Source organism: Hylaeus volcanicus, chromosome 5, assembly GCF_026283585.1.
Source record: "Hylaeus volcanicus isolate JK05 chromosome 5, UHH_iyHylVolc1.0_haploid, whole genome shotgun sequence".
NCBI lineage: Eukaryota > Metazoa > Arthropoda > Insecta > Hymenoptera > Colletidae > Hylaeus > Hylaeus volcanicus.
Window position 1 is genome coordinate 26,319,076 of NC_071980.1, and position 140,732 is coordinate 26,459,807.

At 41.9% G+C, this 140,732-nt stretch overlaps 14 protein-coding genes and 2 long non-coding RNA genes across 22 annotated transcripts in view; 9 read left to right on the plus strand and 7 right to left on the minus strand.

Annotated features, from left to right (window-relative positions):
- LOC128877238 (GPI mannosyltransferase 3) overlaps positions 1–1,548 on the minus strand; it is a 1,894-nt gene extending 346 nt beyond the window's left edge. Inside the window, exon 1 of the mRNA XM_054124381.1 lies at positions 1–1,548. This exon is cut by the window's left edge and continues 346 nt beyond it. Within this exon, the coding sequence (XP_053980356.1) occupies positions 1–1,151 (1,151 nt within the window). The 5' untranslated portion in view covers positions 1,152–1,548.
- A 151-nt stretch (positions 1,549–1,699) lies between these two features.
- On the plus strand, positions 1,700–6,300 carry LOC128877235 (E3 SUMO-protein ligase ZBED1-like). The gene is made up of 4 exons (XM_054124378.1): positions 1,700–3,319; positions 3,400–3,815; positions 3,911–4,065; positions 4,139–6,300. The coding sequence occupies exons 1-4, from the start codon at positions 2,039–2,041 to the stop codon at positions 4,459–4,461; spliced, it is 2,175 nt and encodes a 724-aa protein (XP_053980353.1). The 5' UTR covers positions 1,700–2,038; the 3' UTR covers positions 4,462–6,300.
- Positions 5,915–6,907, minus strand: LOC128877239 (transmembrane protein 138). Its single transcript, XM_054124382.1, has 4 exons — positions 6,557–6,907; positions 6,408–6,480; positions 6,123–6,297; positions 5,915–6,053 (listed from the first exon to the last, which is right to left on the minus strand). The coding sequence occupies exons 1-4, from the start codon at positions 6,688–6,690 to the stop codon at positions 5,947–5,949; spliced, it is 489 nt and encodes a 162-aa protein (XP_053980357.1). The 5' UTR covers positions 6,691–6,907; the 3' UTR covers positions 5,915–5,946.
- Positions 6,908–7,090: 183 nt separating this feature from the next.
- On the plus strand, positions 7,091–9,704 carry LOC128877237 (RNA polymerase II-associated factor 1 homolog). Its single transcript, XM_054124380.1, has 6 exons — positions 7,091–7,299; positions 7,376–7,468; positions 7,545–7,869; positions 7,951–8,094; positions 8,178–8,281; positions 8,358–9,704. Exons 1-6 carry the CDS (start codon positions 7,226–7,228, stop codon positions 9,232–9,234), a joined length of 1,617 nt encoding a protein of 538 aa, XP_053980355.1. The 5' UTR covers positions 7,091–7,225; the 3' UTR covers positions 9,235–9,704.
- LOC128877236 (solute carrier family 46 member 3) lies at positions 9,558–18,375 on the minus strand. The gene is made up of 6 exons (XM_054124379.1): positions 16,861–18,375; positions 12,842–12,943; positions 11,889–12,026; positions 11,729–11,812; positions 10,979–11,135; positions 9,558–10,740 (listed from the first exon to the last, which is right to left on the minus strand). The coding sequence occupies exons 1-6, from the start codon at positions 17,849–17,851 to the stop codon at positions 10,551–10,553; spliced, it is 1,662 nt and encodes a 553-aa protein (XP_053980354.1). The 5' UTR covers positions 17,852–18,375; the 3' UTR covers positions 9,558–10,550.
- A 1,830-nt stretch (positions 18,376–20,205) lies between these two features.
- LOC128877257 (uncharacterized) lies at positions 20,206–22,285 on the minus strand. The gene is made up of 4 exons (XM_054124411.1): positions 22,139–22,285; positions 21,602–21,801; positions 20,859–21,002; positions 20,206–20,358 (listed from the first exon to the last, which is right to left on the minus strand). The coding sequence occupies exons 1-4, from the start codon at positions 22,143–22,145 to the stop codon at positions 20,272–20,274; spliced, it is 438 nt and encodes a 145-aa protein (XP_053980386.1). The 5' UTR covers positions 22,146–22,285; the 3' UTR covers positions 20,206–20,271.
- A 124-nt stretch (positions 22,286–22,409) lies between these two features.
- On the minus strand, positions 22,410–29,947 carry LOC128877241 (E3 ubiquitin-protein ligase listerin-like). 2 transcript variants are annotated; one of them, XM_054124385.1, is made up of 23 exons: positions 29,826–29,947; positions 29,483–29,535; positions 28,985–29,194; positions 28,660–28,926; positions 28,455–28,570; positions 28,024–28,378; positions 27,764–27,951; positions 27,534–27,669; positions 26,778–27,464; positions 26,499–26,709; positions 26,069–26,414; positions 25,501–26,002; positions 25,322–25,437; positions 25,087–25,240; positions 24,829–25,010; positions 24,559–24,742; positions 24,290–24,464; positions 23,843–24,203; positions 23,631–23,777; positions 23,423–23,553; positions 22,950–23,353; positions 22,713–22,880; positions 22,410–22,639 (listed from the first exon to the last, which is right to left on the minus strand). In XM_054124385.1, the coding sequence occupies exons 2-23, from the start codon at positions 29,525–29,527 to the stop codon at positions 22,580–22,582; spliced, it is 5,145 nt and encodes a 1,714-aa protein (XP_053980360.1). In that variant the 5' UTR covers positions 29,528–29,535; positions 29,826–29,947; the 3' UTR covers positions 22,410–22,579. The 2 variants fall into 2 exon arrangements, with proteins under 2 accessions (XP_053980360.1, XP_053980359.1); XM_054124384.1 differs by lacking the exon at positions 29,826–29,947 and having other exon boundaries at positions 29,483–29,625.
- LOC128877253 (phosphatidylinositol-glycan biosynthesis class F protein) lies at positions 29,495–30,905 on the plus strand. Of its 3 annotated transcripts, none has more exons than XM_054124405.1 (3): positions 29,495–29,619; positions 29,750–29,905; positions 29,984–30,903. In XM_054124405.1, exon 3 carries the CDS (start codon positions 29,996–29,998, stop codon positions 30,701–30,703), a length of 708 nt encoding a protein of 235 aa, XP_053980380.1. In that variant the 5' UTR covers positions 29,495–29,619; positions 29,750–29,905; positions 29,984–29,995; the 3' UTR covers positions 30,704–30,903. The 3 variants fall into 3 exon arrangements, with proteins under 3 accessions (XP_053980380.1, XP_053980381.1, XP_053980377.1); XM_054124406.1 differs by having other exon boundaries at positions 29,585–29,664; XM_054124402.1 differs by lacking the exon at positions 29,495–29,619 and having other exon boundaries at positions 29,626–29,905; positions 29,972–30,905.
- A 1,045-nt stretch (positions 30,906–31,950) lies between these two features.
- On the plus strand, positions 31,951–54,475 carry LOC128877249 (uncharacterized). Of its 2 annotated transcripts, XM_054124395.1 has the most exons (8): positions 31,957–32,155; positions 32,375–33,618; positions 35,361–35,504; positions 40,588–40,765; positions 50,431–50,642; positions 52,520–52,611; positions 53,304–53,496; positions 54,126–54,475. In XM_054124395.1, the coding sequence occupies exons 2-8, from the start codon at positions 32,712–32,714 to the stop codon at positions 54,404–54,406; spliced, it is 2,007 nt and encodes a 668-aa protein (XP_053980370.1). In that variant the 5' UTR covers positions 31,957–32,155; positions 32,375–32,711; the 3' UTR covers positions 54,407–54,475. The 2 variants fall into 2 exon arrangements, with proteins under 2 accessions (XP_053980371.1, XP_053980370.1); XM_054124396.1 differs by lacking the exon at positions 53,304–53,496 and having other exon boundaries at positions 31,951–32,155; positions 54,126–54,367.
- LOC128877260 (uncharacterized) lies at positions 43,904–45,905 on the minus strand. Its single transcript, XR_008457222.1, has 2 exons — positions 45,463–45,905; positions 43,904–44,811 (listed from the first exon to the last, which is right to left on the minus strand). It is a non-coding gene; the product is annotated as an uncharacterized LOC128877260 (long non-coding RNA).
- Positions 54,476–58,023: 3,548 nt separating the features above from the next.
- LOC128877256 (uncharacterized) lies at positions 58,024–59,836 on the plus strand. Of its 2 annotated transcripts, XM_054124409.1 has the most exons (6): positions 58,024–58,235; positions 58,340–58,389; positions 58,479–58,538; positions 58,635–58,867; positions 59,333–59,408; positions 59,675–59,836. In XM_054124409.1, exons 1-5 carry the CDS (start codon positions 58,170–58,172, stop codon positions 59,368–59,370), a joined length of 447 nt encoding a protein of 148 aa, XP_053980384.1. In that variant the 5' UTR covers positions 58,024–58,169; the 3' UTR covers positions 59,371–59,408; positions 59,675–59,836. The 2 variants fall into 2 exon arrangements, with proteins under 2 accessions (XP_053980384.1, XP_053980385.1); XM_054124410.1 differs by lacking the exon at positions 59,333–59,408.
- Positions 59,837–60,461: 625 nt separating this feature from the next.
- Positions 60,462–69,683, plus strand: LOC128877250 (long-chain fatty acid transport protein 4). Of its 2 annotated transcripts, XM_054124398.1 has the most exons (14): positions 60,462–60,763; positions 66,223–66,373; positions 66,454–66,691; positions 66,779–67,007; positions 67,209–67,410; positions 67,492–67,684; positions 67,762–67,905; positions 68,107–68,244; positions 68,335–68,401; positions 68,479–68,569; positions 68,722–68,875; positions 68,945–69,000; positions 69,078–69,224; positions 69,331–69,683. In XM_054124398.1, the coding sequence occupies exons 1-13, from the start codon at positions 60,645–60,647 to the stop codon at positions 69,174–69,176; spliced, it is 1,881 nt and encodes a 626-aa protein (XP_053980373.1). In that variant the 5' UTR covers positions 60,462–60,644; the 3' UTR covers positions 69,177–69,224; positions 69,331–69,683. The 2 variants fall into 2 exon arrangements, with proteins under 2 accessions (XP_053980373.1, XP_053980372.1); XM_054124397.1 differs by having other exon boundaries at positions 69,078–69,683.
- Positions 69,684–69,767: 84 nt separating this feature from the next.
- LOC128877244 (5-oxoprolinase) lies at positions 69,768–78,682 on the plus strand. Its single transcript, XM_054124388.1, has 21 exons — positions 69,768–69,878; positions 69,954–70,859; positions 70,922–71,107; positions 71,169–71,407; positions 71,488–71,650; positions 71,732–71,817; positions 72,027–72,228; positions 72,365–72,625; positions 72,705–72,830; positions 72,912–73,113; positions 73,182–73,534; positions 73,641–73,918; positions 73,998–74,258; positions 76,278–76,383; positions 76,461–76,628; positions 76,708–76,952; positions 77,032–77,143; positions 77,225–77,449; positions 77,541–77,722; positions 78,115–78,274; positions 78,440–78,682. Exons 2-21 carry the CDS (start codon positions 70,695–70,697, stop codon positions 78,578–78,580), a joined length of 3,861 nt encoding a protein of 1,286 aa, XP_053980363.1. The 5' UTR covers positions 69,768–69,878; positions 69,954–70,694; the 3' UTR covers positions 78,581–78,682.
- A 2,719-nt stretch (positions 78,683–81,401) lies between these two features.
- LOC128877254 (uncharacterized) lies at positions 81,402–82,483 on the plus strand. Its single transcript, XM_054124407.1, has 2 exons — positions 81,402–81,861; positions 81,928–82,483. The coding sequence occupies exons 1-2, from the start codon at positions 81,514–81,516 to the stop codon at positions 82,210–82,212; spliced, it is 633 nt and encodes a 210-aa protein (XP_053980382.1). The 5' UTR covers positions 81,402–81,513; the 3' UTR covers positions 82,213–82,483.
- Positions 82,484–120,997: 38,514 nt separating this feature from the next.
- Positions 120,998–140,732, minus strand: part of LOC128877245 (uncharacterized) — a 77,443-nt gene continuing 57,708 nt past the window's right edge. The window contains exons 4-9 of the mRNA XM_054124389.1: positions 136,782–137,042; positions 134,703–134,860; positions 134,068–134,317; positions 131,831–131,946; positions 125,328–125,465; positions 120,998–123,779 (exon numbers count right to left, since the gene is read on the minus strand). Coding sequence (XP_053980364.1) covers positions 122,763–123,779; positions 125,328–125,465; positions 131,831–131,946; positions 134,068–134,317; positions 134,703–134,860; positions 136,782–137,042 — 1,940 coding nt within the window. The 3' untranslated portion in view covers positions 120,998–122,762. The remainder of the gene's footprint in view (positions 123,780–125,327; positions 125,466–131,830; positions 131,947–134,067; positions 134,318–134,702; positions 134,861–136,781; positions 137,043–140,732) is intronic.
- The window catches only part of LOC128877261 (uncharacterized), an 85,581-nt gene continuing 83,639 nt past the window's right edge, over positions 138,791–140,732 (plus strand). Inside the window, exon 1 of the long non-coding RNA XR_008457223.1 lies at positions 138,791–138,848. This is a non-coding gene — a long non-coding RNA (uncharacterized LOC128877261). The remainder of the gene's footprint in view (positions 138,849–140,732) is intronic.

Here is a 140,732-nt window from a genome sequence, read left to right on the forward strand (position 1 = left end):
GTTAGGAATAATATGTTAGTTGTATTGTCAGCATTAACAGCTTCCTTATGAAGGACCTTCATTACATCTAAAGATCCACGCTGATGTACCATACAAAAGTAGAAACCAGGAATAATATTACTAACTATTAATAATAGTATAAAAATTTGTCTTGCCTCTTTTACAAATTTTACATGTAAACTGAATGTACAGGATGTACATATATATATTAACATTGGTAATAGAGGCAATAAAAATCTAAACTCTTTATGAGATAATAAAGAGTAAATGCAAAGTGTCCATCCAATGACAATTAACATAATTGCTTGACGATGAAAACAAACAGGGTGTTTGATTATTTGCCAAATACATAATAAAAAGACAATGTAATATAACCCCAAAAGTACTGGTAATCCACAAAAAATATACCACAATAAATGGTGTGTTCCATATGTATCTCCAATTTTGTTAAGTACATTAACACGGAAAAACTCCCAAGGTGAAATAACTAATGTTCCATAACAGTAAGTATCTAATAATATTGAACTTAAACAACAAACTATGCATATGATACTATACCGGCATATTAAAGTTAACTTATCTTGCAAACTTGTGCATAAATGATAAATACATAATGGCAACCATATAATAGCAGCAGTAGGCCTTATCATACATAGAAACCCTACAATCCATAGGAAGTTTATACTTTTAATATTACTGTCACGCCATGGAAATATTGATAAAGCTATCATAGTACAGGCAGTTTCTACAGTATTTACTAATGTACGTGTGGCACAATAATACCAGTACCAATTCAAGCATAAACTGTACAATGTCCATTTGTTTTTTGTCCACTCGTAAAATTTGTACTCTCCATAAGCACTGATAATAGCTTGAAGCATCCGTGGTAATACTGTTAAAATCAGTACGTTATCCAAAGATATCAATGCCAATATCTGATAGATGATAGATATCAAGAATGGATAGATGTAATTGCGAATTTTTGCGATCCATTCCCACGTGAGATATCCATATCCAAATGCTAATCGATGAGCCACTTCTAAAGATTGCCAATACTCATCCGGTACATGGGCAGTTTGTACAAAAAACACAGAAACTAATCTCCATACTATTAAGATTGATAACACTTTACTGCTCTTAGACAAATGCATTTCTTTTATCTAGTAATACGATAAAGTAACACACTAAATACTAGTGCACTCTTAAAAAATGACAGAAACGCATTCGTTATCAAAGAATTCGACAAAATAATCGCAATACATAACAAAAATTTCAGGCCTGATAACCTTTCGATAATAACTTTTCATTTCACTAGAAATTACTACTTTATATTCATTTGTTACTTCATAAGAATTCAATTGATTCTTATTAGCAGTTTACGAAAAACCACTGTCGATTACACGTAGCAATGTACGCAGACAATTTGAAAATATTTAGAAACGAACCTAACCTAATTGACAATACTGTAATAGTTTCAAATAGATAATTTCATATTTAAATAATGTTGTAAAGTCGTTTCTAACTTTTATAGGATCGTTTTATGTGTTATTTTTGGTTATATTCAAAGAATAAGAATAACATATAGAATAGTTTCGAGTAATCGATACAGATGGAGCTCTGGTCGTTTCGTGGGATCGATTAGTTGAGAACTCTACGTAGCGATATTTCTTTGAACAAGAGACTAAAGTCGATAGCATCGTTACGAGTAGTGGTCGATAACCGATTGTGCATCGTTCTTTTCGAAACGAGAAATTGAAGTTCGATATCTGTAAAATAATTCGTCAAACGCTGCTTTGAGATATCGGATTCACCGCGGCAAATTTGTTATTCCTTCGTAACCGCGATCCGTATACGAATTCGTTAAAAGCAGTATGCATCGTTTTAAACAGTTGCATTTTAAATTATGCAACAAAAATCCTCCATTTTGATGAGAAACAAACGCTATGAGATAGTAGAAATACGAAAAATACTGTATATGCGCGTTTTAGTACTTAGAAAATAAGACGTGCCGGCACTCGACGAATTTTGATTTACAATTATGGAAAGTAAATCGATAACATTGCCTAACAACGGAAAGTCTGCTGGAGCAGATGACTCCAAAAGCGAGATGCAAATGGTACTTGCTAAAATGATGGAAGAAAAACATACTTATACCTACAAGAAGTTAGTGGTACCCATGTCGATGAGAAGTATTTATTGGAAATTTTTTGGATTTCCAGCCACAGACGACGGAGATATTCTCACTAAAGTAAAGATCGTTTGCATCTTATGCAAAACTCAAATTGCATACAATCGTAACACTAGTAATTTACGTATGCACTTGCAAAATAAACATGCTCAAGAACTTTTAGAACTGGAAGCTACCAATCCCCCACGTAGACAGGTTCTTTCTCAGGAAACAAAAGAGAGGAGAGCACAAAAGAGATTATTAAAAGCAGGTTTAACCTCTGCGCAACATATTTATACTACCAATGCTGACGGTACTGTACAAATAGATGGGGACATTCAGTTTGTGACTGACCCGAATATAAATTTATCCAACATTGAGGATGATATTACGCTTGGTCAACCATTAAGAGTTATGATCAAAAGTAGTTCTAATGGAAGCAATAGTCAAAATGTGGCCTTTCTTATGCCAGAAGATAATTCTATTAATCAATCTAGTATCGATGGAAAAACCGTATCAGATGCTATAGCTGAATTTATTATAATGGACCTACAGCTACCAGAAGTAGTAGAAGGCCGGGGCTTTCAAAGGCTAGTTGCAACTTTGCGCTCACCTTGCGAAATTCCTAGTAAAAATAAATTAGAAGAAGAGATAATACCAAAGATTTATGAAACCTTTCGCGAATCTGTAGCAACAAATTTGTCTTGTATTACCAGTGAAGTAGGTTTAACTGTCGAAGAGTGGAGATCAAATTCTGATGAACGTTTTGTTACTATCTCTGTGTACTATCAAAATTCTGGTGAACCAGTTTTAGAATGTAAAGTATTAAGTACAATTCATGCACCTTTGGATTGGGAGGAATCTCAGTGGGGCAATACGATAGATTCTTTATTAGTCGATTGGGACTTGAAAATGGAAAGGATAACTGCAGTAGTGGTAGCTACATCTAGGACAGAATTACTGGCTGCTTTGACAAATCGAGGATTAACGTTAGTTCCTTGCCTACTTTATACATTGCAAGTGTGTGCTCAAGCATGTTTTGAGAATCCAGAAGTTAGTACTATATTATCTAAATGTAGAGCAGCTATTGGAGCTATTATAAGCCATCCAGCTGCATCTGCAGCTTTAGCTATGCAAGAACAATTATTAGAGGTAAAACTAAAACTTTTCACTGTTAATTAAATGATATTCATTTCCTGTATCGTTTTTAAATGTATTTGCTATTATCACAGCTAGATGAGAACACTATGCTGATAGATTATCCTCCTGTATGGACATCAACGTACAACATGCTTGAACAAATGGTTCTACGTCGTAATATCGTAACATCGATCTTAGAAAGCATGGAAGGCGTCGATCAAGAAGTAGTTGATCTAACAAATGATCAATGGAAGATTGTAGAGGATCTTGTAAATGTTCTTGAACCATTTAAAGTTACAATTATGACGCTTAGCGAAGAGAAAATGCCTCTAATATCCTTGTTGAAACCATTACTTTGGCAACTGGTTTCTTCTCATCTTAAAATAAAAGAAGCTGATAGTGATACTGCAAGGTCTTTTAAAGAATCTTTATCTGATATGCTTTGTGATAGATATGCAGATTATAATGTTACTCTTTTACTTCAAATTGCAACTACTTTAGATCCAAGGTAATTATAAATTACAACATGTTCATTTGGAATAATTTGTATCATAAATTGGCTTATGAATGTACATGTAACAAAAACACTATGTTTTGCATTAGATTTAAGCAGCTACCATATGCTACAGAAGAAGATAAAAACATAGTTGCAACCCCTATAAAAGAAATGTTGACAAAACTAATACAGGAGGAATCTGGAGATAGTATAAATATTAAAGTTGAAGAAGATCCTCCAAATAAAAAAAGTCGATTGTCAGGTGTGTATAAATATTACTATAAATATCAGAGCAGACATATTATATTACTTATGTCCAATAATTATATGTACAGGGATGGAACTTTTACTTGGAGGTTTATGTTCAACAAAAAGTAGAATGCCTGCAGAAGAGAAAGCTGATCTAGAACTTGTACAATATCATTCAGAATCCACTGCGCCACTTGATTACTGTCCTCTTCAATGGTGGGCTAAAATTTCTGCAAAGTGTCCAAATCTAGGGAAACTAGCTTGCAGATATAATTGCGTACCTGCGTGTTGTGCACCACCTGCTAGAATCCCAGCAGAAGTACAAGTTTTATACGATACAAGGCGTGCTGCCTTACCTCCTCATTTAATAGATAAATTACTCTTTCTTCATGGGAATCATACTGTTTGAGAAGAAAATTAAATTCTGCTGAAGTTATTTGAAGGTACTACTTTTTACTACACGAAACAATCTTAAAAATGTCGATAGTTTTTAAATGATTTACATTATACGACACATTTTTCATAAGAATAATCTAATAATGGAACTTCAAAAAAGCATAAATTGCACTTTTTAAATGTTTTGAGAAAAAGTCTATCTACAAGAATTTTACGAGAACGTAGATATCGCAAAAATGCGTTTGCTTTCAACAAAATATTAACATAAATTTTATATTTCAAAAATATAAGAAAAGAGTATTTAAAGTTCTAAGAGTATCCGAAGAGCTGTGCAATATTATAAAATTCGTACTATTTCTCTATTTAATTAAGTCTGCAGTAATATAACATCATTAGTCTTAAAAAAATCTTTGATATCAAAGTTGTACAGATATTTAAAAGGAAAGCAGAAGGTATAGTAATATTTGGGAAAATAAAAGGATGCTCTTTATAGAAAGTAATAAAAGAAATAGTTTTCCATTTTCAACATATATAGGATATACAAACACATAAGAACATTTAAAACCTCAATTTTTTCATTTGATCTTTGCATTATTTGCAAATAAATCTTGTTAATCATAACTTGGTTAAATTTCAAATATAATTCGACACATAATTTACAATAGATTGTTTGACATAATGAACTATTAACCTGCCTGTATACTTAAAAGAGAAAAAAGTTAAGTTACCGACACTTCGAATATCATATTTGTTTATGATAAATTTGTTTAACAATTGTTCCCAAATAAGTGATAATCACAAGAATAAGTGTGGTTAAGAAATTAAACTATAAAATTAATAGATTATTTCCAATTTCTATTTTTGCATTAATGCACTTTAAAGCGTGTATTCTTGTGATACTAACTTACATTTTAAAATACTAAGTAGTACAAACCTAGCATTTTATATCATGAATGGTAGAGATTATATCATAAATAATGGCTGTTTTCCAATAGGTATATTTTTCCTATTTATTTGTCTCATGATTTATAATTTAATGCTTGAATGTAATGTAATGTAAATAATGAGTTACGTATATGTTTCATATTAATTTAAATATGACACCCATGTTTATAAAAATTGTACAAAGTTTTACACTTTATTTTTGTAAGATATCAACACAGTTGTAAAAAATAATTTAAAATAATAATTTTTATACTGTACATAAACATGAATTATTCTCAAAACATATTCAGACATTTAATGTTATTGTATATTACAAACTGTATTTATTTGAACATAATTGTTTAAAAAAAAAAATTAGATTGCAATACTTATTTTGTTAACATCTAATTATAGGTATTAATTTTCCTTAAATTTTCTACATTGAATGTAGTTATATAATTGTCACAAAGTAAAAAACGTTATAAAAAGTTTCATTATCTTATATTTCTATCACTTGTACTTTAATTTATTATTCTTACATTGCTATGAATATTACATTAATTATAAAAGTCAATCATGTAAGACTGAACTGATTCTGCATCCATGTAGAACTTTCATAGAATCTTGGATCTGCGATTCTAAGAGATGCTCTCTTATAGAAATAGTAATACAAAACTGCAACTTTAACATAATTGAATATGAGAAAAGCTTAATGATGTGATATACATATCATTTCTATACCTCTATTACCTCCTCTGTGCAACGAGTAAAGCATATGAAAATCTTTAGTCCAATAATATTTGAATGATGATGACCAATTCATTTTAATATGCCATGTGTGAAGACTAATGCTTAATATCATATATATAATACACAAAATTAATGTGATACGAAATTTTGTGTATAATAATTGTATTAGTCCAACCTGCATAGGAAATGTATACAATTGGCATATGATGTTAGATAAATAATTATGTTTCGCAATGATGTGAAAATTAAATATCAGATTGGTATTGCTACTGTTTAAACAATTACCTGAAAAATGTACGTGGAAAAAAAATTCACTAGGAGAACTGTGAGGGTCATAACAAGACATAGGTCTTGAATCCTTAAAAATAGCAATTAAAATGACATTGAAATATAAACAGAGTTTAACAAATACAGATGAAAAGAACATTACGTACACATAAAGGATCAATAAATTAGTCGGATTCTGTCGAGAAAAACCAGCAAACGAATTAACGAAAACGTCAAAAAGTAATATTAAATACTGCACGATTACAGTAATTAAATATTTCTTTGTATTTAATGTATTCATTTATCACAAGAAGAAAAATCTAACTAATAGATTCACAATTTCGTAGTTTTATTACTGTATTGTATCCCAAATAGTAACGCCAAATATATTGTAAACAATTATAATTCAAAAATGGCGACTAGTGGCGCGTCATTATGCCTGAAATGTTTATAGTGGTGTTCACAGGCATATATGTACAGTATTACATACATGTTCACAGATGCGTTCTAATTTGCATTCAACCATAAACCATATAATTTGGAATAGAGCGACAGCTCGTCGACAGGCACGAGCCCATTGTCACAAATTCCCTGCTGTATAATTTTTTTTACGTTTCTCCTCTCATCTCGAGACCAGTGTCCACCACTGTGGATATTAGTATTTTAACTATATAGATGGCGTTACTCAATTACTCAAATACTAATTACTCAAATACATTTACCAGCGTATACTGGCATATACAGATTGTGGTTTACATTTTGAGCTTATGAAGTTATTTACAGTGTTAAACATTGTGATATGAACAATATTATTAGATTTTATTCATTGACGTGATATGGCTCCTACAATTCAGACAAATGGCAGTACAGCTGATAGAGATAAACGTACAGTTAGACCAGCAGAAAAAAGGTAAACAATTATTTTAGGTTATACTCTAATGTACATGTAACAATATTGTAATTCCTTATAATCATTTCTATTTTAGATCCGAGTTAATATGTAGAGTTAAATATTGTAACACATTGCCAGATATTCCATTTGATCCTAAGTTTATAACATATCCCTTTGAGTCTACTCGGTAAGTACATGTATTAAAATTTGATTAATTTTTTGAACAGTTTTCTGAATAATATATGACCAAATGGTATTCTCAGGTTTATTCAATATAATCCAACCTCATTGGAACGTAACTATAAATATGAAGTATTGACAGAACACGATTTAGGTGTAGAGATTGATCTTATAAACAAAGATACGTATGCTGGGGATGTTAATGCTCAGCTAGATACTGCTGATGAAAAACTCCTTGAGGAAGATGTTCTTACACCACAGGATTCTAAAAGATCAAGACATCATGCCAGAAGTGTATCTTGGCTTAGGCGTACAGAATATATATCCACAGAACAAACTAGATTTCAACCACAAACTGTGGATAAAGTTGAAGCTAAAGTTGGTTATAGCATTAAGAAAAACTTCAAAGTGAGTTTAAACTTTCATTGTTTTAAGTATATTAGTATGTTTATCATAAACAACATTAAATTTGTGTATTTATATTTTTAGGAAGAAACATTATATATGGATCGTGAAAGTCAAATAAAAGCTATTGAAAAAACATTTGAAGATAACAAGATACCAATTGAAAGACATTACAGTAAACCAAATGTGGTGCCAGTAGAAATTTCTCCAGTATTTCCAGATTTCAAGGTACTTTAATGCCATTTTACACCAGCTTTATACATATAACAAATACTTCAATCTTTTGTAACATTGTTTTATTTTAATTTTAGTTATGGAAATATCCGTGCGCGCAAGTCATATTTGATTCAGATCCGGCTCCAACGGGACGTTCCGTGCCAGCTCAAATTGAAGAAATGTCCCAAGCCATGATCAGGTAAGACAATGTTTTGTATGTTTCGCTGTTTTTTTGTTGGAAACATGTAGATACTGTAACAAAATTATTATTTTAGAGGTGTAATGGATGAAAGTGGTGAACAATTCGTCGCGTACTTCTTACCTTTGGAGGAAACATTAGACAAACGCAGGAGAGATTTTAGCGCTGATATTGATTACGCGGATGATGAAGAATATGAATATAAAATGGCTAGAGAATATAATTGGAACGTTAAAAGCAAAGCTTCAAAAGGATACGAAGAAAATTACTTCCTTGTTATGAGACAAGATGGGGTATATTACAACGAACTAGAAACGCGTGTACGCCTTAGTAAACGTCGTCAAAAAGTTGGACAGCAACCAAACAACACAAGATTGATTGTAAGACATCGGCCACTTAATGCTACTGAATTTAAAATGCAAAGATATAGGGAAAAGCAACTGGAACCACCTGGAGAAGAAGATGAAGAAGAAGAGGAGGAGGAGGAGGAAGAAGGAGAGCCTCAGCCAGAAGCTGAGAAAACTGATGAAAGAGAAAGATCTGAAAATGAAGCCGAATCCAAAGCATCGTCTAGGGCATCTTCTCGAGCATCCAGCAGGAAATCCAGGTCTCGTTCGAAATCTGGTTCGAGATCTAAATCCCGATCTCCATCGCCGACGAAATCTAAATCTGGTTCTCATTCGCGATCCGAATCACGATCCCCTTCTAGATCGCACAGCAAATCTAGATCAAGATCCGGTACTCCACAGTCGCGAAACTCTTCTAAATCAAGGTCTCGGTCAAAGTCCGCTTCAAGATCTCGTTCTGGGTCTCCAACCAAATCGCAATCTGGATCTCCATCGAGTTCAAAATCTAGATCAAAGTCGAGATCCCGATCAAGATCGAGATCAGCCAGTGGTAGCGGTAGTGGTTCTGGTAGTGGCAGTGGCGAGAGTGGCTCCGAAAGTGAATAAATAATGAAAAACTTTCCGTTAAAAAGCAATTAATGCTACCGGAAACAGGTATGTTTTTTTTTAAAGCTACTAATGAACTGTTCATTTAAAAATTGTTGCATCATTATATGTATATAATGGTTGTCACATGTATATGACATATTACGATGTAATTTAAGAATTGACATTAGTAATAAGGAAAGTAACGATTTATACGCATTGTTACGAATTACTATCATATACGGCTTTAACGAAAACGTAGAGTATCTTCAAGGTCAATTCTACACACTTGTACTCGCGACACACTGGTCCTATCATCGGTAAGAGAACAATAACGGTAAAGGTCAATGAAAACTTTTTATTTCCGTAACTCTATTTATCTCCTAAATATAAAACTATTGTACTATATCACAATAAGCTATAATACACTTACGGAAATGATGCAGGTTCTTAATATAAATACTATTTAATAAAAATGTACAACAGATCGATCTCGTTCGCATACGAAACATTTTCATTAAATGCACGTCCCTCGAAGGTGTAAAATTTGTGTCTTCGGTTATTTATGAAATTAAACGTTACGTACCATGATGTGTCTCGTTTGTTCGTTCGTGAGTTCATTCTTCTCGAATAACAGTAGTCGGGGAGATGTATGCATTTGTAATACTGGTTTACGCGAACAGGTTATACGCCTGTTCCATTTTATCTATTGTAACAATTCATTTATTTAAGTACCAGAGACTGCTTGTACTAGAACTTGAAATAAAGGATAGCTCCATGCACCGAACTCGATTTTGTTTTTGCTAATCGCGAATCGACAAATTCGAAAATAGTATTTGGAATATTTTCATTTACTCGGTCGCCGTGATTTGAAATGTAGTTATCCTTTATTTGTGTCGTTTGAGTAAGCGCGCAACTTTATGCATTGTTAAGTTCTGAATTTGGCACATTTTTCTTATCTTTCTTTCGGTAACACCAATTTTTCTGAATAAAAAGAAAATCTCTAATTACTTTCATCTATAACGAAGCATGACAATCACGCCGCAATGTCGTCGCTAATGATGCTCTATTTACTAGAAAAAGGAATGTTTAATCTATCGCTGTTCCGTTTACGCGTCACGTCTCGAAACGGGAAAAATTGTACGTTAAATTATTTTTTTTTTTCTTTTACAAAAATTTACGAGCAGTTGTGATGCTGTTGTTCGTATTTATAAGTTATTTCAACGCGATCCTCTTGTCGTCTCATTGACCTCTTGCATATTCTTCATCCTTGAGCTCTTCGCGACATACCGATCGGATCGTTTACGCGCGTTACGTATACCGATTTAAGTTTTTGTTTATGAACGATCGGATTCGAAAGCCGCGTTGGTGATGCCATTCATCGCAGGTACTTCCGACTTTTTCTCGACAGTGATTTGCCATTTCGCTGTCTTCGAGTCGCTTTCTTCTTGACCTTCGACCATGTTCTTCGCTTTCTTCTCTTGCTCCAAGAGTTGACGATCTCTTCGGTGTTCGGTGTACAGCCAGCTGTTTGTAATCAAACGTTTATAAATACCAGTTTGTCGGATAGTTTTCTTAATTGGTAAAAAAAAAACTATTAAATCGGTCAAAAATTCCATGATGTGTGTAATTCACTTTGCTCATAGCATATGTATGAGAATAGTGCCGATCTAGGTGGTCGAAGCAACGACGTTGAGAGGCCTATGAACCATTTCGTACCTATACTTCCAACACCAAGGCGACTTTCAAGAAAGGAAGGACTTACAAGAAGGCGAAGATGGCTGGCATGGTCATACAGGCACCGACGATGAAGAACGTCCCCGGAAACGTTTTCATGGTCGCAGCGTAAATGGAACTGTACATTGGCCCGTAAACGAGCGGCATCAGTGATTCGCAGACTCCAAAGAGAGAGTTCACTTTGCCTGTAAAACAGTGGAGAATTATTATCATAGGATTCTTTGCGATTGAAGAATTTCTTTGGCCTCGATGTCTGTTCCGCGTCAACTAATTACACTTCGCGTCTCCTTATGTAAGATCAAACAACGGATCTGCGAGGCTGACGCGATCACTCGAAGGTGAAAGAAGGTGGAACGAAAGAAGTACATGAAAAACTATGGTCAGAAGGCTCTTGGATCATTAAATGGACAGGAAAACCTAGTTAATCTTCGTTTAGAGCAAGAGAAAACTGTATGGAAAATTGGAAACGGTGCCGACTCGTTGGAAGATGCAATCAAACGAAATTATTCTATTTATACACATCTCTGAGAAAATGAGCCAAGACGAAGATAATTCCATTGAAAAGTACCCTGATTAGGTTGAAGGTTACACTCCATGCTGAACAACGTTGTTTAAATATGTTCTATCAAATCATATTCAGATATTCCATTAATCATATCAAACGAATGTCCTTGCATAATCAGCAACTATGTCCATGTAACGGAAGCCGTTAGATGCTAAGTAATGACCTTTTTAATGCGTTGTTGCGGTGATAAATAACGTGTTTACATTCACTTACCGAGCTCATCTGTCGAGACGAGTTTAGATACTATCGAGCGCATCGCTATAAAGGATGTCCCATTCACGATTTCAACGATTGCCGCTGAAATCAGTGAAAATGTCGTTAATAAACGCTGTTCTAATCTATGCGTATATTCGTCGGATTCGCGTCGATTTACCTAAATAGATCATCCAGTCGGTGGTCGCGAACGCGTAGACGAATCCAGCCAAAATTTTGCTCATAGAACTCATGATACCCACGATCGCATCATCGATCTTCAAAATGTGACTGAACACGCCTACGGATATCGCGGTACCTGTACAAGGAGAAAACAGATTGTTCACATTTTCAATATTATTCGATTGTCAGACATTTTCCGTTTCGTAACAAATTTTTTCACCTAATGGTCGTCTTCTAGGATACGTGAGCGCACGGTTTCATTTATCGTAAGTTCTATTAGCGAATCAACGACTCTGTCCATTGATACGGTTCTGTAATTTGCAGGTGCTTTGGTTTCAATGAAAACGGTGGTCAATTCCGGTTGGCAACAATACTGTTCATTGCATAACCAATTCCCATTGCTTTTATAGTTCGATAGGCAAAAAGGCAATCATTGGACAACGAATCGTGGAAATTTTATGTCTCCCTTGAACTCGTTTAAAAGATTTCAGCAAAAAAATAGGGGACAAACGATTGAAATCGAAACACGCAAACAGTTCCTTAAAACGTTTAGCTAAAGAAGTAAAAGAAAAAGAACACGTTTGAAGGAATCCATGAAAATGCATTTTGATGCACCGCGATAGATAAACATCGAATGCAATCTTACGTGTGCAAAATGGTATTCGCGCTGTAATCAGTTTCGAGTTTCATTCTCTCACGTATTTTCCATAATGCTACATAATAATTTCGTTTCTGTATAAAAAGAAGACGAGTAATTCTGGCGTTGATGGAAAATTAAATGTCATCGCGGAAATTGGTCGTGGGAATGATGATATTTAATGACATCTTTGGCTTCGCGTTTTTTCTTAACGTAATTACTGCGATTCCATTACTCGCGAGACACAAATTGTCGACTAATCTCTTTTTATTATTGAAAGATACTTACATTATCAGAGATAAATTGTAGCTTACCGATTAAATTCGTGACCATGGCGAAAGTGGTGAACATGCTGAACATTACTTCATTCCAATGGTATCTGTACCTCATGTAAAGGTACATCACTGCCATTTCACCTGAAATTTGAATAACCTGCGTTAATGCTTTTGAATGGATTGGTCCATTTCGAATCGCTGAAACCTCGAGATGAGATCACTTCACCATTTTACGCCGTTGTATGTACTTCATCACTTTGCAGTCGAGCAAAAGCTGAAAATTGGAACCGAACTCTCGCGTCACGGTTTTGAAATCGCAGATTCAAGTGCCATGTGGGTGGAACGGTTCCATTTGCACAGCGTGAAAGATCATGGTCAAAACGTTTTTCAGAATTGCTGTTCGCGTCCAGCGTCTGCAATGTTGCATCGCCGTTAGCGACGCGGTCCGTAATTGCTTCAAAAATTAAGTTGAAAATGACACGCGGAAGACCACCGTTAACCGTGAGGAAGAATGAAGTTCTAACATCGAGGTTTAGCTCGAATAAATTACTGAAACGACGATAAAGTACCCCAGAAATGTCTCGACGTCGGTTAGTGACATCCTTCCAGTTCCTCCGACAAAATTACAACGCTGTAACCTTAGCAGCACATTCTGCTTTTGAGCAAGAAACATAATCCTCGTCTGTTATTTATGATTAACACGAATAAGACATTGATCCGAGCCATTAGAAGTCATCTTCCATTCAAGGTCTTGGGCAGACCTTCGTTTTGCTTATACAATAATGTACCATTCTTTTCGCGACCAATTTGACGCAAACGAAAGTCTCATCGAATCACGTTGGTTATGGTATATTACATATAATTATAATCTCGAGGACAATGGACGATAATTGCAGGTGTCTCGTCTTGATATTCAGAAAACTACTAGTCAGTCTTTTAAATCGAACGTTCAAAAAAGATGATTTCAATTTTTTTGAGCGTTATTTAAGACTATCGTGAAAAACAACTGGGATTCCCGTTTTGCATGGAAACAAGCGATTCCGTTGGGATCATAAGGGTTCCGTTGTTCTTTGAGAATATTTTTATTACCATGAGATTTTCACAGATAGCGAGAATCCGCGATACGAACTTATCCCGAGTAAATTCGACGCGTTATTACCTGACATTACATAAGAATGCACACAGCGTTATACAACAAGTTCGTTCATCAGGCCCTCCATTTAATCGTTTCCGTCGAGTTTGGGTCATTATCACATCATTGTCTTGTTTTCTTTATGACTATTCTAAGAAGAATTCGATATCTTCGTACGTTACTCGAAATTCGAAGTATACGTAAAATAAATGTCTCTCGTATGGAATACTATTTAAATAGTTGGAAATACTACGTAACGTAATTCCATCGTCGCATCGATTGATGGACGATTTCTTCATATATAACATTGTATACTAATCATTTGGATTCGTTACGCCAATCAGAAGGTCCTTCGAGTGTGTTAGCTAACACTTACTCCCGATGGTAATTAAGTAAATCTCGAAGAATAATGTATCGCAATCTTGCATTCAATCGTTAGAATTAGAGAAAAATTATCGTCGAGATAACTACCGATCATCGTTGAAGTACGATTGATTTAATTTTCACCTTGAATCGTGTAAAAAATTGTGTAGATTTTTCGAGAAACGATTCAGTCTGCATCTACGATATAGATCTACGCTTGTCTGTACGTAAAAGTAACGGCCCCGATGTGCCACGGCACGAACCCTTCGAACCACCAAGACTAGACTTATTTCCGACGGTCAAAGATCTGAAATTACATCAGAGTACTTAAGTAATCAGACGGTATTAGCATACGTACGCACAGAATGTAGTTCTAATAGGTATGTTGACTTCGCACATACACTACCGGTCATAAGTTTGAAGCCATCAGCTTCATTGTCACTGTTTCGAATGCATCTGCCGGTTGCTACCGTAACGAGTACATTTCGTTCACTTGGAATAATATCTAAACTTCTTCCAGTAAATCGAATATGATGTAATACTAGCAGGGATTTGTTTAGTAGGGCAGGGATTCGTGTTACAACGGCAATCATATTTCCACGTGTATCGATTGTCGCTCAAGTTTTTCAACTAATCGTCCTTGTCGTAATGGTAATTAATACCGAGGTCCAGCAACTTTCGCCGATTAATAACATTACCACGCGACACGGTAGACAATGCGAGAACAAATGTCGAAAGAGAGTCCTTAACTTGATCGAATTAACGGCGACGCTTGATTTAATTAGCGTACGCCAATTGCATGGTCCAATTACACAATGTTTCAGACGATTGGTATTAACATCCTTCGGTCACGTACTGACCGTATTGATAGATTAACTAGCTTGCCGTGTTCGAACACCGTTGCTTTATCGAATCAACGATGAAACTTCGTTAATCGTACTGTTCTGCATGTCGTAACAAATTCAAACGTTTAAAAGATACCGTATCCGAAGACTTTAGAGCTGTAGGGAGAATTGCAGGCGCGGCCCAGAACCTTATTTTAGCAGAAGTTTTCCATTCGATATCGCGGAGCGTAGAGATGTGTTAAGAAACAGAAATCTTACGAATATGCACGGATATCTAATTGTTGAGCATTGAAAATCAGGAAGAAGTCCATTATACGAAATTATTACAAGCAGGATGATTACTCATGCCGTTTTGCAGCTCGGATGAGACGACCAAAGACGTAACAAAACATAATAATGTCGAACACATTAGCAACCTAATTAAATTATGACGAGACCGGTCGCCTTGAATTCTCTGTTGCAATACGAATTCGTGATGTACCATTAATCCGTAATTGACGATGCAAAGAAGCACCGTATTGTCATTCAAGACTAGCAACCCGGTGTTTTGAGAGAATGAGGACACTAAAAGTTCTAGCTCGGTCACTATTTGCATCTATAAAAAACGAAACACTTGAGAGGAAGTTAGCGTTGAAATGTTACAATGCTTTCTTTGTCGCTTTCGAAGACGGAATCATTGATCTCACTTTCACTAAGTCTCTCTTTAGCGTTGCAACTTTGATTACGTACACCTCTATGAATCGGATAAACCAGTTCCTAGGAACACGATATCGTCTCGCTACATTCATAGAGTTTCGTTTTCCAAATTCTCGATCGAAAATCACAGCTCGTGATAGTACGTTCAGTTGTTTGTAGCCATGGTTTCACAACTAATTATAAACCATTTCCATATGCACTGTACCAGTTTTCCCACTTTCCCTCGATTCGCTTGCTGCGACCAAATTATTGCAATTACCTATGGAAACGTGCACGGCTATTGCGATAGAAGCAGGCAAGATTAATGATAGTTACGTGAAACTCTTTCCACTTTCATTCGATCGTTCAGCGCATACAGGGTAAAGCATGCAATTGGTAGCGCTTCGATAGCTTCGGAAATAACAACATCGGTAAAACATCCGAACATCAGTTGGTCCGGATGAAGAGGCTGCATGTAAAATGAAGATAAGAGTTCTAATTACAACATAGTAAAACACCCCTCGTTTCGAATCAGAGTTTATTCGAGTTGCTGCAGGACAGATGGGAAAGAGATAGATCGTTTTAACAAGTTTCTCCTGTTTAGACGTCGACTCGATAATCATGAAAGTTGACAAAAGCAAGAGCAGTCCGTAGATTGCAGAAAAAGCAGCATTCGAAGACGAATGAAAGACCGAGTTATCGTTTGACCGCGTTTAGGCGATCCATTACAACGTAGAGCAAAGAAATTACACCCGATGAGCACGGTCATTGAAAACGATTCGCACGCGTGCTCAATCCAGGCAAAGTGTAAACATAGAGAAGTACGCGTGCGACTTGCAACGAAAGAGAAATCGAACGGTACAGGTTGGCGGGAAAAATCCGCGACAAGTTAAACGTGTTTACGTTTCGTTACTTTAATCAATGGGGCACTAGGCCACGTTATACGAATTCAATTCGTTTGACAATGAAGTTCTTACAAGGATGAGTAACGGCGAAGCCTCGTGTACTGGTAACTCAAAAAATAAAACAACGATGCAACTCACCGTAAAGAGGGCCGATTACAACCATCACGACGACCATGAGGACCACGACCCTCTTCTGCCTATTGTTCGTACCCTGTTTGAAAGCCACGCGGAAGGTCTCCTCGATATGCTTGAACGCGAAGAAGTCCAAGATAGAGTCGCAAACCGACATTTTCTTCTCGTCGGCCTTCTTCGCTTGTTTGAGATGCGACCTGGGTGGTTCCTTGATCACGACCAGCCCGTAAATAAAGCTCAGCACGTAACACACGGTCGATATGCCGAAAACACCATAGAAGCCCAGCTTCAAGTACAATATCCCGGACAACGCCATTCCGATTGGCACACCGAGGGACAGGAAAACGTTGGCGGCACCGATTCGAAGTGTCCTCGACTCTACGGATGTGATATCGGCGATATAACTGAAAACACCCATGAACATGGTGAACCAGCCGCCAGCTAACGACGGCCATAGAGCCTCGAACACCCCGGTAACTTCCATGGGCACCTCGTAGAAGAAATAAGTGCAGAGTAGCATGCTGACACTGCTGAGGAACTCGCCAACGATCGGCAGAAGCATGCAGGGCTTCCTCAAGCCTGTGCGGTCGCTCCAAGCTCCCATAAACAGGATCAGCATCGTTGGCAGACAGCTGGTCAAGGCGGTCTTCCACGTTTGCATGCCGGCGACCAGTTGCTGAACAGCCGTCTCCTCCGCCTCGAAGCCCGTGGTGTTCCTGTTCGCTAACGCTGTGCACACCTCGTCGGAGTAAGCTAGATTCACCCTACAGGCCTTCTCGAGGCTAAGATTCTGCGTGGCCAGGGAAGCCAGCATGCACGGTATCACGTAACAAGCGATCATAGGCTCGACGGTGATGTTGCTGGTGAAGAAGGACCATTTCTGACGCATCGTCATGGACTTCCAGGCGACGGTTTGGCCGGACGTTGCGACAGAGTCCCCTCGTTTCTTCTCTATGGTGGTTCCAGCCACCGGATTATTGGGGGTAGGGTCCGTCATCTCTTTCGATAGAAAAAGACTAACTATTGAATTTAAGTATTTACGAGAATCTACACCACGTCGGCGTCTGGTTGCTTTCGGTCGTCTTTCAGTAGGAGCAACGTCGGCTGGCGTTTCCAAGCGTGTCCGCAGTTCAGAGTCATGCGAGCTGGTTTCAAGAGGGTTTTCGAAGTCTGGAGACAGTCGTAGTTGATGGTCGTTGATGAAATGTTGATTTTTGAAGCGTTCTCCAAAGATTCAATGTTCGGACAGCACTTCTCGATCGGTCCTCGATGCTCGAATCATGAGAGCTGTTGGAAATCTTGCTTCTTCCCTATCTGGATCCTCCCTCTGGAACAGCTTCAGGTGTTAGATTGTTTGAGGTTGTTCCTTTTCCACGGTATACACCGCTTCGTTAGATTTCACAGCCGGTCCGCGGGAGAGACCGTCTGGCCGTCTACTCCTGGCTAATGCACCATTGTACATTGCGATACGCGTGTCACCTCCTTCCCTTCTTCTTCCTCTCGACCACCTCCTGCACTGGCTCTTCCTCCACTACCTCCTGTTCTCTTCTTCCATCCCCTCTAATCTCTTGGCCCTCTCCACGTGTGATGAGGTACCCTCGGGTACGTCCACCTAGTCCTCTAAATACGCGTTGCTCGTCGAAACGTCGACGGTACAAATTATTTCTGCGACGATGTCCAACCACGCGTTGTCAGCTCCGCGACGCTTCCGATTCCGCTCTCGGGGGCTTTTCGGGTCAAGGTTAAGCCTTCGCACCTCCGAAGCTTAGCAAAGATACGTCGGCCTCTGACTCGATCCTCCTTGATCTTCTTTTCAGAGACCATTTGAAAGATCCCTCGGTTCTACGTACTAACGTAGGTTCGTACTCTTGGATGGTTCATTACGCTACAAAATTACAGACTTCCCTTATTTTATTTGCATCTCATAAACATGCTTATACTTTCGCAACGTACGTTGTACATTTTTCACCTGTGTAAATACCCCTGCTTCAACAGTACGCGCTATCATTTTACTTGTACGTAATACATTGTTTGTTTATTTGCTTTTAAAGAAAAACTACGTAACCGAATCATACATCCAACGTTTTATTTCAATCGAAGAAATATGGGTTAAGATTAAAACTATCCATTATTCTTTCTTTTTTCTTATCTTCTTATTTCGATACGTCGTTACCTTGAAAGTGGCAGGTAAACGTTTATCTGAAGTAATTTCCATACCACTTTGAATTTTCGAACGTGTTAATTTCTTCGACACGGTGTGCTGAGAAAATGTCTCGCAAACTTGTGATTCCACTTTATTCGTATGATTGATGCGCAAACTATGGAAGAACAAGAACTTCTGCATTCTTCTCGATATCAAGGAAGACATGTAAATAGAGAACACCGTTGAAATCGTCATCTCTGGTAGGCCATAGTCGAGGTGCCGTTAAATGTGGCAATTTGTTGATAAAATAATCACAACGGCTGTCTTATCTTCTCCGGCTGGAGCCTATTTCAAGCAGGGCCGTCTCCCTCCGAGCACCACCACCTAGAACGATAAATCAAAGATTATATTAAGTATACCAACGACAACGATTTGCTCACCGGACCTTTCTGGCCCCGTAATGACGTTAGCTGGGCGGCCAATTGTGACGAATTGGCAATTACGTTACTTCGTTCGTACGTGCTTCGTGGGCTCAAGATTTTTCTAGACCTTCGAGCGGCCCGGTTACGTAGAAATTCGGTCAACGGTCTTGACTGTCGAGTTTATCGTTGAACGTTCATGAATTTGCACTGTCATCGAAGGAGAAAACTCGACGTGATCGAAACATCGAACCGGGAGTAAACAGATAAACTCGACGCTTTTGGAAGAAATTGCTGAAATCCTAGAACAAGTAACTGGATTCGATGTTCGAGATACGGCCCTGGCACTTAAGTTGACCGTATGACGTCTTCAAGTGAGTAATGCTCGCAATTCGAGTGATACTATAAAAGTATTCGATCCAGAGCCATGATAGACCCGTTGTTTTGATGTTTCACCGACATATCCGCTGTCAACGCCTGCTCCAACTCGGAACAAGCCGTTTCAAGGGTCGTACGCAACGATATGTTCAAACGCTCGCTACAGCCGCATGTTTCTTCTTTTTTATACAAAATTTATGAACAAAATAAGATTTCACTGAGTAATGTTCCCGATAACCTTCGCGTTACACGCGTCAGTGATATTTAGTTTTTGTCTGTTTTTGTGCGAGATACAGGAAGTAATACATTTTGCGATAAGTCGGAAGGATCACATTGATATCGATGTTCCTCAGGACGAAATACAAGGGACAACAAATTAATTATTTTAGGTAGTCATCAAAGGTTTAAACGTAATAAAAAACATCAATCATGTATTGCACGTACATTACAACGATCGTAAGCATAGTTTTATAGTAGTTAATTAAGTACGAGGACTTCGTAGTCTTTGAAGGACAATTCCTCTCCATCAAAGGGAATGTAGAGACAGCCGTGGCTTTGTTGGACCTGTAAAAGATAATATTTTGATCAAATGGAGGTCTTGGAAAATACCACCTCTATTTAAAACATTTGAATTAGTCTCATGAAATAGTTTAAACTATATACGCCTAGTACGTTCAAAACACACATGAAGCAATTAAAAAGAGTTACTTCTCAAAGACATCCGAACCAAAACGAGATCTTAAACGGAATGATAGGGATAGTCCTCGTAGACGAACTTGAGTGATCAATTACTTTTGTCCCGACTATAATATTCGCAGTAATAACAGCGACCTTTTCTTTGGTGATTATGATCAATATAAATCTAAGTATTAACTATCTCCAACACAACGTCCTAAGGACTATCTTATATACCCTAATTGCTTCTTTCATGAATAATCGTTGCTTCCCGAGATTCTCGTATGTTCTACGACTCGTTTCACGTGTTAATTATAATTTCAATCCACATGGTTACGAGAAATACAAATAAATATCTTCGCGCGGAATAAAGATAAGCGAATTCCGACCTTGCCAATTGTTTGGGATCCATTATGGAGAACACGGCCGACATACAGAGGCTCTCCATCGGTAGTTTGACCTGCGACTACCGCATTACTTGGAACGCTGCCGTTGCTGCAGAACTCCCATTCAAATTCGCCCAGGCACAGAATCTAATAAAATGTAATCCATTAAAGTTACGTTCGGTTGCACACTTGTATCATAGGCGTTGTCTTTTATAAGAGAGATACATTTTCGTTTGTTTGCAGTTAGTCTTTTTATATGCATATATCACTCAAGTCTTTTTACTTTTACTGTATTTATTTCTTCCTTTTTTATCAAGTGCTGCAAAAACCAAACTTTGATGCAAATCATACGAAGTGTCCCTATTTCGCGAGGCAAAACGACTTTGCCTTGACACGAAATCTCAATTCCGTGTTTGCGTGCGTCGATAGGCTACTTCGTTCCATCAGGAGATTAAGTTCATTATAGAAAACATTTATTATTTGTTAAAATCATCGAACCGTCCAGCTTGTTCATTATTTCGCCTTGAGTTTAATCGGTTTCCCTGGTATCACTCCGAACGAGAGATACAAGATAGCATCGATATCTGAGTGAAGGATACTAATCTGAGATCGTGTAACCGTGTAACGGGATTCATGCACGTTACACTAAATTCATTATCGTTCATTACGCTTGCATTACGTTCACATTATTCTTTAATGAATGGCTCCTTTCAACGAAACGCGTAAGTTTAAGGCAAGGCACTCACGTCGAATTCATGTTTAGAGTGTTCCTCTCCGTTGTGGCATATGTAGGCAACACGTTTACTGGGAATCACTTTCGCCGGAAGCATATCGCCTTCGTGAAACGCTCTGCCGACGTATATGGTGTCTCCGTCAATGTCTCGTCCTCCAACAACTGCATTTTCAGGCAAACTCCTCTCCGCGGTTCGGTGGACCCATTTGTAACCTTTGGTACAAAAAAATCAACTTTTACAAACAATAGAAAAACTCTATTAAGAAGAAAAATTCTATTTATTTCTACATTTAATAAATAATTATTACATATCATCGATACAATTATCATCATCGTATGGATTATCCGATAAAAGATAGCTAGAAAACTCACATTTAGCTCTAACGACATACTTTTGTCGCTCATACGTCAACAACTATTGAATATTAATATTAATGTAACTATTAATACTGCAGTAAATATTTAATGATGCCATTGAACGTTTCAAAAGTTTTCGAACATTAAATACTCCCGATTGATACGAATGGTGATACATATTTTTAACGCTTACCTGGCATCTTGCAACTCGTTTTATCCTATGTTTCACAAAGAATGACGCTTATCTTGTCCCAACATCCAATTATAAGCTGTCCTAATCTTATCGTATGTTTTATCTAATATTTGTGTTCTCTTTAAACTATATGACAGGGTACAGCTTTCCGGAAAGTTGGATAAATTGATTAATGATATCATATTTGAAAGTATTTATTTTTATTCAACAAGAGAATGCCCGACTCAAAGAACTTTTTACACGTGGAAGGTTAACAAAATATTTTCATATGTAATTGTACATTCAAATTTATTACTCATCTACGTAATTTACATTGAATATACAGAATTTATATGACGCAAAACTTATCGATAATATATCTCATTTACTAACTTCTTTATGTACAGATATTACTTTATTTAAATAGTAGTAAAAATTTGGTTCATAAATAATACAGAAAAATTAAAATACGTTCCTGCATATCGGGCACGTGGATTTCTGGCTTGTACTAAACCATTTGTACTAAAAGGAAAATGTAACTTTCAGAAAGAGTTTTGATAAAAATTGTAATCGTGAATAGCGCAAACTGACGTACCAGACAGGCTGTGTGAAACTTCTTGCGACACGTATGACATGACAATTTCGGTATTTGATATGTACTTAAATGGAAAATACTGAAACATATATAACACTCTTCGACGCCAGCGAATTTCTTATCTAAATTTCTTTTCCACAACGCAAGGCCATCCCACACAGATCCGTTCTATAGAGTAGAAAGTAGTAATTAAACAGTTTTTTTTTAAAAACAATATTTAGTATAATTAACCTCTACCTGATGTGTAAGAAATATGGACAACTGCATGTGACAGTTTCGCCAATTTGCAGTTCCACCCGCGTGTTGACCAGGTTCGACTGTTACTGGTCCCAAAGGATGATTAGGTGGTAAAGTGATGTTAAGTTCCAATTTTGTGTCATCCATTTGATACAAGGCTACAACTTCACGGAACGTTGGATGAACCTTCACTTGCATGTTTTCGATAGTATGTAGCTTGGTATTCAGAAGCTCTTCCTGGCAAAGCATGGGGCTAACATAATGCGTCGTGATCTTATCTACTGCAGCACTGACTCTACTGTCAGCAGTGCTCCACCACTGTCGTACCAATACTGGTAAATGTCTTAAACTATTTGTGTATAACCAACAAACTATATGATCTAATCTCCATTCCGTCCAGCTTTCTATAAAACATTGAGAATAAATGATTTTTGTAAAGAAGTTTTATTTGCAAGAAAAGTAAGCATGAATACCTCCAAAGTCAAGGGATGGTTCGGTAGAAAATAGCTCCATTAATTTTGCACCTTTATTTTTATAATCTTGGAGCACCTCCACCGGCATTAGACGGAATATGTTATTTAACAAACTTGGAAAGAAATTATCTCTGGAACAGTAAACCATTATCAAAAAAGATTGCTTAAAATATCAGGAAAATTAAAAAAATATTACAAAAATGTTTACTTAAGAATTTCGGCATACTGATACAACAGATCTCCATGAGCATTCGCGCACATGTCTAGTATGATAGCCCATGATAGTAAGTATCCCACAGTGTATGTGTAGGAATCTGTATATGGTTGAATGGTACAACTAACTGTATCGCATAATCTATAAAAATAGTATGATAATTAATAATATATGTACTTGCCATTATATGCTATATGAATATTTACTTGAAATCCATTAAAGTAGTGTTCACGATGTTCTGAGAATTTTCTAATACGTCTTCTATTTTTTTAATGTTCAAAGTATTTGCATCAAAGTTTTCTAACTCCACGGTTGCTTTGTCTTGTTCTACGAGAACTGGTACTGCCTGTTTTAATACATGATATGCACCCAGCTGTATACTGGCTACAGGAGATTGAAATAATTTTAGCGACAATTTTACAGTGTCGTTCAGATCAACGGGTATTGAAGGTGCTATCTTCGATTGAGTTTCGAACAGTATATTTCCGTTTAACATTTTCACTGCTTTTCCTAGATAATCTAACACTATGATAGGTTTCAAAACTGCTGTCTTTTTATCGTACGAATCTGTAAAAAATAGTTTATAATAAATTATAAAATCAAAATTAATAATTATACATTGGTTTGACGTCTTATTTTTTTAGGATTAATACCTGCATAAACCATCCAGGATTTAATAATTCCATATTGTATATCACTGGCAAAAACATTTTTCCATTCGTCTAACAATGTTCGAGGTAAGTCCGTTATTTCTTCCTGTTCGTGTCGGTTCATTAAATTCTGAAGTGCGAAATAAAGTTGACAAACGGCTACTGTCAGTGTAGATACCTATGATAATAAAAAAAGTGCACTATGTAAATTGAAACTAATAATTCAGTTTACATAATGGGCTAGTATGGATTATAGGTTATATTATACAAACTTTAAAGTCATTAGCATTTTGTTTTGATTTAGTAAGAGAAAATTGCCAAAGAACCAAAGATATTAGGATAAAATTCCACTGATCAAACGTTAATTTAGTGGGAACTTTCGTTACAAATTCTGTCAGTAATCTTATAACTTCCAGAGGTAAAGTTAATCTTTCCCAGGAAGTCTGAGAGACATCGCTATCAAAAAAGAAATAAAAATGTTTAGTTTACAATTGGTCTCATAAATTATATATAACTCTATAAAGTAAAATTATGTTACATACCAATCGAAAAGTAATAGCATATGGTTTTCCTTCTTGTAGGATATTAGTTTTTCTAAAATGCTGGAGTAGTTTAAATTGTGTTCTTGGTTTATAAGCGTACTCCTTGCAACGATTAACATGTGAATATTAATGTCATTTATTGTTACCGAAGTATTTTCCGAACTTTGAAGTTTTGATAAAATCTAAACCAAATTATTTTATTATTATATAAACCATTGCAAAATAATGCAATAATATATAACATTAATATTGTATTACCTGTTGCCCTTGAAGGTTCATTTCATTATCTGTGATAGGTATGTTACTATTGTTGTAAATTTTAAACAGTTCTTCTGGTTTTTGGCCAGTACATAATTCAGTGCAACAAAAGAGTATTATGTACGATAACATACTACCATATTTTGAATAATTTCTGAAAAATATTTTCAAAATAAATAATACACGATTAAAGAATGCAAATGAATCATTATTAATGATAAGAAGAAATACTTACATTTTAATATGATTAACAATTTGATTGTATGTATCTTCGTTAATGTGCATTTGTATTTGTTTAAAACTATTTTCAACAGTTATTAAAATTTTGCTAACGTTGCTATAATATTTTGTCTAAAAAGAATTGATCAATAAGTCCTTCATGGAAACTAAATTAATGCTATAAATAATACTTACGGATTTGTAATGATTTGTGTAAATTCTTCCCAAAATAATTGAGTATATAATATTTATTAAAAGATTCGTACTTCCTGGTAAATTCAAATTGTGTATCATCAATTTTTCACTATTAGATTCTTTGTCTTCGTCTTCCTCTTCATCTCTGCTAGTTGATCTTAAGCATAGGTTATTCAGCACATTTATATTAAATAATGCCCATTTTAAACAATTCTCAGTATTATCCATTACCGCGGTACTAGTTAAATCAATGGACATGGAATTTTGATAAATTTGTATCCTCTGATCAAGAGTGGATACATATAGTTTACCACATATTACTTCACCATACAGAATTATTCCAGTTACTTCAGCCATCCATGTAGTTATATTAGAATCTGTTAGGAATGTTAAAATAATTTCTTGTGCATAATCATTATCCATGTGAACTTGGTTATCTATTATAACTTCGAGAAAATCAGCCGCCATGTCCACCAATATATCTTTGGGGCGCTCGTCGTTCCTATAAAATATTACCTGTGTTATCAAGCAGAACATAAAAATATTTCGTACATAAAAATTATCTTACGAGTTATATATTTTTTTCCACATAGTAGTTGCAAACTTATTAGTCAACTCAATCAATGCTGGTTGAGATAATTTTTTAATAGCTTCCAGAAGTCCTTTTTTCCATACAACCCGCATTGTTTCAATAAAAGCGAAATCGTTACTAAAGTAATCTCGAGAACACAGTTCAAAAAGTGTTTCTAATACTTGTACAGCTCCCAATATCGATTGTTTATGAGTCCATGTTAATGGAACAATACAAGAAATTAATTTTGCAAAATGTAATAAATACGTTTTATCCACTTCATGAATTGAATTACAAAGTATAGATACAATTTCATTGACGCCATCTTCTGTTATCGACAAATCTAAAAATAATAATACAGCATGATATAGGTGTTATTTTTCGTTGTATTAATAAGCTGTATTGATGTTAAACGTTGAAAACTTACTGCCATCATCAGAAGGTTCAAAGGCTAACAAAATAAGATTCTGGTTTTTCTCTAAATCAGAATAATTTCCTGAAGCAATTACCTTTGCTACATCTACTAATAAACTAGTTATTCTAGATTGTGAACACCATTTCTTTACTATTGGATCATTTCTATGTTTTTTTGATAGAGCACATTGTATAACACTTCGTGTTGTAACAATGTCTTGAAACTGAAAATACATCCATAAATATATGTATACAATTTTATAAATTTGTGTAAAAATGTTATATTTCTTACCTGTGTTAGTGACTCTAAAATATTATTTTTCTCATCATCATTCATATGCTTCATGAAATTGAATATTAATTCTACTATATATTCAGTGTCTGGTGAATGATCCAGTAACCAGTTTCGTAAAACATTATTATAGACATTGAAGAAGTTTACTTCTACTTTGAAAGAGTTTGATGGGTTTATAAAAAGTTCTTCGTTTGCAAAGCAAGTTATAAGCTTATTTAAATATGTTATATACGTTTTTATGCGCTGTTCAGTGATTTTATTGAAATATTTTATGCAAAGTGAATAGACAAAATTATTAAGTTCAGAAAGAAATACAGTATCGGTATCAGTGTTTGTATCCTGCGGTTGACGATCAACATTGATATCGTCTTCTGGATTTGAAAATGTTACTTTTAAATTTTTACGGCCGTGTACGGGAGCTGTTTTCAATGTAATTAAGAATTTGATTTGAGAATTGCTTGTATATGGAACATTGAATGTTTCCAAATTTTGGGATGTGTCTATAATCGAATCAAACAATAATTTGAGTTCGCGCCAAAATTCTTGTATCAAATAAGAATATGATTTATATTCTTCATTATATCGATTTTTACTCCAATACCGCACCAAGTGGGTAATTTCACAAAAAAGAATTTGTTTCATAGGAGTATCTTCTTTTAAACACATTTCTAGACTTGGCATGAGCTGAAATAATTGATCATTAATTCTAAATATTCTTTCCATGGAGAATGAATATGATATAAAATAAAATACCTGTTCTTTGAGGAGTGTAATGCATAAATCGTGATTATCAACATTTAGAAGAATAGAATAACGTAAACATTCAATAAATGACGTTGTTACCGCAAACATTTCTGAGCGGCTCATTTGAACGCTTTTTACCGAAAATCTAATGAAATATGAAAATAATATGAAAATTATTATACATTACATATATAAACTATATATAAATTAGTCATACATTACGCTATTTAAATACACACCCTTGTCGCATATTATTAAAAAAGTTCATGTACAAGTTGTAAACATCAACATTTAGTTTTGGAAACTGACTGATAAATGGTAACAAGTTCGGGTAAACAATAGTAGCGCAACACTGTCCTCCACTTCGTAAAACACGCCACAGTTTTGGTAATACTAATTTCTCAATACTTACTACACAATACCAATCCTAAAACAATGATTTTATGTATGACAGTATTAGACTTACCATACTAAACATTCTGCAAGTAATTATTAATACCTGTATTTTATTTATAGTTACAAGCACAGATTCCCATACAGCAGATAAGAGTGCTGGTTCTGTTTCATCAAGACTATTCATAATAGTTGTTACAGTTCTCTTTTTTTCCTCTTGCAACAGTATAACAGTATTCTCATTCATTGATGTTAACACATTAAAAAATGCTGTTTTAACTGGTAGAGCATCATACTTTACTAACTTCCAAAACTTGCTATTACTTATAATCTTACGGTGGATATCAATCATTTTTTCAATCTCCTGAACAGGAACCTTCTTTAAATAAAAACTATAACCTTGTAAACTTGTTATCAAAACTCTTTGATACTTTGCTTCCATTTCTTCTGCAGTAAGATTCCTAATAATATACATACATCAATATAATACAGTTCCTACAGCAGATGCCTTTTATATCTTTTAAATGAAAAACATACTTTTGCAAAGACAAAGACTGTGCTGTATGAATAGTAATGTTATCACAGATATATGTTAAAATTTCCTGTTGACAATGCACAATGGCATCAATCATTTTCCTTGGTGGAAATGTGTCCTATATGCATACAAAAGATATTCCATTAAACAATTACAAATCAACTTGATTATTTTCATGAGTTTTATGATTAGCATTTTATAATTTACATTGAACGAATTGATAGCAGCTGATGCAGCAGGGGGGTATGTATCATGTTGTGAAGTAAACCAGGCTCCTGCTAATTGTTTTAAATACACTGCTATGCCCTTCCCTACCCGTTTGACAAGAGCTGCATGTGCCAATTGTGCAGCTTCTCTCACTCTATGTTCTACATCTATAGCTAAGGCACAATATTTCCGTGGCCAGAATGGCAACATTCCCTCAACTGCTGATAATTCTGAGTCTCTACACATGACAGCAAATTCTTGTAAGGCCTGAAAGAGCAACATTTGAGTTTTCCTATTGCTTACACATTTGATACTTATATATTACCTTGTACTTTGTTGTTGCATCTTTTTTATTCATTTTCTTTAACACTATTTGAAAATTATTATCAATGTTACTCATTTCTATCTCATTTATGCTACAAAGTGATAAACCTGGTAATACAGGTACATATCCACCATCTTTCACTGCTGCGAAACCAACAAAATTTGGCATTGCAGAACCTAATAGTTCAGCACTTCGACTGCTACTTGATGGCTAGAATTTAAAAGAAATTCACTAATATTAAAGTTACGTTTACTTTATTAATTATTATAGAAAGATAATGGAAAAAATATATGTATGCAGTACATGTTAAACATAATAAAAATGTTGTAATGTTTTTAAACAATATTTCATTATTTCATTAAGCAGTCAAAGAAGCCAAATTACTACTACTACATTTATCGTTAAAAAGGAAAAGTAAATATAATGTCAGAATACGAAGTTTTCATAACAACAAAATTTAACCTATGATTTCTTTATTATTGATAGACTTTCGCTTACCCTTGCATTATTTTTTGTTCGTTGGGCTTGTTTCTTCTTCCCCATGATAATTACTGCAAAAACAACAGGAAATAGATCTTGTAATTGTACATTAATTTTATTAGTTCAATCTTATGCCAGGAATACGTTTGTAACAGGTAACAGCTGATTTCTCAATGTTTTCGTGTAATATGTACGCCAATGTACGCTATCTAATCGTGATATATTTTTTGAAATTTAATGAAAAATTGAAATAAACTACTATTTAATTTGATAATTTTTATGCAGTTCGGCATTAATACTTTGTTGAAAAATAAAATGTACGAATGTATTATTAATCATTGCAACGAAAAATGGTACATACAATGAAACACGATGATAATCGTGTAAATATGATAACATAACAAATACTGTATTGAGAAGAACCGTTTTATTTTACACCAAGTAAGAAACTACTAAATTTATGCAAACTTTTGTTTTTGTTATTTTCTTATTATGCACACGTGTTAGTTTTGATTACAGGTTAAGGAAGCTATGACAAACATGACAGTTGGAAACAAATTGGGTCAAAGATTGTTATTATCCTATTGTTCTTTCACTTGCATTTACTTTCCTGGTATTCTGATATTACTCAAGTTAAATGACAACTTGTACAATGTGGGAAAGTACAAATTTATCCCAGTATTATTAATTCTGCTTTTTGCAGAAGTGATAAAGTTACTGTTTCCTATGTTTCAATCTGATTCAATAATTATAGGGAAGACTGAATTAAGAACATCCTCAAAAGCTAGAAAGTCTTGGTCAAAATATTTGAAAGAAATTTTTAAATTTTTATTGGCTGCTTTTCTTTTGTCTGTTATATATTATATTATAATTGTACTATTCGGTGCACCTGTATTTATGCATCACGAAGAAACTACCATGCTGACTCTCACATTAACTACTCTTACATTTGTTCCTGCCAGTTTGCACTTAGGAGTGGATGGTGTATTAGAAATCATGACAGGAACACAATCTCAAAAAGGAAATGTCTTAGTGGATGCTGTAAAGACTAATATTCAAGCTACACTTCTAGGTACATGGTTAGGAGCTATTGTAATTCCATTAGATTGGGATCGACCATGGCAAGCTTGGCCAATACCATGTGTAATAGGTGCTCTTCTTGGCTATATGATTGCACACTTTATTACTCTTGCAAAAACCCTACCTATGTTAAAATTAGCCAAAAAAGTTCATAGATAAATAATAATATTTACACAGACAGTCATATAATAATTTATTTACAAATTATGACATTTTAGAATAAGATTTTACAATGCTTAATCATGTCATGAGTTGAACAATGTGAATAAAGTAATTTAAGTGTAATATCCTTTAAATATTTGTGTATCAACACGTGTACGTATTATTTTAGACTAATTTGTTATATAATATAAATTAAACAAAAAAGAATTCAAATATTGTTTATTCGATTTAATCGCCATCTGGTGGTCACTATCCCGAACTAATTTTTCCAAGTTTGGTCAGCGCCTCTATCGAGAAAACGCTCAAGTTTGTCCTCGATTAGTTCCTATTTTCAATGTTAGATGGCGCCATTTATACTGTTTTTTTTAACCGACATGATGGTAATGCACCGACTATGTCGGTAAAAACAGTGCAAATTGCGCCATCTAGCAGTAGAAAAAGGAACTATCGAGGGCAAACTTGAGCGTTTTCCCGATAGAGGCGCTGACCAAACTCCGAAAAATAGTTCGGCCTATCTACTACTAGGTGGCTTCGCTCATGAGTTAAAATACCCGCGAAAAAGGCCGTAATTTGAATATCTTCTGACACGTTTTTTAGTATATCCTTTGATATCTTTTCTTTAAAAACGAATCTACAAATACTGAACCGAAGTACGAATTTATTTCACCCTGCAATTATTATAATATGAATGTTACTGTCAGTATTTCACTCAGTTTTTACAGGAAAAGTATAAGTTTGAATCTTAGAATTGCTGAATTCATCTCGCAATGTTTCAACAATTATACTTATGAGCAAATCCGAATGGTTTCTTTAACTTTTGTAGGAACTATGTATGTTTCAGCAACCGATTACAGATAGTTTGTTACATTATCCTACTTCGGAATACTGATAACACAACATGAGCACATTCAAGTCCCAAAATTGTCAAGCCTAAATGTTCTCGCTATATATATTCCGTAATTCGGGTTTTTTTTTTCTCGAGGGTGAGAAAGGTCCAGCCACAGGTAGAAGCCCTCGAGGCTCAGCGTCAGAAGTTTTTGTGGAAGCGTAATGGATCGAAATGATAAAGAGACACGTGCTGAGAGAAAGAAAGCCCCGGGGCCGGTGGTGAGGTGGGAGGTTGAGCAGGGTGAACATCGAGGCGGGGGTGAATCGACGGTGGCCTGTAGGCTCCAACCCCTCAGTAACGCGCCAGCCTCTGTCGAGGAGGCACCTACGGTTTCTGTGCTATGTTCACGATGTAAATACCCCCGCTGCGTCACTGAATTTCCATCGATGCTCCTTTTATCGTGTTATCAGACTAAATGCGAGCCAACAGCTTCCGACGAGATTATCCTTCTCAAGGAGGAAACACTCGTAACTGCTGACGAAGACGAAACAATGCGATGGTGATTTTCGCACGGTCGCGATCAACAGGTTAATTCTTCGCCAGCAAAATCGAGGCGTTTGGTGAGTTGACAATAGTTTACGGTTTTCATGGACAATGATTTCGTTTCGACAGGTAATTTTAAATATTTATCGAATACCTGTTGCGATTTAGAGTACTGTAAGGAGCTACGTAGCGTGATTTTGAGTGGTGTTCGCGGTGTAAGGGAAATAGTGGTGCTATTAAACACTAGTTTACGTGATTTTACGTGTAATTTATAAAATAATAATAATAATTTTCAGCTTTAAAGAAGATCTCTTTCAAAGAAGATCAACGAACCCCTTGCACGGCTACGAGGCAATCATCACCGAAAAGCGTCGACGCTGAACACGCGAGAGAGGCAAAGAAACCAAGCTGAGATGAGAATCCAATCTGCAGCGAAAGGTTCACCCGTGTCTCAGAGAGAACCGAAGGTGATCGAGAAGAACGAAAAATCCTACGTTTCATCGTCGCTGCGGGAGTACAATGAACCGAGGAGAAGTTGGTCCCTTCCCTCGGTAGATTGAAATAGGGACGATCTAGGACACGATCAAAAGAAGAGGAAACGGTCAAGTCAGCGAGGGAAGTTACGTTTACGAGATGGCGACGAGTAGTCCCGGACAATCGATACATCTAAAATCTCCGCGTAGTCCCCGTCAGTTGCCGCAATTGCCAACGATTCCAATCGGTGGTCAGAGAAGCCCCACGCAGCTCTCTGTGACCAAATCGCCTTGTACGCCGCTGGTCTTTGAGTTTCCGCCAGAGTGCTATCCAGAGACGCCCAACGCGAACTTTGACTTCGAGAAGTTTGCCTGTGGCAATCAGCCCGAATGCCCGCTCAGAAGCCCGAGCCACTATGTCCGTCAAGGATGCAGAAGTCCCAAGAGCCCGAATCGGGACCTGTTGCACTCTCCAGGCAGAAAATCCCCGATATTTCAATTCTGCGAGGCAAGGAAGAGCCTGGGGAAGACTATGAGCTATCCACCGAAGAGTCCAATCTCCGGGCCACCTATGCCACCGAAGAGGTCACCCAGTTCGTCGAGCTTTGGATCCAAGAGTCCAAAGCCTTTTGATCATCGAAGGAATTCCTGCTTCGGGTTGAGCGGATCGAAGAGCCCCGTGTCTCCGACGATCGTCACTCCGTTGTCTCACGGGGTGTCTACCCCGAAGCACTCCGAGGTGAGCCTCGACCACCAGTCGCAGAACAATGTTAGTTACAAGAACTGTGGATCGATGGGCTCATCGGCGGAAGGGTTGCTCAAGGAGAAGAGCGACAGTCCGAGCGATAAGAAGAATTCCAAGAGGACCAGCCACTTTAATCGAAGCCAGGGCTGCCTGGACGAGGTTGAGAAGAATCAGAGGAAAGACGACGATCTCGGTTACGGGAGAAACGAGAGGAATATCGCGAGGAGATCAACCAGCGATCTAACGGAGATCGAGGATGCGGATACGGAAGTGACTCTGCTGTCCAGTCCTAGGAGAAGAGGCTCGATGAAGGGCGGTCTTGGTGAGCGTTCTTTTAGATTACAGTTTACTCGTATTTTTGTTGGTGGACATCGCCGTGTGTCGTCCTCGTTAGATGACCATTGTGGGAACATTTTGTCGCGACCCATCTGACGTGGGCTGAGTAGGTCACCGTGTAGAGGGATCAGTTTAGAGATAGACTTTGTTAAAAAGTTTAGACGCGTGTTCTCTTTGACCTTATTTCTGAGTTACAGAAATTTTCATACGACGGTAATTGTTCCATTGAAGTGGAGTAACACGTGCCGACGAGTAAACAAGTGTTGTTAAAATATTACTTCCCATTGCCACGTATTATCGAATTCACCGTATCGAGAATATTTTTTATTGATCTCTGTTGGCCTCGTGACCGGTGAAATCGTGAATTATGTACATACACATTACGTAACACGTTTAATTACTGGAACATTAAATCGTACACGAGACAATGCTCTCACGTGGCGATTAACAAGCACGGATAGATCGGCTTAAATTCCAGTATGACGTTACGTGACTAATGAGATTTTCGAATCGATTATGATAAACATAACACTTGTCTGAGAAGGAAAGCTTCGCATAAAATCGGCAGGATGCTGTTGCGTCAGGTGGAAGTAATTCTGGTTGAAAAATCTCTTTTGCATCCGCAAAATGCGATAACGAGACGTGTTTTTAGAGCGCGAGAGCCGTCGTCACGTTTCACTGTTGAGCATCGAGTCTCGCAATCAGCGGGAATTGTCGAACGAAACCGCGGAATACGAATAAGGACACGTACATGGCTCAAATAATCGTTTCATCGGTTACGGTTTCACGGCTACAGGAATTTTGATCTTTTATATGCTTCGCTCGAACCAAAATTTTTACTTTTCAATTTAAGAACTTTTTTTTTTTTTTTTTTTAAATAATTTAAACTCGTTAGTTGCAAATAAAATATTTTTCACAAATGAATCGATACAACAGAATTCGAGGTTCCGTCTACGAGATCGGTAACGCGTAGACAAAGAAAGGATCGCAAAATCGAATCGCTCGGGTGTAATCATTTTTCCCAGGTTGCTCCTAAGCTCCGGCCTGATGGGATTCTCATTTAAAGGTCGGAGAATAAAACGGAACCAGTCCCATCTCTGCTCCTTTTCTACCCCCTTGAGTCGCGTTTCATTCGATTCTTTTCATTCCTCACAGCGTCCTTCTCCCTCCATCCTGGAGGACTGAAAGCCATAGGCTGTATTTCGAGAACATAATCCCGTAATCCTCTTCGATCTTTAATCCGTTCGCGAGTTCCAGCCGCGTTTAGTTAGCTCAGCGTTTCTCAAATTAGAGTCCGCTCGCAGATGATGAAAGCATCTCATATAAAAATGGCTAACACGTAAATACAGTTATAAAAAAAAGCAGTTTCGATTCATGAGTTAAATTCTACGCTAGGAGATCCGCTAAAAGTTGCGCTTTATCGAATGGAACATGTGTTTAGGCACAGATCGAGAAATACTGAGATAGCCGGTACAGGTTCCTCGTGTGCGCGAATGCGATCAAGCGCGAGAAAATTGGTCTCAATGATCGTTTCTAGTAGGAATTGTCGTTTGACGTGTTTCACAGGCATTTACCAGCGACGCTCAGCTAGAAATTATTGGCTTTTACCACATTGTGTCACGGCGGTTTATCTGCGGCGATCCCTTTGAACTGGTTCGCATTATGAATTCCCATCTCGTGTTTGATGAAATATCCTCACACGTGTTCACGTTTCTGTGTACGTTGCAGCCTACCTGGCGTCCAGACGTGGCTCCCGTGACAGTCAATGCTCCAATTTGTCGAACGTCAGCAACGAGGACGTGGGTCCGTTGAATTTCAGCGCGCATCCCCGCGGCAGACAGCGGAGAACATCAAACTTCCTTGAGCTACCAGGTAAGGACATTTTTCTCTCGTTAGTCATCCCTGGAGGGTTATTTTTCTTCGGTTTGGACGGTCGTTGAACGTAACACGATTTGGGCAGAATGACGTGAACATCTATGAAACGCGCTGTTACTGTTTTATTAGTACGGGGATGGCACCATTTGCCCGTAATGCTTCTCGACAATTTGTCCAATTTCGTTTGGCAGAACGAGCAATTCCTTAACTGTAGCTTACAGCGATGATCGAAGCAGGGAGAAAGACTTGATACTTGCTGTTCCTTCTTGTTTATCGAACATTAAGAATATTGGAATCTCGAAAACAATTACTCCGCGGAACTACGATTAACTAGAGTGCGGGTCTTTATGCAAAATAAAATCTTCGCGAACGTGCCTACAAAAATTTATTCTATAATTAATTTTATTCTGTAAATATTATAACGTGAACTTTACTTTCAATTTTGTTTATATTCTTGCATACTTTTTGTATTCTGTAGGGTCTTGCACATTCAAATTTCCTATAAATGCATAAAGATTCGCAGTCCAGTGATTACTAAGACTCGACTGCGAAAATCTCTCGCACAGTGTTACAAAGGTGCAACGGCGGTTTGACTTCCCATTGGACGATGACTTCAACGCATCGGTGGTAGCGCGCACGAGATTTTTTAACGCCGCGGTATACGTAACGCGGCAATCTTTTGGCCGCAACGCGTTTTCATGATCCTTTTCCAAGCCACCCCCGCGGCAATTTTTACAACACCGTCGCGTCGTGACAATCGAACGACAGTTTTGCAGTAACTGCGCTGCTATTTGTATCGAATGGAATCGGAAACGGTGGTGGCGCGGTGCGGCTTGGCCTGGTTTAAACTTCGAATGCACAATTCGAATGCGGAGCGAGGTCTTCGCTAACGAAATGAATGTGTACACGTATTCGATATAATTCGTTGTTTTCAGTGGTTGTGTCGCGGAAATTGGGAATCGCGTGAATTGTTTCTTAAGTAATTATCTCTAGGTAGCCGTGTAGATTTTCCTGGGCGGTCGATCGATTATGGAGTAGCGCCGGTGGCGCGCGAACTGCGTCAATATTTGACTTTGCCACTGTAATTATAGTGTCGCGGTTCAGCGGAGGACAAAGCCGCAAAGAAACAGAATGAAGGGAATTTAGCGAGGTTTTATATGACCATAATTGTAGAAAGCAACGATTGTCAATGTATGCTGTAGCTACGTTTGGCCACTTTTGCGAGGAAGAACGAGATACAACGGAAATGTAGAATGACTTTTTTGCGAGTGCGTTGTTCGTTGCGACAAAAATCTGTGCAATGAATAATCGTATGATACACGTGCGGTATTGTACCCACGCGTTCTATTTTCACCGTTTCTATTATTCTAAAGTTCAAGACAAAATACGTTCGCTCGGGAAGACCAGCAGACATGTTCAAACGAGAAATCGGGTCACGAGAAGTTTCGTGTCAACGAAACCGAATAATTCCGACGCTTTACTGTTACGGAAACAGACGAAACGTCCATTTACTAAATCGTAAATACCATATATACGCGTGTTAACATCTCCAGAAATGATTGATGTCTCCAAACTTTCTCTACGGTGTCACACTAGCAGGAGTATCCATGAAAAATTGAGAATATTCTCAAGTACGGTCTCACTCACCTCCACGAATTGTATGCGATAGAATAACATCCATTTCTATGGCGGTCGTTTCAACAAAAATCAATACAGCTCGGTTTACGATGGAATCGATACAAATCAGCAAACTCTAATTACGGTAATCGCGAGAAATATTACGGATATTTAGAACGTTATCGATTTTTATATTTTCGTCCAGAGAGTTAACGGGACGTCGCGAGACCAGATAACCCACCGTTTCCCAGATCCAATAGGACACGATTTTCCATCGGTACTTCAGATCTTCAAACGCTCGTCAAAGACGAACCCCTCGTTCGTCTCCTCCTCCTGTTCGAGTTAGCGGAGGGAGCAATATCACGCACGAAATTGTGAGGATAATTTCCAGGAGGTTTCCAGGCAGCTCAAGAGTACCTAATCGAGTGTATTACGTTGACGGATTACCCTTCGAGTATCCTAGGCGGTCGTATCTACACACCGGAAATTAATTACGCGGGCTACGTCCGTTGGGTAAATACTTTTCGTAAACAGAGGCCTTGCTGGGCCTTCTAGAACCACGGAAACGATCGACGGAGCGAAGGGATGGGAATCCTAACTCAGGATTTACCCGTTCTTCTTCTCTCTATTCCATTAATTAAAAATGTTATACGCGACTCATTTTGCCCAGAGTAAATAAATTCTCTCTCTGATAATGATTACTTCCCTCTTTTACAGATGAGAAATTCTGACTAATAATCGCGACTGTTGGCTAAAAATAGAAAATCAATAAGTACACAACGAAAATTATCGCGACCGCGAACCGTGACGCTACCGTAAGTATTGGAATTTTGATAACGCGAGTGAAAAAGCTTGGAAAAGTAAAAAATAAACGAATAAAAGATTGATACATGTTTGTCTGGTAGATATAAGATTTATTCGAATCGTTATTTTTGTAAGTGAATGCAGAGACGTGTACTGTCTCGAATTCGAAAGGGGAAGACGGACGAATCGATTTTGGCACCTTCAACGAGAAAAATGGTCAATCGGATTTCTGGGTCAATGTCGAAATTCTGATACATTTTCTCGTCCAATCTTGGGCGAATCGAGTTACCCGTGCCACGCGAACCGCCTCAAGCTCTGATCCCAGCATCGCATCGACATGCACGATCGAAATTAATTGCTGGTTAATTAATTGAAACGCGAGTCGCTTACTTAGACCAACATTCGTGGCATTGAAATTTCCCGCGTAACCGACGAAAACTAATCGGTAACTTGGACGGAGTGAAGTTCCAGCCAATGTCGTTGCTGCAATTAAATAGCTTGGGCGGGCGACGAACTTCTTGAGTGCCTCGTCGGTTGTAATTGCATTAAATGTCGAACCGTGGTACAATTTTCATCGAGAACTTTGCTCTCGCATGGGTCATTCCACGCGGAATCGATCATACGTAGCGGACGATGTCAGGGGTTTTGTTGAAATTGAATACGTGGTGCAGCTCGCGTAAAACAAGAGGAGGTTTGTTATTATATTGCTGAGAAAAACAAGGCGTTGAATTGTGCGTCCTTACCGATATAATTACGAACATTTTCATCTTCTAAACTACCAACGAATTGATAATAATCAATTTGGTGGCGCGTGGATGGCTATTACGAACGTCATCTCGTTGCCCTTCCGGCGTTAGTTTACCTTATAATAGAACAATCGATTTAAATCCGGTGCATTGCTCGTTGAAATTAATTAAAAGATGAATTATTGCGCACAAGGAGATATAATGTCCACGGGGGAAGAAAAGTATTCCGTTTAAGTAAAAATCGGTAACGATATCTCGGTGGCTTGTGCAATTATTAAATAGCGGTAAATTCAGCTTTGAGCCTCACTTCCATCGATTGATTCTTCTGTAATCTATAATTAGACCGAACGCGATAAGGAAATAGTTGTACCAAGGATAAGTACTTACGTTTACTTTGTAATTATCTACTTTCCGAGAACGATGGACATTCCGAATTATAAGAATACGAATACTTGGCCCACCTTTGACTGATCTGTAAACGCTGTAAAGAGCCCTATTTGACTTAAACTACGTCACAGAGGCTGCCCTTTGAATATTACGCGACGTGCAGGCTAAACGTCAGGTCTGATCTGGTCTTATTTGCACATTTCGGTTGAATAGTGAACGTATTCGCAATACTGTCAATTCCATTCGTAAATAGATATATCCTGGGAAGTACACATGTTCAGGGCACAAGTACCGTACAAAAATATCGTTTCATCGATAAAATTGGGAGTAAACTTTAATGGAAGTTGAAAGTGGTCCCGAAATAAACGTAAACATTACTCGCGTCCGATTCCTGCGCGATACCGATATGTTCCATCGAACAAAATTCTACGGGAATTTTCCAGAGAGGAATCAATTAAATTTCCTGCCTTTGACTCGAGAGCTTCGTCAACGAAATTTTCGTTATTTCGACGGTCGCGCGTCTAATGGTACATGCACTGCATCGTATGGTATGTTGTTTTAACACTCGAGATTTACTAAATTAATAACATTACGAATTATAAAGAATTAAGTTCATTGTAAAGGCTGACTGTTGTTTATGGTTTAATGACATAACTAACTGCTAATTGTTTTTATTTAAATTAATTTGATACTACATGGTTACTAAGTCGTTTACAATACGTACAGTAACATTCGATTTTCGATAAAATGATATAATAAATTTGTGATGACAAAGTTCGGCATCGTCTGCCAAATATCTGGGAAGAATTAATAAGATTCCGGCATTCCACGCAGCTACTTTTTAGAAATAACAATCTTTACGAGTACCATATAAAAACTAAACACTATAAAAGCAAGTGAATGGAAGGCCAGCGATTGATTTTTCCTTGCTTTTCACATCCCGAAAGAAACGCGGATGAAAATTGGCCATCGACACGCGACAAAATATGACTTTTCGAAAAGTCGGGCGAATTTTCCAGCGGGAAATTGCGAAGTGCTCGAAGCCAAAGCTTTGCCATCGCTCTCTACGACCGTCTGATCGCGGAAATCATTTCACGATTGGGGTCTTGAAAAAGTTTAAGCGAAAAATAATCGCGAGCCGTTTAAGCGAAAATTGAAGACTTTTTTTTTCGCGATTGGAGAACGGTCTGTCGAAAGAAAGTTGACGGAACATTTAATGAGAAGTTTAACATGCAAACTCGAGGTCTTTGGATCGGCGAGTTCTCGATTTAACGGTGAATTCGAGTTGTTCAACTTAATTCTAAAGTTTTAAAGTGCTGCGTTATGATCCTGCGAAATAGGACCTATTTTAACGTGCAATAGAGTTTCACAGGTGTCGGAAACGAACGACAGTATCGATTCCGTTATCGGTTAACGAAGAGCAATATCTGATTAGCAAAACGTCCAGCCAATATCTATTGTGTCCGTTGCCTCGTTCGAGGTAATAACATAGCTTTAATTAACTGTCCATCGTTGATACGTTGCAGTGCCAGATCACATCAGACCACGCGTACACAGTTTACCAGAAAAAGCATACAACCCGAGAGCCGGTGACGATCTCTATCGACTTCGGGCGTTCAGCATCACCCATAAAGGCGTCGTTAATCGGGGCGATTCGATTATTTCGAGACACAGCAGGAGCAACACTTCCGTCAACAGTAGCAGGTAATCAATCACGAATAAAATAGACGCCTCGTTCCTTCGATTACGTTGCGTATCATTCTCACGGGATAATTCGTTCTTCTAAAGCGAGTATCGGTTGCTAACTACTGTTCGCTTCTCACTTCGTTAAACGTCTCTACTCCGTAAAACTTTCATTCTTATTTTATATTTCGACTTACATAAGTAAAAAATCGTTTCGTTCGGCAGTTTTACAGCGATCTTTCGCGGAGGATCCGTTACATTTTCCCTATAAAATTTACGTATAAACACTACCATGGGCCACGATTTGGAAACATCGAAGCCGATAATGGAGCGCGTTCTTCGTACACACTGGCCTGATTATGCTCTCCTACTTTCAGCATTCCGGCTTCTTTTCGTTTCCATTGAATCGCGTCGAATCCGACCTAGAACGGGAACAATGACAAGCAAAATGGGCGACATGTCGTTCATCGATCACGTCACGTTCTCTCTGACTTATCGCAGCCGGCATTTAAGTCCAATTTCCGTGTCACGAGGTTACTACGCCGTAATTAATTAGTTTTCGACATGTTACATTCGGTTTTCGTGTCGAGCGTCATTCAGCCGGTTAAAGACCGCTTTATTTGCCTTATTTCACTATCTACAGTCCGAGATAGACAAATCGTTCGTATTGTACTCGTTCTCCAAATATTCAGAAAAGTCTTTCCAATACAATTCGTTCGATCGATTTTCCGTGAATCGTGACATCGATATCTTTCTTCGTGACCGATGAAATGTCGAATACAATGTATGTTAAACGGAAGTATGTCACCAAAAATTTGACCAGTGCAATTTCAATTACGCAGCGACGCGGTAACCTAATCACGCTTGAAGCCTCGCTCTACTTCAGCGTCACTCCTCTCGCCCTTTGTACCGTCGTGGCATTAGGGGATCTAGTCGGAATAGAATTAATGGAGCGCGCTCATCGAACACTCGACTACAGTGAAAATGAATTTGGTTGGTCATTCAAAGCCACTATCCTCACCAGAAACTGTATAAATTCGCATAATCGAAATGGTATCGTCCAGCTGTTGCTAAACATCAAATATAAATGTATATCAAATTAAAGGACCATCAACTACACGATTATACGTTGCACAGAATTTTAATTGGCTATCAATTCCTTCAACAAATTTCTGCCTATTTCTGCCTATTTCTGTACAAGGGTGCGTGATGTTTCCAATGGAGTTGCTCGAATCGTGATACCTCGTAGGATCGCTCCGTTCGGATCCCTCTACCTTTCGCTCGCGATAGCCCATAAGTCTTCCCTTCCGTGACAAAGAAAAATCGTTTCTACCCATAGGAACGATGTTTGTACCCAACCCACCGTGAAATAATTCTCGCGATAGAGGTTTATGAGAATCGGGCCTCCCCTCCCCAAAAATTTAATCCGCTCGCGATACTCTGACAAAGGGGGTGAAATCGACGATCGCGAGCGGTTGTTTATATCGAAATTGCGTTTCGATGGAACGATAGAGGATCGAGTTTGTTGCGGTGAAAGGTCGATAATTCGATCGTGTTGAGAAGCGGAACAGTGAATCGTGCAAATTTCCTCGTGTTTTGCGTAATTAATGAAATTATACAAGCTTCGTTTGCGAAGCAGTGAAAAATTCATGGGAAAAACGAAGTACGTTTTAAAATTGAATCCCTTGCGCCCCGAGAACTCCTTCTGCTGTTACGTTTTTGAAATCTCATAAGACGGAACGGTGGCTCGACGCAGTCGACAAACCACCCTATTATGGATGAACGTTATGCTTAGGGAAAATATTCGTTGTACGGTGTTAGGTGCTGGTTTATAACTTGGCTCGCCTAGAATATCTCGGTTATTCTAAACAGTATGAAAAAAAGCGGCTCAGGTGGAAGATTGTTTGATTTTTTTTTACGACGCATCGTACACCACAATTATGTAGAAAGATGAAAAACGGGAATTTGTGATTCTTTTGCTGCAAAATGTGTATCTTGAATCCCTAAATACTTTGGGAATATATTCTCGAAACCTGAAGGTGTAAGATGTAAGAAGAAATCGATATTTTTAAGGTTCTGGACTAGAAGAACCCCTTAAATTATGTACATTTTTCTGTCCCAAAGATTTTCTTTCGTCCGCTACTTTGGAAAGCACCGATCCAGAGTCTCACCCTCGGCGGTATGTTCAGCATTTATCTTGACGAATCCCTTTTCTTTCCGGTACTCGTCTTTCAGCTCGACGTACGTTCGTTTCCCTGGAAAGTTTTCGGTGCTCTTTGCATATTTACCCTGTTTACCAAAGGTATTGAAATTCCCCTGCGGCCTTGGGGGTCTGGCTTTCGCGAAGCCGGAGGTCGTAAACGAGAACCCTCGTCGCAGCATGGGTGGCCTGTAAAATTTTCAACATCTTCCGCGTGTCCCACGAGTCCGCGGGCCCCGCTTAATTTTGGGGTGGAGACACAGCGAATTTTCTCATACCTTAACCCTGTCGCTTTCCCTTTTATATCTCTCACCGCGTATCATCTTACCCTCGGGCACCTTCCCTTAGTCACGAGAATGGATCGACGACAACTTTAGCGAAAAGATCGTCAACTCGTCGTTCGTGGCAATGAATTTAGTCACTCGCGGTAATGAATTTACTCTCTCGTGGTAACTTTGAGTGGCAGGAGGAATTGAGTTTATCGTCCAATTTATTTCATCCTACCGACCAGAAGTATGATTTTTTTTTTTTACCTAAAACTTTGTAGATATTTATACTTATACTTTATTTACGGGCAATCTGCCCTTGATATCAAGTACAATTTAATAACAATGACAACAAGAAAAACAAAACGAAAATGGAGACAGTTACGGTATCTTATAACGTAACGTGTTCAAACTTGATTGGGCATCTGCAAAACTGCAACGACTGACCATTTAAATGCTAAAGGTGAGTGATGAAAAAGATCAACAGATATATGAAGGCATATTCTTCGATAGACCCTAGAATTTATCGATATTCTGTTCGTTATCCTGTCTACGATTCTGACACGTGCCTCGTTGAAATTCGATGAGCTCCATTATTCGAAAGTGCACCATCTACCGTATCCGCGCTTATATATTCCGCAACCGAGGAAGCAGGGACGAAGGCTGGCATGGGAACGAATAAAAGCGCTAAAGTATCTTAGAAACTTTATTATACAAAGATTATCGAATACTCGCAACGAAGTCTGGGATCGAATACGTGACAGTGATGTAGAGGTTTACGCGTTCAAAGGAGGATCGAAGAGTCGATTGAGGTGTGAATCCTAGGAAGAGAAGGTAATTGGCGGTGAACCACGCCGATTGGAGGAGAGCCAGCTCGTGGCCGAAGGCTTCCAAAACGTTCCCTCGTTTTCTTCTTCTTCTTTTTTTCATTGTCACGCAGCACAGAATGCCGCTGGTTATTTCTGTATCGCACCCCGATTACTGGACGCCTTGACCCGTCGATCGGTCGTTCGACTCGACTCTGCGTACGTCTTCGATCCATGAGTCTTTTCAAAAATTTTATCTGGTCGGGGCTGTGGAGAGGTAAAACCGAGGGAGTCTGGTATATACATCGTCCTATGGTAAACGTTGCCTCGCGTTCGTTCTTCCCGGCTCCCTTCGAACGAAAACGCTGAATGCGAACAAAGGATCCGTGGTTCGACGTATCTGGAATCAGAGGTTGAACAACCTTCCAAACTGTTGCAGCCGTTCCTCTCGAAGCCCGCATGTTCGAACGGAGCGCGTAAAGTAAACGGTGGCGGTGGATCGTCCGTTGCTGGAGTCGAGTGAGAAATACCGCGTTCTAGCCTCCCCTGCGTGGCACGGCGTCGAGAAAGGGTTTCTGTTGTTGCTTCTCTTCTAGTCGCTGTACTCGATCGTCTCCTCGAACTCCATCGACTGCTGGGACTTGGTCGACGACGAGCTCACGGATTTTATCGACGAGGACGACTCGATCACCGACTTGGACTGGACACTTTGCACGGACTTCATCGTCGAAACGGACGTTGACTCCGACGAGACGTTCAACGACTGTGCGACCAGACTGTCGGCGGATTCGTTTACTAGAGCACAAACAACGCACGAGCTATCAGTAATTCGACCAGCCTATACCAGCGCATGGAACGCGTTTGTCAGTTGGGATCGATACATTTTCTCGGTTGGTTATAATTAAATTTGGCATTTTTAAATTACTGGTACAATTGCTTTCGTTCGTGGCGCGATTCGATTTGACAGAAGGTCGTTCTTTTTTGAAATGCATCGAAATTGTAGAATGAAATTTTCCAACGCGGGCTTTCATTTTTCAGATAATCGAGTTGGAACGCCGCGATGGGTTGCGCGCGAGCACTATTAAAATTCGAATCAAACAATTTCGTTTTGTATTTCTACCGTGCCAGAGCAACGTTCAGATACGGTAATACTATTCCCTGGATAAAATATTCCTCCTTTGAATCCAGAGAAGGCAGATAAATTGAAAACTATGTTTACTTCTACTTTCTATCCGAAACGAACTGCCTCCAACTCGAGAACTGATTGAAAAGGTAGTCGCTCAGTCAAGCTGACAGATTTCCACGAGCCTTTTTCGAAAACTGTGATTATCGCGGAAATTGAAACAAAATTTCGCGTCTGCCGATCTGTTACACCTGGCTCGGCAAAGTTCGGAGGTAGAAGATGAAGGATTTGATCGCGGGTCGGATTGAATTTGTCACACGCACCTTTGGCGACTTCCATCGTGGAAGAAATGTTCCGCGTCGGTTTTCCGGTGCTCGGTGGTGTTTCCAAGGGATGAGGAATCGAGCGCGAACAACTCGGGATCGAACTTGCGAATGGGACGAACGTCGGAGCTTCGGGTTATTCTAAACCGGTATCCAGACGTGGGAGAGGGAAAGTTCGCGGTCACGTGACAGACGGTTTCCTGGCCAGGGGATCAAGGGGAGAGAAAAGTTCGACGTGTTTAGCGGCTTTTACGACGCGAAGAGGAGTATTCGTGGAATTTCGAATGGCTCGCGACGTATGCATCTCGACGGCTGAGTCAATGTTCTTCCGACAGGGATGCATCGCGAGATCTCCACAATCGATGATTCTTTCGTCTCCGCGAATCGTCAACGACTATGAGTAATCGTATAGTGGAAGTACGAGTGGCAGAGTGCCAACATTTGAGGGTAATGTATCAGCAGTTATCCCTCGTGATAAAAAATCTTGTCTATATTGTTTTTTAAACATCAATATCAATTGTGCTCTCGAGCTTTTGAACTCGTATAATATACGTTACGGACGTGGATTTTCGTTATTTTTCGTCCGAAATTCATCCCAGTAGTCATTCGCATAAAACACTCCGCGTAATCACTCGCTCAAACTGCCAAACGTATTTGACGTTGAAGAGCGATCGCGTGATCGGACACAACAGAAACATTTGCCTGGTCTGGTTACCCATCGAGCACCATACAGATGAAGCTGTCCTTTCGGATAATGATAATGATCACCAACGAACATCGTTATTCGAGTTTCGTAGGTTTCACAATTACGGGACGCGGTATACTTTTACTACGAAAATAGCGATCCGTAATGCGTTTACAGGTATGTTATTTTTCTCTGAGATGTACCGAGGGCTCTTGGCGTCGCGGTGTAGAACGAGAGGATGATCTACAGCCGGGGCAAGTAACCCGAGTTCAATGAGAGGAAGTCTCGAGAGGGTAACTCGAGAGAAAGAACTCATCTTCCAAGGAATTAGGATCGACGTTTGTTAGGTTCGATTAAATGAACCGAGAAAGGCGAGCCACCGTGCTGCGTTGATCAAGCGAACTCTATTCTATTCGTTTCCCTGGCGATATAACTTTAACGAGACTTTCGATTGCAGATTTTTATTTCGCGTTGCTTGCACCGATATGCTGAAAAAGTGCGGTACCTTGGAACTTCCTGAAACAGCATCTCGCGGACGATTTTACGAGCTTTGACGAGATTCGCGTGATAAAAAATGCACGACTACGTACTTCCCGAGCATTGTCGTAAAACTTTACTCGTTCGAGAAATACGCGAGATGCGGGAACGCTGAGTTTAATTATCGAGGACGTTGTGGAAGAGCTCGACTCGAGTTTCGTACGAATTAAAGCGGTCCAGACAGTCTGTGGACTCGGTTTCCGTAATTGTTCGCTCGGAAACTGGTGTTTGGTTGTCTCGAGGTGATTCGTAATCGGATAGGATGCTGTCCAGCCGTAACATAGAAACCGTTTTCACGAGATTTCCGTTTCTCGGTGTTACACGACGTGAAAAATAACTGTAGGAATTACGAGTAGTTCGCGTTCACCTTCGTTCGCAAATTATTCTCGATCGTCGAGCGAAGGATTTACGCTCTGGCATTATTCCGCGCTATGGCACACGAGCCCTGTTTACAGCGGAAAAGCTCGTTGAATTTTGGCCAGCTTCGCGAATTTCCTTTACACGTTTTCTTACGATCGGTTCGACGTGATTCATTTCAGTAAAGGAGACGTGCCAAAGTGAAACGACTCAAGATATTTCATCCGATGGTTTTTTTTTTCTAGTTCGTACTAATTTGCACGCGAGTTAACATTTGGAAGCGTGATTCGATCTTCGAGACGTTAAGCCAAGAAGAAAATAAATCGTCGTTCGAAAGGAAGGTTTCGTTCGGGTACGATTTATTTATGTCTCTTCTACTTGAAGTCACGATTTCCTGGGCCTGGAACATGAGTCACGAGTGATTGTAACAGACTTTTCCTAGTCTGTGACTAACACATAATCGCTGAATCACGAATCAGTTAGACCGTGGAATCGAATTTTCGTGGGCATCGTCCAAAGTTCCGTCGCGTTCGGGGCGATAAATAAACCTATTTGAGGTAATTGTCAGCCAATATCGAATCTGACCCAATTAATTCTACGGATATTTTGACGGGAATCTTAATTATTGCTCCATCGTGACGTTGGCGCGGTAAGAGCATTGCCAGACAGATCCGTCGTCGCGAGAATAGAACTCTTTATTTATATGTATTTGTTGTAACAAAATGATGACTAAGGCTGCGCTATTTTTACACACCGTAACAGGCTGGCCCAAGGTGATTTTCACTGTACAAATTTAAGTGCAAAATTGAATTTACCGAACATCCACGACTGAAATTCTATTCGGGCGTGAAACGATTCGAGGGTGTTCCGAGGTCCGAAGCTTTTCCTTTTATTCGGAACCGGAATAAATTTGCGAAGCATTGAAACTTGTTAACACTCGGACGTACCAGTTCTCGCATGTACGTTTCTATATTTTTTTAACATTCTTGCAATGTTATCCGAGCAAAAATTATACAAGCAAACCTCGACATGAATATTTCTTAATTATTCTCTTTTATTATCTAATTCTTAGGATTCACTTCTATTAAGTAGATTTACCAGCAATAATTTCGTCGACGTCCTGTCATCGTCAACGTGAACGTCGTGGTTTCGACGACACGTTTTCAACATATTTTTTCCCCGTCGTCTTCGCGTGCTGTGGTTCTCTCCAAGTTCTATAATATTAGACAGTTCCCGAAAATAGTCACAGCATCTTTGTGGTCCGCGTTAGTTAGGCCTACGAGAGGGATCCCGCAGGGAACGCGTTCAGGAGAATAAGTTTCACGCAGGGTGGCCGGTTTCCAGGGTCTCGTGAAAGGTTTTCGTCGTCTCTGCTCTCCTTCTTCGGCAACCTTTTACGTAGAAATGACTATAAATTTACGTTCTCCTGGACGACGGAGTGCTCGGTGAGGGTTAATGAGATTCTTTGGAAAGAAGTTTCGACTATTAAACAATTCGGGAGAATAATTGAACTGTAGGAGATAACTGGATTGAAAACTGTTTCTACTGTCTGTTAAGATTGGTCGTTTAGAGATGCTGGCTGTTGCGCCAGGTTTATACACCGATGAAAACATATTAAACTTTAATATTTGCCAACGATTATGGTAAATATTTCGAGCGAAAAGGAAATCCACTGTACAAGAACTATTATTATTGTACATGGTGCAGCCTTTGCAATGAGTCACAGAAGCATTCGTAATTTCTCGTCAGCTGGCGTCAGACTATTGGAATTTAGAATACATGTCACTTCTTCGCAACATAAGTATATAAATAAAGAAGATACATGCAGAAGATAGTTGTTCTGTTAAAAGAAATCGGGTTGTTACGGGAATTATTGCTCTGCTCGATGGGTTGGGTCCTATCTTGAAATAGACGATGTAAATATTTGCACCGTTTTTTCGTTTTCTTACCGGGATCCTCCGTTTATATATAACTCCACATCTTCAGCGCCATCTTCGTGGTTGGTTTACACACGTGCCAAGCCTGAGGAATGCACGGGCATTGTTCTTGGCCGGGAAGCAACAAGCTGTCCTAACGCAACGCGACGATAAACGCGAGAAGATGATCGTAACTGACGACAATCGATCATTCATCTCAAAATGGTATCGTTTGCGTTTACCATTTGCTGACGTATTTGAATATATTTACCGGCCACGTGTTGCATGTAGGAGTCGCGCGATTGCCGTCCAGTCATTAGCATCTCAAATATTGCTCGAACATGGAACCGAGGAGTAACAAGCGACTCTCTTTCGTTTTCGAGAAATAAATTTGTAAAAATATCCAACTTTCGATTGACCAGTGGCACAGTCGGTGGAGTGTCAGGTTGCAAAATGAATCTTTGCTCCGGACTTGGTTCGATTTCGGTAGGAGTTTGTTTTTATCATACTTTATTATGAAAACTACGTTTTTATATATTAAGATTACTTTCGTAAGGATTATTTTGTAATCCACATTGTTTGATGTTACAGTTACAATCAATGTTGCGTTTTGCGCGAATTGGAACTTGGAATTTCTCGGCACAAGTCGAGCTTACGCACGCCAGACGTCGTAAAGCGCCTTCGTCGAAGCAGAAGGGTGGAAAAAGGCTTTCCCGTTTCATGCTCAGCGTCGCGTTTGATCGCGCAGAACCACCCACTGGCTTTGCGTTGATTTTCCACCCGATCCCAGGCTAATCCCGCGTCTCCCGCCTCCTTTCCACGTGTTCGCTTTGTATCCGACATCGTGCACGTAAATTCGTTTAGTCCGTCGATCGATAAGGCTTGCGGCCGTTTGCGGCTCCTGTTGATCGGGGTCGAAGACGCGTTCTCGAATCGGAAATTGTTGGTAATGACCAAACACACCCGTATTGCATCTGGTTTTACGGTAATCGCGACGTCGGGAACTTTCCTTTCGGAAAGTTTGTCGTGTTTACGCAACGTTTCGCGTAGTCTCCCACCGATTCGAGAGATTCAATCGTCAGAGAAATTGATTTCACGGACACTACAGATGGTGACTCCCACGCGGAGGCACGATCTTTCGAGAGATTCGATTCAAACGTTCTCGGCTCATTAGCTTACACCCTCTTAGCTTTCACCTGCTCGAACGCCATGGAACGGGTATAATCGGTTCGCGTCTTATTGTTAGAAACTTTGTAGTGGCTCGGAAAGGGGGTTGCGATTTCGCAGCCTGTATTTCACTCGACGTCGACGGTGATGATTTTTCCTGTTCACGATGCAGGACGAGAGCAACGTTGATACGTATTTATCGAGGTCGACGTGACATCGTTTTTACACACTTTCTCAAAAATTATTTCTTGAAAACGTGCACTATATTAATCAAAGTGTTACCCCCTTTGTCCTCTTTGTTTGCAGAAACAGCAATGTGTCGGGGGAAAGATCGCCGTTCGAGGGTTCGTGTTGCAGCGGACAAGGGGTTGCCGCGGACAGCACAGAAAGCGACGAGATCGAGGAAGAGATCCCAAAGTATCGAGTTGTTTTGCTCGGTGATTCCGGTGTCGGGAAAACCGCGCTGGTCTCGCAGTTCATGACCAGCGAGTACATGAACACGTACGACGCCAGTTTGGGTATGTTTCAATCGTTAACGTCTTTCTATTACCTGCATTCATTTGATACGATCTGTATCCCTCGCTGACATCTTTTATTTATCCAGTAATCAGTACAATGTTTCAGTGTCCCTTGCAGGCTCTATTTAATACCGCGGTAAGTCTTTTCAAAACGTTAGCGTGCAGAAATATCCATCGTTTACATAACGACTGAATATTCGCTCTCTTTTCACCCATGCACCCTTTCATCGTATCTTTCTTTTGTTTCGATCCTATGAGTCGCATTACGGTTCTGGAATTATCGAAACTCGAATACTTAAATTATACGCGCCAAACATTTTCGTCGGATTTCAAGGTTTGTTTGGAGTCGAGCCAACTACTTGCTCTAGCTGCATCGTTATCCACCTTTCTCGATGCAGTCTGCTTCGAATCACGTTTTCCACGTGTAATCGGTAGGGACTTTGTCGAAGAAATTGGATCTTTAACTAAATTCCATTATCGAAGCGAAAAGGGTTGTTTCGCTGAGTTTCGTCCGAGTCGTGCTGTTCGTTGCTCGCGTGGAAATTCTTTTCCTTGGTCGCAGCACTGGAAGGCTAATTTTTCAGCAAGAGTTGAAAAGAAGATCATCGGCGAACGGAGAATAAGTTCTTGATGAAACGTATCGTGGCTCCGAAATGGTAGCAACCGTAATACCGTAGCATTGTTCGCTAACTTCAATTTTACCGGATTCTATCGATCTCTTTGCTGTCGGTTCTCGGAGACCCAGGTTAGCTTTAATGAAACTCTTTGACAAGGTTAGCCGTCTAGGGTTAAATCTCCCCAGTGACAAATAGATTTTTCACATCTGGCACCGTGGTGGACAAACTCATGAAAGAAAAGAAAAAAAAAAAGGTTGAAAAGGAAAACATTATTACTTCCAGCGGAAACTGAAATTATTTCCTCGCGTTTCCAACGGCCGCTTCAAGTTTCGCTTCCACTTTGAAACCGCGAAGTGATCCTGGCGGACTTCTCACCGACGCGCTTCGGCTGGAAGGAATTCCGTGGTTACGCGAGCAATATTAATTATAAATGCATGCACGAGATCACTGCAAAGGCTCTGATTTAATGAGTGTTTCCATTACTTGGCCACCTTTCAGCGCTATCTGTAACGGTCAGGCTACCTTTAATTAATTTCTTTCGTTCTCCGGTTCTAACCATCGGGCTCTTATAACATCCCGTTCCGATTCACCTTCTGTTACCATAGAATTTGAATTCCGCCATTAAATCGAGTGTCTTTATTGCTTCGATCTGCTCCCAAGATATTGTCGGAGTTGTTTCAAATGATTCTCTGTCATCGACGTAATTATTTCAGAACAGAATAGGTTAAAGAGATTCAGTGTAAGGCGACGTAAAGGCATTGGTCTGTCGAGGAAGGCCGCGTTTATAATTTTCCCAGCAGACCACCCTCGGTTGTTGTTGAAATAAACGCGATCAGCTGGCTGAGCAGTAATGGGAATTTCGTGTAGCTCTGTCAATGCGGATCGTTAACGAGACTCCCAGCTGCAGGTGTATCCGCTGGTCCGCACAGACGCGCTTATTACAGGACAATTATTATACATTCTGTGCCGCGCTGAAGCGATTACGCTCGGGTTTATCCCCTCGCCATTCATCGGGACCGTTTGTGTTTTGAGGAGACGTCTCTTTAATGCCGTTATTGCTTCAAGCTTTTACAAAGATATTACTTGCTCGAGGGTGTGGGCTATCGTGACATATGTTAGCTTTACAATACGCGCGCTTTATTCAGATTTAATCTTCTCACGTAGTATAGTTCTTACGTTAAACATTCTCGAAGCGTGGCTTGTTTTTTTAAAGGTCAGGGTGGTCGCAACCCTTAACGATGGACCACGTTATTGTTACAGACGACGAGTTTGGAGAGAAGACAGTGTCGATTCTACTTGACGGAGAGGAGTCGGAAATGGTGTTCATCGACCATCCTCACGTGGAGATGAGCGTAAGTGGCGTTATCGTTTCCAATTCGGGGTGCTCACCTACGCACCCGCGTCGCGGGACAATGCGCGTCCACCTGAAATTGTGCGAACGCGTTCTCCCTCGCAATTAAACGTTCTCGTGGGTTGAATTGCTCCAATGGAAAGGCAAGAGGTCACGAAATAAATGGAAACATAAATGTTAACGATAAATTTCGTGCGGCAAGCGTTCTTCGATGTATTTAGTATACTGAAGTATCAGTCGTTAAGAGGAACGAGTATTACGCTAGCACAGTGCAAGTTCGACGTTTAACTTCTCGTTTGATATTTGTAATTGTTCTCCGTGCAATTATCGTCGGTTGGAAAGGGGGTAAACTAGAGTTGCTGTTCCAAGCTATTAGATGCAAAGCTCCTTAGTTTTCATTCCCGGCGATACTGTTCAGCGACGCGGTAATTGCTTCGCGAAAGACAGCTCGAATTCGTTGAAGTTGGCCGAAAGGTTTTACTCGAGCAACGTCAACAAAATTAAATTGGAAATTTTTCTTAGAGAAATCGCAACGATTCGAGAAGTCTGTATTAAGATAAGAATCGTTTCCATTTGTTTCCATTTTGTTTGGGATTATCAACGTAATATAAGACGGTTCAACGTTACAGTGGAAAATGTATGAAGGTATTCGATACGAGAAAGTATGTAAGTAGCTTTATCAATGTCGCGCAGGTGGAGAACTCTTTGTCGACGTACGAGCCCCACGCCTGCATCGTCGTCTACTCTATCGTGTCCCCGACGAGCTTCGAGGTAGCCGGGGAGATATTGCATTACTTGTGGAGGGAGCACTACACCCAAGAACGAACCGTTATCGTCGTTGGCAATAAGTCCGACCTCGCGAGAAGTCGCACAATCTCGTCCAACAGTAAGATTCTTGAGGCAGTCCGTAATTACGCAAGGTGGACCAATAACGGTTAGCATCTTCAACGTTGCGATGGGAGAACAAATCTTCAAAGTTTCAAAGTACACAGAAGCTCGGCCTTATCTCTTGGAACATTACGCTATCCGAATATCTAAGATATCAGAATTACTAATCGTAGGCTTCGAACCAGTTCAGGTCCATATGCCTGTTACTAATTGTTATTGGTCGACCGTATACGCAAGGTGGTTTGATAAATATTCGTTCAGCAGGATCGAGGAGAATGTATTCGTCGATAGGTCGAACGCAGAAATAAATAATCAGCTGAAGGATTTCCAAATAGTTTTTCATCTGCGACTCGAAATACTGGGTCTCGAGTGCGAATGCTAAGCTACCGATTCGATCGATTCGTCTCTCTCTACGAATAAAAATTCTCCACACGTTATGGACGCCAAGGTTTTAATAAGCTCGATGTTTGCCGAGCTACGCAAAAATTCACGAATATCAAAGCCGAAGGTTGAAAGACAGACGCGATATTGCGAGCGTATCGATGCCGAACGAAATGGCTGGAATTTCGATGAGAAGTTCCGGGCCCAGTTGCGAATTCCGTGATCGAATTCCGTGTTCTTTCGCAGAGGGAAAGCTGCTGGCGACGTCGAGGGAATGCAAGTTCATCGAAACGTCCAGCGGTATGCAGCACAACGTGGACGAACTTCTGGTGGGTGTCCTGAAGCAGATTCGGCTTCGCGAGATGCGCGACAAGAAGCTGAAACGTCAGGGCAGCAAGGGAAAGATTCTATCGAAACTTCATGGCAGCAAGACAGCTGTCAGTTTGAACCTTGCCAGGGAAATACTGAACAAGATTTGTATGAACGACAGCAAGAGCAAGAGCTGCGAGAATCTGCATGTGCTCTAAGGACATCGTGCAGCGGTGATGATCGATTTCCTCTGAGTCGAATAAATCTCGAATCGTTGTAGATGTTTATTATTCACAAAGATCGCACGATTTTTGTCTGCTGAGTATCGGTGCTTAATGGGTGTATCGATAGTCCGAGATTTCTTAACGAGATCTTCCACCTCTGATCTTGTCAAAACACTGTTCGGTGTGTGGGTGAAATGGTCCTCGAATTCTGGATCGTGACGTCTAATTCTAATCTTTTACCTTGTAACGAATTCAGGCCTAACACTGTCCCGGAAACTCGATGGACGCGCAAACAAGGAAACTTTCGCCCTTCCAATCATGCTCCGTCCCTCGAATATTTGCTTTATCTTCCGCTTGCCCGTCAGTGGTAAGTAAACATCGTTCACAATCGTAGAAAACAGGTGGAAATGCGATTGCGAGCGAGGGACCACCTCGAACACGTGTGTGCTACCAAATTCGAAGCAAGGAGCATCCCTTCGTAATTTTACTTTACTTTTACAAACGACTATCGAAAAGGCAACTTTCGTATACTGACTCGTACCTTCGGAGTTCATATATAAAATAAGTTAAATATAATTATTATCGAAAAAATGGAACATATCTGATAGATTAAAAAAAAAAAAAAGATGTCGATAATTTACTTTACACGCGACGCGCCAATATTCGTGTCACATCGTTGCATTCCTACATATACGATTTCCGTATAAACGAATAAAACATGAAGTAAAGAGCTGGGCTCATACGTGTGACATATTGTTCGGAATATTCAGTTGTCTCGTTTAATACATTTTATTCGTAGGATACAAATATCACGTTCGATGGAAACGTGGGTTACATCAAACAGGATTAATATCGACAAATGTAGCGCGATAAAGGTCTTCGTGCCAAATTGACTGCTTCGCATAAGGGAATGCTCCATCGAAGTATCGATGTCCTTTTGCGCTCCAAATATTGTTTCGGAGGAGTGCACAAGGGTTAAACGCGTTTCCGACGAATTCCAAATTCGCTCGCAGAGTTTCGTGGTTGATGAGTGTTTCGATTGGTCGAGATCCCTCTTTTCCACGGACAATTTTTCACGGCCACGGTTGTCGGCCGGAAATAAAAGCGTAATTCCACCTAGGAATTGATTGCGGACCAATATGCGCCGCAGCAATTTCGACGTGCGTCAGCCATCGAAATTAGAATCGAAGACAAATGGTCGAAGGATCCGTCGAGCGACAACGTTGGTAAATTTTGGCGACTCGTTCCTACCCTATTCGATTATTTATTAGGATCTAATGGGTAACACGTGCTCCTCGTCTCTCTCGTTGCGACGCGCGCGCACGTCGTCGCGTGTATCTCTCTTCCTCGAATTATTTAAACGAAAAACCATGGGCAAAAGGTACTTCGAGGTATTTTAAGGTACTTTCCTCGAGCCTATTCTTCTACGACCTTTCGTTTTAAAAATCGTGCAGCTGATGCAACGTCACTCTTTCGTTTACAATTAATTGGACGCTGGTTACGTCCAAATACGACGCTGGACGTCCCATTCGCTTCGCGCGACGCGAAACGACACGATGTTATGTATAAATACAGCGTACTTTAGCGGTTAAATGAGTGTGCCATGCCACAGTTTGAAGAGCATCGCTCCAGACTGTGCCGCGAGTTTATCAAGTCTAAGAATCGCTTGTCCAGTGGAAGAATCGTTTGGTCGTTTTCCACGAGCACTAAATCACTGAGGAAACAGCATTCAATCGAGTAGGGACGGCCTAAAAACGTATAAGACGGGAGGAACGTCTCTCCCTGTCGGTATATGTGTGCGTGTGTGTGTATAGACCTATTGTACCATTTTAATATGCTATGTAGTATATGCAAACGAAACGTTTTCGACCCCTATGGTTTGGCCCTCTTTATATATTTGATTGAAATTTTCAACAATCTTTCGAGACGGAACCTAATCAAAAATATTACCATTAAACTAAATATCAGAATACACTGCGTGTAAAAACAGTCACTAGAATTCAGCTACGTTTCATTTGGCCAGATGCCAAAGAGCCGTGTAATGATATAAAACAATGTTGCTTTTATATAAAAAAAATAACAATGTTTTTGATTAGAATAAATGCAGTATCTTTTCTTTGAAAAAATTAATCGCCATCATCGGGTTGTGTACGAACAATTTACGGTTCTTATACGGCAACAAGTAAGTAGAAGCAATATAAATTGAAGCTACTCGAGGTTCTGCATATATTTTTTAAAATAATATAGGCTAAATGGCTGTAGAGAATAAAAAAGTGAAACGCTGAGAAAGTTTGAGAATTGCTTTGGAATATTCTTGGAAGATGATTCGTCGTTCCATAAAATATTGGAATTTTTTGTCGTTGTTCGCGATCCCCGATGAACCTCGATATTAACGCAACAGGCCCTCTCGCTCCTCTTCGACCCCTTATGCATTGTCAATCGTTCCATCGTAATCGCGAAGATGCATACTTCAGAACCACCACGAAACCCCGAAAGGTTGGTCTATTTTTATATGCGCAAGCTCGTCTGGCACTTTTCATTGCAATCCGTCATCCGCATGATCAACGTTTTCCGACTTTATAAAAACCGACACCTGGAGCGCGAGGAACTCGGCCAAAGAATAATTTCCTTTTTTTCTCTCGACCTTTGGGCCATTGAAAAATCCTAAGTTTAATATTGGTTTTGAACAGAGTACCTGTACGTTCACACGACAATCAATTTATTTTGCTAACTATCGTATTTTACTGGATATCTGTAGTAGAACTTAGATTTTGCGTGTTTACGTCGAAATAAAAGCAATATGCGCGACAAGTGTTTCTCTACTCTACTCTGTTTACCTAAAATTCATTCTTTATCAATATCGCAGTACATGGAAGTAATTTAAATTTAATCGCGTTATCGATCTAAGAAGAAAACTGCTATAAAAAGGACGCAACGCCATCTGTCACAGGATCGCTCAAGTTTGTCGAGAAGTAGTTTGAGATATCCGCTGGTATATGTCGCGACTAGTACAAAACAAATCTTATTGAAAAAAAGTACATCAGAAAGCGTTTCTCAAGGTGTAGTTTAGTATTAAAACGATTGTAATATAATTACAAGTTCGTTATTAGACGTAGTTTAATAGATTATGCGAATATTATAAATATATCGTAAATGTCGGTAAAGCAGTACTTGGTGGCGGCATCTAGCGACGACAAATGGGAACTATTTCTCGACAAACTTGAGCGTTTTGCCACCGATGGCGCCACATTTCATCTTTTTATACATATAGATATACAGTATTATAGCCGCGAGAAATAAAAGTATTTCACAATTCTTGTTATCATTGCTTGCGAAATACATGGAGGTCCTGTATTCAACGTCTAATATTTACTTGCTAGTTTTAACATTAATATTACTCCTATTGCGAGTCATTATTCCCCTCGTAGAGTTCAAATTGATTAAAATCCATCACAGTCTAAGAAAACTGGGTTTAATCTAAAATTTCTGTACCCTTGGCAGTGACTTTAGGCTTTCGTTAATTTAAATTAACCAAAGCGCTGCGCGCTAATTTGAATAACGCCATCTAGAGCTTTGAAAAGAAGAAGGGGAATTTATTAAAGGATCGCCGTACATCCACGCACATAACGATAAAATGGCTACGTCTTGATTGTAGTATCCGGGTGCTAGAAGCGGTGACCGTGAGATCTGTCCGTTTCGCGGCGGAATTAATCACTCGTTTTACGCAGCACAGGTGACAGGATACCTAAGTGGGAAAATGTCGGCTGCTAGCAAATGGAATTTGTCCAGGGAGGACATACAAACCGCTGCGAAGGACGAAAAAGTGAGTGTTCGTTGCTTGCGTTTACGTTCGCCATGACATCGATGCGCGCTGCGTCGAGATCTCGCTGCGTGGCGGGAATTTTGAATCGATTCGCATTGCTTTAGGAGTTGCTGCTGGAGCACGATAGCGATCCTGATGAAAACATGCTGTTCAAGTGAGTTAACTTACGCGAGCGTTACAAATACAGATTCAATATAAATCTATTACTATACGTATTAATATTTCTTCTTTTTCTTTTTTCAGTCAACCTAGTACATCCACGACGGAGACGAACACGTCCAAAACGGATGGAAAAATGGACAGGTAACTGTGACTTCCGTTTCTCTGTTTTACACCCGACGTTAGAAATATATAGGATTATGATTCCTGGTCGTAAATATGTACGTTTATCGATTCAAGCGTCCGATTGCAAATCCACGAGGTAACGGAAGTGATGCGCGATAACGTTCAGAAGGTGATGGAGCGGGGCGAGAGGCTGGAGGATCTTCAGGAAGCCAGTGATCGCTTGTCCATGGTCGGGGGTGAGTTCAGGGCGGCTGCGAAGAGGGCCCAGCAACGAGCGTGGCTTCAGAACTTCAAGACGAGAATCATTCTCGTCGCCATCACGGTGACGGTCGTCGTCTGCATCATCGGTACATAAGTAAACTCGAGCGTCAGCTTGAGCATGCATGAGTGTATGCGTATTGTTAACAGAATTCCTCTTATCGCACTTCTGCTTTGGAGCAGGAATGCCCGATACGGCAAATATTATTCCTCGGTAAAAGATAAGTTCTAACGCGAAATGAGTCAGCTAAATTGAGCTTTACAATTACAGAGGCTATAATTTACACAAAGGAGTAGTCAAGAAACTTTGTTGCATTTGTAATCGGTTCAACATTTGACAATAGTAGGATTTTTATATCAATTAAAAATCGAGCATTTCCGGTTCAAAGCACTCGGTTGACGTCCGTGCTCACCACACGCCGTTCTTTTGTTTCCCTCTAAACTTTCTCTTTTATTCTCTGGACAATTCTGTTTTTCGTTGCAAATCATTTGTCGTCATTTGAAGATCGTTTTAACGCAGCACACGTAGTCAGATCGACGCGTATCGTTTTCAGTTCTGGACATCATGGTGCTTTACCTGGTACTCAGATAGCGAACACGGTGTAGCGAGCTTCGATCGTTCGATATCAGGTATTCACTAGTTCTCCACTAATATAATTTACTCCGTTTCATTAGCTTTTTTCTTCATCTGAAATTATCACCCAGGCGACGAAGTCAACCAAGTCGACGCGAAATTTCTTTCATCGTACGAGGATTTTATTGAAACGCGCATCTCCTTTCATTCTCTATCGCTTTTCATGCTCCCTCGACGTGCCCAGTCTCGCTTCCATTCTTTTTTTCCCCAATCAACGGACACGTAAACTACGTATACGTATCACTGGCGTTTTATTTTTCAGTATCCATCGTCGTGAAATATTCGTGACCGAGAGCTCCTTCCAGACTGAAATCCAATTCTTTACGAACCAACGTTGTATATTTGTACCTGTCTTTCATGGAGTATATACGTGTATTATAATCGTACGTTTATATAAATACATATCTTATTATTTTTAATCGCACCGCGGTCTCTGCGTCACCTTCCTCCACCTGACTCTAACGATCGACGATATCGTCACGATTGTTCGTCTATATTCCTTCTTTAACCAATTTATTAATATACGACATATTCCAATTATTTACAATCACCTCGACTGTTCGCGATCTTATCTACATTCCTCGTATCCGTGTTAGTTAATTCTCCGTTGTGCTGTAAATTTGTACGAACATCGCGTCGATCGAAAAGCCACGACTGCGCGAGATCTAATCAGCTTTATCAGTAAAAGTCAGTGGATATTGTAGGCCAAAGAACGCGTGCGTGTAAGTTCTTGCCAAAAGCAAAATTGCGCCGCGCTTGATAGCGGTTAAATGCGCAAAGTTCGCGCTCCATAAAAATATCGATAAGAGTTTATGTTAATAACCTATGCTCGCGAGCAGCGCCGTCGATCGATTTAGCGAACCTTTGAAGCTCGTTTAATTCTTAATGTGATACTAAATAAAATTCAAATTTCCAACTATCCTCTCCAAGAAATCTCCGCGGGCTACGCCAATGGATATCAATGACGATCACTTGTACGTTCCACGACACGAGTACGCTTGTACTTACACACGTACACGCGAGCCAAAGGATAACCGTGCGGATGCACGCGTTCGTTCAGTCGTCGTACGGTTGTGGCTCGGTGTGCTCGAACTTTCAGCGCACGGCGAACGAATTCGATCTTATCGTCGGTGGGGTTTCTCTTCGTCGAGCAACGATCTTCTGCGTCGCCGTGTAAACGATCGATCGCGCGCCGATAGATTGATCAGTGCGCGTACGCCTCTCGCGGAGCCATGGGAGCGCACGAAGTGGTGATCGCGGCTTTGACCGTATTTATCGGTGCCTATTTGCTCACCGGAAACCGCCGACGCGTCATTTGCGCTCTCTACAAGACCTTACCTAGAGATGTGCTGTGAGTATCTCGAAACGAACCTTTGTGGAATCTTCCTTCGAACCAGTAATCGATGGTACTTTCCATTCGTACCGATCGTTCCGCTGCGGCGCGCTCCAATTTAGAATCGTGCAGCTTTTGCATAAAATGTTTCTTTAATGCGCACGTTGGGAGTTAATCGAGATGCACGAGTTGCGTGGACCCACAGACACACTACTACCTATTATAAAAATTAGTTTTCTGTTTGTGTGATAGGCTATTATCCAGACCGAATAAAATAAAATCACGACTGTATGGAAATCGCTACCGATATTCGAATACGGTTGCTAACAAGAGACCTACTCTTACAACAGTTTAGTAAAACAGCGAATGTATCGCAGTAAATGAATTTAGTGGTCGTACTTATACTTCTCTTAACTGCGAAAGGGTTAAGTCTCACCGAGTGGTGGCTATCAGAAATTATATACGCCAGCCGATAGCAATCTTGGGAGATAATTTTGTTTTGTCAGTGAAACGATAGGATCGACGTTCGTAAATAAAACGAGAAAGAGTAAAAATCAACTTTCAGAAATGAGAAAAACATGTTCCTTAACGCCATTGATAATCTTTTCCAAGAACACTGGTTGAAGAAATGAATATTTTTATCAAAGGTTTGGTTTTGATCAAATTACGCACAACATCCAGGCCGATAGAGAAACAGGTGTATACGTAAATTTTCTGACAACGAGATCTGGGTTATTACGTGTAACGCTAATGCGCGGAGAACCACGTGTTTACACGAGTTTAAGATAGCGAACGTCCAAAGAAGCGGCATAAATGAAACATTGAATAAAAATTGACGAGAGAACGAGCATTTTTTGTCTCTCGCGATGCATGACACGCGTTTACAGGCATGCTTATAGAAATTTAAACAGATTCTCGTGACCTCCTTTTTCTGTTCAGTCTTACATGAAATGATTTTTATTTACTTCAAGTTCCACTTTCAATGTACGGACTTCTGTATTCCAGAAGCTATACATGAAGTGTTTAGTTTGTATACGACATGATCTTTACCTTATTCGATCAGCTGCCTCTCCTTCCACCTATTTTGAGCGGTTCGGAACAATATGAAATATCGAATCTTCTAAAAATCAAAGTGAAAGAACCAACAAAGGAATCATTGTTTGTTGTAAATGAATCATTATTAGGTAAAATTATTTCAATAGCAAAAATATCCATGTACATTGTTTGATCATAGATAATTCTTTTCATGATATATAGCTACCTACAATAAACGTGGTCACTTAATCGTGTGTTTACTTTTAAGAGTGTACAATGGTCAAAACGTTAAAAATGCGTGAAACGACTTTGCTTTAGGCAGAAAAATATTCAAAGACGTCTGTCTTAAAGGCCATTTAAAATTCCTTTCCCAGAAATTATTTCTTGGCGATATCATTTTAAAAATCATCTCCTTCTTCTGAAATCCGCGTTTTACTCGACTTTGCACAGCGAATCGGAATCGAGAGTCCATCGTCCAAGACGATGCGTGATCAGGTCCACCCCTCATCGATCAATAGCCGTTTAGACGAACGTCTCGATCGATTGAAATAAATATGTAGATGGTTGAGTCACATCGACGCGGATATCGGTTCGGTTTAGTCGACGCCAATCATATGCGCACGGTTCGAAGGAAATCGAACGCGTCTCCTGCGAGACGTAGGTAACTAATTGTTGGTAAACGTTACATAATTCACAGAAGTAGCCAGATGTTTGACATTGATTTTACGAACATGATTTCTTATGAAACGTAAGTTCTATAAATCAATCTCTGTCGATCAAATGCAAATACTACGCTATTACTCCTGTTTTACAATGTTTTCTTTGCTGTAAAATACTTGGTAATATACGTTGTACGTACCAGTTTTATGGGTAGTAAAAATAATTATTTTCGAGGTATAAATAACCAGTTCTGCTGCTTCGTAGAACATAAAAATGTCCACATTAAATCTGTAACATGTTTTATTATGTCGTTACTGGAAGAGTAATTACTGTTGATCTATGACTGTAAACATTAGAATTTTAGTTTTACGTTCGAACTTTAGACACGAGTAAATTAGTAAAAATGTCCTTAGTCAAGACAAAATAAAGTACATCCAAAGTCCGCGTAAATAGTACACAACGGTGTCGAAAATCTTTGGAATGGACCGCTACGCGAGACGGTGACGGACAGCGCGATAAAAATATCGATCAACGTTCAATGAAATATCCAAATTAAATTTTGTCCATCTTCCCTTAAGGACACCCCGGAGAAAATTTCGTCTTCCCTGGCATCTCGGGTATCAATAGCCTTAATTGATACACCGTGCCAGTATACATCGTCCGCGTGTATTTGTTCGGCTATCAGCCTGCACACATTCGTCGGCGGATGCATCTCGTGCATTGTGCAGCTGCGACACGACCATTGTACAGCCAATATGAAGTGCATGGAATTTAAACAGTTTCTTCAATGATATTGATGTTGATCCCGCAATTATACTCAAGAACCAGAGTTGGGCAGAATTTTATGGGAACAACGGATGCCGAACGAGAACACTGAACGGATTGAAAGAATTTCTTTTCCTATCGTTTAGGTTTTATTCAAAGTAAAGAAAGAGTATATGCGAAACACGAGTATGTATCTATATGCTGTCACTAACCTCGAAAACAATGGAATCGATACGAAACGAATTGGATCAATAAAAGCAGAGTAAGAAGACAGACTTTGGAGCAATGAACCGACGTACTTCACGTGTCTCCACTCAACGACGATGTTTCAGAAACATTCCTGCGCGGATAATTAAATCGTTCGGACATTTGTCACGGCATGCTAGTTGAAATGACGGAATGCTCCGATATCGATTGCCATACGTTGCTTGTTTCTTTTGGTTCGACAATTGAGCTTCGTCGGGAAGGAAGATTTATTGCTGGTCGTCAGAGGGGAATTTAATCAATGCCGTTTATATGAAAATGCTCCGTTTCCTTGTTCCACGACTGAGGCTCGTCAGGAATCAATTACAGGACGGCTGCTTCACGAAACGAATGTTATCGCAACATTGAACGAATCAGTGTTAAAAATGACGATTAATGAAAAATCAGTAATTATGTTCAATGAATAATAAATCACTTATTTATGATTACAGTGGTGTATCATTCTTAAGTATTTTTGGTAATGCGTCATCATCGTTCTCATTTTTTCTCTGTAGAAAAAGAGTCTCGTCCCCCCATAGTCGAAGTATATGGAGTTCAATGAGAGCACGAACCGTAGGGTATGGGACTGGTCGTGTAGGTAACGCGGTCGACTGTGGATCCGAGGATCGTGGGTTCGAATCCTCGGCGCCTCACCTTTCTCGTTTTAGGACTCCCACAAGAAGTAATCGCGAACTAATAATAATCACTGTCCGCGTTGCAAGCAAAACTCGTAACGTGCGTGATCGTTATTTGCAAAATTCTCTCTCTCGATGCGAAGAATAAACACTTGAACGTGCGTCCTTGTTCGTGAACGAGTGATGGATACCAACGTTTACATTCCATTAAGCGTTGGTCTATCGCGACTCGAAGAGTAAACGTCTCATTTGCCCTGCGCCGTATTTACTGTATACAGTGCAGTTTCCTACAAGACCACATTTTTTTTTGTCTTGAGAATTTTTCCCTCATTACGGGGGCTTAATGCGAATTAAACAAAGTATAAACTCCACGATTGACAACGATTTAAGCCAAATATCTAATCGGCGTTCAAATATTACTTTTAAGAAAATTGTTAACGATATCGGGTTCTTTTTGTACAGGCAACAAAGAGACATGTTATTTATGTTACGTTACGTACAATTAATTGTCGTATACATGTAACGTCTGGCTTGAACACATAAAACCAAGGAAACGGAATATTGCGATAGTGTCTTAGGAAATGATTTATCGTGGAAAAGGCAATTACACTGTTCGAGATAATTAAACATGCAGCTGCTCAAACCACTTATCGTTCAGTGACACGATTCGTAGCGTGCTTCCAAGTCTCAGACATGCTGTCGATACGGTAGGCGCTTAGTAGAAGTATTCTTATTGCACGGTATTTCTTTCATTTTTGTTATTCGAACCGTGATCCCGGTAATTGCTTTCAGCATAGAGGCCGCGTGGCATTTAAATATAGCTAGATGAGTAATTTTTTTATTTTTAGAAATAGGAAAGTTTTTTCAGGCAGAACTTGTTTCGAGGAATGGTTGTATGATGTATACAGATGCATCGAGAATTTCGCGAGCACTAACGAGTACCAGTTCCCGATTTACACAGGTGTTAACGAACCAACGCCTCGGGGGTTAACGTATCGCAACGAAACCGCGAGCGACGAACCACAGCTGCAGGTTATCCTCGTGTCTCCTGGCACGCAGCGTGCTTCATTATTTTATTTGATTTCATTTAATCACCGTGGAAGCACTGCTAGGGTCCGACCACTGGTGTCGTATGTTCACCGCGATACGAGAGCTTTGACAAAGGCGTAATCGTCCGAGACGGCAACATTTACTTCCTCCGTGATTCATAGGGCGAAGGTGAAGAGAAACGTAATCTTTCAGAAGACGGTACGCGAGAGGGGAGAAGTTCGAATTAAGAGTAACTGGGCAGATTTCTATCGTTTCTTTGTCCTTTCAACAAAACCACTCGTCTCATTCGATGAACGATATACGAGCCCTTCATCGATATTCCTGACAATTTGTTCACCATTCAAGTTGAAGAAGTTCGAATTAAGAGTAACTGGGCAGATTTCTATCGTTTCTTTGTCCTTTCAACAAAACCACTCGTCTCATTCGATGAATGATATACGAGCCCTTCATCGATATTCCTGACAATTTGTTCACCATTCAAGTTGGAGCTTACACGCAGGCTTACCACGAACCGTAGCGAGTATTCGCAATTCTGAAACGTCTGTTTGCGGTTGACGAAAATTTTCAAACGTCTTCGGCTGATAGTGCCGCAATCAGACAAGTGTCAAAGGAGCAATGACGGAAAGGTTGCGCTCGTGTGATACATGTCACGCGCGTGTCGGGCCGCGATATTAACCAATTGATTCCGAAAGGAAACGATGTGACATTAGGGGAGTGTGGCAAGGAGAAGGGAGGAGTTACTATCGACTCAGGCAACATGCTCGAGGTTTTCATCGGTCGTACCTCTATTCGCTTCCCAACTAATCGTTTCATTCAATCCTTTTCCGACTGACCCCTTTCCCATAAACGTGCCGCGCGGAATACATCGAATCAAACCTATTCGAATCGATGTTAATTCTCCTCGACGAATTACCCGATAAGCGCGATCGTTAACCAACCCTCGGACAGTGGAGGGTTTGACGTAGGTTGAAACGCGGAGTCGCGTCATGCTTCGTTGTAATTGCTAAATAGTTACCGAGAAATATATATATATATATGTAAAACAACGATGGGAGAAAAGGGTTGAATAGACGTTTTCTGTCGTAACAGGGGTGTCTACAGATTCATTCGAGTGAATATGGTGTTATGGTGGTGGGAATCGCGAGGGTGGACGGTGTCGAAGGTGTTCACCAATATCGCCACATCTCACCCCAACAAGATTGCTTTCATATTTGAGGACAAGGAATGGACCTTCCGGGATGTAAGTCGTTAACATCCTCGATTCTGACACCCTCGAAGCAGGTACTACATACTGTGTTTCGGTTCTCGAATCCAACACAGGTGGAGGAATACAGCAATCGCGTGGGACGTTACTTCCGCACAAAATCCTTGTCTCGCGGGGACAGTGTCGCATTGATAATGGACAGTTGTCCCGAGTACGTAGGGATATGGCTGGGTCTTAGCAAGGTTGGCTTCGTGGGTGCGCTCATCAACACGAATCTGCGCCAGGATGTTCTGGTGCACAGCTTGAAGGCGGCTAATTGCAAGGCCGTAATATTTGGGTCGGAATACAAAAATGGTAACGTTCAATTCTATTTTCTTGGCGTTTTGTGCTACCTGGAGAGCGCGAAATAAGCTCCGAGGCGTATAATGTCTTTTTCTTCAGTGATTAGTGATATAAGGGAGAAAATCTCGGACTTGCCTCTGTATCAGTGGTTGGACTTGTCGGAGACGCAGCGTTTGGAGAGAGCGACCGATCTGAATACGGAAATCCGCAGCATCGATCCGGCACCTCTCGTCGACGACCTTGCTCTTGGTCCACGTGACAAATTGATTTACATCTACACGTCGGGCACCACTGGGGTGCCGAAGGCGGCCGTTATCACCAACCTGAGGTGGGGAACTTCAAAACATGCATTTCCAATTTTTATCGAATACTTTTATATCTTCTCTTAAATTTTGTAACAGAGATCACAAGTTCACGTATCGTTTTACACTTTACGACTCGTGATTGTGTCCGCGTAAAAAAATCTAAATTATATTTGGAGACATTCTCTACAGTAGAAACATCGATGATTAATGGATTGCGTTTTCAGATTTATGCTGATGTCTTGCGGCGTTTACTCGATGTTAAACGTGCGACCTACGGATCGCATTTACGATTCGCTGCCGCTTTATCACACGGCGGGAGGAGTGCTCGGAGTAGGCCAGGCTTTGTTGAATGGTGTCACTGTCGTACTACGTAAACGTTTCAGCGCTTCCAAATTTTGGCCGGACTGTGTCCATTACGAATGCACGGTAAGTTATCCGAATGCGTTGCCGATCGCACTTGAACGACGCACAACGCCTGAGCAAGATTTTCGAAATTTTCAATTGTAGATCGCTCAATATATCGGCGAACTCTGTCGATATCTGTTGGCCGTTCCGCCAGGGCCTTGCGATACCAAGCACAAAGTCCGACTGATGTACGGAAACGGTCTAAGGCCGAACATCTGGAAAAAATTCGTGGACAGATTCGGCGTGCCGCAAATTGGCGAATTTTACGGCGCCACTGAAGGGAACTCGAACCTTGGTAACTCGACAGAATTCGCTTACATGCCTCGATCGTGAATTCGAAGGAGTCAATTATATCTTTTCGTTTCATTTCAGTCAACATCGACAACACAATTGGCGCCGTGGGGTTCGTGCCGTTGTACGCAGGTTCTTTTTATCCTGTAGGTCTATTGAAGGTTGACGAGGAGACCGGGGAACCGGTGAGAGGACCGGATGGTTTATGTGTACGGTGTAAACCTGGTAAGTTTACCGAGAGTGTGCGACAAGTTACGCTGGACGATGTTATCGAGGTTGGGTAATGTTTGAATAGTTCGTCTCGTTGATTCTGGAGACTTCCTGTCGCGTTACGAGTGAGAGAACGTATTGTGTCTCTCGGCGAATATAGGCGTTTCGTCCAGGACGGTATTCGCTATTATTACCATACGTTCTCTTTTTTTTTAGGTGAACCGGGAGTTTTCGTGGGGAAGATAAACTCGAAGAAGGTAGTGAACGATTTCATCGGGTACGTGGACAGCAAAGCGTCCGAGCAGAAGATCCTCCGCAACGTGTTCAAGAAGGGCGACCGCGTCTTCAATTCTGGTCGGTGATTCGTTAAAACAAAAACGGTCTATTTGTACGACAACCGCGAGAAAACATCCGCGCCATGATTAAAACGCGTTTTTCGAACAGGTGATATTTTGGTTATGGATGAGCTCGGCTACTTCTACTTCAGGGACAGGACCGGTGACACCTTCAGGCAAGTCTTTCGGTCTTTTTGATACCTCGATATTCCTTTCGTCAACGATCATTTAATTTTTATAATTACCGTCGTAGGTGGCGCGGCGAGAACGTTGCCACTTGCGAAGTGGAGGCCGTCATCAGCAATGCGATCGGTTTGAAAGATGCAGCCGTTTACGGTGTCGAGGTAATTGATAGTTAGAGACGAACGATATTTTGTAAGAGACGAAAATATTTCGGACGAGTGCCGATTTTAAATATCGTCCTGATGTTATGATATAAAAAATAGTTAATTCTATAGCGAACAAATTATTCCTGTACACTCTGTGACGTCGATAGATACCCAAAGTCGAAGGCAAAGCCGGAATGGTTGCTATTTACGATCCAAATAATACCCTCAACATCGATGAAATGGCGGAAGCTGTGAAGAAGTTGCTACCATCGTACGCTAGGCCTCTTTTCGTCCGAGTTGTATCAGAGCTGCCGATAACTGGCAAGTTTTTCAATCATCTATGTTTCGAATATGTCTAGATCCGGTAAACGAGGATGTTTGTTACCCTAGGTACGTTTAAGCTGAAGAAGAGGAATCTCCAGCAAGAAGGCTATAATATTAAAACGGTAACGCGTTATTTTGCTTACATTTCTTTCGATTCGCGCGTATTTTAAAGCGAATAAATTAACAATTCTGATTGCAGATCACGGACCCAGTTTATTTCCTCGAAAAGTCGGGTGTCTACGTCAGACTGACGGAGCAGTTGTACAACGACATCATCGAGGGAAAGGTTCGAGTATAAAATCGATGTGCCGAACTTTTTGTAGGAAATGTTTTAAACAGAAATAGGGTAATTCATGTTTTGTACAATTTCTATTTATTTATGGAGCGGACTGAGAAATTCTACCAAAACGGAAAACGTTCAATTGATCTTTCGTTTTTACGAATATTTACAGGATTCTACGATATCCCACTTTTTGTTTAGGATTAATCCGTAGACCATTTATATCTATATATTTACGTTATACATCTTTTTTTTTTCTACGAATTTTGTACTTGGCGCTCAGCGATTCCAAGTACCGGGATAAACTATGGAGTATAGGTTTAAGGAACGCACATTGATAAAATTACCGAAGAAAATTCCTTAGATGCGGGTGTAGATATACCGTGGAAGACAGATTCCTAGAGAATAAGACTTCAAAATATTTTGTAAGCAGAAGTGATATGCACCAACTACTGTAAAGTAACGCTGTAAAATGAAAGTTCTCGTTATAGTTTAATAAATTGTTCTCTGTTAAGAAAAAACCAATTCAAGCCAGGCTATCCTTTCGGAGAACCTTACATTTCGGTCACCCAGTATCGACTACGATGAAACAAAAACACAGTTTGTGCGCAGTCTCCGGCGTCCAGTGACCCCGTTCGTTATAGCGGTATTAACGACGTCCACTATCCAATCTAAACGTTTCGTGGAAGCTGTATTCGATGATCGAAGTCACGATTCGATGTAAGAAATATTTTATAGCTACTGTACAATTTTTGGTAATATACGACAATAAAATCAGATCTCGTTCGTGCCCAGTATGCCGAGTCTAGTGATCATCGTCGTTACCAGACCGACACAAGGACGATAAAACTATCGGTTCGATACAGAAAATATTCTTTATCAAATGCCGCAACGGTTCCGATGGATAACAAACCGTTCGAATTCTTTGTGAACGCTTGACGAAATTATAGTCCGACAGCTCTATTGAATCGCGATTTGCTGTAAAACCGGTTTCCAAAAATATAAACGTAAACAATCCCTCAGGGGCTTGTTACGCCACAATGGGTCGTTCCACGTTGATTAGATAGCACTTGTTGTCGCGACATGGAAATGGAAAAACACTCGCTACAGTGCTGCTACCGAGTGCGTGACGTTGCCGAACGGCAAACGAAATCTTTGTTTCTCAAAATAAACACGATGTGTCATCCACGATGGGAACGCGCGGATATAATTGATACAAACTACTCGAATTGACCGCGCGAGCACGGTTCGTTTCGATTGTAATCGATTGGATCTCGTTAAATTAACTCTCAACGACAGAAGAAGCACCGATCTATCGATCGAACATCGTGCAGTGTACACCGATCACTCTGTTTGCTCTCGCGTTGTTATATTTACACTCTTCAAATCCTTTGGGCTTGAAATCTTATCGAACGTGTTATCGTGCACCGAATTCAACCGATCTGGAAAATTTTCGTCTCTCCCGTGAAACAGTTGCACGCGCGTGAGTTCCGTAGCTCTTTAGGCACTCGATCGTCTACCAAGTAGCGTGGAAAAATGACCGACGGGAAGTTCGAGTTTGCTATAGATCGCGGTGGCACGTTTACTGACGTGTACGCCAGATGTCCAGGCGGCAAAGTTCGAGTGATGAAATTGCTGTCGGTGGATCCCGCCAACTACGACGATGCTCCGCGCGAAGGGATTCGTAGAATTCTCGAGCAGGTATTTTTATCTAACCATTTGTGTTTGTTTATGTTTATTCGTTTGTTTCTGTTTAATTTCAGGAAACAGGACGAAATATCGATGGACAGATAGACGCTTCGACGATCTCATGGATTCGAATGGGAACGACGGTTGCCACGAACGCGCTCCTGGAGAGAAAAGGCGCGAAAATGGCTCTGCTTATAAACGAAGGCTTCAGGGATCTTCTTTTCATAGGCAATCAAGCTCGGCCAAATATATTCGACTTGGTCGGTATTTAAACCAAGCAATGAAAACAGCCGCTTTATGAAGCAACGTTTCTTTTTTCAGCAAGTAGTCACGCCAGAGGTCTTGTACAAGAAAGTGGTGGAAGTCAGGTGCAGAGCGATACCTGCTTCGCCCGATAAGTGTCACTTGGACACCAAACAGTGGCGAAAGGTAAAGGGTTCCACGGGCGAGGATTTGTTCGTCACGCAGGAACTCGACGAGGAAAGATTGAAGAAGGACCTGGAGGAGCTAAGGCAATGCGGAATAGAGAGTTTGTCGGTGGTTCTAGCCCACAGTTACATGTCAGTCATCGTGGAAATCGATTCCCAAATTTTCCAAAATGTGCCAACGCTATTGCTTACTCCATTTTCGTTAAATTTAGGTTCGCTGAACAGGAAATCAGAGTCGGCGAATTGGCAAGGCTAGCCGGGTTTGCGCAGGTGTCCCTTTCTCACGAAGTCATGCCCATGACGAGAATCGTCCCTAGAGGCTTCACTGCGTGCGCTGACGCGTACCTGACGCCCCACATCAAACAGTACCTACAGGTATATACCATTTAGACAATAATTCGGTCGTGTCCGTAGAATAATGCGCCGCTGTGTTTCGAATCGGTAACTGTGTTTCAGGGCTTTTCCTCAGGATTCAAAGACGAATTGAAAAACGTGAACGTACTATTCATGCAAAGCGACGGTGGATTAACTCCAATGAATTCGTGAGTGCAAACTGAATAGAACAGCAACGACAATGGCACGCATTGAAATCGCTGAGAATCACTAGTATTTCACGTTGCCCGTTCACCAACGTATACAGTCATCGACGTGTACCTCGTCATCGATAACCACCGGTGAAATGGCGGCAATAGAGACACTGTGATTTCAATGGAATCGAAGAACAATCAGTTCAATGCGTCTTTTCGTATAGGTTTAACGGATCACGAGCTATCCTCTCCGGTCCAGCCGGCGGTGTTGTTGGTTACGCGATGACCACTTATGGCAAGGAAACCAATCTACCCGTGATTGGATTCGACATGGGTGGAACCTCGACCGACGTCAGCCGCTATGGGGGCGGCTACGAGCACGTGTACGAAAGCACTACAGCAGGCGTCACGATTCAAGCTGCGCAGGTACTCCAACTCTTCGACAAATAATTTCATAGAAAATTCAATCAGAAAGATCTCCCGTCGACCAAATAAATTCAGTGTTGATCAAAACGGGGGCCGATGGTTCGATGTTCTCAAACGTAACGAAACTGGGTTGAAGTTGGACGTGAACACAGTTGCGGCAGGAGGTGGATCCATGCTTTTCTTCAGGTCGGGTCTCTTCGAGGTAGGACCTGAGAGCGCAGGAGCCCATCCGGGACCCGCATGCTACAAGAAAAACGGTCCTCTAGCAGTCACCGATGCGAACCTTGCTCTGGGAAGGCTGCTGCCTGAATACTTTCCAAAAATTTTTGGCCCCAATGAAAATGAGCCCTTGGACAAATCGCGTACGATGGAGTCATTCCAGAAGCTTACAGATCAAGTATGTACACGGCGATCGATTGTCTTTTAATTAAGCTATTGGAAGCGAGTCTTAATGTTATCGAAACTCTGGTTTATAGATAAACGAATTTCTAGCGAATGAGGAGCACAAGTCGAAAGGCAAGATGACGATCGAGGAAGTGGCGATGGGATTCGTCAGAGTTGCCAACGAAACAATGTGTCGACCGATACGTGCTTTGACGCAGGTATCATTTCTACTTAATTTCTGCGTGTTCTCGTATAAAATTAGTTCTCTGAAATAATACTCTGTCATTGTATCGCAACAGGCAAAAGGCTACGACACGTCTCGCCACGTGTTGGCGTGTTTTGGAGGTGCGGGAGGGCAACACGCGTGTGCTATTGCACGCTCGCTGGGCATGGGAACTGTTTTCGTTCACAAATACGCGGGAATCTTGTCGGCCTATGGAATGGCGTTGGCAGACGTCGTAGAAGAAGCTCAGGAACCCAGTGCGGAAGTGTACGAGAAAGGTACGTTTCCTCGAAGAGATCAAAAAAGACACTAATCTCGAATATTTTAAAACGATCGAACTGTCTAGAATCATTCACACGCTTGGATGAACGTCTGAACATCCTCGAGAAGAAGGTCCGAGGAAAGCTATCCGCGCAAGGATTCACGGACGCTCGCATAATCACGGAACCATTTTTACATCTACGTTATCAAGGGACAGACTGTGCCCTGATGTGCACTCCGAGCCAAAGGAGCGCCGATGGCACGCGACACGGCGACTTTCTTACTCCGTTCCTGGAAAGGTATCAGATGGAATTCGGTTTCACTATGCCGAATCGAAAGATTCTGGTGAACGACTTGAGGGTGCGAGGAGTGGGCAAGACCGACGTGGAGGAAGACTCGGTTCTATCGTCGTCTAACGAGCCTCCGAAGATGGAGAAGGCAAGCGAACAGGAAAAAATTATTACCAATGATGAACTTTTTCCTATTTTTTGAAGCTTGAAAAAGGCTGCAAATATTTATTCCCCGTCATCTTGATTCATTTCAGACCACTATGGTGTACTTCGAAAATGGTTATTTAGAAACCAAAGTGTACAAATTGGAACGTCTGTCGGCTGGACACGCGATACACGGACCAGCTATTATAATGGACAGCCTGAGCACCCTCCTGATTGAGCCCGACTGCACAGCATCGATCACTTCTCGCGGCGACGTGAAAATTACGATCGGTCAAGGTCTGAAGACAGAGGTTACGACCGAGTTGGACGCCATTCAACTCAGCATTTTCTCCCATCGTTTCATGAGTATCGCCGAACAAATGGGCAGGTAGATTAGCGATAAGATGCATTTAAGAGAACCTTGCGAATCAGAGAGTATCATAAATTGGGAACCCTCCTTATCGAAGGATCCTTCAGAGAACCTCCATCTCCACGAACATAAAGGAACGTTTGGACTTCTCCTGCGCGGTCTTCGGTCCTGACGGAGGGCTGGTCTCCAACGCGCCCCATATACCCGTACATCTGGGTGCTATGCAGGAGACCGTGCAATATCAAATGAAAGTCTTCAAGGGTGAATTCACGCGGGGCGACGTGATCCTCGCGAATCATCCTTCGGCTGGCGGCTCGCATCTTCCGGATCTCACTGTCATAACTCCTGTGTTCTACAAGTACTTATTTCTCCTTCTTTAATAACTGATAGTAAATTTCGTTAAGAGTAAAAGTAAGGGTAACAGAGATTTACTAACGATTACGGTAAAAAAATCTTATAATTAAATCTTTTAAGCTTTCATTTATTTCGGCAGGATGAAGAGTTATGACATTTCGACGTACACGAAGTGCCATTCCTCTTGCATTTACACTTCAGACCCTCGCATTTCAAAGTGCACGAACACTTAAAAAGAGAGCGAGCAGGCGCAACTGTTCTTGTACCAACAGTCTTGTCTAAGGGTTGTTTTAATCTACAGAACCTGTCTTGTACTTCTACAACCGTGTCCAAGACGGACTGGGCACCACCACTTCCAGGATCGTTTTCAGGGATTCTGTCTGTTCTTTCGGTTTGAATGAAAAAAGAATCGAACGGTTCTTCTTTTATCGATTCGAGTTCTTTCATCGACACATCCGAATCGGTTGTCATCGAGTCTTCCTGATACGAACCGATACGAGTACTCGGAACTGTTGCACTTTGAAGATAGTCATCGTTTTCGAACGCGTGAATATCTTCTGTCGTATTTTCTAGATCTTCCTCGGACTTTATAAGCTGCAAGGTTTTATGTGGGACGTTAGAACGAGGTAGCTCTTGGTTAGGTAAGCGTCCAAACATAGCTTCGTAAGGAGTCCGCTTGATATCAACGTGGAACGAACTATTCTTCATCATCTGAACGAACTTTAAACCTTGACTCCAGTTGGGCGTATTATTTGCCTGCATCCAAGTAACGAGCATGTTTTCTACGTCCTGAATCTCTCCTTCTCTCTCTTTATCGTGGATTATTTTCAAGTTGGGCCAGAAGTTTTTCAAACTATCCATAATTTTGTCGACGTACTCTTTACCGGTGTCGGATTGCAAAACAGACGGTGGGCCAAAAAGTGCGAAGATCTCGATGATATTTTCGCATACCTCGTCTGCTGTTTCCGATTCGAGCGGTTTAAGTATAACGAATTTCGTCGACCAGTCTTGATAATGTAGTATAAATTTGTAGTCACCGTCTGGATGCGACCGAAAGTCGATTAAGTCTACTTGACATCTAGAATTGAATTCCTCTAACGACATCGGTTTGACAAACGCATTCTTATGTTTACATTTTTGCTTCTGCTGGCACGGCTCGCAAAGATTGAGGAAGGTTTGAACGTCCCTGTAAGTTACATTCTGGTATCTACTTCTCAGTTGCTTCATCATTCGGTCTCTCCCGCCATGACCAGTTGTAGTATGGGCATCGTTTAGAACGTCGAAGAGCTCCTCGTCGTACACGAAATATTTGATAGTACCGGGTTCTTTGATAGGCGATATTAACCTGTCGATTCCATTCACTTCCAGCACATCGTAGCGTTTCAAAAACTTGTACTCGTTACCTTCTTTTCTACTCTTTCCTTTCACGCTTTTCACTTTATTAATTAACCGCAGGTATTTGCCTTTGTCCATGGACACAGCATTGAATCGAGAGTGCTCGCGATCCTTCCTGAGTTTGTCGTAAAATAGATTAAACTGACGCATTTTTCGAATGAATCGTCAAAACAGTCCTTTGAAAAATCTTTAATAATACACCGCAATTGTTACTTTAACTGTAACGGATAAACCGCGGCTGCGCGTCGGTGTTCATATTCTAGAACGTTCGCTAACGATGAGAAGCGGAGGTACCGTTTCACCAGTGAATGTGAGCAGATAATACCGTGTAATGCACATACACTGATTACTTTAGTGGAGGTGTACATTCACTAGGAAAGGTTTCCGTTCACTGACCACCCGCTTCCATTCTAGCATGTTCAGGGTGGGGAAATTAAATGGGAACACCTGAATATCTCTGTTACCTATGGCCGCATGAAAGCACTACTTAGGCTAAAATCTCACTGTAAGCAATATGCGGAAGACGAGTTTTCTGAAAATAATTTTTTATATAATAATAATTCAGCTCGCTGTTTCTTTTTCGGTTAAAATTATTATGCATACAAATTTTAAATACACATTTTTGCAGAGACGTGGAGAAACCAGTTTTTTTCGTGGCCAGCAGAGGCCATCATGCGGACATAGGAGGCATAACACCTGGTTCTATGCCACCACATTCAACAATGTTGCTTCAGGTGAGGCAACATTGAACGTGTCCTCGACTTCATAAAATTTAGACCAGTCTTCATAAACGGATCATACTTTCTTACAGGAAGGAGCGACTTTCAAGAGTTTTCTATTGGTACACAAGGGCGTATTACGCGAAAAAGAACTGACGGAAGAACTAATGGCTCCAGGATTGATTCCGGGAAGCTCCGGGACCAGGAATTTGTCTGACAATCTCAGCGATTTGAAAGCTCAGATTGCAGCTAATCACAAAGTAATTATACGGTACCAACGTCCTCTCTTAACAGCAACGAATTTTCGTTTTCCTACAAATTTTTCAATTCTTTATACAGGGTTCGCTGTTGGTGAACGAATTGATCGATATATACAGTCTCGAAGTCGTCCAAGCGTACATGGGTCACATTCAACGCAATGCAGAAGTCGCGGTGAGGGACATGCTGAAATCAGTCGGGAGGAAGCTTCTTGCAGAAACCGGAAGTACCAGAGCAACCGCAGTGGACTATCTGGATGATGGAAGCCCGATTAAATTTGCTTTAAGCATCGACATCGAGAAAGGCGAGGCACTCTGTGACTTCACGTAAGAAATCCTTTAATTGTTTCGCGCAGATAATTAGCTAGAAAAAGACTGCAATTTTAACGAAGTATTGATACCGAAGTGGTACCGGATACGAAGTGTGGGGCAACTGTAACGCACCTCGCGCCATCACTCTTTCAGCGTTGATTTACTGTCTGAGGTCAATCGTTGGCCGAGACGTTCCTCTGAACCAGGTAGATCAGAAATTTTCTAGAAAATCCAGGTTCGTGTACGACTGTTGTTTAACTTTCTGCGTAATATTTGCCTACCGTTAGGGTTGTTTGGAGCCCGTCGAGATAGTTATACCCAAGGGATCTCTCCTGGATCCGTCGGAAGACGCAGCGGTGGTCGGTGGCAACGTCCTCACTTCTCAACGTGTCGTTGATGTTGTTTTGCAAGCTTTCGGAGCCTGTGCTGCGTCCCAGGGTTGCATGAACAACGTGACACTGGGCACCGAAGAATGGGGATACTACGAAACTGTCGCTGGCGGCAGTGGAGCTGTGAGATGTCTCCTTGATATGCGCTAATTTTGTTTTCTGTATCCAATTTCATAATCGTACTAAGAAAATTGTTGCCCACGGAATTAAAAAGGGTCCAACGTGGGACGGCAGAGGAGGAGTACATACGCACATGACCAACACGAGGATCACCGATCCAGAGATACTGGAACTTCGATATCCGGTTATTCTCGATAGATTTTCCCTTCGTCCAGGAAGTGGTGGGGCTGGTGCTCACCGTGGTGGCGAGGGTGTCATCCGTGAAACAACTTTCAGGTAATTAAACGACTATTATGAAACTGCGTAGAACGACTCGTAATTGCACATCGATACTATTAGACGAAGAGCTGGCTACGAAAACCCAGGAATGATAAGGTGGAGCGAAAATTTGTATCTAAAAACACTCCTTACTAGATAACAAAGAGCATAGCGTTTCAGTCCGAAGGCGAACCTAGACTTCAATAGCTTTACGCGATTTCTACAGTTAAAAACTATAACTACGCAAAATTTCAGGGTTGCACTCAAAGATTTTATTTTGATTAAAAATTAACATGTTTGACCGCCCGCCCACGCTTCCAGCTCCGGGAGCGCCTTCCGGCTGCAGCGCTATGGTCTTTGTTATCTAGTAAAGAGTGTTTTTACTATAAGACTATATGTCTTCATTGTAGGGCTCCCATGACGCTGTCTGTGTTAACGGAAAGAAGGGTGCACAGTCCACCAGGTTTAGCGGGAGGATCGGCTGGACAATGTGGACGAAACACTTTGAGAAGAGCTGACGGTCGGAAAATCAATTTGGGTCCGAAAACTGCTGTACCAGTGTATCCAGGGGTAAGGACCACGCCAGGATAACTTCGTCCTTTCACCGTTTTGCTGGAAATGCCAGGCCAAACGGCAACTGACCGATAGTCGATAATTTCAAATTATTTAAAGGAAAGAGCTAAGGGTGAACAAGTCCGCTTACAAATTTAACAAATTATATCTGTCTGTCCATAGGATACATTTATCCTAGAGACTCCTGGCGGTGGTGGCTACGGTCCGCCAGGTGTAAAGGTTCCGTTAGCGCAAAGAAATCCCCAAGGATTCATCGAACGTGGAAGCGTCTTTGAATACCGAAAAGCGCAAGAGTCTGTCTAATTGTCGACAACCACTCAACGACGCTACTTACCAAGAAGAGGATAAAGCACAATGTTTCTATAGTTTTGTTGAACAAGAATAATAAATGTCTCTTTTAACTCTACGAAAGGTTCTTCCCATTCCCTTCCTTTCAAAATTCTTCTCAGAATAACCAAATAACTTAAACGTAATATCAAACGAGAATATCAAACGGTTTCAATTGGTCTTCCATTTAATTTGAAATGTCTTGATGAATAGGAAGCGACGGGTGAATCGAATTTACCGAAACTAACATCGATTTGCCAGCACGCTTCATTGGGCACACGATGGCTCCTGTCCCATTTCCGGTCGCTGTAATTGCTGGCCGAAATATCGCGACGCTGTGAACACATACAGCTTGAAACTTCCGATTACATTTCCATTTGCCCAGCGGCACGAAACGCTTCTCTTAGATGCTTTTATTGTTCGCGAAATGCAGGTGCTTTCACATAAACCAGGGGCGGGATGGTTCGCTTCCTAAATTCCTCGCAAGTGCAATTAGTGTACAGAGAGTAGCAAAAACATTCGAATCTCCTCAAATACTGAATTCAGACCGCTGATATTTTCGCAAGACAAATAGAATCCTTGTTGGTGAAAACGTACATTCGTGGAACATCGATATAAAAACAAATGTCAGGTAAACAAATAGAGAGGTTCGAAAAAGCACAAAATGAGATTTATGAAACATTTTATGAAATTTGAATCGGTAAGCCGGTTTGTATATTCAAATAGAAATTTAATATATACCGTTTGCTGATGTTTAATTTATAAACGGTAAAGATACATAATTAATAACGGGAACGTGACGGCGCGATTTCTGGTATAAACCGTATTTGATACGCGAGATTTATAGAAAATTATTCGATACCCTTTCTTCGTAACCATTAAATGCAAATGCTAGGGGAATTGTTATCGATGGGAGCCGACGCAATATTGCGCGAAAAAACGAACGAGTCGAGCTCCCATTCTTGTGGATTTCCGCACAAGCAGAGGACTCCTTTGTGCTCCGCTCTTTTCACGACGGAAGACGCCCAGGGTAAAGGAACTCCAGCCGGCGGGGCATGAAAATGCAACACGGCACGCGACGTGTTACGGTTCGTTCACAATTAGCTTGTCTGAATGAACGACTGATCCTGGCGGTTGTACGTGATGGCCAGCAAAGGACCAGGGGCCCCGCTAGTAACGCTGCTTTCGCCGAGGACGAGCGCAAGCTTCCCTTGCCTTCGTAAAAAAGTGTCAATTACGACCCACAAGGGGCTCTGATTGAAAAGATCGGAAGAGACTGACGCGAGGCGGAGGTATCTGTTTTCACGGTTATGATCGGACAAAATTCTCATTTAGATAAGACTTTCGAAATACGAACGAAAGATAGATTCGGTTGATTTTCACCGCAAAAAAGTTCGATTATTTCAAAGTTACTCGAACTCTTACAGGTGTACGTCACCGTGATTTAAAAATTATAAGAATCACTGCGCTCAGCGTGTTTCAAACTGCAGCCGTTTCAGTTCATCGCGGGAAGGCCCAAGGATCGAGGACACGTACGTCGCGTTATGATCGGGAAACGATAAAGTTTCGGCGAAAATTTTACGAATGCCCCGGCTCCCGCGAAAGAGGTAGCAGAAAAGTTGCGTGAAAAACGACGATAGTTCGTGGAAGTTTCGCCTTCGTTCCTGCAAACTTATATCCTTCCAGTCGATACGGACGCGTGCCTCGCTCGACAGTAAAACCGATGCTCGTTTTTCCAGAAATCCTGCTGTCGTTGTAAGAAAATTTCGTACGGAACGACGAGAAAATATTTTCAAACTAGCGAATTCTAGCATCAACTGCTGAGAGTTCTGAACGGTGGCGGGGCTCGAGGCTGGATAGAACGTCAGAGTTGAATCGTTTCGAACATGATTCGATGAGTCTCGATCGGATGTGAAATTCTAATAGGCATTTCCTCTCGAAGCGTCCTCGAGATGTCACGTAATTTAACGGACAGGACCACCTGTGTTTAACTAGTCCGTCGACGATTGTCGATTCCCTAAAATTCCATGTATCCATCAACTTCCTCAAACGATCTCGTACGCGTTCTGTGATCGTGATCAGGACGCTGCCAGACTGTGCAAACACCAATTAGCCGACGATCGTGCCGCAGGTAGTAGCTAATTACAACTTTCAACGATATTTTATCGTTGAAACGATAAATCTTCTCGAACACATGTCACGGGGTGTGGCTATATAACAACGATTTCGTACATCGGTTCATTCGATTCGTATCGATCGAGAGTACCAATCTAAGATCAACATGGAGTTCGCGATATCCCGAGTGCTTCTTCTAGTTACGTGTTATTCCATCTGCACGTTCCCAACGATCTACTGCGACGAACAGACGTTCCTTGATGGCGCCAACGGAAATTCCTTGGACTTGGAATCGAGTCAGGAGAACTCGTTTCCCCATAGACGAGTAATTACGCCTAAGGACGAAACTATCAGCCATTCCTTTGACAAACTTCTGCGACTTCTTCGGGCAAAGTTCCACCAGGTAAGACGTCTTTCTTGCGACAAAGAGCGTTAATTATTTCTGCATGCTGTTTTCCATTCGTATCTTCTTTGCGTCAGGAAATAGAGATATATTCGAAGGATCATTTTACATTCTAAATTTATTGGAAACATACGACTGGTTCAGTTTGTCTTCTGGTTTAATAAATCTCAACTCGCGATTGCATAAAGATGAAGGAAAATGCATACCACGAGTTTCGGGTTAACAACTGGAGAAACGAGTAGATATTTGAACGTCCGAACTATTTCAGAAACCCATTGTACCGTGGAACGAGCAAATATCCGGACGTGGCGAGACGCTCGACGCCTCGAACGAAGATTTAGGCGATGTACGACCACTGGTCCACCGCCCTGATTCAGACATTACCGGTTCGATGAAGAACGGTACCGAAGACAGCCCTTTGGGCTCTCACGTATTAAATCGGCGATCGGTGACCGCGTTAGAAACGAAAGAAGACGAGGCTCGACACAATGCACGTGCTTCTGATTCCGTTGAACCGTCCAATCCGAACGACAAACCTAGCCCCGATCCACGAACCGATTCTTCGTTCGTGCCTTCTCCAGTGGATCGTTACGAGGATCAACACTCCGCGATCAATTCACGCGAGCAAGAGGCCGACACTGAGGTTAACTCATTCAAACCTTACCACGGTTTGTCAGGGGAAAGAAACGCGAAAGATCGATCTGACAGCTATAGATCACAATCCGACGAACAGCTTCCGGTACGTATTACGTAGGCGATACTAAGATCACGATATTTAAAATATGAACTGAGTGGCTTCTCACAGATGCTGGACCTGATACGAAACCGACGTTTCGAGAACCTCGGATTTGGCTTACCTGGGCAACCCGTCAGGAAGCTAGTTGACTTCGTGATGAACAGACTGGCATTGAAGCCTACGAGTTCTAATGTGAATCAGCAGACAGACTCTAGATCTCCGAGAAATTTACTCGAGCATGCTAGGAGCTTGCTACGCGACGTCAAGGGAAACATAGAGTCTGGAGTATCTGGTATGCACAAGGCAGTCGGGCTGGGCAACTTGTCTGAAAATTCTAACACGGGAAGATCGTGATCTCCTCTTAAGTTTAGATAAAATTAATGGCACGTTACAAATGTATACGTTATTTTAATTCATAGGTAATTCGGTACAAATGAAGAACGCTATATGTATATTTATCTTGTAACAGTATTGTTTCATCTTACCTAATGTTTTACTGAAATAAAATACGCGAACGGCGGAGTTGGAAGTTTCATCGACGTTTGTGTTGTCTTAATCTCGTTCGGATAAGTAAACTGTCGGGGGGATCGACGAACTGGACATGTATAAAAAGAGACGAAGAACCGAGGAAAACTGTCGAGCTTAAGCTATCACGAGAACAGAGACGGTTTTGAAATAAAACCAAGGAAACTCGAGGGATACTTTCGCCGGGAATGAATCGCGAAGGATCGAATTGTGTGCGAAAAAAAAGAGATTTTATCGATTCATACAAGAAGCGTCGCGCGCTCGGTCAGATTTCTCGGGAAACTAGATGGCGAAAAATTAGTTAGCGAAATATCAGTGGCAATAAAACGGATGGATCGATAAGTAAGTCGCATGGTCGCTAATCTGACCATCATTAAAGGATATTACGATTGATGACGAACACAGAGTAATGAATCGTGCACAACCGAATACATAAACGATAGTTAGGCCTCCGAGCAACGATCAGAGTGGTTCATTCATAGACTACTCCTGTATTCCTTAATCGTGATTCGATGATCAATGTATAATTAACGAGCAAATCGGTTACCCATTACTATCGTCCTGTTTCCATAAATATTTGTCCGAAACTTCGGCTTATTAAAATTAATTGGTTGGAATTTTGAAAAGATTCGATTAAACGTAATTGATTAATATCTCAAATATTGGATTTCATGTAATTGGCGCGATTAGCGATTCGTGAACGTTCCCGTCGCAAAGTCTGCTACCTCGTTCTTCCCTCGTACCGGGCGATTTCTCGAATTCCTGTAACATTTTTCTCTCGCTGCAATCAGACAAGAAATACGACAAGAAAAACGACAGCATTTCGACGAAACAACGGAGAAATAGCACCGATAATGCTCTCTCTGATCGATCGAAAATTCTGGGAGGGAACACGATATTTGTTTCGCTTCCTTCAACGCGAATTATTTCTCACGGATTATCCGCTTTTTGCGCTTTATTCGTCCGCAGCCGTGGCCGTAACTCCGTCGAATGGAGCTCGAAGAGTCGGGTCCCTCGATCACAGTGTCTACTCGAAGGAGCATCGTGCGGTGCACCCGAATTACTTCGCTCGTCGACCGAGGAAAAATCAAGACGCGAAAGATACTGCAGCTCGTAAAAACCGAAGCACCGATCTCTTTCCCTTTCGAGTCGATTCTCGACGAAAAACGGAAATCGTTTAATTTCACGTAGCACGATCCGGCGTGCGATGTCGGGATTTCCCGTTCTATGCATTTTGAAATTCTAGATCATTGACTGACAACCGGAACAAAATTAAAGTGAGCAAGTTCACCTGATTAAAAACCCGGAAACTTCGCTTAATTTTACGGGAATACACATCATAATTTCACTTCAATTTCAATTTCAACAAAATCCTCGACACCGTCTGCAAAAAGTGATCGATTTGGCGTGGAATGACCTATGCATGTTACGGCTGACGTGTATGAATTACGTGGGGGAACATGCGATAGATGTTTGGCGAATGGAAACAAGCTACCAGCCTTGTCGTAGAACATTCAAGGTACCGGAGAACCAGCAATTTTAAGTTTAAAACAATTAATTTAATTTTTCCTCTCGCGCATCATTTTGCCTAGGGAAGTGAAATTGCCAAAGAGACTAGGTAAAGAACGGTGTTTTGGGGTGAATTAATTAGAGTTCAGGGGAAAGGTTACATTTTCTATGCGAAATGGGTGAAACACGCGTGTACGCGTGATGTTCATGGACGGACCGGAATAGAAACGGAAACTTGCGTAGCACGGCGAACGACGAAGGGGTGGTCACCCTCTGCCGGTGGCACGTTACCAACGGAACCACTGACATAAATCGTATTCCTCCCTACATCACCGACCACGTGTAACGCATCTCTGTAAGTGTATGCAGAGTCGATCTACCGAAGAGAATACTGGAACCGTAGGGGAAGTGCGCTTAAAAACCTTTTAAATACAATTACCTACAAGGCTGGGGCGAAGAAAGTAAGTATACTCAAATATCGAGAACGATAGATAAAATGTTGAGACAATTCCTTTTACCCCTTCGCCACATAGACGTCTTAACGATCGAAGCGATGGAGGCGAAATTAAATGCCAGCGAACCAGCCATCGGATGATGATGGGAAACGATACGAGGCAAACATTGAAGTTTCGGTTTCTAACGTGGATTATCGTGCCTGGCTCCGCTCTATAAGCTCAAGATTGCTATCCTACCTCGTTGCCTACTAGAAAAGACAAGTTCATTTCAGGCACAAACTGTCATAGTTTCTCGCACGGACTTCGTCGTGCCTTAAAAGAAATGGGAAGAGTTTACAGAGTAATAGACGTATCTTCGAACTAACAAGACACCGGATGCTGAATTTTAAACAGAGTTAGTTTGTTCGGGAGGCGATCGCGCGAAAAGTTTACGAAAGTTGATCGACGAATAATTTTTCTGCTCGGCGACGAGCAACCTACTCGAGTCCAATGACGTCGCTAGATGGATGCTGCACGGTGTGGCACCATTGGAAGCGAAGGTACTGAAATTACTAGAAATGACTATAAAATTTGTTATTTTATTATTTTGGTAAGTCGAAACAGTAGGAAAAGTAAAGAATTGTCCTAAAAATAGTCCCCTAAAAATATGAAATGTCAAAGAAAAATCGGAGTCTTCGAGGTTACTTCGTGGGTGACACTGTCCCTAGTGACGCCATTGCTGGAGCCATTCCGGTGTTTGCTCAATATTAGAATGGCCCTAGAGTAATGACGTAAGGGAAGAACGAGCGAAGCAACTGCACAAGAAGGAGGAGCGCAGACGTGTTTGCTGGTCCTGCGGAGCATTGTCCCGTAATGGTATGCGAAACTCTTTAGAAGTTCTTTCCGAATTGGGGTCGCGCGCCGGAGGAGTCGTTTCACGCTCTAAAGTCAACCGGTTTGCGAAATCTTTCCCTCGATTACGGGAATCTCCTACGCGGAATCACGATGGAATCGATCCATGAAAATCGTTCATCGTTGAAAGTTAGAAAAGTTTCATCAGGAACTCGTAATTATTGGTTCGAAAGTTCGATCGCAGTCGATAGCTACATAAACTACCGTCTTTGATCGAACCAATGCATTTTTTAGTAGTCCATAACGTCTATTCGAGCAACGTGTTCGTCTACTTCCAACGCTATGACATTTCACTTACGCTTTAGCTTGAAGACGAAACAACTATATTATCCTTTATACATCTAGCGATTAAGACATCTGACGATCGATTTCCCAACGACACGTGTCAGCTTTCTCAAAGGTTACCTTCGACGTTTCAATTTGTCGCGATGTCGAGAGTATCCGCGATACTACGAATACCCAAGCGTGCATCTAGCTGTGGACCGAGTCGAGATAGTCAACGGTCGAACTTTGGTTTCAAAATTAGGAAATTTTTGTTCAATTGGTCCGGTTATAACAGATACGGACTCTACACACACGACGTGTTCGACCACGACGACCCGTTGGTGAAGGCGGCTCTTCGTCGACTCCCGAAGAACGTATTGGACGCAAGAAATTTTAGGTATCCCCTGAAATATGCTTGTCAATCCTTCGTTGATACTCGGTAATTTTGTCGACGAATTTCTGGTATCGCGTCGCCGCGAGAATATTCGTTGACATGCATATTTTGCTCGTGACGGGTTCCTCCGAAACTATGTAACCCTCGGGCGAACGGGATTCTGGAATTTCCAGGATCATACGGGCGATGCAAACGGACTTTCTGCGAACGTGTCTGCCCAAGGAAAAATGGATCACGTACGAACAGGACCTGGAATACCGATATCTGAATCCATACATGCAAGAAATCGCGGCAGAGAGAATGGAGATTTACGAGTTCGGTTGCGTTAACTACAAGGAGAGTGACTGGCCTGCGGGTGAACTGAAATAAAGCGGAAACGGAGACTAGCATCCCCTCTATTCGCGTTGTGAAATATGCATGAGGGATACAACAAAAACGGGACACGCTGAAAGAACTTTGAAGGATGACCTGTGCAAGGCGCGCGAGACTATATGCGCTTCAACAAAATTCATGCGAACGCGATACATCTGCAACGATCAATGCGAGAATGGACCTCTGGCTTGCATGAATAATAGTGCAGCAGCGATAAAGGTAATAAAAACGGCGATAGAACGCGTCGCCGTTGTTGTTTTTTTGCCGATCAAATGATAAACAGATAGCTGTTCCAGTGCAATCGTAACGTCTAGAGAAAAATAAAATTATATCGTACTCTTCTACATTTGGATCGATTAAAAAAAATGAAATTACATACTTATCTTCGATACAAAATTTCCAGATGCGAGGTTATTTTTTCAACTCGTCGCGACGGCGTAAAACGTTAAGTAGACGTTCTTGAAATCCGTTGCATTCAGTCTCAGGTTGTAAAGGTCTTTTGATCGCCTCATCCTCGTCCATTTAAAGCTCGTCATTCTGTCTCCTCGCGGGAGGCACGTACGTACGAGAGGTGTGTCGCCACGTATACCGCTATGCCAGTTCTTCACGATATCTTCGTTATCTCGTAGCCTTAATTATGGACCGCGCATTCGAGTGGCCGCCGCGGCAAGGATGTCACTCGAGATTTGGAAGTTGCTTCTTCGAGTGCATAGCGTTGCGGCCGGTGGCTTCAAGGAGCTCTTCAAACTCCACCCTGACCTAGACAGGATCCGCTCGGTTCGCTGGTGTTCAAACGTAGCTGGCAAACCGCGAACGCTGCCTCAATTGCACGTTTGTCTTTATGGGCTGGTATTTCGTCGTGGCTCGAGTTCATTACGAGCAAAATATGTACACGAGGTCTCGGTTAATTAACGGCTAATTATCGACGACGCGTTCTTCCACTATGCGATATTTTTTCTGTACAACGCGTGTTATTTCCGCGAGACTATTATATTCAATAAAACGAAAAAGTAAATTTGATAATATAACGAAAAGAATGTTCGAATCGAGTCGAGAATATCTCAGAATAAAGCAAAAAGTTACGTTAGCGATCTGCTGTAAAGGAACAACGTTCGAAGCAAAAAACTGCGTATAATATTCACCGTCGCTCGGCTTGTTTTAATACACTTAGTCCCGCGTCGCGTGCATCGTTCGTTCCTCTTTTTTGTTCAAAGTTAATGGTTGTAACATACGAGCAACGGCAGGTTTACTAGATAAAATCCCTCGCGAACAGTTGATCGGAAAAATGGAGCTTTTTCAGCGAAGGGCTCTGTCTGATACTTGCCGAGCTGCGTGCGTGAAATATTTCAGCGGTGAAAGAACTTCCCGAAAACAAATAGAGTTCGTGAATAATGGCCACCCAATGCTCGTCACCTTAATCGCGGAGAATTTCAATTAGCGAAATCGTGTCCGAGCCGCGGCAAAAAAGTTCGCGAACAAGCGGGCTCGTCGGACCGGAATGGTTCCTCTCGGCGAAAAAGAGCATCAGGATCATAATGCCACCGTAAACTCGGCGTAAATGGGATTCCGGTAATTTCAGCCAGTGCTAAATAACGCGTTCGATATCCAGATTCGCATAATTATAGTAGGCACGAACGCGTGCAGCCATGCGGTATTTGAATTTGGTAGAAAATAGCGATATATTCTTATACTCGATGTTTCATGCAGTGGCAACGAACGTGGCCCGTTTATTCGGGCGGATGCAGGGCGGAATAATGTTAATTCCGCTCTTCTCAAATACTTAACAAGTACCGTTTTCAACCAGCAGAACTTGGCCAAGCGGCGCGAACCGATAACTCGATAGTTTTAACGACCTCGAAGGCGAGCGTCGCGGATGCAGTTTCGATTCCATTTACCTCGTTTAATCCCCTACTTTTATCCAATTCATCGAGCAGCGGAACGAGCTGGAAATTTTAGGGTCGGAGACATTATGATTTCATGCGATATCTTTCCCGAGATTGTGCCGCGCAACTTATTCGGAGATTGGATTACAAAAATTCGTTAGAAATTGTAAACGACAGCAATTTCGAGAACTCGGCTCGCGTGCAAAAATTCCGATTCAGCGACCCCATCGAACCCCAGTGGCTCCCCTCTTTCTCGTTCCTTTTTTTTTTTTAAGGCCAGGATCTCTTAAAAGTTTGTAAATCACTGGTCGAGGTTGGAGTGTGTTGCTTCGAATGCCCAGCCAATTTAGGTAAGCGTTGTCAGACTCGATTATTCGATTCTCCGGCGAAGCGATCGATGTTGTATGTCTGTAACGTCGAAGTTAACTTGCAAACGCAATACGGGCCTCTCAACTCGACGAGCACAATTACATTGGACGCCGTGTTACCGAACGGCAAGTCGAACTTTGACTTTGGGGTAACGGTAGCAGTTCATCGTTTTAGGCTCGTTTGCAAAGGTCGACAGGTCTCATCAAAGTTTCACCAAGAAACTCCGGTCTTCCCCTATGTAAACACTTGCGAAACTACGAGAAGGTATTCGCAGATTACGCGATCGATTAACGCGAAACGTGGCTTTGTCCGAGATTGGAACTAGTTGGATCTGCCTGTTATCGATGGATGGACTCTAACGGGATATATTCCGATTGATCGAACCTGACAGCACCTTCTCTTGCTAATAACGAACGTCTTGCTCGTTAATGAATTAGATTAAACGTTAACAATCCGAAGAAGATCTTAATACGAGCCAAAAATGTTTAAATAATTTCACCAAGGCTGCAAAAATGTAAGAAGTTTACTACAAATTAGCACCGACGCGTCGGATAAAATTATCGGACAGTTCTTAATAGAAGTCGAAGTAATACCACCGCCTTCAGGCCTTTAGAAGGCATTTTATTGCATTTCCGTCGTGTACCTTCCAGAGATCTTATTGCATTTATTTTCTTTGAAAATTGATAGACAGGTATCTTGCTTGGAGCGAACTACATCTTTCAATAAACAGGAAAAAGTAGAAAAAAGATTTGATTAGCCCCTTGTTTCCAACGAAGAAGCGGAGCGGCGTATCGTTTTTGCAACGAAGTAGACAATGAACGTGAAAACGAGGCGGGCAACTGAATAAGCATCTTAATTTATAATCCTTAGTTTATCAAGTGATAAAATGTGAATTTCAGGAACGTGTATTTCGGAAACTTCTGTTTGAAAATTGGAATAGTTATATAGTTCCAACCATGAACGTATTTTCAACATGTTAAAACCACGTCAAGAAAAGTCGTTCCGAAGAAAACGGCTTTAAAGTTTTAAGTTGTATTCTGTGACCTGCATAGCGTCCACTTAACGGGGCTGTAACTTATTCGAATCTTCGAATATCGGTGTAAAATTTTAACGATGTTATTTTATGATCCAACGGCCCTAGTAAAACGCAATCGACGAAGAAGTCGATTTTTCAAGCGGTCGAATTAAAATCCCGCCACGAGACGAAATGGCTAACAGTCGTCGGCCGTTTTGGTTTCTCGACAGCTAATAGAACATTGCTGGCGTATAAATCCCTTTATTATATTCCTCGCGGCGGATCATTATACAGCAGACGGTTTATTAAGACGCAGAACTTTACTCGTATTCTCTCTCCCTCCCCCTCTCCCCAGCGTTAATTTGCATACATTACAAGTCGTTTCTTATTCCTGTAAACTCATTCGAACTTATAGTGCGTTAATCAGGAAGGAATTATAGGGCGGACACCGGTTGAAATTACCTTGGCAAGCGAGTACGCGCGAAGAAGATTCTCAGGAACAATTAAACAACGGGGAAGATTACTTTTTAATCATGCTTCATCCCTATTGAGAGTTCTTACTTATCTTTACCCTCTTCGGGGGCGCAATTAGAGGGCAATTTTTCTGCGCGACTTCCACAACAGCAGTCTAATTGTCGCGTCCTTGCTTTCCTTTCAATCTGCGATCAGTCGTTTCACAATCTACGTTGCGTTCAATGTACCGAGTTATTCGAGGAAGGAAATTATAAAAGAATTCCGTTACAAGTATCGAAAACATATATCTTAGTTTCCTAACTATCGTTCCACTGTCCATTGTCACTTTTCCTGAAAAATGTCCTACATTTATCGTTAGAGCGGAATTAAAACTTGGCCCAACAATTAGAATCACTCTGTAGAGATCACGAAACGAGCACGCAACGTATCGTCGACACGGGCCAGCCGTTTTCGGATCGTGACAGACGAAAAAGACCGCGGTAATCAATTTCCGTGTCCGCCGCAGAGGGATTCTCGCTACTGAAAAATCGTATTTATTTTCGGGACCGAAAATGAAAGGAAAACATCGGTCGCTTCTTTGTACCTTCGATACGCGTTTCGTCGGAGCGTGTTTTTTCAACATTACATTTTTAATACGACACGGTCTTCCATCGTGTATAAATTTTCGCGACGATCAAACGCGTTCGCGGACTTTTCCACTTTGCCAGGGAAACAGTTTTCCCTGGAAAATTCATACGCCGCCGTGGAAAGATCTCACGTCCTTGGCTGGCTGATATCGCCGTGGGACGAAGGTTTGTTTAATTTGAATAAATAGATTTGGAAGAATAGAACTCGGCCCGGCTCGTACGAGGAGCTGGAACGGGTCAGTTGAATCAAAGCCACTTTGGAACAACGGGGCCAAACGGAATTAATTCGCGCGTCGTGAGCGCGAATTAATAATGATAGCGAGCACCGGTTTGCGTGAAATCGAATGGATTGAAGATAGGTTTAAAAATTGATCGCGTTGCATCACGTCTGACGGCGATGCTGCGATCGCGAAGTTGTCGCGTTCCAAACCCTGGTGGGATTTCGTCTCGGGTCTGTTATTAAAAATCGCTGGAACTTATCGAAGTAGTTGGCAAAGTTCGTTTCAGTAACGTGGCGCGGCAATCAGGATGCGCGCGAGCAGAGTTGGGCACGTCTTGGTCTTATTAGCTCGTTAATTTAATTATCCGATGCGAGAACGCATTAAGCTCGTGCGCGCATGTGTGGGTTGACGTAATCGAATTGTAACACGCCTTTGCTATGCCTACGTGAATTTCTCGGCGAAGCAATCGATCGGCGAAATTGTTATCCGGTTAAAAATTGCTTACTTCACGCTTGAACGCTATATTTCGCTGAAGCAACGAACGCTTTATTATCAATTTTATTAGATTCTGTTATTTTTAAAGCGTTGCACTCTTTCATTTCAACCCTACAGCGGTAGGGAACGTCTTACCGCAAAATAAATGAAAGAAGATACAAAGGAAAAGAAAATACAGGAATGTCATTAAAACTCACGGATGGTTATGTTGCAGCATAAAATTACACTTTTGCGAATTCAAGCGAATGACGGGAAGACTTTAATGAAACCTGACTCCAATAAGAAGTCTCGGCCTCGTGTGCCCTCGCTCGCAATATGTGCAGTAATAAATTTTTGTGTTGATGATTTTTCTGCCAACCAGACCGTGGAAAGGGTAATTTCACCGAATAAAGTAAACCCGGTGACTGTTTCGCGATGCAGGAATCGCGTCGAATATATTCCCCTTGGCGCGTAAAATGTTCGTCGAATAAAAAAAAAAAAAAAAAAAAATATGCACGCTGCACAGGAAGTAACAGATGGACGTCGTTATGCCGCAACGTGTAACATATTTTACAGACATTGCGGCCAGCTAAACGGAAAATTTCTGCAATTATCATTTTGCATTTTGTTCAGATAACTGAGGTTTCGGGTGGCTTTCCTCCAGCGATAGCCACGACGATCAATTTGGTTGCTCAGACGTAGCGAGCTAGTTCCTCTGATGTTACGATTAAGCGATCGAGAACTATAGTGCTGTACCTTTATGAAAAAGTTGCGTGAAATAATGATTTGAATAGGATCACTGCGTAACTACGTATTTCGCAGAGCTCCATCGCATATGCATCGAGCTGTGGAAGCTGGTCAATATCCGTGCTATTTCCACGTAATTCCACGCTTAAAAACCATGGCAAGGCGCCTAAGTATCGTATGCGCGTTGTCTGAAAGGAATCTCCTGATGCAGGTACTTTAGGCAATTGGTGTCATCGCGAATATGTTGGATCGATGGTGTCTTGATCGTTTTTCTATTAATTATAGGTTCTTATCCGTGACACCTCTCTTTCTGTACTACTCCAATTCCTTGGCTTCGGAACGAAAGATAAATGGACGAATGAATCACTCCGCGAATAGCTCTTTTACATGTGCGGAAAATTGTCGTAGTTTCAAGGCCGCGAACCGCGATGGCAAGATGCCATCGGTCAGAGGTTATTTTCTTTACGGATTGCTGGCAACTTTCTCGACTGTACCCGATAATCGATTTGACATTAAGGAGTTTCTCTTATCACGCCGAGTCCAGAGACTTTCAGTATCCGAGCTACGCCAAACAGGGCCGGCATTCGGAAGGGCTCGGCAGAGGGTTCGGCTTTGTTCAACTCTTCTTTGAAAGCTGGTATGCAGTCGATAGTAACGCGTATTGTATGCGATAAGAGTACCCATAGAAACTCCATTTATTTTGATGTTATTTAATTCGGTATAACATAAACTTTCTTGGGAATAAGTCGGGCAAGATGCGACATCATTTATCATGGATGCTTCCGAACTCCTTGCAGAGTCGACGATAAATCTGTGCCAAAAGATTTGCGTATACATTCGACGAATAACAACTGCCGATTTTCATCTTGTAACGTTACATTTAAGATATTTCTCGATATTTCGATATCGTTTGCCGAGGTTCAACCCCGAATCGATTCGTTTGCCCGATTTAACGCACATCGAAGAGGTGTGTCGGTTTCATTTTAATGCCGAGGAAATTGAATCGGTTTCGCAGCCGGCTCCCTTAACGTCCCCGATGCTACACAAGACACTCTCGTTAGGGCCTTTAATTTCCGTGCTCGGGCGTATTTGCATTTAAATGGAACCGAACCTGCAAGGGCAGTGTTTTTAAATCGAAGAATCAACGTTCGCCTGCGGGCTAAACTCCCAGCCAACCCGTACTGCGTGATCCGTAAGCACTTATCACTAATACCAACAGAAAGCTAAAGCCGTGCCAGTCTGCTATGCGGATGCCCGTTGTTCCGCAAACACTGTTCAACTCGTCTGTTTTCCGCCTCGTTTTCGAACTGTATGGTTTCGTTCTTTTTTTTCTTTCTTCTAATTATCATGCATCTTAGTGCTTCGTTCGCAGCTTTTCATTCCACGAGCCTGAATCGTACTTGCACTTTGTAAATCACACCGCGCTTATTAAAAAGACAGTCTGGTAATTTCAGATTGAAAATATATTATTTTTTGGCATGTTTAGGGATTTAAATCTTGAAAAAAATATCTTGGTAAGATTGTACTAGAAGCTAAGAAATTGAAAAGTCGTAGGACACCGAAAGTAAACTCTTTTGTATTGTAAGTCCGACTTTTCGGATTATCAAAAGAATATTTAATCCGATAGGCCAGGGTTCCTCGATACAAACGAAAAAAAAATAGCACGTCGGTACAGCTGATAATTCCGGAGATAAAAATTCATTCGTACAGCCCATTTCCATTCCAATATCTCTGAACTTTTTAATCTCTTCGATCCTGATCATCGGGTAGAATCAAATATTCTTGACAAGTGCAATTTTAGTTTATCCGACATTTTAAATAAGGAGTTTAAAAAAATGATCGATACGGTGTAAAATAACTCTGCTAAATTTCTGATGAAAATGGCGTCACGAGCTGGCAAAACGAATTCCGTCACACGTTTAAGCTTGTTAACGTTCATGTGCACACACAGAAGCTCTCTCTCTCTCTATTAAATCACACGTATTTGCATAGCTAGTGGGCCTCTCCTCTACGTTGGTCCCGCGTCTTGGTTAATATCAGCGGGTTCTGAAGGCGGCGTTATGCATGCCCGGCGCATTGTTTGCGAACGCGAGGACCATTAAATAGTTCTCAGACACCGGCTTCCGTGGCCCTGAGGGCGCGTCGGCGATGACTTCCTGTTATCGTTCGAACGAGTCCGCTAATTTCGAACTATGGTCCCTGCTATTGTTTATTCAGTTCTGTTATTTACCCCGACGATCATTATCTACCGTGTCGCGAGTACTCACTGGAAAATCAAACCCAAGCATTTGTTCTGGACGAGAGGATTCGAGTCGATATCTAGTACCTCGTTCCATTTTTATTTTAACCCTACACGTCGAACATGTAAGCACTCCTACGCGCGGCATTCCACGCACATACTTTTTAATTTTTTTTTCTACTTATTTAAACATCGTGGATCATTACGAATATCGTCTGTAGTTTGACCAAGTACCGTGCATCCAAAAATCAAACACTCGGAACAAAAGCCACGCGACCTCGTAGATGTAACAGTGGCCATTGTTTGCCCCGAACATGCAATAATTAATCACACTTTTACTACGCGAGCAGGAGGGCTCACTCAAGGCTAATTCTGGTCGAGGCCGAACCGTGATTGCCGACTAACTATGTTAAACGCGAGCTATTATTTCGACCATTATTCACAGAATAACGTATATTATGCTTATTCATACTTCCTTTGTCTTATTCATTTTGCGATGTAAGGTATAAAATCCTGAATGTAAAGATGGAAGTGAAATCATTAGACCAGAGTTAACAATAGCATATAAATCCGTACAACTCGATGTGACGTAACTCGAGAGAGTTCCACTTTGGAATCATTTCATATGATATTGGTACCAGTTGTTCGTACTGGTGCCGTATTTGTACCAGTAATGTACGTATCAAGTGTGTGTTGCGCACCGATACAGGTATCAAAGCCGTTTAATGTAAAATGATAATTTACTAATTGGTGTCGATGATATTAATTCAATATTGGTTCTATCGTTACCTGTATATAAAATGGCGTTAAAATGGGGTGACGACTGAAAAGACGCGACGACGAAGAAAGAAAGGAACGATAAAAGTTTTAATTATATAGGAGATATTAATTTATTAATATCAAGGTAACCGAATTGCAATCGGACTGTCCACCGCAATGTTCACCTGTCTGACCGAAATCGATTACAATTAACGCCCTGCTTTAATACCCAGTGCAAGCATATTTCGACTCCGATATATCACGTTTATCCTACGCATTACTTTTCTTCTAAGAATCACGACCAAAGCTCTCCCTCGACACGACTCACCGTAGAGGTTAGCCACAAATCGCATTGCTTGGCATCCTGCAGAAAATTAAGCTTTATCGTAATTACCAGCTACCGCGACGATACAACAGCCCATCACCCTCGCCCCAACCTCGCCTCTCCTCGTCGCAGGATGCTGCACCGACGACATTAAGGATCTTTACGTCGCGGCATTTTCCTCTCGCATTTTCCAGACTCGTAATTATCGTACGAATTAGTCATCTCTCCTCCTCTCATCATTCAAACTCCGCGGATTCCCCAGGTCTAACCGCGATTCTGTCCTCGACATCGCTGTAACCGCAAAAATGTATAACGCTCGAACAAAATTGCAATATCAAACCTAAATTAATTGAATTTACACAGCAATTACAATAAGCTTTAAGATTTATACGCGAGTCTCGGGCCATATAATTAAAAATATTCTTATAGAATACGCTCAGGAAATTTTACGTAATTGTTTCTGTTAACTTTTCCTGTTCGATCACACGAGCTCTCGACGAGCCAAAAGTCAAGTTCACTCGGACCCAGTCTGCTCTTAGATGCTCGTTCTACGGAGACTGTTTACCCTACACTCAAGATCGCAAGTGACGCGCATAGCTTAAGCAGTTTAATTGCGAAGCCTTCCGAAAAGCAGACAGCCGTGACTTTCTCAGCATAAACGCAAACCTCTGTACGTAACGCAAAATGTCTGTTTGTACAACCGAAGGAACAGCTTGGCTATTTTAGATTTAAAGATCTGAATTTTATTACGATCCAATTGTACTTTATTACGGAATAGAAATAAAAATTCGATTACAATTTTCGTTCCAACGTAACAGACAGCCCCATTATAACGTTCAGGGTGGTAATTCGTTATCGCGAAGAATAATCGGAATGGAAAGGTGGTTGTACGGTGACCGCTGTCTTTAATTGGACCACGCCTGTTTTGAATGGGATTAACATCTCTCGGTACGCACGTGACCTGAAGTGGAATTCAACTCATCCTCAACGTCTCGTTGCCGGCGCTCCTCGGGGACCGCAACTCTCTCTCTCGTTCAGTCCTCGCGGCACCTCTTTCAACCCTCAGGAGAGCCAGTAAGCCAAAGCCAAGGACCGAGTTGCGGTGGTCGTTGCACACCGAAACGCACTATCTTTTCACCATGGTCTGTTCACACTGCCACCCACACCAGCGTGCGTATTTCCATCGTTCTCCTCCTTGCTGGTCGGCCACCGAGTCGCGGGGATCGGTAAAATCCAGACGTTGAATCGAGCGCACCCTTGGGTACGAAGATTACCCTGCCCTTTCTCTTCTTTTCCTGTCAGCGCGCACTGTCTACGCTCGTGCTTTCTCCATCGAGATTTTTTCCCCTCGTTTTTCTCCCAGACGTTCTCTCTATTTTTCCGCCAGCCAACTAGCCACCCCCCGTTCCGCAGAAAGCCGATAAACCTAAGGGCGATCGAGAAGCCAGAAGCGATGACGACGCGGATTGACCGTTTCGTTCCGCGTAAGGATATTTGTATACCGCGGGGTCAGAGTTGAATGGTTTTTATTCGAACGACGAATAATACCTTAATATCGTTCGAATTTCGAATAATTTGCCCGATAGTACATTTATTACTGTACCAAATGAAAAATTGCGAAGCTATTGTATTCGAAGAACATGCATATAAATGCAGCGAGTGCCCTAAGACTCTTGCACGTCCTGTGGAGGCAAGAAGAATTCAGAAAAGAGGGGAATCTACTTCCATAAAACCTTTTGATCCTGAGTTCGCAACTCTATTTCTCTTGCGTATCCTCCTAAAATACTCGTGATCAGAATTTCGTATTTCAACAACGTTATCCTCCCCCCCCCCTTCCTCACTCATTCCTTTGTTGGTCGTGCGCTGTTCGCAGAAATTCTTCAGAAATTTTCAGTGCGAAAACGCAAGTATAATGTGAACTATTTTTTTTTTAAGAAAACGTCAAACAATAGAAGTCTTCGAACCTGTAAATTGTGATTTATTCGCAGAATAAGTTGTAGCTTTACTTCTTGTTATATTCTCCTTTCATGTCACATGTTTTCGAAGCTTACCTGGGTCCGCGCATCAACGGAAAAACGGATTGAATCGAGAAACGGCCGCGACAGAAAGAAACGAACTGCTGGAAAAACAATACCAGAGACGTCGGGGTATTTGTATCGGGATACGAAGTTCGCTGGGATTGTTATTAAAGTGTCAGGGTTGTACCGCGTTAGCCGCAGGGATAACAACCCCGGTCGACCCAAGGAAGTAGAAACACGATCGCGGACAATTACGAGCAACTTCCGTAAAAGGAGAAGGTTGACTCGCGGAAGAATTCTTCCGTTGCCATTAAGACAGGCATCTTGGTTTGTTCGGTGATAAACGGAATCATTTCTTGAAACATTTGTTTTGAAAGCAAATTACCGCGGGAAATTCAGATATGCCGCCGTGATTTCCAAGTATGAAAAACCGAAGGAAAATTCCGATTCCTCGAGGAGGATACATCGTCGATAGTTGCATAATTTACACTCGAACGCAGCTTCGATAGTTACAGACTTCGACTCGAACCGTGCGGAAATCTACGGTGGGCTGATAGTCCACCGCTGCGTTCGACCAACTATTGGATGCCTAACTTTGTTTGCGATAAAGCTAGCTGGGATATTTCGAGTACGCTAATGATGGAAGAGTACGTTAAAGGAACTCCAGAGGCAACTGGCGGATAGATTTACAGCTCGATACTGATTAGCTTCGCGAAACAAGAGTTGGCGTGTAACGACCAAAGAAGAAAGGTTACCGTAACGGTGAAACCGTTAAATCATCGAGTACCATACTTTCCTCGCGATTCAGTGGCGCATCGTTGGGAACGTAGAGTGGTTGCTTAAGAAATTCTGCGACCACGAAATTCAAAGCAAACCCCACTGTAACAAGGGACCGTGATTAAAGGGCGAAGATCGATTTCAGGGATTTCCCCGAGGCGTTATCCTGACGCGTCTGGCATCTCATTTTGGTCGAAGTTGCCTTATCGCCTCGTTCGTCGAGCGAGCGTAATTAATTCGACGGATGGTTTCCTCGAAGTAGCTTCCTCTCGACTTTCGCGCACCTTCCAATGACGCTACCAACTATCAACAAGCTGGGTTAATACTCGTTCCACGAGGATGTTGTTCGTCTCTTTCGTTTTAGCTGATTATCGTTCACGCGCGCGCATCTCGTGCCTTTCCACTTTAGCATGTGACTTTCGTGTTCCTGCGGAAATTGAAGGAAAATTGAACCGACGCGGTTGCGCGCGTACAGTATTTGAGTCGTTGCTAAAATGAAAATAAAAGGTGCAATTTTCCCATAAATCTTCGATCGACTTGTCCTCAAAAATGTTTTTTGGTCATTTATGTTTTCACGAGTTATTTAATCTACGAGGTAAACGATAATTGGAGATATAGGTAAGAGTAAGAAAAACTTGATAGCGAAGTTTTTCCATTAAATTGGATCGTCATCTTCTCTCTCTATTCTTCACAATTTATATTCATTTTTTTTTTTTTTTAAAAACACGAATGAATGAATGAAAACATTCGACGATAGCTGACTGTGTATACAATGTGATTGCGTTGTGTTTCGTTCTCGATTGCGTTCGAATGTTGAAAGAACCGCAGTCACAATCAAACTTTTCGAGGAACACTGAACGAGTCGTTCCGATTCTCTCTTTCCATTCGGCCGAGCGAAACTTCGCGTTTGCGTTTTCATTCAACAAGTGCTTTTCCGCGCAATTGTTACTAGAACGCGCGTATCGGAGAACAACAGTCGAAACAAAAGGAAAAACGGTGTACCTCGCAACGTAAGAATAGCTGATTTCGGTTTTCGTTTTCATCCGGGCACTTCGCTACCTTCGCAAACTTCCGGCTCGCAAGGAAGTTCTGCGAACACTTCAGTTTGCCGATTAATGAACTGATAATTTCGCGAAGGGTAGAACGCCGGGGCGAAAGCAGACATATCGAACGGCTCGACGAAACTTTCCGAATCGATGAGAAACAAAGTTTGTCGGCGGACCCAATCCACTCGTACCCATGATCTTGAAAATTCTCCTGGCAACTTTGAAAGTTTTCGCAAACTGCAGTTCTCAAAAGGGAGAAGATAAAAGAGTAAAAAAATGATTTCATCACAGTTTCTGTCAAATAATATAATAACGTAGCACTAATCGAGTATACCGGTCCTTTAATGTTCGTTCTACGGGCCAAACTCTTAAAAATGAAACGGCCAACCTATCTATCTTTTCGAGCGATTCGACCCGGCAGACCTTATTAATATTTATCGACGAATGCAGCAACAGTAAGAAAGTATTCTGGCGCGGAGTCAGAATACTTTAAAGGTCGAGCGGTGGGAATCCTGTCGGGTTAATACCCAAAAAGGTGGGCGATGTAGAACCTCGACGAGACCAGCGAGGATTTCTCGCGAAGCGATCTCTCAGACTCGGGATTTAAAATCGAATCGGCCTTAATCTTTTGCTGTGGCGGCTCTAATGCCCTCGGTACATAAGACGTACGTGCCATGCTGCACTTCGCATTGTACCGACCGGAATTCCTTGAGCACGATACAATTGAAGCATCGGCTCAACCTGCTCTGGCTACATTCTGATCGCGGACCATCGTCTTATTGGATGCTTCTAGGAAATCGATCGGCATTTTTAAGCTGTCCAGAAGCTTAACGCTCTCCGCTCGTCTCGGTTATGTACTCGTCGCATATATTGGTCCCATGAACCCGATTCCCGAAAGGCGGTCACGTAAAATCTCGCCAAAGGGTCCGTAAATACGTAGCGGTATCGAGAAATCTTCCAGACTGGCTCTATTAAAACTGACAGACCATCATCTGAGATTCCAATAGCAATACCAGATACTTTGCTGGACGTCAATCCCTCACAGCGATCAATCTTACGCCTATGTAGTGACCGTCTAAGTAAATTTTCGTACGGTTCGATAAACCTGTTTCTTGATCGATGACTTCATATTTCGTGAATCATCTTTCCTTTCGGAAGTTAACTCTCAGAAGGGGAAGTCAAGCGGAACAAGCGAGAGTTCCGAAAAATTCGCCGCAGCAGGTATACCTTATCGAGTTAAACAAGAAGGGGAGAACTCGGTGATTAACTCGAAAGAAAATGAGAACGAAGGGAGAGGGGTCGTCTTTGTAATGGTTCAACGATGATTAATATACGAGCTTTGTCAACCGGCAACTCGTGGAAACTCGTTACAAATTAATTAAGCCACCAAAGTCCCAGAGAAGCGTGATTCATTATGTCGGATTACTATTATCCATGAATGAAATAACGGGTACGTAAACAATTGTACGAGCCACGTGTTAAATAAATACAACAATATTCCGTATTTGGAGAAAGCAAACATCAGCAAACATCGGTATGTAATAGCTTATTAAGTGAACGTTTCGATCATCAGGCAGTAAACAAATTTATGTACAATGTATCCGTGTCCACAATAAAGAATAACGATAACCAAATAGTATTTACAAGAGAACGCAACGAGCTCCCGTCACGTGACAAACATTGAAATATCGCACGCACGCCGAAGGTAACGCTATAAAACGTAATGAACTATTCATAGTCTGTCACGATTAATTAATTTCCAGATCGATGAGCCATCGTCGTTGATCGCTCGAATTTCCCAAGCTATTAATCCGAAATGGAAATTGTTGTTACATTAATGTCGAAGTTTACTGCATTGTTCGTGGGAATTAATAGTCGGTATTCCGTGACAGTTGACGGGTAAAATCCGAAATCGGATTTCACGGGATTTTTCCGATTCCGAAGTCAGTTAATTGATTCAGAATATTTATAATTCGACTTTGTTAAATCCCGTCGGCTGTACAGAGTTTTGCAGATTAATTTCACTTCGACTGTTTGGTCATACTTCAGGATTACGTACTGTAATTCCCGCTTTCAAGCGACAATTTTTGCACTGAATTTTGAGCGGTGGAATCATTTCCACCATTGATCCCGTTAATTCAACTCGACCGACCAGACGAGAATGCGAACGAGAAGCAGGCGGTACCGAATTTTATTTAAAATTTGTCTGACTGTTGATGCTAGCATATTTTCGTAATACATTTACAACGCTTATTTCTGTCGACGTTTCAATTTAACGAAGAAGTGGTTCGCGAATGCATGCCCATTAGACGTTCCTCTAAATTTGACGATCCATAGTGTGTTTCGCATTAAAAATTTCATCCACATTTAATTGGTAAACCAACTGTCTGGCAAACGATTTCAGTTTGAATCACGGTTCGACGCTTCTTCTCCTCACAATATGGCCTCGCCGTATAAACCGTGCAAGCAGCGCGCATAAAGGGCGGTATTCTTCGGGAAAATCTTTTCATGGCTCCGTTATCCAGAAGGCCTCCATTTCGAAGAAGCGAAACACGTTATCGCGTCACCGCGAAAGGGTAGCTTCACGGATCCTTGCCTCGCTATCCGATAAAGCTTTCGTCCGTCTTCGGATTCGCGCTCTTATTTTCTCACCGGTTTTAAGTCTCGTTAGCGGTGCGTATCGAACTAGTCTTAAATCGTTGCCGTGAAACTGATACAAGATACGACCGAGAGAACACTCTTAGTTATCTTCTCAGTCGCAGATTTATCTAATTTATCTTACCACGGTTCGTATAACAGAGGGAAGAATCCAGTCGGATCTTTCCTGCGAAAATTAAATTACGATTCAAGGGATTACTTTTTAATTTGATCGAGATATCGTTTCTCCGTTCCATTTGCACTGGTTCACTGAAAGGTGGGAGGTAAAAAGGTTAACTAGATTTTTCCTCTCGCTCTATCTTCGAGGATCTATCCGTGAACGGGGTATTCAGGCTGCAAACGAAACGCCTTTTCCACGTTGCGCGTGTCATCCACGAGGCAAGAACTCTAAACAGTTGACGAAAAGGTATTTGTGTTGCAAATGTATCGAAATAAACTTTTTTTTTTAAATTTATTTCCCATAGTTTGAACGATGAAAATGTATCGCGTCGAATTGTGTTCGGCTTTCCTCGTTCGAATAGAATGGTCGCGTGAATAATCGAAAGGGTACAGCCGAAAAATCCTGAATATCCGGAGAGCGTATACACAAAGCTGCGCTTTTAACGAAAAACTTTCGTAGGTTGAACCATCGAGACTTGCGTATTTTTCATTCCAGGACCGAAAGCGCGCATCCCTCCGATTTTTGTAATCATTTCTGTTTACCAACCCCGTTCAATCAAACCTGAATCGCTAAACTTTCACGTTTATTTTTCATGTCGAATAGGTATGCGCTGCTTTCGTTGTTTGCAACGCTCAAATGAATCTCGTTAAATCCATGCAACGAGTAAAGTTAGGGAAAAACGTTATCACTATGCGGCTAGAGCGCGAGGTCGTATACCTAAGCGGCAATTTGAAATTGCTTCATTGAAAAAAAAACGCGTTCGATCAAAGCAAACGTGGCGAAATAATCCCACGCGACGATTGTTGCAAGGAAGAAAACCTGTTGTGCTTTTGTCCAGGATTCGATTAATCCAGGGACAGAGGGATTCGCAGTTTGTACGTCGCATATTTTCCGCTTCGAAGCAACCACGTCGAACCTGTTCGTCGAGCCTCGGATGTGCAGATACACTGCGAACAAACACGTGCAACCTGTAAGTGAAACGGGACTCGTATCGACAGTGAACAGATTGCGTTGTATTTCACGTGCCGGACCGGCCATTCCAATTCGTGGTCCTGACCAAAGGTCCCGGGAAAGCTGATAACGTAGCGCAGGCAATTGTCGCCGCGACACAGCGGCCATCGGAAATCAACCGAAACTACCCTCTAACTAAAATCGCCGGAGAGAAATGGCCTCTACCTCTTGGAAGCCTTAAGGGATCGCAGCATCTTGACCAAAGTCTACTTTTGCAAAATTTGGACTCCAAAGGTGCTTGGAAATTGAAACTTGGGCAATATTATTATTTTTGGGTGTATTTATAAAAGTAGATTTTGCAGTGTTACAGTCTGCTGTACCTCCTTAAGAAACGCTCCGCTTTAAAAGTCAACCAGGTTGAAAAAGTATGTGTTTCGTACTATAGAGTTTTCCTTGCGCCGAGTCTACCCTGAATTGGATTTAATAAAAGTCGATAAAAGTATCGTACGATTCTTATCGCATCCGTCAGTGGGAATATTGGCGAGCTAGGTTGATATCAACGGCCCTTTTTCAAACTCCCTCGCGCAGGAACAGTATCAGGCAAAAGGTTGTCGATTCTCGCAGGATAAAATGGTAGTACCAGTATCCAACTATTCATATGTCTCGATACACAGTCGTGTTTCGCAATATCGCGACCGATATGGTTGACCACAGTAGACAACGAATAATTTATCGAAATAAACGCAAAAATGCAGGTGCCGTTCACAAGCTGTGTGCATATGCGTTTGCGGTGAACCATCACGCCACGTTGCGTCGAATACTCGTTAAAGCAGTGAACGGGACAAAATGCGAAAAGTGACTAGATTTTGATAAAACTTGGTATACAGGAGTATATATGGAGTCCTATGGGTCGAAATTGACCCATTTATGAACGAAGCCCAGACCTGACTCCGATAGAATGTGGGCTGACCACGTTTCCGCTAATTTTGTCCAGTAGTTTACATTAGAACCGTGGACTTTACAATTCAAGCACTCCACGTCTGAGCAAACAGCAAATTGTTGGAAAAGCCTTGACGAATCCTTTACAAATTCCCAGGGATTTTAGAACGTGAACATCAAGTCAAGACTGTCAGGGATGCGATGCATTCAATTTCTATTTTTGCATAAAGTTCAAGCCACTGGAGATTCGCAGTGTCCGGTGGTAGCGAAGCCTCGGCGATTTAATTTAATCCTTTCATAAATCTGCTGCCCGTCGGAGGCTAGCTGTGTTGTCGGAAAGTGCGAAAATCTGACAGCGAAGGGAAGCGTCGTTTGCGACAGCGGCGCAATATATATGGTAATACGACGCCACGAAAACTATCCCGAGTTTTAAGCATTCACTTTTCTTCCTGTGTTTCCTGACGACCACCTACTGCCAGCATCTAAACGGTCCCATTCGACCGCGAACGATCACAAAAATGTCGATCATTCATTTCCACGCGAACGAAAGTACGCGGTAATTATTCTACTCTGCTCTAAGTATCGAGAATGAAAACTGTATCGATGCAGGAATCCTTTCAATGGACTGGTTACGATTCGGATAACAAAAATGCCACGTGGAACGTGGAAAATTGACACAATGGGCGGTAGATTGTCATGGAGACCATTCAAATTTGATTCCGGCTCAAATAATAACTCCATTGTTTTCAGTTGGAAGACCGCTATCCAGGCGAGTTGGGTACAACAATTTTATATCGAATTATTATACGAAAAAGATACAAATACGTTTATTAGACACCCGTAAGTGTACGAATCGATGACTAGTGAGATGTGTTTCGAAACGATGGAATCTGCCCGCTCAAAAAGGAGTGGCTACCACCGTGGACAGCGACACGATAATGAAATTCCCAAGAAAATTAATTAATCGAGCCCCTAGACGTCCGTCCGTTTAATTGTCGGTGTCTGCCACGGTGAACACTTGAATATCGTGAACTGTATGATAACGTAGTAATCGAGATGAATGGATCTTCGAGGGCAGATATCGTTGCATTCGTTATGAATTGGAATATAATTATGTTCGCGAAGAAGCGCGATTCAGTCGGAGGATAAACGCTGGGATAGAGAATTAATATCGCAGGGAAAACTAATATCGGGCTAGATCCGTTTGAGAAGATAAGGATCCTCTGTTCGACTCTTTCGACGGAATAGAGCAAATTCGTACACTCGAAAACTGCCTGGAAATACTTGTCCGTGGCGACTATGAAATTTTAATAACTCTGGACGTGAGTACGAGTTTGAACGTGTCGAAAAAAAAAAAATTTAGAGAACGTAAAAGGAAGAGAGCGAGGTTGAGGGATGAAAAATCGATAGGAAGAGCGAAGGTTCCGAGGGGATGCTCAGGTGGCGTCCATTTCTGCGACGAGCGAGGGTTCTCTCCTCCGACGGGAACTGCTTAAGATTGGGGATGGCTGGACGGGCGTGGAAAAAGAAAAGGCAAAATCAAGGTTAACCTGCGAGTCGTGTTCCTACCAGACCACTTACCAACGTTTCTTTCTCAAGCCCGTTCTTCCTTCGACCGCACATTTAGCACTTTCGTCCCCGTTATTTCCTCTCGATAGCTTTTACACCCCGTCCACGGTCCTCGTCCGGTCGATTGTCTGAAAAAAAGGCCACGACCTTTCTGGCTTCCGTCGATTTCAACGAAGGAAAAGCCACGATTGGTTGTAGGAGCTTGATATTCACCGAGCGGAACTCGCGGCGAATTAAATTAGCCGCCTTTTTCCCGCGCGATTTCACGAAACTGTACCGCCTCGGACGATCCGAAACGCCCGAAAACGTTCGCAGTGAAATGGTCCAGGTTTAACGTAAAACGTCTGTCCGCCAAAGTATACGTTCCACTTTAGAAAATCCAACGAATTAATCGCGTAAATCCCTGTTATCGATTATTCCTTTTTGGCCGAATTCCTTTCTTCTCTTAAAAACCTTTTCATTCGTTGTTCGCGAAATACTACCGATTCGAAAACCTCGTAAAATTACGCTCGGCGAATTTTTCTAAAAAACCTTCGACTTCCAGCTCATCGCATCTTCAGTTTTATATTCGATCGTCGAACGCGAACGCGGCTGCATATTTCTGTCGTTCCTTGCTCGTCATCGCCGTAGTCATTTTATTTTCCCCCATTCACCTCTTTCTCTCCTCTTTTCACGTTCGCGCATAGCGATGTAAACGACGCGTCCATTATCTGCCCTTAGTCAGCCTGGAAACGAGCTGGGACGACGAGTGGTTGATCAGCTTCGTCGGCCGCGTCTTATGACATTTAAGGAATATATCTTGCGGAGATCGGGAGTTTTGCAAAGATGGAAGCCTGCGATTGATGCTTTACTCTTTACTAGTATCGATGCGTTAGATGATTGACGGGCGTTGTTCTGTTCGGAAAGTCCGATAAGTCCGTAAGAAATTCATAAATGAATTCACTTCGTTGTTTAACCTTTTACTGAACAGCGTCCGTCAATCGCAAGGAAGTAATAGCATGCCGCGGGACAGAGGATACAAAGAACGGACAATTAACCCCTACGGGAATGGTAACGTAGACGAAAAGTCGACAAACTAAAGCACGGAAGTAACGTCGACGAACTTGGAGGAACAAGTTTCAAAGTTTCCTCGAACGGGCAGTCTTGTATGTCCCGGAGCGACGCATGGACTCTTCATTACGAGCATCGTTTCCCTTATTCGCGTTACTGAAAGCATTGACTGAAAGCACACGAGTTTATTTAGATATTTTTTCATTGGAAGCCTGACTCCGCCAACAAATATGTCTTACAGAAGAGTTTTGTTCCGGAGGTTATCACAAAGGATACGTGGCTACTCACACCTCCGCGGCCGACGCTGTCTTTTTCTTCAATAAGACCCATCAGAGTGTGTCACTAGTAGTAACCGACATGGAGAACGAAGCAACGTGCCCAACATGGATCTACGAACAAATAAAACAAGTTGATTGATAATTATTTGGTAGAGGAGAGAGACTCGTACGGGTCTTAAAACTAACTTAGTTTAAACTAACTTAGAACCCACGTCGCGGGTCGCGGTCACGTCTCGCCATCGAAGAAGAGTGGAGCAAGGGTGACAGTGACCACGTTACGGCTGATACGAAGGCTAGTTGTACATTAGGTTGTCTCGAAAGTTTCTTTCGCGAGTTGCACTCAATTATCGTGCACAATTAAATAATGTAACATAAAACATAAAATATTGTGCACGTATTACTTATTAATAAAGCGAAAGAAACTTTTGGGACAACCTGATACATCGAGAAGAAAATTTACGAAATATTAATATCGCAGTACCTTGTTGTGTATCTTTTTGTTCACAGATTCGCAGTTTAAATATCATTTAAACTCGCACTCGTCACTTCTGCCGAAAAAGAAATTGGACGTCGATCAGTGGGATTTTATTGGTTTTCCCACATTCCGACGAATGCTTCGAATTTCAAAACGAACATTTGATCGGCGCAGCGGCGTCGCGATCCATTGTATCCTCAGGCAAAAATCAACGAACTTTCCATTTGGTGCCGTTTTCATACGTTTCATGCTAAACGAACAATGCTTCGACTAACGGTCTGTGTATTTCAAAACTTTTCTAAGCGTCAAAGGTTTTGCCGATACAAACAGGCGCATCAAAAAAAAAAAAACATATTTACATCTAATACTGATAGATAGTTTACACACGTCGTCAAATCTGTTGCGCAAATACATGCAAATATGTCGTCCAGAGAGAACGCGATATATGGAACTAATATTTAACGTTTACTTCGCTTTGACTAGCTTAAACATATATGCGTCAATTAACACAGTTTGGACGCATTATTTGTTTTTAATTATTTCAAGAATCGTACGGCAAGTCTCGATAATCCCCTGTAAACATGATCTTCAAATACTCTACGATTTATTCACCTTCGAACTTTGAACATATACAAACTGTCATATACACAAAACAAAAAAAAATGAATACTTAAAAAGTTACAGGTTAGAATATAAAGCGTATTTACAACCATGTCGTCAGAGTGAATTATATTGTACTTTACTTCAAAGTGTACAATCGGAATTTCCTTGGAGCCAAACACCGTGACTCCGATTTATCTCTGAAAATGACAATTTGAACAACTTCCTAAACTCGCAGCAAACGACGACGCAGCCGGCGCGCGTCGCGTTTGTTCTGCTGCGTGTTAGGTGTTCTTGCTATCAGGTGCATAATAAGCGAACCTGCACACAAAGTGCATACATACGTCCCTCTGGGTATTTGCAGCACCGTGTTAAGGCTTTCCTATCTCTGTGTCGGCAATTGGATAACCATCGGGAATGATATCCTCTCGTTCGAACAAAGGTTCAGCCTTCCAATCGATATGACACGCAGATGCAATCGTTTATAATACGTTTGCACCATTCATAAATGAATCATCATACATGATGCAACGTGCCAAACAGTAACGGTGTTTAAATCTAAACGAAGGGGGTGAAAGAACGAGAGGAAAAATGGATCGATCCTCTACTTTTAATTATACCGTGATTCAGCTCTTGAAGCTATAAACCTTCTACAAAGATGGAAAGATATGTTTGTTATGTTTTGTGCAACCTTTTCTCATCAAGTAATGATAATTAAAGAACATCTCCCGGGGCTCTCTTTTTTTGTCGAACAATTTGATTAAAAGCAGCGAACGAGAGCAATTCCTTTGGTTCTTTTGTTTATGTATACTCTTATTGCACAGAGATGTAAGAGTATTGCATAAAGGATATAACAATAATGTTCCGAAACTGACGTCTACGTTTAAAATTGTTGAGAGTTGAATAAGTTGAATAGTTGCGAGAGCCACTGGTCAAGGATTATATAATTTTCGGGCCTATGAACGTTTTTATCGGGCATGCTTATATGCTGGATTTCGAAGAGTTACAAAAATGTAACGCACGTTTCCATTTTCTGATTTTCATGAAATTCTCCGCAGCGGAGCTCGGTTTCAGTGACTTCGTGCTCTGCGTTATTAATACGTCAGAGCGAGCGCAAAGCTTTTCTAATTAAACGTCTTAGTCGCTACGAGCCCAGAGTAACGCGCAATTAGGGTAACTAGGACCTTAAATTAACGCTTACGGAAAAATATAATTTTATTTCCACTAAAAGTGGACAGAATTACGTAAGTCGTTTTTGATGGATGATGATTTTTTAATCGAGCAGAAAATATCGTCTCGTTGACGATTGTTTCATATCTGTTCTATCGATACTCGTTAATGCGTTTCGTTCTCCCACGTTCATCCTTCATGCTTTCACTTGTTTTTGCCAATGGTAATTACAACAGCAAAATGAAGTTTCGTTTTTTTTGTGTGAGCGTTAAATTCGCGAAGGACTACTCTCCGAGCTAAGATGGATTACCACCGAAGCAGCTTCAGGTAGATAGAGTAAACGTTTCCAGGCTGTACAGGGTGGAACCATTGAAAAATGTCATTAGAAGATAAACAAAGTGAAGGTATTACCCTTAATAAAAAAGAGAATGGTATCGCACGATGGTTCTCTCGAAATCGAACATCTTCTCGAATGATTCTTTTTCATTTTCTTTCGTATATTTCGGTCATCCGTTTTAAACGTTTCACCCCGTATAGCTTGGTGTTTGCAGCTGAATTCTCTGCAAAGCAGTATCAGTAGTTATCAATTTCTGGCATCTGCATTGTCCAAGCTCGCTCAGTCGCAACTGACTCGATTATCTGAATGATCAAGAAGGGTGTCTTTGAATTAATTACCACGCTCAGCTCGAGAGTGACATCCAAGCGGAAGTTTGCACCGTTCCAGAGATACATCCATTAAATACTCAGACATGGAAGAGCTCTCTCCGAGCCAAGGAAGACACGGACGAGGAAAACAAAGCGAACTAAAGGAATTGGTGCATTCTTAAAAAGTTTCGAGTTCCTTTTACGCGGAAGAAGAGATCGATTGCCTGCCGCTTAAATTTCAAATCCTCGCCGACTTAAACGAGACAGCATTGAATGTATGTCGGACGGTGGAATGACTATAAAACCATGAAACAGTCATGAAATTAACATAAAATATTTTTAAAATGTAAAAAACTTATTTCATTTCTTATCGAGCCTTAAAGTATCCGAAGAAAGAAATTCCACCGCGGGCTAACGGTAAACGGTAGCAATTCTTTCGAAAGTTCACCCGCGATTACGGTGACTTCCATTACAGCGATAACTTCCACGGGAGCCGAGATAATAAACTTTATTATACTCTAGAGTCAACGGAGGGAGATTTCTTGAGAGGGCCGGATAAAAAAGCGGTATATTGCACAATTCGGGCGAAGTGTCCTCGTTATCCTGTAATTCAAGCCTCGTATAAACAGCGGGATGCGATTCGTCGAATTCATCGGCCATCCTGGCAAGGATTAAACTTTCGCGGCTTGATCCACGCCATAAACCTTAATTGAATATATTCTGGCGTGCTCGAGACAACGGCAAACTGCCGATTGTTCACGGATGCACGAGCGGATTTTACCATGAAACCCGATGGAGCATTGGCCATCCAAGAGCTACTCGTTTATCGAGTTTTTCATTTAAGTACTCGAGGGTCTGAATTTTTGGACGCTTCGATAACATTTGCCTTTCATGAAACACTTTGGAAACGCAAAGGATCCTTGGAGACAATTAGCATCAGGTCTTGATTAGTTTAGATCCGCTACTGCGTCGATCCAGGAAAACTTGGGTGCGTTCGGGATGCAGGTAACTTCTGCGTGGTTCATTATTCGCGACGGAACTGCTGGGCAGAACTTTCGAACTTAGTTCGGAGGGTGCGCTTATAAAATTTAATTCGAGTATAATCCGAAGCGCGTCGAATGCTAATGTAATCAAAATTTCGTCGCGGTTCTGTATCTGCTTGAGCCTTGATCCTTTCACGCCATTGCGTGGGCTCAGGTTTTCAACGGAGGCACTAAACGGCTCGTCCTTTACGAACGCGATTGCATACCCGCAGTCAAACCATTCGTGATAGGTTGGAACAATAAGATCGTATCGTCGATGTTTCGCGGCGCTGTTTAGTACCGGCTACGTAAACCACCGAAATGCTTATTTACATGGCGTGGAGATTACAGGTGAGGTAAATGTCCTAATTATCGACACATTTTGGAATAGATCCGCGGTGTTAAGCTGTACCTCGTATATTCAGAATTAGAAAAATTTTCAAACAGAATAAATTGATATATAAACGCTACCCCGCCGAATAATTAACAGAACCATGATTGCACGTAAAATTAGTATTTGGAACGTTGCGCTTGTGTCAAAATTAGATACACTTACCTTACCAACGATGATACTGATAATTATTCAAGCTTCGTATACGATTTAGCTATGATTGGTTTTCATGGCAAAGAGAGGGAGAGGAGGGGTGGGAAGAGTTTGCCTCGACGAGGCTCGGCGTTCTATCAAATCAATTGGTTGGAAATATTGCCGGTTCCGTCTTCCGTGAGCTACTGGGTCGCAATAAGTCAAATTGCCGTGGAATATTTTTTTAATAATTCGAACTGTCTCTCTACAGATTTCGTTTCGTCTGACTCCTGTCGGCTACCGACTCTCTACGGGAGCAATTTTTTGGTACGGTTGTGAAATATACAGGACGTTCTAAAATTACTGTTCAAGCTTATTCCACTCGGCTGAAGATGTAATTGGAACAAGAGAAGTGTACAGGGAATACCACGGGAACAATGTAATATATTTCGACGATAGGACTTGCAATCATAGGAAATTGCATCAAAGTTTAAGGGCTGATAACAATTCACCCCAACAGCAAGCGTTGAATTCTGACTTAATAATGACTTGTAGCTGTATTGCCTAATCTTGATCTCGAATTTTCATTAGCGGCCAAGGCTCACTCATTGAAGCACTAATAGAAGTAAAGCTTTCGTATCGATGGCTAGAGATGAAATGTTAATGGTTCTGTTTTTTTTCTCGAACAAGTCGGCCAATTTAAAATGCCCGTAAGCTTCAAGTGCTGCGAGTCCAAGAGCCATAGCCTGACTATATATTTTCTCGTGTTCGCGTAGAAGCATAACAAAAAAAAGATGGAGGATCGATATCGAAAGTCGAGCGGTTTAATCGATAAGACGCGAAATAATTTTATTTTACAACGAGACTGCATAGAAGGGATATACAGCGATAGGCTTTACACGGACGAACCTCTTCGCGAAGTCAATTCCGTCACGGCAATCCAGCAAGAGGGCAACTTCGATGAAAGAGGCAAGCGGATTCGCGAGGGCGGAACGGTATTAAAGCTCAACAGGACGAATTTACCAGACATCCCCTTTATTTTTCAGTTTATCCGGGTTAATTAAATTTCCATTGATTTGACCCCTTCGCCAACAGATATGACGCTCTCGCGTCGTGCGATCTGAATTTTCGAAGCATCCTTTGTGGACGCACGTACTGGCTCCGATCGTTGTTCCCACCCGTTTCCGTTCGAACCGTTCGTTTCGCTGACGTTTTGATATTCATAATTCAAGTCGAAAACGGAGCAACTTCTACGACCTGAGCGCGTGTCACTTGCAAATGGTATCCACCGTGAATTCGTTGCGCGTTTCAGTTGAAATGTGTACGGTGAGCAGTCTCGATGTAACATGTTCCAAAGGTTCAGACGAATCGAAGGCAACAACGATTTTACAATTTCTTAGTTACCTAGTCAAACGTTCGCGAAACGCAGCCTTCGTACATCGAAACCGAACACCCCGTACGCGTGAGCCGAGAATCGGAATGCGGGAAATTAAAATGAACATTATTAGCGTCAATCAGAGACGACAATCGGGGAAAAATGGCAACGTAATCCCATTGCCACAGGGACGTATTTATCGGTGAAACGAAATTATGCGAATTGATGCTGTTTCGAGGTGTATCGAGCCGCATATTTACATTTTATTAAAAGTGACAGCAGCCGATGGGCGCGCATAAATCGTGATCCCGCCGATATTACGAGTTCTGCACGCCGCAGCGGATGCAGATGTGCAACGATGCAGATGCGAGCCTGATCCGTGGCCATCGCGAAACAGCACACGCGAAAGCCGCGCTGTAAAGCCCCAGGCTTTATTCTTCCATTTGCCTTCTTGCCGTTTTTCGTGCCAGACGTTCCTCCAGTTTTCCTGGGTTGTTTTCTCATCGCAACATCGGAATGACATTGTTTACCGGAGGCAAATCTCTCGCGAGTACGACGATCCATCTTATACGCGACAGATCAGGCCCCGCATGCACTCGAGTGTCCTTATTCTCATCTACCCAAGCTTCTCGTTTTCCCGAACTTCGACGAAACGACCCAAAGACGAAAAAAGCTAATAAAGAACAAGAATTCTGGGGAAGTTCAAACCAGCGAACTTTAATTATCGATGATAAAGCGTATCGATAAGTCAAAAGAAACTTCTGTTCGCGGTCCGAGTAAAAATTGATCAGGGTTTATTAATTATCCGGGATACCGTGTAATTTATGAATACGCGTTACTAAAGTTCCAGCAAGTTATAAGGCGAACGACGGTTGATTAAGGTACCGACCTCGGAATTTCTTAGAACCAATCGAACGAATAAATAGATCGAATTATTGACCGTACGTCTTAGAACAAAGTAACGGTTCACCTAGCGGCAAAGTTAAAGTATTTCTACTGTATTTGTATCAATTATGTCGTGAGACGTTCCGTAATTTAGTTTAATGATCCCGAGAGCCCAGAGGTAACAAAGACAACGGCATCGTCTGCCAACCGATGGGAAACAATAGATTTCGCCTGACTTTGGAAGAAACTTCTGGTATCGCGTAAACGAAGACAAAGGGAAGGGTGAAACCGAGTCGGGTGGTAGTCCAAGTATTTGCACGGAACATTAGCTTCAAATCCGTAATCGACAGTACCATTAACGCCCCGGAACTTAAGACGCAAAGCCGAGGTCAGGAAGCACGTGGCACGAGAAGCGGTCGATATGTCGGTCGTTAATTTATTCAGCAACGACCACCGAGTGCTCGTGAGTGCACGTGTTCCGTTCCAGTTTCGTAGCTCGTTTAAAACGCTCGTCCAAGATCGACGAATATTTAAAAGGAACAATAAAACGTATTGTCCAATTTTCGCCTGTCCGCCGGGTGAAATAAGTAGGTCGATCGCGCCACGAAGGACACAGCCATTAACGTGTATTTATGCCTCTACGAGACGCTGGGAAATATACGGCCCTTCGAGGAATAATGGTCCATAGAACCATCGACGAGAAGAAGTGCAATTTTCCAAAAGGCATTCTTGCCACCACCGACACCCCGACGCGTTCTAAAAGTTCTTTCAGTGGCCGTATATCAATCCAGCAGACGTCGCGACGTCATGAAATCGAGATCTACCAATGGGCGTACATTTCTTTTCACGTCCCCCGAAACTGCTCTTTCGTGGCAAATTCTTCTTCGATCAACTACACCGCGAAACGGCCTCCTTCCGCCTCCTTTCGTTCTCCTTTCCCCGAATAAATTTTCCAAACCGCGCTTCAGCCACGGCCATTATGTCGCGAGTTCTTGCCGGGAAAAAAGCATTAATTTTGTGGAATCCGATGACCGTCCTTTTTACTTCCTTGTTCTACCAACAGTGAGAACGTTCCTGCGAAGTAACGACTTTATCGACACCTATATTTTTGTCCTATTTAACGGCACAAGCACCTACTTCGAGATTGATAGTAACACGCGGCTGCCCTAGCACACGGTACCACACAACCCTGTTTACCATTTACTAAGTAACACGGAGACCCCTCGCCTGTTTGTTTCGTACCGTAACAAAGCTGTATCGATAAACCGAACGACGTTGGTGCATCGATCTCGTTTCAGTATGCCTCGAAACAACCCCGTAAAGATATTTGGCCAGCGGTATTTGCTGTCTACTGTCAAACAGACGAGCCCCCGGATCCCGGAGAATCGAAGAGAGGCGGTTCTTCTTCGTTTTCAAACACCGCGGGAAGAAGGAAAAGAAAATTTATTTCGCTCCGGCACGGTAAAAACATGGATCTTCTCCCGCTGATACAGAGAGGGGTACTACCGAATGTGTGCTCGATGGTTGTGTGGAGGGGCTACTGGAACATTCACGACCTACAAACGTATATTTACCACGACGTCTGGTGCTCAGAACAGTCCGCCCTCAACCCTCTTTTGTATAAGCCGGATACCACGACCGCTGTGTGTCTTGTTCTCTTTGCACCGCGAAACGTCGGAAGGATCCTTCTTTCCGGAAGCTCTCGAAATGCTTATTTTACGGCGGCGGCGTCATAAAGGCGCGATCTTCCAATGAGCGTAATAAAACTCTCGGCTTCGATTCCTCCGCAACCAACGCACGCCACGATAAACACCGATGGGGTGGAAAGTAGAGCCTTGTTTCTTCGCCGTATCGTTCACTTTTGCGCCTCTGCGGTGCATTCGTTCCTACATCCGAGTCTACGAGAAGTGTCGACGAGGTAACGCCACTAGATTTCTCGAAATATTCAGCAATGCGATTAGAAATCGAAATACTTACCCTCGGGAAAATTCGCATTGTTTAATTTCTTCGTCGCATCTTACTAATATCGCAGAGTGGAAATAATATAAGAGTATGAACCATTTCATCCCGGGGCGTATGTAGACTCGGCGATCCAGCGATCGGACGAGTTTCCTCTCGAGGATGGTTCAAATTGTAAAACTTTCAAGAGAAGGAGACGATATGTACGAGGGGCCGCCTCTGCCACGAAGACGACCTCGCCCCGCACTCGACTTTACTTACGTTTTCATATCCAGATAACGTAAATCGATTTTTGCCCGCTTCGACGACCGCCTCGCTCGACTTTTTATTTATCGAGGACGCGCGGTCTATGATGAAACGATCACGTGGGAGATCGCTGGAAGAATACTTTGGCGAACGGCCAGCGCATAATCGTATCCGATAAATACTCGTCGCGTCTGGGAACGGAAATGACTGACAATAAAATAACGAAGAAGACAGCAAAGAGTAAATGGAAAGAGTGCGTCCATTGGGATAGTCGGACAAATTCGCTTCGCACGCGTTCAACGGAATTCCCTCTAAAATTGATCCTTCTGGAGTTGGCTCTCTATGCTCTCTCGCAGTTTCTCACGCTTAGCACCTCAATGAAACCCGTACTAAAAGATTGAAGGCTATGGTCCCCGACTCGAATTGATCATACCAATTCAATGCTTCGTTTAACGGTCTCGGACGATTTCCGTTTCTTGTATATTAAGTATTACTTTCGATTAATTTCATAGGTACTGTAGAATCGAAGTTATCGTCTCGTTCACGCTAAATGGGTGCATTGAATTTAGAATAAGATCGACATGGCGAAATCGAGATACAGTAATGGAAACGTTAATTTGCGATAAATTATTCTTTGGAGAATAATTAATTCGAGTAAATAATTATGGTTCGTCAATCTATTTCGATCGCGTATATTCTGTGTTTACCTTATGACAATATTAATGTCCAACTAATACAACATTACGTTAACAAACTCTCGTTAAATTTTCAGTTAATTATAGTTAATGCAGATACATGAAGCTTAATTACGTGTACAAGCATACTGCCAGAGGAAGGCAATAGTATAGTTTGTGTTTGTTGAAATTCATCTTTCAGTTTATATCTCATTATTAGCATTCATTATCCTAAACATCCTGTCGCATACATTTTTTCCATCATAATTTGACTCACAGAGGATTAACCGTAATAAGCATTAGAGTTTTAATTGTTTCTGCAAACTGCACCGTTCTACGTTTCCGCTGGTGAATGCAAAGGTTTCGTTCGAAAGTTTCGCGCGATCTATGGAAGTTTGTTTTCGTATCCCTTTCGCTGACTCCTGTTTTCCCTAGCCGCGGGTTTCCCATGAAAAATTTAATTCGGACAACAGCGCACGCTTCGCTAATTACTCCGCTTTCAGTTCATTATATCGTGCTGCGTGATTCAGTTTGCATCAGGTGCTGGTCAAACAGGAAAAATAAACTAGCAGAAACCACAGATTGTTTACTTTCGATGTGCAACTTAACGCCAGTAGAACGCTTGGAAATTCCAAGAAAAGGGGAAGAATGCATCGTCGAATATTCATTTTCGTCAGGTTATCAACAAAACTTCCGCAACAAGATAATGCCCGTTAATCATTTCTGAATTTTGGTAGCAGGGGTTAAGAAGAACAGCCATTATATATGTTTAGAGATATCTCGTTGTCGCCATACAGCCTCTGACATCGACGTGACTACGACACTGGGCACGTACATAAATTACAAATTATGCGGAAGAGATAAAGGTGACCGAGCAGGGTGGCACGTACAGACATATGTACGTACATGCTCCGCGTATGTACACGCGTATTATATGTATATACAGGACGGGGAATAATTTCAAAGGGAACTACCGGATTTTACCAGGATTTAACTCGTCCCTTCAATATTCGCGTTTCTTTGAGCCGCCTTGTCAAACGTCCAGGATTTTCGTTAAATGAGCAAAAATCAACGTCCGTCGTCGCTTATGCAGTTTTCACCGTCACGGGGGCAGTCAACGATATTAATTTCCCGTTGCTCCGCGCGAGTCAAATTTAATCTTCGACGACGATTTTGACGGAAAAGATACTGCGCGGCTGTTAATATTAATATCAGTCGTTTTAATCTTCTTATCAACGAAATTTAATCATTTAGCGCCACGAACGGAACAAAACTAGGCGATAGCTATAGAATTTCAAATTACTATTTCTATGTAAAAGTTCGGTAGTTCTCAGACTATTAAAATTCCAGCTTTTTGCGCTCCACATTCCAACGTAATATCATTAAGATTTCTTTAAGATAGCACGGCCTTCTATTACTGCCCTTTAAATACTTTGCTCCTCCATCTCCTTTCTTCCCTTTCTGTAAAATTTGCTGCAAAAAATCCAGATGAACGAATACTTGCTTTTTTGCTGGGTGGAAGACGACGACGTTCCAGGAGCGGAACGTTAAAGCGATGCGCGAAACAGCGCCGGATACAAAAGCATTGCTAATTATTACGGAAAGTAGATCTTTGCAAGCGATCTGAGAATCATTTAAAACTAATTAAAAGCCACAAGGAGAGCGAGGTTTGTGCTAAGAAGCGGAATGCCCCGGGGCAACGAGGAAGTTAATAACGCCAAACGAGTAACACCGGGGTGAGACGCTTTCGTTAAGCCTTGCGCTCTTGAAAAAAAGCTTTCATTAAAATATTATTAGCGCGGAAAGAATAGTGTCGACACCAGGGCGATGCAGGTCCAATATTTATACAAATACATGGTTTTTCTTGATGCGTGGATGATCGTGAGCTACCGCACCGATCGACGCTAACTGCATCGAACGAAATGTACGTTTGACTAAATTGTTCGTGAAGGTTTATACAAAAAAAAAAATAGAAAGTAAAATAATAATACAAAATGTGCCGTTAAAAAGTTGAAATCGGGCTAACTGTTCGCGTCGCAGTACGTCTCGCGTCAGCGGTCAAAGCAAATTAGTACTTCAGCGAATGGAGGAAAAATTTTTGCACGTGGAAAAGCCAGTACACCAAACAGACATTCGAGCAATTAAGCCAGTCAGAGTGCAAGGTTATCGCCTAGCTTGTAATAAACGAACAAGCGAAAATGCTTACGCTGTAGAAGTTATTCCATTTAAACTGTTACCTGCTTATATCGACAAATATTTTAAACAAAATGTTAAAGGCTTCGAGGAGCAAATAATCTGTCGCGAGTAGTTCTTTTCGTACGATTTCTGCAACTTGTAGAAAACGGGAAATATCTCAGCACCGATTTTATTTCTCAATTAATAGGTTAATCTGGGATCTAACTGCTGTCCAGCGTGCAGTCCAGTCCTGTCCAACATAAGCTCTGGAGCTTATAAAGCTTTCTCCACTAGGTGTTCGTTGTAACAGTATGAAAACATTTGCTGATATCGTGTCATGTGCGCGCGCTACCTACATAAATATAATACGATGTACGGCGGGGGTTAAAGCAGCTCAAAAAGCTCTTCTGATGGCGCGGTAGCGCAGACTTACCTTCACTAAAACGTTAAGCACCGTGAAAGTCCCTAAAGAACCTTTTACAATACGCGATAAAAATGGAAAGAAGTTAAGTTTCTGGAAACATCTCATTTTTTGCGAAGATTACGTTACGTTACGAGAACCAATGATTTAAAATCTCATTGTCGTTATTTATTCGTAACATGGGAAGAATATATTCCTAAAATCTAATGAAAGATTTTGCATAGAGTGAGCCGAGTTAATGGAGGTAAACCTAAAATCATGAGAGGGTCGGATCAAGAGTCTGTGTTATTTTAAAAGTACTATATTTATTATTCGTCTGTCGTATCACTTTGACAGACGATCATGCGTCATTTATATACAAATGTGTACACTCTGTACATTTTGTCCTATAGGATAAACGTTAATACGTAACCTGTACAGAAGCGAGAATTTTCGATTACTAATCGCTAGGTTCCTGACAGCTTTACAACGTATTTATATCGGTTACAGTTAACACGCACGTGGTTCGCACTTTTTTCTTTTTTTTTACATATCTTCCTTTTATTCTTGTTCGATCGCTTAACATTTAATTGACTAATTTAATTATTCGTCTGTTCGCGAGCACGCGGCCCGCGAAAATTTCATTCTCCTCGAAAGACTGTACCTCGTTTCGATAGATCGACCAATCGACAAACGTTGCGGAAGCAGAAAGCAATGTGAATTAGAGATGGCGTGAACTGCTACCTTTCAATCCACTCGTGATTCAATCACGTTCACTCTCAATCACGATGATTTTTCACAGTGATTCGTGATTCTTCGTGATCGCTTCTGATTGCCAGAGAACATTCTTTTCACTACTCACGAATTACGTTGTTCTTAGATTATATATGTATTATAATACGGTCTAAAAGCAATGGTAATATAATTTTAATACAATTTAAATTTAACTCATTTGTAGTTTCTTGAATTTCCGCTAAGGGGAGACAGCGGGACACTAACGATAACAATTAACATGAACCGCTTCGGAAACGCCATCTTCCGGATCGAAGTTTGATCACCGTGAAAAATCACTGTTAGTGATTTTTCACGCCATCCCTAATGTGAATGCGCGTGCGCGATCGCGGTCTTCGAAATCATACCGAACGGATTATCATACGATGCGAAATTTGCTATTACGCGATCTTGGGGGCCGGGGAATAATTCGGGACGCCCTTTGGAAAATTCGCGAAACTGGTAAACAAACATTTTCGCTTATCGAGACGATTTCTTAAGTTGACGGTGGCGGCGCGACGATCGGCCTCCCCGATCAACGTTACGACTTGAATCAAGCATGTCCGACTGAAACGCGTTACCTACTATAAATGCATTCTTTCGACTTTCCGGACCGAGTGCGACCGACACGTTACACCCTCGACTATCAGTGGAAACACCGTGGAAAAATAGTTTGCTTAATATCGTAGTGTCGTATTTATTCATACGTTAACAATATTCGGCGATCGAGCCGCGTAATCGATACCTCGTGTACAAAAAGGGTTAGGTCTAACGATAGGATCAACCTGAATATCATTTGTGCGTGAAACGAATTCACGTTCTCGGATTAAGGAATCTACTTACTCGTTGGCCGAAACGAACAGCTTTCTCCGTACAGCTTGCACCTTTGTCCAAAGTATATTCCGAACACTTCACACACGTTCACTCGATCACGTAAAATTCATAACCACTCGTAAACATTTCGACATGCCGACCAAGAATGACATTCATCGATGGACGCTCGAGCACAACTGCCAACATAACAAAATTTACGTTCGGTTTCCGATATGTTCACGTTCCGTACAAGGGTATTCCTGCTTGCAAGAAAAACATCGTTAGTGATCGTGGGTAAACGTTAACCGTCGTGCTTTGTGCTTCGAACGCATGTTTTGTGCCACAAGGTCACAATCGTGACAAGCCCTTTGTTCGCTGATTTTCAACGACGCTGTAATTAGCGAGAATGCGGTGGAAGCGGTTATGGTAAGTAATTCGTCCTAAACTAACTCCAAACACGTCACATGGCGCGCAACGAGCGACTCGAACTTTTAGCACTAATCAGTTTCGTTTGCTTCGCGGATGGAAATAATAGATTAATCATCCTGCAATGCAACTTCGTTTTAGAACGATTAATCGTTAAAGGTGCAAAGATGCATAGATATACGTGTGTAATTTATCTTGACCATTTTCACATTTACGTTGCTTTCAGTGGTACGAAAGAATGTCGAGATGAAGATAGGATGATATTCTCTATAAAAAAAAACAAATTGCGACCGATTCCCTGAAGAGTAACCATTGGGTCCAAAAATTGTTTCGCGAATTTGCGGAATGCAAATAGTACAAAAATTGTTTCGGAGTGAAATTCTCCTTCTCGCACATTTTTTCGCAGCTTTGGAAGCAACGCCGATGGCTACAAAAATTACAACGGTGCATTCGAAATGTCATTTTTCAATTTTCGTGGCGCGGCTTCGTAACCGAAACAAAATGAGATTATATATTTTTTTTTTAAAATCACCTTTCACGCGCACCAATCGAATAGGCGTCAGAGACGTAACAAATTTTATTCTACGGTGTCAAGTTTCAACCGTAGTCAATTGACAACGACGATTGCAGCAATTATTACACGAAAAATCGTTACGTCAGCGAGCCCTACGACAGCAATGCTTTTAACTTCAGTGAAATCCGAAACGTTAACAAAAGAAACGCGAGCGCGGGGACGTATCCGATCCAAGCGATAACAATTCCCAATTTAACAATAATACAGCTGATATCGTTTCCCCTTTTTCATTTGTAATCCAATCGATCCAACGCGTCGAAGAAACACTTCGGTTAAGAAGCAACCACTAGAAAGGTATGGTTGCTCCGATCTCAAGATCCATCGATCTCTCCGTCATGTCGATCGACCTGACGACGCAACGAAGAGCACCAAGAGACGATCTAGAACCGTCGAACGAGCTTTGCGTACCCACGGTCCTTCTCGAGGGTCGAACGAACCTTCTGGCTGTTCTGTTCGGCCATGTTCGATAGAAAGGCTCCTGGTTGTAGCGTTTCAAGGCACTACAGATAACCGACGACCTTCGCGGCGGTAAATGAGAATGCGAAGGGCAACCGCAGTGCTGCCACGCCAAAGTCGGCGCTTTGCACCGAAAGATAGGAGCCCTGAAAGCCTCCGGAGGCCTCAGAATCGGGAGATCGCTGATCCTCAAAGCCACTCCCGCGCCTAACGGTTTCGAAATCGGAACACCGTCGAACGACTCTCGTCTGTCGCGCTCGGTAGACCGTAGGATCGCGACATCGCCGAATAACGTCTCTGTTGTTCCGGTAGACTCCGTACCGGACGCGTTCTTCAGATTCCTTCCGCCGATTTCACTGATATTCCCCTGTTGAGACTCCGTCTCACTTATTCTGTTGACTTCTGGAACGTCGTTCCGCTTGACTGTACCCGAGGACCTCGACGTCTCGGATTTTCGAGCGACCTGTCGCGCAGAACTTCCCGAAGGCGCTAGATCGTCCTGATCCGAATAGTCCAATTGGTCAGGCGGTTCGATCGCACCGTTATACGTGGATCAGGAGGATGAATTCGCCTCGACCGTCGAGCTGGTCGAGGCATCGTCGTCTAAAGAGCTCTGCGTGGCCACGGTGACCTTGTTCCCACCGTTCTTGCCGGACAGCTGACGATCGGTAACAGTTTGACGGGGATGGCGTCTCTTGTAGGGCTCCCAATCCCCAGGACCCCGGCGTCAGTGCGTCGCGATCACATCCGGAGCACTCTTCGTGCTCTCTATGCTGAAGGGTCGCCTCTGATCGACCTCTATCACCGCCTCCGCCCTGTACCTTGGATCGTGCGGCATCTGCTGATGGCACTTGGGTGTGCCAGAATGCTGAGTGCTCGACGCATTGCTGGATCCGTGGCCGGATCCGTAAATAGAACCGTACCTCTCACCGGACCCGATCGTCGCTTGCCTTGCGAACTTGGGCGATTGACGATAGACACTGGTCTCCTTGCTGGATTTCGGGCTCTGGTACCTCTGGTGCGAAGGATAATCCGGAAGGTCCGAGTAAGGCGAACCTTGGTGAGGAGGTAGTTGATAGCTGGACTCGTGGGTCGACCAGCCGGGTGGAGCTGGGATTGGATTGTGCTTTGGACAAACACCCATGCTACCGTCCCGATCTCTGGACGCTGGACTGCAACCGGAGCATTGAGAGCTCGGCTGCTGAGGACTCTGCTCCGAAGACGGCTGCGAACTGTGGTGGGAAGGTTGAGAGCTGTGTCGCGACTGCGGCGGACTTTGGTGGTGGTGCAGGTGATGATGACGAAGGTGGTGAAGATGATTGTTGGTCCCGTTTTGGGAAATACTAGGTGTCCGTACGCCGAAAGTAGTAAAGCCTATAGGCGTTGCGTTGTCCGGGATTCGGGGTTCGAAGAGGGTCTCCCTCGTTTGACAGAAGTTGTCGCGCATCTCTGGTTCCTCGTTGGATTCCTGCAACCGTTCCTGGGTAGCGTTACTGACGTTGTTGCTCTGGTGGATGTCGTTCATGTCCCTGGCGTTGTAACCCATCTCCAGTACCAAGTCCTTCGTGTATTCTTGGGCTATTAGGGTGGTGGGCGGTAAAAGTTCCTTGCTGGGCACCACCTCCAGACTCGGTGACTCGCTTCCTCGGTCCCTGATGTCTGTCCTGGAAGACGAGATTGGACAGGGTGTCGCCTTACGACCGAGTTCGTCCAATCGATTTTCTCTGGACTGCCTAATGTGCTCCTGAGGGAAGACAAACGGATTTTTCCAATTAGTCGAGCAAATATTTAAGCTTCAACGGGGAGCGGCCGTTGGAAGTCACCGTAGTAATTTTATGGCTACAATTAGATGGCATAATTCTCGATATAGTTTAATAAAAACTTGAACTATTGTTAATATAGAGTACGGCGACTGTATTTGGAGGGTCATTGCAAAGGAATCGTAACATTGAACGAATAGAGAGTGCCGGTGGTATAGCATCTCTCGTTGAAAGAATTCAAATTAACGGAGATAATAGCAGGTCTGAATATCCGACCATTTTTGCGCTCGTACGTCTTCTCATCCGTAATTGAAATAGAAATTACCTTGTTATCATTTGCACATATAGCTTTCTCAATGTATTGTTAAATCGGTTTTTCATTCGGCACAATGCAATTTACATTGTAATTGGAAACCTGAACGATCGTTTTTTGCGTTACGGGACTTTTGCGTTGAAGTGAAAAAAAAGAATATATATATATGCATATCCAGCGAAACGCTAAAATAAATATGATTATAGCTTGTTAGAATGTTAACGAGCAAAGTTTCACGAGGCTGTAATATCTCCCAAGTAATTACCATTTTCTGAACCGGATCGTTTGTTTGAAATTAATTTTCGCTCGCTTGTTAATGCTTATTGAAGTTCAGCACTTTACTATCATTCGTGAATGGATGAAACGAACCGTGGGCCCATTTCGTATCGCGTGTTATCAGTTTTTCCCCGTGTTGCGTGCACGTTGGCCACGTAAAGCCATACGTGACAAATTCGTGCCGTGAATTGAATCGAAAATCTCGTAGATTCGATCCGTGATCGAAATTCAAGAGATGCCTCGTTGCGCGATCGGCGCACAGCACACAAAAAAGCAACAATCGTTCGTGATTTTTCGATACACATATTTTCTTTTTTTTTTTGTCTGTTTCGGTGATATTGTCGTACAATCTACGAAACAGTTCGCAGGGTAAATACGTCTTTAAAGAAACGTACGTCCATTCATCAACCTTTAGTTTTGACAACCGAACGTTTTAATAGTCATTCACGAGAGTTAACGGTTTTAATGGTGCATAAAATGGTTGGCCGTACCAAATCGCGTGTAACACTGGCCAGATTTTGACACAGAGGCAGAGAAATTCACGTATAAATATATCCATCGTAACGGGGCTTTCATAGCTGGCAATAAAGGCGCTGAATCATCGAATGCCACGCCACTGGAGGCTTGTAAAGTTTTCGATTCACCGCGATACCAATACGTGTAGCGTAAACAAGCATAGTTCATTAACAAGTGTACCGATTAAAGATCGTAGTTCTCTCGCGTGCACTCGATTACGCGAACGGAACGTTCGACCAAAGAAGTGCTTATAGGAAAATTAATCAAAAGGAAATCAACGTTTCGCGCATTTTTACTCGACGCTTTTCGAGCATCGCGCGATCACCGACACACGTTTAGCGATACTTTTAATTCAGCGTCTAATCAATTTTCCAGTAGACTGGCACGATTACCAGGCGAAGCGACTGTTAAGAGCAGACTCGCTTACCCGAATGATTCGATGATCTCGCACGAGCTTCCGTATACAGTTGAAAACGAAGGCGAAACTCATACCGAACAGAATCAGAGAGAAAATGATGAGGATTATGACGATGTGCTGGGAATCGATCAGCCGTGACTTCTTCGTCTGCAACAAAAAACAAAGGTAAGAGGGTTCTTTATTAATTGACGCGATTGCTTTCTCGCGTAATCGTTACTTTCTCGTTCAAGCATTCCCGTAGACAAGTTCTCGCAGTTACGGTTTCGAATGGCAACGTATATGCACAAACATGGCACTCAACTTGTCAATAGACGGAGTTTACCATAAATTACTCCAATTTCGTTCACGCAAAACGTACGCATATTAAGTAAATCATGTACTCGTTGAGTAAATAGATGAAACGTGAATAGACGCGCAGATGAGAACCGTCGCGGCTGTGAAAGGAACTGTCTCTCGTAACTCGCTAATCATCGGCAACGGTATGCAGAACTTTCATAGAGAGCGGATACGTGCTCGTGTTGACAATGGATGACAAAGTACACATTCATCGAGAACAGTTACTGTGGCACGATATAGGAAGTTGCGCATAACGCAGCAAGCCGAATCTCATTCTCTTCTCGCCCTTTGTGTACCTCGTTTCTAGCGTTTGCCGGCTGTGAAGCCGCGGCATTAAATACCCTGCTAAAATTTACAGAGCCGCGCGCCATCGACCATTCGCGCGCGTGTACGTAGATCAAAATTCGAGGATGAGATTCCTGGCATAGCGCATACGTTGGATTACGCGCAGGGTTCCGGATTTCTTTCTCCGTTCCGTCTTACTCCGTCGAGTCTTTCGCAACTAACGCATCGTCGACTACCGGTGCCTTATTCGTCCTGTTGTAACTAAACCATGGGAATGCGAGGAGTGCGGCGGACATATTTCGTCGCGGGCTTAATTCTAAAATCCTCTCTCTCTCGAGCTGGAATTTTCACAAACAGAAATAAAAATAGCTGGAACGGTTGCGCGACTAGAAAACGTGGTCGCGACATTTCGATAGGAATACCAGAGGCTAGATCGTATCAGCCATTTATTAAAATCGATCTATGGCCACTGTATTTTAGGAAATTGTACATCGAGAAAACAGAATACGAAAACGTTCGGGATAGCAAGGACCGCAGGGTGCAATTACCCATGATGGAACGATTACGGTGTCATGACGATCTTCCACGGTTCTATCAACGATTCGGTTTTGTTCTCCTCTGACCACGCCAAAGGCTAATTTGCGAAACATCGGACTGCGATAATAGCAACAAGAACAATGCCGTATAATGAACACATTCGACTGCAAGTTTGGGCAATTAACATTGTAGACGGTGATATCGTGTTTCTGGTTTTTGTGGCGATGCTCGTGGCCACGAATGTCACGCGAATGAGATTTTCGTGCATCGAACGTTTACGTTTTTTAAAGGGAAAGCAGGAAAGGAACCGGTAGTGCGTTCATGAGATGGATAGGAAAGAATGCCCAGAGAAGGATACGCGAAGCTCTTGGTTGAGGGGTTGGAAATGCCTTCTTCTTTTTCCGTAAGCCCGAAAGGTTTATTGTTATGCTTATATGGACGAGCACACTCTAGACATATGTTGCTCCTGTTCGCGGGAGTCCATGGAGAAATGGATCTGAAACGGCAACTGCATTCGCAACGAGGGAGGATACTTTTGATGTGTTCTTTCGCTGTTTGGAGACAAAATTTATTCCGATGCTCGATATTTTTGCCTTCGTAGCATTCTCCAGATATTTAATACTTCGATTCTCTGCGCCTCATTCCACTCTGGCTGGAAACGTGCTACTGCTTTCTACCGGTACATCCCACAAAGCCCCATTCCTATCCAAATTCTACGAAAGACTTTACAGTACTCGACTTTAGGGGTTTATCGACGCAAACCATGCTTTAACGAACTTTCAGTCTGGCTTTCGTCGCGCATTCGGTTTTACTCGCTACCGATTCTCACCACGCTCAAAAGCTTTTGAAACGCCAGATCATGTTTCGCTAGTTACAAAAGTCCATGCCTTTGGCTTTTCACCATGTACTCTGCCATGGATACCTCACTCAACGCGCTCAGCGATTATCCACATATTCTTATCATTAGATCCTCTATTCTATCAATTCTTTATTACGGTTTGAATGAAACGCTGTGCTCCAGGTTCGAAACCATCTTTGGAATGTTGGGTTTGCATAGGTTATTTAGGATTAATAATTTGTCAGACATTATGTTCTCGTGTTCTTCGTAATCAAGCTTCTGACCGACGTTAACGAGCCGCCGGAAACGATACGGTTGTTCAACGTCAGTTTCTCCGCGACGCTTTCAGGTTTCGATCGCGTCGACGGAAGTTCGTATCCATCGACGTTTCGCGAACATGCCACGATAAGGGAACATCAAACTGTCTGTCGGATAAGTGAAATGGACACGGAACGTTCTCAGCGTGTCCTTCCCGTCTCGCTTGCGTCTGCAGCAAGATCAACCGGAGAATCCTTTGAACGATCCAGCGGATTGTGTGGCCACAGAAAATATTTACTCTCTATCGCATCAGATTTATGGTGGCTAACGTTAAGGATACGACGACTCCGTACAGCTCGAAGCACTCGCGTTATGAAACTTTCCCGTAATCCTTGACACGAATCGAGTAACAGACTTTGCTTCTCTTGGAGCAACCAGCGAACAGACGATGAAATTATTGCAACGAATTTATCCACGGTCGAATAGAATTCCACAGAAATCGCGATGGAATCCCCGTTACGAGCAATTTTGCTGTATTCGAGGCGGGTGTTATGGAATTTCTACGAACGCGAAATGTTAGATACGTCTGTCTTGGCAAAGAAAAATGTTGCATCAACTCTTCTTTTTCAAAAGAAATTTCGAAGACGAACGAGAATCGTCTCGTCTCGCGCAGGTTCATCCATTCCTTGACCCGGATCACTGCACTGACAGAGATTTGCGAGCAGGCGGTGAAATTAATGATAGTCCGGTGAGAATCTCTTGTCGTCGCTCGCGGAAAAGAAATAATTAGTCGCAGGGGATAAAACCACTGAAGAAGTTCTCATTAACGGGAAATAACGACTATACGGATTTTGTTATTTTCTCGAACTATATCGGCCGAGAGGAATATTACTGGAAGGAACTGATAATTAAAGAACATTCCCAGCGGTTTAATTACTGCAAAATCTTGACGCAACAGACTACGATACGATCGATATTTATCGAAAAGATGTCGGCCGTGATGGAAATAAATGGTGACACGTCAGCGACTACTGGCGAAATACAAGCGCAATCCTCTTGGGAAGATAACGGTACGCTTACTATCCGTAACGCGAAGATTGATAGATGAAGTTAAACGAAATCGAATGTCTCCATTTACACAGAATCCTGCGAAGAAAGGATTCCAGCCTTTAAGAATTCATCCTTTCCCGACAAGTGATTCAATCGAACGTTTGAAAAATTAAGAAAGATGATTCGATTCGACAGCTTTACATACGTGTGAAATAAATTCTTATCGAAACAAACCGAATACAAATTAAATCATATATAATTATGTATACTTTATACATAATTCATGGAGTATCATTAATTTGTCGATTGGAACAGAATTGTAAACGTAATTATTTCACGATTAACGAGTTCATCGTGTCTAATGATTACATGTATAATGATTACATCGGTTCGTAATCATGAATTATCTATTATTGGTCTCGAGGTTTAAAATAAGAATTTAAACGCATAATTTTGCACGAATGCGAAAGCTTTCCGGCGTGTTTGATTGCCTGTGCCGCTTTGTACGATACGAGAATACATTTCCCGGATGTTCCGACCGTTTTTCCATCGTGACTCTTCCCTAGCGTTCGGTTTCCATTAGTATTTACCTGGCGAGCGCGAAACGAGATAAGTGGTATGGGTGCAGTTTCCATTAGGCGGGAATAAAATTGGATAGGACGACTGGCATGGTGTATCTCTCCACGATTTCGTCCTGCGTTCTGTCCGTACCGTCAATTTCGTGGCCACGTTCCCATGCGAATTGGACCGCTGTCGCGGTGTACAATCGTACATTGCTTTATTGGAGTTACAAGACAGGATGGGGTGTCAGCCACACGACGAATGGGCAAAAAAAAGTCGGATACAAGACGATACGTAACCTGGACTTGGATCGTTATTCTTGCACTGCAGGACACGAATACATTTCAATTAAATTTAATTAATTTGAGTGGTACGCCATATCAAATGACGAAAGTTAATATTATTTCTTATAAATGTTTGGTTAATGTGTTAACACTGTAATAGAACTTCTAATATACTAATAGCTGATATATTTTAAGTAATTTATTTATCGTACCTTTTGATGGTAAATACAAGGCAAGCAAAGCATATCTGATACACGCATGGCTGTTTCGTCTCAACGTATTACATTACTCGTCCTTTGAAATTGCTGGCTGTTTAAATAGACCCGTAAAAAATGCCGTTGTCGCTCGCGTAATTTTCCGCGCAGCAGGTAAAAGATTACGGGAACTTTGCCGAGAAACGAACGCGGGGTTGGTATCATTTTTTACATCGCTTCTAACTTTGCTTCAAGAGCGATGTCCTAAGGAGAAGAGCTGCGGCCGTTACAATGACTTTTCGCGACGACCGAGATAAATTCACGTGGAACGTAGACGTCGGGAAGTAATCGATGAATGGTTTCAAATCAATCAACATCGATTTACAAGGAATTCGTTTGGAAGGGAGCTATAGCACCTTTTCTCGAATTTCTCTAAAACGGAACAAGACGCGACTTCGTTCGTGCGATCAAATTAGAGGAATCCTTTTTTATGCTCGGTGTATCTTTGATGAATCGTACAAACAGAAAGGAATTCTTGAGCCTTCTTTGCCCGCGGCCTGCTTTCCAGGGTAAGAAGCTGGCGATCTTACGAGTGGATATTGCTGAATAACCAACCGCAAAGAGCTTCATTTTTGCGGTTTAACCGAAGGGTTTCTTTTTCCTTTGCCGGTGTCGAGGATCGGGCTGAGCCGACCTTATTTGTGGCTACTTCTTTTAATCCGAACGTTTTACTTAGAAGGAAGGCTTGAACTCCCATCTCGTCTTTGTCGCGGCCGTATCTTCGACTCGGCCTAAACGAGCCACTCGATAATATTTCCTTTCCCGAAAGCGGTGCAAGAAAGAATACAGCGGTTAATTGAGTCGTCGTCTCTCGCTTGAGAAAAGGATCCGTTTCGTTGTAGTAACGATTCTCATGGAAATCTAGAATCGGAATGTTAATCAGATTACGAGTCAACCGTGGTCTTGGACGATTCCTGTTGAGGATTCATCGTTCGGATTCACCCTTTCGGTTATTCTCGAATCGAGGAGGCAACCATATCCGTTACGCACCGATTAAAATATCACCGAGGTGTCGATTTTCGTGCACTGGGTATCGTTCACGCATCATGCATGTTGAAACAAGGCTGCAATCGGATGGCAACGGCATTAATTGCTGATGGATTAATATCCCGTCGGTGCCATGGTGCTGTTGTTTCGGTGGTGGCTTGTTTTGGTAGTTTGCCAACCGCGCATACTATTTTGCGCCCCCGGAACCGGAAACAGCTTTCCGTATAGCGGGACGATACGCATTCGGATATCACGAAACCGCGAGTCGGAGGTCAGGGAAACGGAACGACTGGCTCCGGCCAGCAAAAGCTGGCCTGAATAAATTAATTAACCACTGAGGAAGCGGGCACAGAGACAGCTCCGAGAGGCTGGAGGATAATACTGGCTCTGCTACGGTCCCACACACCGGATCCCCGTGGTTTCCTACAAAGAAGTCGATTTCCTAATGAACGCGATCGAGAATTCATGGAATATTAATGGATACCAATGGTGACAATAATCCTGGTAATTTCTATATAAGCTGTCGATGAATCGATTTCGCGAGATGGCAAAAACGCGAATGGTTCGCGCGAATTTAACGAGAAAGCGATGATCCGTTTTATTAGAGGCTCACGGGCAAAGCTGCGGCGTACATATTAAATACAGCGAAGACGGTGGCTCGAGTCTAGATAGACGTGCTGAACCTTCTTCGAATAAATTAATTAGACCCCTGGAACAGACGAAGACTGCGCAAAAGGATAGAAAGGGATTAGGTCTACGCGATGTGCCATTCTTACGGCGCTGCATATCCTGGATCCCCGGTTTGGCACTAACAAATGAGAAACCGAGGTAATTCCAGCCAGGATGATATTTTCGCACGACGCGAGGACCGACTGCTGCGAAACCACGTCGTATTGCGTGCATCCATTCGTTTGCTTTTGCTATACGGGGGAGCACGATAGACATCTTATACGAAGGATTTATCGTCGACTTCTTTAACAGATTACTCCTAATAACAGTTTCTAAACGATGCTCAAGAGCGGTACTGTTTCGATGCAGCGAAGATGATTCCGGAAATCGGAAAATATTTAACGGCCAGCGCCTAGATCGAATTGCATTTCGACGTAATGTTCGTTCACTTACGTGGCAGGCCTGGTCTTCTTCGTCCCACCGGAAACGGCAATTGACCCTTCCGTTGCACGTTAAGTTCGCGTCGATGCAGGTCGCGTCCTCGCAATAGTACTCGTCGTCGAGGCAGGCTAGAAAAAAGAAACAGAAGAACGAACAAATAAAGACGTTACACGCTCGTACTTTTATATCATCGTACAAGTTTTAGTATCATCCGAGGGAGGGCGTGGTTCGGAATTTTCGAACGGAAATCAGGAGTCGACGCGACGTCTTGTAAATCCAGCAGATTTCAAACAAACTCGAAGCTAGCGAAACGATGAATTAAATTCTTTTAAACGATTCAGTTTCTTTAATTACGCGCTAAAACTTTACTTTAACGCGAGGAATTTTTGTATCGCCCGGCACGATCATTCGAGACTAGACCATACTAGTCGGGCGAAGAACTTTTCCTTTAAAGTCTTATCGTTGGAGGAGATGGACGAGTAAGTGAATTTCTCGGTTCTACGGGCAAGTCACCGGTAAGATATTAGTTTCGCGGGGATGGCAGGTGCGGAGAGCCGGGAATTCTTCCCGCGATGAGATAGAACGGGGAATTCCGTACGCGTAACCGCACTACCGCTGGGTTACTCCATTTACCATTCAGCTGTGGCTTTGCCGCCATTAATATAGGATTCGAATCCTTTAGCAACCGATTATTCCCTTCGGTATGAACCGGTTAAGCAGATTACCTCTTTTCGTCGATATCGTTGCATTTATCGGATGAAGCAACTGAACGGAGCAGGATTGGATCGGATCGAAGTCGGTCGATCGTACTAATTGATAGCTTTAAACGAACGATTCCATTCGTTTCACTGACTGTTTAAAGAATGCCCGCATAATAAGAAGAAATACACCACACTTACGGAAGATCTTTTTATCGCGGTAATTCTAAAGGGTTGTTCTCCGTTAAATCGGTCGCTTGATGCGGTCGACGTTAGGAATTTTTATAAAATTCAAATATCATAGTTCGTTCGTACAATCATAGTTGGTTTAGCTAACTTCCAATTCCAACGATCAGTTCTTTCTCTGGTCTACTTGAAAAATAAATTTAGCGTATCCTGGCTCGTTCGACAGTATCAGTATTCGCATAAAACACAGTTCGGAAATGGGATGATTATTAACGCGTCTCAAACCGAAGACCGCGAGTCTTCGTGGTCAATTGCACGCTCCGTTCGCAAATTGCAATTTTGAATAATAGCCCGGAGTTAACGAGTCACGATCTCGCGCGGACCCCAGAGATTAATAAAGCAACTTTCGTCGCGTAAAAACAGCACCGCGCAAAAGGGTTTCGCGGAACAATGGAAACGGTCGTGTACGCTTGGATTACACACAAAGGACGGTTCGCTTTATCGATGGATACGTCGATATCGGTTAAGTGAATAAAGTTGTTAATTAATCGCCGTGGAACGAGCCTCTGAAAATCGAGAAAACCTATCCGAAGTGACAGAGACACGCGAGCGTCAGATGGTAGATAATCCAATTATATTTTTTTAACGATCCATCGCGCGATAGTTAGGCCACGCACTAGTAATTGCCGCTCGTTTGCGAACTAGAAAGTTTAATTTCCATTAGACTGCACGCCACGGGAATATTGCGAGAGTCTTTGTTCGCGGCACGCCTGTAATTTCGATGTTAAGTTTCATTAAAGTTAACACCAGACGTACCGTGTTCGACCGAGACCGTTTCGTGTCGGGGGATTGAGACACACGGTCTAATGGGAACGTACTAAATTAACGGAGCTCCGCAAGTTTTTGCAGTAATTGAAAATAAAAGTAATTATGGAGAAGACTAATCATGGAAGAGACAAATGGTTATTATTTATCAGAGAGACTCGGCACGCAAATCGTTGGAACATTAACGATACGAATAGTCCATTATACGGAATAACTTCGAGTGGCATTTTACCTAACCGATCTGTAATACAAAGCGGCAGGGTAGGGGGTGTAATTACAATTGTACGAGTAATTTCGCGGTAATTCAGGTGCTGCTAGATATATAATTTGTAACCGAAGCGATCGATGGTGCACCGAACAACTTCGTACGATAGAAGATCCTTCGTCCTTGATCCAAAGGCGTGCTTTGGGTTTAAAAATGTCACCATCCACTGTATAGAGTGGTTACATTATTCCGTCAAATAATATTCTCGACGATATGGAGACCGAATGAAAGCTACCACAGGCTGAACAATTAATCGACCATGTGTGCAGACTCACGTTTGTCACCCGGGTCTCTGTCCCTGAGCGCTGTCATGACGGCTTCGAAGCTGCTGTTCAGCGCTTTAGGTTCAGCGTAAAACCTGACAAAGGCGATATTGGTGTGGATGACGACGGTGTCGGCGATGCTGCCGCAGAAATTCTTCTCTCTCGAGGACATGTCAGTGCGTTCTTTGAATATGTCCACGAAGTTGGCGTCGCACTCGTTCGGTCGTTGCAGCTTGAAGGGATCCGAGAACGTCAGCTGAATCTGAAAATTGTACGTGTTTCCACGATGAATGCCGGGAGGATTCTTTTTCGAAGCTTAACCGCGATGCTCAAAGGATTTCTATCAATTAGGCGGTGCGCTTTAAGAGGAAAACGTTGGTCGGGATCGGCCAACATTTTTGCGCGGCATGCGATCTCGTTTTCAGAAAGAGAACGAATGCCCCGAAAAGACAGCAGGGATTAAAGACATTTCGACGAGCTGACGAGGCGCTCAGTCTTTGAGCGATTTCGTTGAAAATGCACGTCACGTTGACGATCTTTCTTCTTTTAATTGTCGAAATTCCGAAGATCGTCAACGCGATGTTTACCAGCACGAACGGGAGAGACTAAAGGCTGTCTTTTTCCTAACAATTATTCTAGCTTCCTACCTTCCATCCCTCCTTCACCGTGATGTTCCACATGCAGTCCAACGGGGTGCCTTCTTTTTCGGCGAGTTTCTTCCGGTCCAAGACATCGTCGCTCTTGATAACAGCTTCCATCCCGTTCACGTATCGTACGCATGGCTCTGGTTCCGGTGGCACTCCAGCTGCGAATCACGCCTTGTACAATACAATACAGCGAGTCCCCAACTTACGCGGTTAATTTGTTCTGAAACTTTCCGCGCAAGTCGAATTGTATAGATACGACTAGCAGTCCAGGATCGGTCTTTCCATCGATTCAAACTTCGAAATTGATTGAATATTCAAGGCATGTCACACGTCGGGGATGAGTGCGAGTAAGAGAAAGCAGAGGTAGCGTAACCATGCGTTCCACGTTATTTCGAGATCGCGTAACTCAAGGACCGACTGCATCGCGTACGCTCGCGTTTCATTTTCCACCGATACCAGCTCGTCGATATTCGAGCACGATTCACTCCAGTCGACGCCACGAGCCAATGGATTGCACGCTCCTCGAATTACCAGCGGGCTCCGGCAGAACAGCCACGAGAATGCAAAAGACCGTCCGCGTAAAGAAAGAAACAAACAAACAAAAAAAATGCCAAGCCCATTGTTCGCGGTATAATTCATTTCGCATTCCCGTTTCGAATTGACGATGTGAAGTTCCCCGACCTAGCTGGCGACGCACAATAAAAGCGCAGGAAATTAATCAACCGCGAAAACAGATTCGACCCTCGTCCGATTCATTTCCTCCTTTTGTTGTGGCGTTGTTCCATCGCCCACGGCGTGCGCGAGAAGAGCTACGGCGTTTTGGAGCGTGTCAAGAGTAACAGTATTCGTAGCCGCGAGGGTGGAAACGCGAAAAACTAACGAGGCTTATGAATCGCGAACGAACATCGTTGCACCGTACTCCGTCTTGTGGCGCGTGTTGAGATCTTCGAGTAAAGGGAAAATCGTTTGTTTATATCGCGGTTATTTCTCCAGTTATTTTTAACGTCACCATTACAGTCGACGCGAATAAAAATCTCACAGTGACACCAGATAGTCGAATGATCCCGGTAGATTGGAAGCTTCCCAACGTTAGCCAGTGTTGGGGCTAACGTCCGGATGAGAATTTTGATCCGAGAATCACCCGCCACCCACCGCTTTTGTTTTAAACGGATAGGAGGACGTGACGGGTATACTCTTCTATCGAAAAGGATGAACATAAAACACTTAATTTGCAATCGTTAACGGCAAATTTATTTCCCCTCGTTTCGTACAGTCCCGTGTCCGTCTAGTAGTTTTTCATTTCCCCGTCTCAAAGAGTCAACATCCGAATATTTTCGGCAACAAGCTATAAATTACACGTCTGACGGTTATCGCCTCATCGTGCGTTCATCTAATAAAATGATGATCGTATATATCACGTAAGTCAAACGATTAACGAGCCTCGCGGCGATCCAAAGATGAGGCGCCACTGTAAGGAGATCTATGGAACAGCTCGATGGCTCTTGCCGCGGGTGGATCCCGGGTATTCATAGCCTTCCCCTGTTCTTCCTGGTGACTATGAATTAATTTTGGCTTCCGTTCGCGCTCGCACGGTACTCGGTGTTCATCCATTCCCGACGTGTCTCGTAATTTCTCAACCAAGAACACGACGAGAACAACCAAGTATTCGCGATACAGATACCCTCCGTGAAATGTTAATAACGATGGTCGTTATTCTTTCTCCCCGAGCCCGCTTTTCCCCCTGATCCACAAAATGCGCGACCATTACGAATAACGACGAAACTGTAAATGATGAAACCAAATTTTATTATTCGTGCCGTGTCCGTAATGAAATGTAACTGAATCCGGAGTTTCAACATTCGTTAACATTGTTCGCGTACATTCGGTCACAGAGATATTCGTCATAAGTTATGACTACTTCGTGTGTCTCGCGAGATGATTTTTATTACGAAACCGAGATCGTTTATCGAACATCACGAGGCATGACGCGAACGAATCGCAGTGTCGCGCGTTAGAAAGTATCGTGCATATCGCGAAACGTGACGGACAGGAAGAAGGAGCGTAATTCCGTGGACTTACGATAGGTCGGTCTTGGTATCATGCTCCAGACGGCCTTGAAGCCCTTGCCCTCGATGCTATCGTCGCTGTGGAATCGCAGCCAGAGGTATCTCGTCTTCGACGTGATCTCTGGGGGGAAATTCGTGCCGCAGTAGTTGCCGAGGAGATTGGAGTAGCCGTGCTGGCCGTCACGTACCTCGAGGAAATCGTAACGGCAGTCGGCGCTATCCTCGAGCTTGAACTCGTCCCGAAAGTCGAGCTTCAGTAGCATATCTTTGTCAGCTGAAATACGAGAGGGGAAACGGGACGTTAGAGGCTGAAGTGGAATGCGGAGACGTCGACCGTCTTGACGACCCGCGATTCATCGAGGCTGTAACTTGAAAACGAACGCAGCATTTGAAATACAAAAAATTCTAAGGGGATAGGGAATTGGAGTCGTTTGCAATCAGTGTTCGGTATTTAAATTACCTAGTGAAAGATAATTTGCTTTTTGAAAATTGTAAAGTCCGAGGCTATAACAGCAACAATTTGCACGAGGAAAGTTTGACCAAGGTTTCGTGGGAACGACGATCTTGGAACGGGAAGTAGGTGTACGTTCATTGGATGCAACATTCCTAGCTTGTCTTTCCAAGAAAAACAATCTCGCGCGCAGGACACACATTGTTCGAATCCCTGTGCAAGAATGTGCTCGGGATCGGTCCGGTTACACACGACAAATATTCTGATGTCGTTAGCCTCGAAAGTCGCTCTGGCACACCGCCAGGTTGTTCGTCGTAGTCCTCCAGTTCCTCGTTTTTTTTGGAACGTCGAAGTACGCGGCTCCGCGTGCAGTTCGCGCAGTGTTTTGCCGTACGTTTTTATTTGGCAATGGAAAAAAATTATTCCATCTCTCAAATTGAGGCCATATTTCCAGAAGTCATAATTTACTATAGCACCTCGGGAAATAAAACGGTGCCAACGGTGATTTTTGCTTTTTTACGCCATTCGAATGGGAAGAAAATAAACGGAATCCTTGACGTTCGATAAAGCGCGCCTTCCCGAGATAGACGAACGCGAAAGACGCCCTTGATGACGCTTTCCTCGTTCGACAAATCGAATTCGGTATTCTCTTATCTGCCGCACAACCTTGGGCGTATGGCGGAATATGAATGCGCGATTTACAAAAATCACGATGTTCGTGCGCGGGTCTTGCCACCCCCTCGACGTGCGTAAATCCCGACGATACGAGTTGCAATCTATAATGAGGCACTTGGGATGCAAACGGGTTCTCGCTTTCACCGCACGTACGAAGATTATCCCCGAATTATTCAGCGCGATCCGATCGTTAGAATTCACTTTATCTTCCAAAAGGCGGTTGCCTTTGCGGTGGTCCCCGTTACGAGCGGCGAATTTTTCATTCGCGATAGTAATCGCGAATTACAGAGGAACTTCCAGTTGATTGACTGACCGTTACGCTTTTCACGCAGTGCCTCTGCTTATACAGAATTGTTTGAACGCTTTGAAAGTGATAGCTCGTGTACCGAAATTGAATACTGGCCAGGTACCATCCTGTAACGATTCGATGATTGCACTTTGTACGAGGGTACGGCTATTCCTATTTCTGCTTTTCTCTTAAAGTCTTGAGCCCTGTTTACCGAAACGAATACGAGCAAAAACGAGGCTTTATATCGTCTTGCTGCGTATCGCAGAAGCGATTGAATAAAAGTTTGACTCGCAGCAGTTCCCATACCTGAGTCATTTCTCGCTGGCGAATAGTTCGGTATTCGCGTATAAAATATCTCGGTTGCATTGCCGTTCGCGGGCTGGATAAAGATTTACGCGCGGGTCTATGGTCGCGATAGGAAGAAAAATATTGCCTGGAAATTCTATCGTCGATTATCGGGCCGCGTGTTTGTTTTTGGGCGGTTATTGCGATTAAACGGCGCTCGAGAAATAGACCGTGTATTTCGGTGACGATTAAAATCGCGCCAACAACACCCACGAGTAATCTTTGTCGCACGAAATGAAGATTCTTGTCGATAGTCTGGCTGGTGCCCTTGCGGGACGCGTGCATCGAGTTACTTAGATCTGCGATCTCTCGACTACTAAGTAAGACTGTTTTGGGTGACTCGTGATAAATGACATCCGAGCTTTATTAGAAGCTTTCTCGGTACACGTGCAAGGATGTCGTCCCCACGAAGACGCTATTATTTTCGACGTATCGTTGCTGGCGTGTATTTTTGTCGCGGTATGAATGAAATTTTGGCCATCGTCTGCGATCAACCCACGTCAGTCGCGGTCTCGTTTCTGTTTCCGTAGAATTCGCGCGTCGGTAAAGAATGAGAATAAACTGGAGGAAGTAGTATAAGAAAGTAACGGTCAGACATAATTTAAACACTTCTCCACCGATGCGTTCGGTCTCTATACTTTTACAATTCGTAAAAAAGAGTTTATAGTTGTACGTTTCAATCGTGTTGTTCGTGACAGACAATCGCGATAGGAAATCTTGCGGAAACGGGAACCGCGTAGTCATCGCAAGAGTTCCGGTCTCGATCGAGGATGTCATTCCAAGCGGCGCGGCGAGTTTCTTGGGCGAGCAAACGCTTTCCGTTCCGCGAACGGCATCTGAATAGAGAGTTTCAAGACGCTCCAAGATTCTCGTTTAGTAAAACCGCGTTTTTCGAAGCGAACCGAGGAGAAAGCGGCAAAAGAGGGAAAGGTGGGAAAAAAAGGAAGGACGAAGGTCTCCGTCGCGACCATTTCCTTGGAAGGAAAGAGGAAACTCCAAAGCGTTGGCAATCCCGCTGTCCGCTTTCGCATAGAAAATACTGGCATTCCAGTCTTGGAACGGTCGATCGCGTTTTTTCTTATCGTCAGATTCGGAGTGTCTTCTTCCCGTCCTTTTACGCTTCATTATTTTCCGATTGTATCATCGTCCGGTCTCGCAATCGACGCGAGATTGCCGCGATCTGTACCTCGAAACACTTTTCGATGGTTTCCCCTTTTTTCCGCGTTTGAAAAAATGTTTATAAATTTGACGAAAGCAGTAGCTGCGATGGTTCTTGTTGCGGGGCGTTACGGAAGAAACAACGTGATTTCGGAGGAACGCTGGGTCATTATCGCGGGTTGACGAACGTTTACGCGGAACTGCAAAGTCAGACATTTCGTGCGAGAACAGTTAATATCTATCCCAAGTTCGTGTTCCCGTTCCCGTCGATGTATACCGCGAACTTCCACGATGCTCGAGCCTCTGTGAAAGTGGAGCTTACGTAAGGAATAGCTTCCGTCGACTGGAGAAGTTCTCTCCTCCGCGAGATTCAACGCTCAAGCATTCGCGCGGGTCTTGCGACCCCGCGAAATTAGCGTGGCACGATTTCGCCCATGGAGTCTCGCGAGACTCATCCGTCTCGGAATTGCGCCACTTTCCGTTGACTATCGGTCTTCGTAGTTCTCCCGCTAACGACCAGCGTCCTTTAATAAGACCATCAGGTTTCCAGCCCCGTTCGAGCTTCTCTCGTCGTTCGCGCTCTTCGTCACGGTCTGCTAGACCGCTTTTCTTTTTTATCAGCGATTTTATACATCGTGCAACTTTACCGATATCGACAGAAAAAAAAAAGTAAATAACTCCTGGGCTTAATCTCTCGCGCTGCGAAGCATCGCAAATCGCGAAGTCCGTTAAAACGTATTTTCGCTCTTTTCGACGGCTACCTTTTGAAAGTTACCGTGCGACTTCGAGGGTGATTTCTGCGCGAACGTGGACAGAGTTCGATTCCACGCAGTAACGGTTGATCTAACACTTTATCGCCGACTATTGGGCTACGTGGCTTGGCTGACATCGATCAGCCTCCTCTTCCCTCGTAGAGGGCTGGAGAAGCATCGACACAGATAAAAAGAGATATTTTCTTTGGGTGTCTCCGTGAAAAAGTATCGAAGCTCGAACGTGTTCCGGGTTTGGAAAGATGGCGATCGGTAGAGATACGTTTTACTAATTTT

Bases quoted from the DNA above. Each gene is read 5' to 3' on its own strand.
- LOC128877236 (XM_054124379.1), bottom strand. From the start codon at position 17,851: ATGACGGACCCTACCCCCAATAATCCGGTGGCTGGAACCACCATAGAG. The intron at 11,813-11,888 runs GTAAATCGACGC...CACTGATTTCAG, and splicing joins CGACTGGATGATCTATTTAG to CGGCAATCGTTGAAATCGTG. The intron at 10,741-10,978 runs GTAAGTCCTTCC...GATTACAAACAG, and splicing joins CCAGCCATCTTCGCCTTCTT to CTGGCTGTACACCGAACACC.
- LOC128877237 (XM_054124380.1), top strand. From the start codon at position 7,226: ATGGCTCCTACAATTCAGACAAATGGCAGTACAGCTGATAGAGATAAA. The intron at 7,300-7,375 runs GTAAACAATTAT...TTTCTATTTTAG, and splicing joins GTTAGACCAGCAGAAAAAAG to ATCCGAGTTAATATGTAGAG. The intron at 8,095-8,177 runs GTACTTTAATGC...TTTTAATTTTAG, and splicing joins CAGTATTTCCAGATTTCAAG to TTATGGAAATATCCGTGCGC.
- LOC128877256 (XM_054124409.1), top strand. From the start codon at position 58,170: ATGTCGGCTGCTAGCAAATGGAATTTGTCCAGGGAGGACATACAAACC. The intron at 58,236-58,339 runs GTGAGTGTTCGT...GCATTGCTTTAG, and splicing joins CCGCTGCGAAGGACGAAAAA to GAGTTGCTGCTGGAGCACGA. The intron at 58,868-59,332 runs GTACATAAGTAA...TATCGTTTTCAG, and splicing joins GGTCGTCGTCTGCATCATCG to TTCTGGACATCATGGTGCTT.
- LOC128877257 (XM_054124411.1), bottom strand. The intron at 21,003-21,601 runs GTGAGTGCCTTG...ACATTTTATTAG, and splicing joins ACTCTAAACATGAATTCGAC to ATTCTGTGCCTGGGCGAATT. The intron at 20,359-20,858 runs GTCGGAATTCGC...TATCTTTTACAG, and splicing joins GATCCCAAACAATTGGCAAG to GTCCAACAAAGCCACGGCTG.
- LOC128877235 (XM_054124378.1), top strand. From the start codon at position 2,039: ATGGAAAGTAAATCGATAACATTGCCTAACAACGGAAAGTCTGCTGGA. The intron at 3,320-3,399 runs GTAAAACTAAAA...CTATTATCACAG, and splicing joins TGCAAGAACAATTATTAGAG to CTAGATGAGAACACTATGCT. The intron at 4,066-4,138 runs GTGTGTATAAAT...TTATATGTACAG, and splicing joins TAAAAAAAGTCGATTGTCAG to GGATGGAACTTTTACTTGGA.
- LOC128877253 (XM_054124405.1), top strand. From the start codon at position 29,996: ATGACAAACATGACAGTTGGAAACAAATTGGGTCAAAGATTGTTATTA.
- LOC128877244 (XM_054124388.1), top strand. From the start codon at position 70,695: ATGACCGACGGGAAGTTCGAGTTTGCTATAGATCGCGGTGGCACGTTT. The intron at 70,860-70,921 runs GTATTTTTATCT...GTTTAATTTCAG, and splicing joins TTCGTAGAATTCTCGAGCAG to GAAACAGGACGAAATATCGA. The intron at 71,408-71,487 runs GTCAGTCATCGT...CGTTAAATTTAG, and splicing joins GTTCTAGCCCACAGTTACAT to GTTCGCTGAACAGGAAATCA.
- LOC128877241 (XM_054124385.1), bottom strand. From the start codon at position 29,527: ATGGGGAAGAAGAAACAAGCCCAACGAACAAAAAATAATGCAAGG. The intron at 26,003-26,068 runs GTAAGATAATTT...AATATTTTATAG, and splicing joins TGGAAAAAAATATATAACTC to GAACGACGAGCGCCCCAAAG. The intron at 23,554-23,630 runs GTAAACATTTTT...TTACTGTTCCAG, and splicing joins CAGTATGCCGAAATTCTTAA to AGATAATTTCTTTCCAAGTT.
- LOC128877254 (XM_054124407.1), top strand. From the start codon at position 81,514: ATGAAGAACGGTACCGAAGACAGCCCTTTGGGCTCTCACGTATTAAAT. The intron at 81,862-81,927 runs GTACGTATTACG...GGCTTCTCACAG, and splicing joins AATCCGACGAACAGCTTCCG to ATGCTGGACCTGATACGAAA.
- LOC128877250 (XM_054124397.1), top strand. From the start codon at position 60,645: ATGGGAGCGCACGAAGTGGTGATCGCGGCTTTGACCGTATTTATCGGT. The intron at 68,245-68,334 runs GTCGGTGATTCG...TTTTTCGAACAG, and splicing joins CGACCGCGTCTTCAATTCTG to GTGATATTTTGGTTATGGAT. The intron at 69,001-69,077 runs GTAACGCGTTAT...TTCTGATTGCAG, and splicing joins AAGGCTATAATATTAAAACG to ATCACGGACCCAGTTTATTT.
- LOC128877239 (XM_054124382.1), bottom strand. From the start codon at position 6,690: ATGAATACATTAAATACAAAGAAATATTTAATTACTGTAATCGTGCAG. The intron at 6,481-6,556 runs GTACGTAATGTT...GCTATTTTTAAG, and splicing joins AATTTATTGATCCTTTATGT to GATTCAAGACCTATGTCTTG. The intron at 6,298-6,407 runs GTAATTGTTTAA...TTTCCTATGCAG, and splicing joins TTTCCACGTACATTTTTCAG to GTTGGACTAATACAATTATT.
- LOC128877249 (XM_054124395.1), top strand. From the start codon at position 32,712: ATGGCGACGAGTAGTCCCGGACAATCGATACATCTAAAATCTCCGCGT. The intron at 40,766-50,430 runs GTAATCAATCAC...CTTTGTTTGCAG, and splicing joins ACTTCCGTCAACAGTAGCAG to AAACAGCAATGTGTCGGGGG. The intron at 50,643-52,519 runs GTATGTTTCAAT...TTATTGTTACAG, and splicing joins CACGTACGACGCCAGTTTGG to ACGACGAGTTTGGAGAGAAG.